A 144,179-nucleotide genomic window follows, 5' to 3' on the forward strand; every position below is an offset into this window, starting at 1 on the left:
CTGATATTCTTTCACAAGTAATAAGCTGCCTGCAGCTGCAGCTGAGGCATCAGGATCTGAAGCAGGATTTTTGACCATGACTTTGTCTTTTCACTGCTACTACTTTCTGATTCTTTCAGGCACTTTGAGAATCTGAAGCAAACTTGTCTACTGGAAGGTATCCCTGCCCATGGCAGAGGGGTTGGAACTGGATGATCTTTAAGGTTTCTTTGAGGGTGCACGTTTGTGTCTCTGTTTTCAGGTAAACCGCTAGCCAGGCTGTCTCCCTGCTTGGTTCTACAGCGTAACGTAATCTGACATATACACCACAGTACTGCACAGATGCCACATTTAATTTATATGCTCAAATTAAATATACTTATCATGAAAAGCTGAAGCTAAATGTGGATTTATGCTGTAAAGTAACCAAAGGGGACCTAAGCATGTGCTTTTGTGGTGTAAGACAGAAAGGTTCACCCCAACGTCATCCTTGTTTGCCTGACAGCCTTCCCCACAAACCAGCAGGCATGCCACCCCTGCAAACCTCTGCTAGAAAGGCCAAAATTAAATCCTTTGCAGCATTTCCCTAGTACAGGCTCCTCGAGCCTCCCTATCGAAATTAATAATTAAAAATCTATGAGAATAGAAAAACCTAATGTTCTAATGAAAAGCTCAAAAGGTGCAACAGATATGAGTTAAACAGATGCCCACTGGATCAAGGTTCCCTAACTCCTTTTATCCAACTCCCTCACGGTTTAAAGTAGGTAAGAGATGAAGGGTGAGGCCATAAGCCTGTTCTCTTGCCGGTACATCTGCAGTTATAAGTCATCCAGACAGGTGATTTCAAAATCATGCTGGATCCAAACTGTTCAGGACTTTGAACACTTGAATCATTCTCTTTAAATGAGGCAGCAACTACTTTCCACAGCAGCCAAAGTTTCCAACGACTGCAGTCTGTTACTCCAGATACCGTGTACCACACTAATCTACTCGAGAGGTGACGGAGGCGCAGAGAGCTGCGTAAGGCCAGCATCTGAAAGGAGAGGTTGCAGACTCTTGGGCAAACACAGATGATAAAAGCATTCCTGGCAGCTGTTGCTATCTAAGCATTCTGGAACAGCCAAGGACATCTTCAGAATGGCACAATATCATCTTCAGAAACTCCACTCTCATTATCTATTTTTGTTTGTGCAGTGCTTGTTTTGTCCCTCACCAACCTTGCATGACCCTCTTTAAAGCCAATGGAATCTAAACACTCTCAGGCAAGAACAAAATGGAAATCAACTCCTTATAAAACAACCATACACAGTCTGTAAGTTGACAGACAAGCCTGAACCCAGTAACATTTTGGGATGAATATCACATTGATTTGCCCCTTCAGGCCCAAATACATACCATGGATTCAATTAGGATCCCAAACCACAATTGCCAACACGTTGGCAATGAACTGCACAGCTCTTGAAAACAGAAGCAAACCCACACACAGAAGCCAAATGCAAGACAATCAACAGAAAGAAAAACTGAACCGACCTAAGAGAACCTAAGCCTGTGATTGTGCCCCCACATCTCACAAGAGCAATACAAGATGCTCAGACACAAACCCTTTTTGTTTCAAAGTCTGAATTTTACAATATAATTGTATCCTTAGCTTACCTTTTCTTCTTATGCATAACTGAAATCACCTGGAGGTTTCATTCAGTGCTCTCTACAAAACCGGCAAGAACTCAATCACTGACAAAATATTCCTATATTTTCAGTGTTATTCTCACAGTACCTGCTTTTTGAGCATCCCCATGCATGGCACACAAGGTAAAAAACAAACATTATGACAGAAGCTCCAGAAACACACAACCAAAGCTTACCTCATAGCTAATGACACTGTCCCAGCTGATTCATTTCTGCCCTTTGATGTGACCTTTTTCTTCAGCCAAGTTCATATGCAAGTTGAACTTTGCAGATCTGCTTACAATTCCAATAGTGTAAATCTGAAGCAAGTTCTATTCCCAATGCTACAGAAACACAGACAGTATTTTAGACCAGCAGTGATGTGAAATGTGATGCACATCCAAGTGCTAGTGCTGCAGATAAATTACATTTTAGATTGGCAGCAATGTCCCAACTTTGCACAAGGAAAATAAATGCAAGGTAGCTTCAGGTGGAGTAATTTTAACGCCCTGTAAACAGCACTAATTTCTAAAGTAATCCAAACAAAACCACCAGGTGAATATACCATTCAGCAGCTATCCAGAAACAAGCAAAAGTGTAAGTAGTACAGAGGAACATAATTTAAAAATTCTATCTCAGGTACAAAGCCTTGTTAAACATGATGCTCTCACCTGGAACACTGTATTTGGTTCATACTGCCATGTAAGGTGCATAAGAACCAAGTAGGGTTCAAAGTAGATTCTAAGAATGATTTAGAGACATCTGTCCATATAACAGGAAATTGTTAAGATCAGGATTGGACACAGAGGACAGACAACTCTAGGACAAAATTCTGCTGACACACAACTCTGTCTGATTACTCACCAGGTAGTGTTCAAGGCCAGAAGAGAGAACCTGCATTCCAACATCTACCAAACGTCTTTAATCAGAAAGAATCCTGAATATTTATGAAGAAGCCACGTAAAGCAAGCTATAAGACATGCTGCAAAAATATCAAATGGTGAGACAGAACATTCCCAAACAGGTAACTAGTAAATTGCCAAAATAATCACCTGCCTACCATGCCAGCCTACACAACCTAATCACACTGTGCAGCTGCTCACAGGTTAGCACAAGAACAGGCTCTGGTGTGTAAAAATCAAGGATGGTACTAGTAACTTCCCTGTTTCTTGAGGATGTTCCAGGTATTTCTGAAAGCACTTTTGTGCAGGCAAGAGACGTCATCACTTAGGCCCAATCAAAAATCAGTGAATTCCCACACTCCAACTAACAGGTCCTTTGCAGCCACTGAACAACTCTTGCAGAAAGCTCTGAGAACAAAGAGTAGCCAGGGGTGAGACATGTGAACCAAAAATGTCTGGGATTCATGGGTAGCAATCTCACGGACAAGTATCCACCCTGACATCTTCATTTCTGGATTTTGAGGACTAGTTAAAGTTTTGATTTAAAATGATTTATCTTTAATCAGCATTTTTCTTATTACTTTATTTTTAATGTTACGGTGTACAATACCTGTGGTCCAACTATGTCAGGAATTAGGATCAGCAGCACAAACACCTCAAAGAAGACAGACATAGAAGACATGTCATAGAAGGCATAATATGGTTGAAACTTAAGTTGAAGAGCTAAGACAAAATATAGAATTGCTACCTTGTGACATGCTTTTATTACAGTCACTATTTCATCTTGTATGTTCTTTCTTATGCTAAATCATGATTGTTTCCTTTGCTTCTGATAATACCCCAAATCTGATGTCCCAATTGCATACTCCAGTGGTTTCTATGACCTCAGGGAGTGAAAAAAAGGACATAGTTGCATTATGTCATCAAAACTATTCACCTTTCCATGTGAAACACTAGTGTCAGCTAAGAAATGCACCAGAAAGGTGACCACCTCTTTTGCCTCCTGCTAACTCCTGTCAGACAGAGACAGTGAGCAAAGAATCCTCAAATAACAGAAGGGAATTAATAGTCTCCAGCTCCACATCAGTGGAAAAAATCTGACCTTTCCTAAACGGACCCAGAAGATCCCCTGTGTCTAATATATAAATATATGCATAAACAAACATCAGTTAAAACCTACATCAACAGCTCCTTGTTGCCTTTTTGTATAGAAAAGATTTTCAGAAGCATAGAAACAGATGAGCCCCAAATTCTCACCTTCTTTTGGAAAATGTCTGTTGAAATATTATCACTAGAATCCATGGTAGAATTGCCCTGTCCTTACCTTTATCACAATTTTTTGCATTTCTTATTAACTATGCCATAGATTTAGATTGTTGGAAACTCTTAATGTAATGGCTTTTTCTAGTGTTTTCTCTGGATGGCTCCTCTAATGGTTTCTTAGCTGCCCTTCTGGTTTGTTGGTTGCTGTTTTTATAAGTTTACAGCTTATACAGAATCATGCTGCTCTTTTAATCTCTTGCTGGGCCTGCTGTTCTCTTCATGTTCCCATGTTATGTCTTGAGCTATGTTAAGATGACATGGAAATTAAGAAACAGGATTAAATCCTTGTTATTGATCTTTATGACTGTAACAAAGCTTAATGGGAAATTGGAGAGAATTCAGAGAAGACTGAAAATGATGTGGGCGCTTGAGATACCTTAAAATGATTAAGGTAGTGTATATCTAATTACTTTCAGAAGGCAGGGGCCAAGTAACATGGGTGTAACAGCCTTACCTAAACTTTCACATGAATCTGAGACATACAGTGTATATTTTTTACTACAAAAAAATGTGTCACAGGGTAAAAGGATGAAAAGGAATGTTTACATTAAATTCCAGAAAACACTTTAAAATTGTAAAGCTTAAATTCTGAACATACCAGATGGCAAAATTTACACAGGGCAAAACAGTAAAAAACATTCTGTAAAGGTCATATGATATCTGCAGAGGGAAGGAAACTACCACATGAACTATTGGGTTTGTGTGGGTTTTTTAGACTTTTATCAGATTTGTTTCCTTTTTTGGTGTCAGTGTGAGCCAGTTCTCATGAATCTGAGAGTCGTTCTTATGAAAAGAAAAAAGTGATCCAGAAGTTAGGACCTGTTTATATATAGGCCTTAATCTATTTATCTAGCAGGTTCTTAATGAAGGTCTGTTTTTCAGAGCACAAAAGGATCATACTTTGATTTTTACAGAAGTTTTCTAATCAGGAAAAGTAGTCCCCAGGTTACTTTTCACTGAGAAAATGGGCAACAGTGTCCAGAGGGCTTCACAGCTAGAACACTAGTATTTTTTTAAAATTTGTTTGTGGTGTGCTGACAGGGAACAGAGTCCTTTGCAGAAGGTGACATTATGGGCATCAGACATGCTGTAAACATGGAAAAAAGCCCCAGTCCTTTGGGAGCGATATGAAGGAAGGCAGGAATGTAGTATTCTTATAACAAGATAAAGGGGCTCCAGCCTCACTGCTACCAAATGTGGTGACATTACAGCTTTTTTGTGCTTAACTCCACCACCCAAAACTACTCCTTGGAAATAAACTCCTAAAGGTTGAGGCCCAGTGACAATATTTGGAAAATCAAAATAAATTTACTGCAAGATTTTCAGGACGTATCTCTGCTAGACATGTTTGCAAGAGGTTCTGAAACAAGGAGCAAGCATCAAGAGGCATAACAGATAGGCAGGAGAAAACTGTCTGGGCTTAGAGAAGAGCTTCAAGGCAAACTCCTACTCTGGCTTAAAGTGTCCAGTCTTTCCAGCTGAATGTATCAGGTACCTTCTGCCTGTATCACATGGCTGTGATCTGTCACATTGTAGCTGACCACACAGCATGTCCATGCTTCTGGGAAGTTCTGGTTTGGTTCCACCTGCATAGTTATGTGTTTATCCACGGGAACTGAGCCTGCCCAAAGCTGCTGTATCTGTATTCACAGAGAGTTTGGGACGAATGGCAGCAGGGCACTGGGGACACTCCCTGAACACTTCACACAACCTGTTTCTGGCTGTTAGGTTTCTTAAGTACCCTGGGGTGGAGCTCAGAATTACCTGTGGCACAGAGGAACTCTTCTGATGTGGCAGCTGAAACCGTTTTCTCTGTAAGACCCCCAGCTCTCCTGTCACTCACCTTGTGAAACAGCAGGGAGTCACCTAGGAAATAACAGCAGAGAGAAGTGGGCTGCTGCTGTCAACTGTTCACCCAGCCAGGAGGCTGACCCTAGGCACTGTCAGGAAAAGGCACGGCCCAAGCAGCTCAGTACCTTTATGAACAGCCCTGCAGCACCACTGATATCCCACCAGCTGGAAATCAGCAGTTGGTGCTCACCCTAAGGTACTGCACACACAGCCAGTATTGACTGCAACTGGGCAAGATCTTCGATCAGCCTCTGTCTTTACAGAAATGCCTGTAAAACCACAAAGCTGGGATTTTCCTACAGCTTCTAGGGAAAGCTGAGCTCCAAAACCCAATGGGGTGTAACGCTCAAACATTTTATCTACCTTTGGAGATCTCCATCGAAAACGACCTGTTTGGTTTCCTCAGAAACAGCCCCTCTCACTTAGCTCTCTAGCAGCCAAGACTCAGCAGGCCTCAAGCTAACAGTTCTCTGTTCAGGAGGGGGAAGGGAATGAGTCCTGGTTTTGGAATCTGTTTCCCTCATCCACCAGAACTCAAATGACTATCAAGCCACACTGTGACACTCCTTCCTTACATGTCTGAAGGAAGTTAAATTTCAACGAATGTGGGCTGGGAGGGATGGGCTGTGTCTCATTTGAAACCCTGACACGCTTCTTCCTTACTTAGTTTTGCAATTGTTTTACAACTGTGGTGTGGGTTATATATAGGAATACCTCAGAACAAGTACATAAATGGGACAGACCAGTTTTGCAGTATCATTCTCCTCCCCACCACCCCCTTTCTTCTGCTTTACAGGAACAGCCAGGACTAATGCAGAGGGTGCTTGACTTGGCAGTCAATGACCAAGGCAAGAGGTCATGTACAAAAACTTAGCTTCCAAGAAACACTCAGTTTAGCAGTTATCACTAATTGACTCTGAGGAAAGATCAGACTCCAAGCACTCAGACACTCCATTTCTCCTTATCTGTCAGTGAGTTAATTGCTGCTTCTTTCTCCACCTCAAGAGAGGCACCAGCCACTGATGAAACCAGAGTGGCCAACTTTTGAAAGTCACACACATTGACCCAGACTTTTCCAAGTGACCCTTCAAAGGCCATTCTGTGGTGCTTCATACAAAACACATTAAAATTGCAATCTTTCTTTGCTATCCCTAATTATAAAGCTAATCCAATTCTCACTAACTACAACTACAGTTTTAATACTGGCTTCATCAGGAGTGGAAACACAGAGTTATATTAGGCTTCCAAAGATGATCTACTGTTCACAAGGTCACAGAGTCTGGAGCTGAGAAGCTGCAACTTGACTGCAAACTACTCTCATGCTCCAGGGTTTAGAGGAAAAAAAGCTTGTGCTATTTTTTAATGAGCTTCTCTGTGGATATATTTAACCACATCCTTGGGAAAATCCTTCTCCTGCTAAAATTAGTATTCGATGACCCTAAGAGACAAAAGTTTCTGTAACACTAGGTAAAAGTATAATCTGTGAAGTGGGTTTTTAGACAAGTTTAGCAGAGTCCTCGTCTTTATCCAACAATACACTGCCATCGTGTGGTTCAGTCTATCAACGACAGTATTTGTTAAGATGTAAAACTGCTAGGATGTTTCCACAGATCTTTCACAGCTTTAATTTCCATTATGCTAATAACACTTTGTGCTTTTAGGGTATCTATTAAAAGGGAAACAAATAATGCAAATCCCCCTTCAAATTAGAAGAGTTAAAAATGTTCAATAACATTAATCAAAAATAACTGGGTTTTGTTTGTTTCACTTTACTAGTGGACTGTTGCAAATGCAGACCACTGCAATCCTTCCATTTTCTTTAATTAATTCAGAAGGGATGAGTTCTTGAAATAGCTATATTATTATTGTATGCATATGTGTGTGTGTTTATTCACATAACTTCATTGATCTCATGTTTGGTTGCTTCTCTGACTTGAGAAAGAGCAAATAGCTTTCTAATCATTCCCTCAGTCCTTTGTGTTCTAAATATACCATGCTGCCTTAGCCCGAAGTATTCAGCTATGGATCCCAATGGGACAACCCCCTGAAGGCTTCTCATGAGCTTCTGTTGCTTTGCTCAGAGCTCTGGTCTTAGAGCTGCACTGGAAAACTTAAGCTCTTCAGAATCTTAAATTTAGGGGAAAGGAGTGAAAGGGAACACTTCTTAGTGTGTCTGCTGATTGATCCTTCAACATACAGAACAGTGAGACCATGCTTAGTCTTCTCCACTAGAGAAAAGAAAAAAGCATTTTGGTTTCCATGAGCATAACACTTGCATTTCCTCTCTTTGAAACACTCTTCAAGGTCCTAGCTATCCAATGATTAGTAACTGGCAGAAGAAATCCATTGTTTCTTTTTATTACTGTTTTTAATAGCTATATTGCTTTAAAAAAAAATAAAAATAAATCCATCTGGTTTCACAGCACTAAAAAGTCCATGCTGTCCAGGAAATTCAAGAATTGTAGCTAGCACTTTATCTAGCATGGTAGAAGAGAGTAAAACAGAACAGAATAGACTATTTCAGTTGGAAGGGACCCACAACAATCATCTACTGCCTGAGTACCTCAGGGCTGACCAAAAGTTAAAGCATGGCATTACGGGCATTGTCTAAATGCCTCACACATTGACAGGCTTGTGGCATCAACCAGCTCTCTAGAAAGACTGTTCCAGTGCTTGACCACCCTCCCAGGTAAAAAATGCTTCCTAATGTCCAGTCTAAACCTCCCCTGGCACAGCTTTGAACCATTCCCACACAGCCTGTCACTGGACCCCAGGGAGAAGAGCTCAAGCATCTCCCTCTCCACTTCCCCTCCTCCGTAAGCAGTAGAGAGCAGTAAGGTCACCCCTCAGCCTCCTTTTCTCCAAACTAGACAAACCCAAAGTCCTCAGCCACTCCTCCCAGGCCATCCCTTCCAGCTTTGTTGGAAGGAAGCTTTGTTGCCAGCTTTGTTGCCCTCCTCTGGATGCATTCAAGGACCTGAACATTCTTCTTTAATTGTGGGACACAGAACTTTCCACAGTGCTCAAGGTGAGGCTGCACCAACACTGAACCCTCCTGGCTGCCAGGGCACACTGTTGGATCATATTAACCTTGCTGCCAACCAGCACCCTCCCAGATCCCTTTCCCACAGGGCTGCTCTCCAGTCACTCCTCACAATTTATGCTTGTGCCTGGCATTACTCCATCCCATGTGCAGGATCTGGCATTTTGACTTGCTAAATTTCAGCCAATTCATCATTGCCTGATGCTCCAATCTATCTAGATCCCTCTGTAAGGCATCTTGTCCCTCAAGGGAGTCAACAGTACCTCCCAGTTCACTTGCTACAATAAATTCCACCCCTGCATCCAGACTATTCAATGTTTTGAACAGAACTGGCCCTAAAATCAAGCCCTGAGGAGCACTGATGGCGTTCTGCATCACACTGGTGTAGTACTTTTTAAGACTTTGACCTGATAGGCTGTCACAGGTACAGGCTCACGGCTGTTACTGCACACTGAACAAGCAACAGCTCGCTTTAAAAGGCTGTCTCTGTTTCTCTTCAGAAGGACTGCAGCAGTATCTCTAAGGGACTTTCAGTTGTTAGTTTCAAATAAGCAGTTTGCTTGGAGAAGATAGCATTCAGAGCTCTTACCAGATATTTGTTGTCCATGAAAAAAGGTCCTCCCGACTCAATTATTAATGCAATTACATTATGTCCTGGAAAGTAGTAATAAATATTTTTTCTGATCTAATGTTAATGAAAAATAAAATCTGCTTTCCTTCTGGCACTTTATATATATTACACCTATATATAACCTTGTAAAGCTCATTTCTATGCCTAAATTTATATACACAGACATAGAAATTTACATTACCTTTATATATGCAGTTTCCATTTTTATAGCATAGCCTTTAGTGGTAGTACTGGGAAGACAGATACACTGGAATATCCCACAGGTTGTTCAACACGTCATGCCACATACTGTATGGTATCACTTTCTATTATGTTCCAAAATGCAAAGGCGTCTTTCAGAGACCCTCATCCCTCCCATCTCCCCTGTTTGCTGTTTCACGCTGCCTATGAAGTATGTGCAGCCGGACACAGCAATCCAGAGGAGGGCGTCCAATTGCTTTGGATAATGACCCAAGCCCAATAGCTGTGGGAAGGGGATGGCACAGAACTGGAGCACTCTACAACAGCATCAGCTCCACACTGGATCTACCACATCCAGGTAACAGGAGACGGGTGAGTAAACTAAGCTAAGGCACCCGGCATCCACCAGCACTCGCTATACACTTTGTGGGAGACGGCTGCTCACCCTGTGCTCCCTGCAATCTGGGTGCTCTCTAACTGCCAGCAGCACGCTCACCGCAGCCTGCCCCTGCACCCTGCCTCCCAGCACACCACAGGCTGCACTCCACAGTCTTTTTACTTGCTCTTTCCCTGACTTCTTCCCCAAGAAAAACATCCTAGATGTCTTCTAACATTTCAGTTTTTTGCAGCATGAAAGGTTTAGAGTGAAAGGGTTTGACCCAGTCAACCCTCTGAGCTCCTAAACACTAAATGCTTCCCAGAATTTTAGGCCAAACTTGCTGCAAATACATACCTAACGTTGAACCTGTGCCAGTTCATACCAAAAAAAAGACCTCCTATATCCCTTATGAAAAAGACTGTTCAAAATCTGAAACCCAGAAGTCATGCCATCATTATAAATGGAGCTTTTGTAAACAGATACCAAAATGAGCCAGAGGCAGCGTCCTAAAAAATAAGAAACTTTTGGGACAGTAACCAACATAAAAACCTTATGAGACAATTCAGACCTTTAAGTTCCAAAGGGAACTCTGCCACTTCACAATTTATGAGACTTCCTTTCCTGATCATGTGCCTGGGGAAACCCCTAGTGAATCATGAGTGAAAGAAATCCTGCCTCTTAATAAAAGCTCACTTTTAATTAGTACCTTTATATCAAGAAATTGTTCTATTAAACTTAATATCTTTCCTGCAGACAAAAAATATTTTAAAGCAGAAAAAACTAGCAGGAAAAAAAAATTCACTAATTGCTGGGAGGAGCATATTTGCTTAAAATGGAGCAAAAATATTTGAAATCACTCAGTGATAAAAATAAAAAATACTATAGGAAAGCTATATTTAAAGACCACAAAAATGTATATGAATTTTGCACTGTTTTAAGTATAAGCTATTTATAATGTTAACTGCCATATTACACATAAATATTAGAGATATTTTTAATATTTCAATCTTGTCACATTTCAATGACTTTGTTTGGAAAGGACTTTTTACTGAGTGAGAGCTGAGATAGCTTTCATGTCTTCTGCATTCTACTGCTGTATTACTGAAGTCAATGGGAACTTTTTCATTGACTTGAGTAAGAATTGAACTCTACAGCTCCAGTCAAAGGGAGGGATCTTAGATCATCTTGATGAAAGGTAGGCATTTTGCATCGCTAAACACAGTTTTTGACAATTTCTGGTTAAATTAGTATCTTGAGGCAGTTACCAAAAGAGTAGAGAACATTATACTTTGCTGCTCTATAAAATACACACTTCTACATTTCCAAGGCTTTTTAAACCTGAATTTGCTGTCTTGATCTGTGAACGGTTACTGTGCATTGTGAAACAGTTACGATGCTTCGTTCCTGTGACGTTTCGTTCCAGAAGACCTGCATTTCAACACCAGAGCTGCTGGTGCTGTTATTTGCAACATAGCTTGCAAAGTGCCTTGAGCTCCTTTCAAAGGAAACACAGCACAGATTTAAGATGATCAAGTTGCCTGATAGAACACATGATAGAGCCAGCATAGCCACTTATATTTGACCAATGAAAAATCCTCATTCTTTCCACAATATTCAGCAGGTTCTGTAATTTTTCTCTCAATGGGAGACAAAATGTTAGGTTACAGAACCCTTAAAATTCCCTGCTGGATCTCACAGAATCTGCAAGTCCCACCCCGCGGAGAATGCCACTTTCCAGCAGTCTCTACACATTCCCTGAAAGAGTTCAAATTCTTTACACCAATTGAACGCATTTCTCGTCTCCTTTGAATGGCAGACTGAATGGAGACACTTGAGAGTTCTTGGTCGCAGACATTCTAATTGATCTCTTGGCTGCAGTATACTGTAATTTGTATGGAAATATGCATTTCTCTGTGTAGGCTGTCCTGCAGTGGACTAAGCATAGTCATGTCACCTAACAAGAGCACTTTATGAACCATAATTTTCTCTGTTCAAATTATATCTCTCAACTTAGGAGGTACATGAAGAACCTTTCCATATACACACACACAGGAGAGAACCTGTCAAAACATGTAGCTTTGATAACATTGACTCAAAACCTGAACGCTTAACAAGAGCTCTCTACGAAATAAATGGAGAAGAGGCTAAAAAATCATGTTTTCTCAAGCTAAAGTGCTTTCCACACTATCTCTAAGACAAGTTTAGCTGTGGCGTTCGCAGTGCAAATCTCATTAGGTAGGCTGGTAAGTTATGCACGCAGAAACAGACTTCTAAGGATTGTTCTGCAAAGAAGGGGAATTGGCAGCACACAGAGCACTTCCCTTCCCACTCCCTGTGCTGTGGGATCTGGTGAATCCCCAGCTGTGCTATAAAGCAGACCTGTCAAGTCTCATGCACTGACTCATTCTTTTGTATCACACTCTGTCACTGCCAGCACTGCACATTTTTATACGGCAGTACCACGGCTTCTCTCTCACTTTTGGATCCCACACATCAGATGCAGGTGGTCAGTCTGATCTGTGCTTATTTGACCAGCTGCATCTGATGTGTGGGTCAAGGAGCAGAAGAAAGGTCACGGTACTGGCACTGCAGCTGGCGAATGTGCTGTTTAGCAGGACCCAATGCTGACAGGAGCCCTACCATAAGCTACACTCCCCTCTTAAGGCTCCTGCAGGATCCAGTTCTTTAATGACTGGACATACGCTTATCTCCTAACCTTGTACAGAAGTGTGCGCCTCTGCACATGGAATCTCACATGTCTGAAGACCAGAGACTGAAGAGGTCTGTATTTATAGGCTTAGCTTTCTCATTAAATTTCTGCAAGAGAGACAACGAGAACTCAGATATCTGTCTGGTATTTCCTCTAGAAACCTTTTGTCAACCCTATGTTTTCCCTCATGCTATTATTGGTCAGCTCTTGAAGACACAGAAACAACCACACGAATTCTGATCTTTTTTTTTTTCTCCTTGATTTACGGAATATAAAGGCAACAAGGAAGTACTTATGGTGAAGGTAACACTTGTGAACTGATTTATGCCTACTTATGAGTCTCTCTTTGTGGCAATCAAAAATTACATTTCATAAACACATGTTTGTATGCAGTTACTTAAAATGAAAAAGGCAAGTATTTCATTGCTGAGGTTTTAAATGTTATCCACCCAAAAAAAGCACTGTAAACATTTTAGCCGCTCTCAGTGGAGAAGGCCAGTAACTGACATATTAAAAGCCTCAAGGCTGCAGTTATTTACAAACTCTGATTTTCTGAATTCTTTCACAAGTTTAATTCCCTTCCTCATAATCCACCTTCCCACTGCATTTCATTGACAGTCCTGTTAACAAGTTCAGTTATTCCTAACATTTCCTTCTCTGGCCTGATTTTTCATCACCTTTAGAACTATGCTAAGGCAGACCAAGAACTGAGAAATACCTCTACATAGAGAGATTCCATATTGTCTACGTACCATTTATTCCACACTGACGGATGCAGCAGGCTTCCACTGATGCACATGATCCTCTGTGGCGTTCCCATAGAACCAGGAATAGCACTGCATTAACAGAGGCATTATAAATTAGGCATTATAAATTAGCAGATTTTAACAATTTTTCTCAAAAAGCCAAAAAAAATCAAGTAAAACAAGGTCAAGGAAAAATATACATAGGTTGTGCCTTTACAATAATTAGATCTTACTGTTTATTTGACAGAAGAACTCCCTTTGGCAGAATCTCTACTAACAACCACTAACCCCTAAATCATATTTGTTGGAACATCTGTTCTTTAAAGCGCTAAATCTTTCGCCACACGTCTAAACCACAGTCCTTAAACGTAAGAAGGACTCTGATCTTAAAGATCAGTCATTCCTATTACATTGCTTGGCTCTCTATTAGCAATGTGCAATTGCATTATTCTTTATGTACTGAACCCTAAACATCTGCTAGGCTGGAAAATCTTTGTGCTTTTTTTTTTTATTTCATTACATCTCAAGGTGAAAACACAAAAAAGGTAAGGAACAATACATAGCCCACCCTATCCCAAATATTCAAATACAATTAAAATAACAATGTTATTTTGTATGTGACAGTAGATAAATCCCAAGAAGACATTCTGTTTAAAACTTAAAGTACCAATCTATACTAAAATCTTTTATATAGAGTATCTAAGTTTTGCTATCCATCATATAAGGTAGTACGTAGTGGCAATGTGTCATAGAAAAGAGTCAAATATATAGGTTACCAGAAAGATATAAAATAGAAATAAGGATGAAATCCTTCCCTGGCAGGGTGTGGAGGCCCTGGCACAGGGTGCCCAGAGAAACTGTGGCTTCCCCTGGATCCCTGGCAGGGTTCACGGCCAGGTTGGATGGGGTCCTGCCCATGGCACGGGGTGGAACTGGGTGGGCTCTGAGGTCCCTAAAAACCCAAACCGCTCTAGGATTGTATGAAATACTTGAAGAATTCAAAGTATGTTTCAGATGGGTAGGTATGAATAACGGTCCCCCCAGCATGTGAGAACTGTATGAATTTTCTAAAAAGTCACGAATTAACCCCTTGCTTAAGCTTCTATAGCAATCTATCAGCAATACCGTTGTACAGAACAGGACAGGTACCTTCTTTCTCTTTTTCCTCTCTACTTACAGCATTCTCAATTACTGTTGCTGATGTCTATTTCTGACCAAAGAGAAACAAAAAACATCTCCTGCAGGTATTGTTCACTCTTTCTTTCCTCCTACAATCAAATGAACCTGGGCATTGATAGGCAGTAACAGCTGTCAAAATTCCACACAGGGTCTGCATCCATAGTTATCAGTTTCCACTCAAGAACTTGAGCTTTTCTGTTCCCACAACTCCATGATTTTATTTGCTACATTCAACCCTTATTATTCCACTCACTGCCTTTGGAACAATATGAGTATGTTCATACGTGTGACCACCAGCTACAAGGAGCTTTTGGTACAGTTATTTCACTGACCCTTTAGGAACTGAACTCGGTCTTCAAAGTGATTGTACTAGTGCAGCCTCAGGCTGTACCTGCCTCCCACAACGTGGCTTTACCAAAACAAAACAGATAGGTACTAGCTTGGCATTTTATCTGTGCATAAAGACATACCCTGCATGCATGAACAGCTTAAAAAACCTTAGCAAGTTCTCCAGAACAAAACTTCCCTTCTATAATTACTCCCACCAGTTCACTTCTTTTTTAGGTTTTGCCCAGAGCTCTACCATTAATCTTACACGTCTACATTAACATCGGGGGAAAAAACAATGGCATCTACACTTCTGGTCCAGCTTTGAATAATACATCCACATGATTCCACTTAGAAGGGAAAATGTCATTGGAAATGTCTGGCAGATAAGTCATTTCATGCAAAAATCTATGTTTTATGTATCACGTCGCCTTTGTGTGTCCCCTGCTTTGTACGTACCGGAACTAAAACCAAAGGAACATCCTCACCTCCTCATCCTCAACAACCTCTCTCTTCTTCCTCCGCATTCTCCCAGTATTTCTAGTAGGTGAAGCAGTTCTCCCACACCAGCACAGAGGGCAGACATAAGAAAATCTTTTTTACACTGCATAGGACATTATCACAATACCAAGAAAAGGGGTAACTTTCTTTAGCCTCCTAAATTTGCAGTCAAAACATAACTTTAAGCATCAGATTATGATTCCTAATATGTTCCCATGATAACAAAGGATTCAGATATTGCATTTCTGTCTTTATTAACTGATAGTTTATGGTATTTTGGACATCCAGTACTTTATTTAATTTCTCCAAGAGAGAACAAAAAGTTTCATTCTTGAATGCTTTCTGATTTTATCCCTCCACAGAAATTATTTCATTTTATTCTGCTATTGAATTCAAAACAGCTGGACAAGAGAAAATTAGGGAGAGGGTGCCCTAATGGCTACACCTAATTAATCAAAGAGGATATCCATGCCTCCTACTGGCAGGTTTGCAAGTCTGCATTTTGCTTCAGTGGATCCTCAGCAAAATTTAGAATGAGACACAGGACAGGGAAATGAAAAACAAGAACGCGGAGGCTGCTCTTTGTTTGGGTTTGAGTCTAGCTTCCTCCTATTCTTTTCTTCTTTTCTTTCAAAATAAGAAAGGATACACATCACATGACCCAAATTTATAATTATTTCCATTTTAAAAGAAGATTCACTCCTCTTTTTATTTTTCTTTTTTTTAATACACTAACAGCTGAACACTCAACTAACCCACTGTGTTTAGGTTTCCCTGAGTGCTTCAGAGAGATTTGTTAAAGATATAAAATAGCATACCAAACAATGAAAGAGCTTGTTTCCCCAACCATTTTTGTTGAAAGCTACTTTGTATATGTTCCTATGCAACAAAAATTAAGTTTATGTGTAGGTGTTCCGTGTTTTTACAAACTCTACACTCCTTAGTTGTTATAAGATTAAAACAATTTTCTCCCTCAGTAAATGCTTCCCTTGAAAACCACTGGAAGCACATAATTCATCTGTCCATTTATAGCTTCTATTTTCTTCTAGGCACTGAGAAACTGCTGATTGTGATTGTTGTTTTCCCTTTTAAGAAGCCAATGTTGAACAAGCGACAGATAAGACAATTTAATGTTTCAGTGACCATACAGATCAATTTTTCATTTATTCTGAAGTTTAAAAGAAAAAAAGATAGGCAACCAAGGTACGATTGCAGGGATTTTGTTTAGCAAATTATTCTTCTATACCCAGAAAATTTAACAGGCACTCTCATTAAACCTGCAGGGAGTTTTAAGGTAGCTTTAGTCCTAATATTTTTCAAAAAATGCATTCAAAGATTTTTCCCCGGAATCATTTTCTTCTCTATGGAATCTATCAGAAAGGTTTGAAGATACAGTACAAGTCTTTAACTGTGAATAATAGAAAAAGAAGAAAGAAAAGAAATGTATTACCACAAGCTGCAGAAGATCTCAATAAAAAGATAGATAACTGAAAAGGGAACATTGTGCAGTTTCTGTATTGGATAGAGAAATGGAAAAACCACGCATATCTGGGAAAGTCTTTGTATGGAAAAGGTACAGGATTGGTATCACCTATTAGCACTTACCCATTCCATACAAGTCACTGTAGGGTGATGGACACCTGGTTTGCTCTTCCCATCCACTTCATTTCTTCCTGTTCTTTTTCCTTGTAGACCTCTGCCTTCTGTCCCTGCAGGACCCAAGTGTGCCATCTGATGTGCATCCCTATTAAGCAAGCTAGCATTATAGCATCGTGTCAGGGCTGGCACTCAGCCCACTCATGACTGGGTCCTGGGAACATGATGGCTGCAGTCTTCGTAGAGGTTCATACGTGAAGACACTAAACACTGGTGCAATCTGTTGTTCTACATGCAAGAGACTCTTCTGGAGCGAGCAGGGGGCCTTATGTATCTGACCTGGCTTTCCTCAGGAAGATTAAGGATGAAGAACATCTAAGTCAGAATCTCTCTCTTTCCATTTATCCATAAGGAGACTGAACTTAGACTCCAGGACTGTTTACCCGCACCCAATCCTGCTGTCAAATAAAATGGCACTTGTGGGAAGTTACGCAGCCTTCATGCTATCATCCCACCAGCCAATCAACAGTGAAGAGTCAATAGTACCATCTCAACGCTATCAGTAATATTCAGAGTTTTCAGCTTAGTGCATACATACATGCAAGAAATTTAAAACTTATGTCCAGGATTTTACAGTGATACTCCAAGCAATCTTACAAAAGCCTTGGAGATACTCTGAAGGTTTATATTCACAAGTCTTAGTGCTTTTGCAACTTCAAACATCAGGGAATCACTGAAAAACCCCAGAAGTTTAGACTCAGAAATGTAAGAAGCAATCCTAGAGAAAAGCCCATTCATTTATTTTTATTATGATTTTTATATATAACATGAAAGCTACTAAGAATAGCCAAAATATTCCCATTTTTTTTCCTTATGAGGCAAGTTATTTCTGCCTTTGGGCTAAGTCCTGCTCATTTTACTGATGCAAGGTTGAATTTTAAATCTCAGGGATGCAAACCTGTGAGAGCAACTTAGAACATGGGTCTATACAGAGTAATTTTGCCCGAGTGTTCACTACAGGTTTTTGCATGGCCTTAACTGTGATTCTCATGTTTTAAAATGTTACAAATCTTAAACCATATTAATGAACATGTTTCTGTGCAAGTTTTGCAGTATAATAGAATTACATCACTGTCAGTACCATATAAATAACCTTTGGCTCTGCTAAATGCTAGAAGCAGACTTTATTGCCTCATATACTACTCTTGACCACTTAATTAACTACCACAAAAGCTAATTAATTAGACATCGCAGTCTCTAATCATTCTGGAATTTGCTCTATTATGTTCAGCTGGAATATCCTCTTTCCTCAACAGACCCCCTAAAGTTTAGATGAAAACAATAGAGCACTCTGGGGTTTTCATTCTTATCTTTCCAGATATTCAAGATCAGGGTGGGAATATTTAGACTCATTTTATTACAGATTTTCCCTGTTTAACTCTGTCTTTACTACAATGGATGTTTTTGTGAGCTTGGAAGGCTCCAGCCTGTTTCAGCATTAGCTTTCTAACATTTTAACCTAATGTTGCCAAAAAAATAATTCTTAAGAAGTCAAGAAGAATTCCAGCAGCTTAACTCAATGACTGCCTACTGCTGATACATCACAACATGCATGTCACACATGTAGGTATTTTATGAAACAACTTATCAATTAAACTCAAAAGCCATACCTCCAAAATTTTAAACTGTTTTGTCAACAAGATGCAGCCAGTCTGTAAAGTCAGCCAGTGTATCGTGGTGGAATGAAAGTACCAATGAGAAACAAGCTGATAAATTGGTTTGACTAATCATTAAAACCCATCTAGTATAATCGTTTTAGCTGATCTCGTTTAAGTCATTCCGTGAAGCTGCCAAGAGAGTTCAGGGACAGGTCGATCTTCTATTCGCATCATGCAAGGATCAGGCAGATAAAATCCGATCAGTTACCTGAGCATTCTTGCATTTATATGTAATTATTCCCTGTTGTTTTAAAGCTTCCATCTGGAGGAAAGAAATCTGTTCTCTTCCTGACCTTTTCAGACCTCATGTCACTGTATTTAGCTTTAACAGATGGATTCTCCTGACCTGATATGAAGATAGAAATAAAAGATTGAAAACATGAAAAGAGTGGAAAAATATAGAATCATTAAAGCCTTGAATTATTGCTAACTGCAGGTCAGTGGGTGAATCTTCACTGGATTCATGGGTCATTGATCAGGCCTCACAGTTTGTTCCTGCCCTAAACTGCAAAAGAATTAAAAGGACTCTATTAAGAAGGTGACTGGCACTGCCTTCCTCTAATGCGCAAGTCGGTAACTGCTAACACACACTGTATCTCCAAGGTCATGACTACTCTTAATAGTCAGCTATAATCTAAAATAAGGACCAGTTCTGAGCAACACTCACATCTACCTTGCAGAAGCAAGAGCAATTGCTCGGAGCAGTGAAGACTTCTGCAGGAGAGCAGAATTCTTGCTACCCGTGCATGTCTTCCTGTTGTAGGTCAGGCTGAGTAAACCAGCCATAACTTTATTGCATATTCATATACAAAACACTTCAGTAAAGGGGTTTATCCTTCCTCAACAGGGAAAAAAAAAGCAAAAAGGAAAAATTGCAACAATCAATAGGAAATAATGAAAAAACTTCTCAGAAGAATACATACATGAACTACCTAGTCACAAAAAAAAAGGAATCAAGTAAGCTTTTACAACAGGAATATTCAGCTTGGGCATGCATTTTAGGCTACAGGAGTAAACTCATGAAGAAATATTTCTGACTCTTATAAATGGAAAGGAAATTCGGAGCAAAAACTGACTCTCTCTCATTGGATCAATTCACCTTGTCTATTTTATGAAGATAAACTGCAAGGCAGGATGCTTGGACTGATGTATGCTGCAGGTTAGTGCAAGTCTACATAGTCTGGAGGAAGTCATGGCAGCATGAGGTTCTGGGCATCTCCCAGAACAGTACAGCGCAGAGGAAATTTGCTTGTCCTCCCCACATGCCCATCTTAAGATTCATGAATTATACATTTTAGGCTATTTGACATGCAGCAATATGTGGATACAATGAAGTAAGGAGACAAAGACAGATTTCAGTAACTGTCTCTTAAATAACTAGCATTACCTTCACAGTTCTGCATTTTGTAGCTGTTTTCATCATTTGAATAACTATTTATCACAGCTTCACCATTCCAGGAACTGCACTTTAAAGATGTTAAAAATGTATGTATGATCTGTACATGTTTCAGTAATTGGTTTGCATGCTATAGCACAAAGAGCAAATAAATTTTTACAGCATGCAACAGAACCCAATTACCTGTTCTTTCAGATAGACACACATTTCTGAAAACTGCTGAGGATCTACCTATTTTATGACAGTAGACACCAAGTCAATCTACATATGAGGACAGAATGCAGACAATTATGATTTGGTATTATCAAACTGGTAATTGGCATTTATAGTATTACCATAATCATAAGGCTCATTTAGAACTATATGGCAATAAGGCTGTGCATTGTCATTGTCACCAACTTTCCAAAAACACTCCACAATACAAAAAGAGGGCTAAATCTCTTTTACACTGCAGGAAATTAGTAATGCAGGAACAGCCAGCATTCTCTTCCATGCTCTTTGGCTACAGGTATCAATGAAATAGCTCCACATTCACAACACGAGGAAAACTAGTTTTTCAAAAATATTTATCTAAAGAAAAAAACATCCCCTCTGGAAATTACCCCATGGGCTTGCCCCACAGCCAGCAACTGACCTGCATGCCAAGTTCTCTTTATGACAATGCAATGAAAATCAGATGTTTGCTACAGAGCCTGATAGTAGATCAAGCAAGATATTGACTAATGTGATTCCTTATATTGTCTAGTTACAGTTTCTCCTGAAAGGAACACATGTCCCAGCATTACCTCCCTATTTCAGTATTAACCTCTTCTGAAATATAGGAATATTGTCTTAATAAACTATGTAACAGAAATTTTAAGTCTGCCTAATAAGAATGTCTTGCCACTGTATTAGTTGTCACCACTGAAAATTAATTTTTATTAAACTGTTGCAATGGAATTGCATTTCAATTGTTATTGCTTTCATAAAATAAAACTGCTTCTCAGCTGTCAGTTCCAATTTTCTGCTGTTTTATGGCTACAATTTTGCTGAATACAAGAGAAGAATATTTCTTCTCTCCAGAGTTGAAGTTCTTTTGAGTAGTCTTTTGGATTAGAGATAAAGGCAAAGAAAAAAAAAAAAAGGAAGTGTTTAACATCATTAATAAGAAAGGATGCAACTGCTTCCTATTATAGTCTTCCTGTTTAAAAATAAACAAAAACCAAAAAAACAAAACCCCACATCCTATCATTACATTATGACTACAGCTATCAAGTGATATAATTTCCTTTATTGTTTCTTGTCCTTAATATTATTGAGCATTATTAACCAGCTGTCTGTTATTACCCAACTGCTACCTATTACTTCAGCAGTGGTTTCGTTCCATAGAGGCCAAAGCAATTCCTTTCCCTAGTGACTTTATATAAATAGAACAGTTACATTTATCAGATTAAACCCAAAAGTCTGAAATCTAGTTGTAAGAACCAGAACACAAACCCCAAGAAACAAAACAGAACCTCTTCTGAAAGTTAGATTCATCTTAGACTAAAGAAATCTGGTAAATTAGTTCAACCTTGATCAGTTTAAAGCTTTATGCCGTTTCTTGGATGGTCAGCAATGTGTTCATGTTTTAAGGGCTATTTTCTCAGTTAACATAAGCTAGCATAATTCACCTGAAGTCAAAATGCTATAACCAAGCAAAGATATCCATTTTTTAAAAAGCCAATTCCCCAATATGTTGCTAATTTGATTTCAAAGTCATCAGCTGTCAAGACACTGAAAAATGGCCAACTATCAAAAGCATGAGGCCACACATGAACACGGTCAGTGTGCTACTATGAAACAGGTGATAACAAAGGAAAACTTTATTATTCTGATTTTTCTTGGTTTTTAGGAAAATACTTCTACTACAGTAGTAAGGAAATAAAATTTTACACGTGTTCTAGGCGCTTTTTTTTCCTTGTGGAAAAATTTTATATTTTTGAGAGTTATTCAGGGTGTTTTGATGGAGATACTTAATATACATTAATAATAAGGAACAGGGAAGTACAAAGCTTTTATTTATGGAAGGATCTGCATTTTTTTCCTTCTCCTTTTCATATCTGGACTGCCCAGTGCCTGGTTTCTGGAACCAGTGCAGTTTCTGCACCAGTGCCTAAGATTTATTTGGGGAGGGGAGGGAGAAGGACTGCTAATGATCTCCCAGAGATAAATGAAATTGCTGATTTAGTCAAGCTCATTCTTGACCTTGACACAAGACGGGACAGGCAAAGGGAAGAGCTCAAAATAGAGCAAGTGAAAGAAAGGAAGATCAAACGAATGCTCAGGTCTGGCCAAGACCCCCCCTACATTCAGCTAACACCTGGCTGAGTTAGAAAACATGACCAGCCCAACCTTCCTGTTGGAGCCGATTGAAGCTGTCAGCTCCCGGCTTGTCACCCACTGCATCAGGAGGCCCCTGGGCTGCCACAAGAGCCCTAATTAGGCAGAAATGGCACTTCGGCAACTGACCCGCCAGGACCTTTGGCAAAGCATTTAACATCATTAGTTAACATTTTTATTAAAAAAAGTGTGAATGTAAATGAACAGCCAATGCATTTCAATAGGGTTTGTCGGTGGCATTGCACACCCCCCCACTCTCCCAACCACACACACACTTTTTTGCATGAATAGTTCACTTGTTTTCTCTAAAGGGGGATGGGGATGTGGAGAATGTTTTTCCAAGGGAACTAGACACGTTCAAAGCAGAAGGAAGGTCTTAAACAATCAGACACAAACTCTTGCCTTTTGGGGAGCGTGTTGGTGAGTGAACAAACAAGTAAATGCAGTCTTACCTGCAACATGCCTAAGGGGACATCTGAAAGGGAAAGTATGCATAACCCATGCTGCAACAAGAGAGATACACAATCACATATTAATCTGATTGTTGTAAGTGTATTCATTGTATTTTTGTTCTTTTCTGCTGCACTCAAAAATATGTACCTAATCCTGTAAACTTGCAACACTTTGCTGGAGCTATCAAACGCTCCATAAAACGATGAATGTCTAAGAATATTCTGTCCTCCTCTTTCCTTGTGATTTCTTTAATCTTTGCACATTACCTTTGACAGAAGATTATAAAAAAAATACCACTCAGGCATATTAACGACCTACCTTAATTAAGTCTCCACTGACAGAAATTTGTGTGTGAAAAGTTATTTATTCACATATAGAAGAGTATGTAGTTCTGAGACAGTTTATTAGCACTCAATTTTTTTCTGCAGGTTTTTTTAACTGAAGAGTTTCCATAATTTATCAGTACTTAACCAAAATCCTGACACAGTTTTTTTGAGATAAGAGACACAAGAAAATGGAATAATTATAAACATGCTTTCGAATAAAAACTGGACATGACTTGGAAGGGTGTCCAGTCCTCAAATATTTTATCTAAGTCTCATGAACACACCCCAATCCATGTTCCTTTTATTTCCTTCAAACCTATTAGCTCTTTCTTCCTCCAATGGAAGCTACAAAATACAGCACTGGGGCTGTTCCCTTAGGAACAGACAAAGGCTATACTACCTTAGGTTTTGGAATTAGCTCTCCCAATCTGTAACAACCATATGTTATCAGAAACACTTTTGTTTTGTTTCACCAAAGATTTTTTTCATTTGTTAGGAAATCATTCCATTATGTTACAGCTGCACAGACTATCACTTGTGCCTTCTAGATCTTCTACATAAGGTACTTGGGATGAAGGTCCTGAAGATGTTGGTTCAAAGCCCAACTCATTAGACTTGCTCTGCAGTCAATGGAAGGTTATCTGCTTTCTGAGATCCATGTATTAGTAACTGAAATAACACTATTGTTGTTTTCTCACACAGTCACATACCCAGAGGTTTGAGTCCCCAGCTGTTTCCTAGCCACATAAATGCCATATTGGGGTGGCAGGGGGGACCCCCAAAAGCAACTTGGCTATACACCTTACCCCTGTTCATTCAGCCTGTTAAAGCTTGGCTTAAGCCTTGCCCTTCAACCATGACCTCAGTACAAAGGGAGAAGGACTGCACTTCTACACAGCACTTGACAAGAACAACCAGAAGGCCATACCTTCCAACTACACCAGACACCTATGAGAGCAAGTAAGCAGCTAATTTTGGCAGCACACAACTCATTGTTTACCAGTGAATTAGGGAAAACAAAATCCATATAATTCTTTCTGGAGCAGAAATAGGAAGAGATAAATATTTTTAAAATGTAATTGTTGACCACAAATCATACAGTGACCTGTCCATGCAAGGATGTATTTTTTTAGAGGTCATTAGCTTAAAAACAGCAAAAGGAAAAAATGCCCAAAAAGCTGAATCACAGAAGGCTGAAAAAGTTGGTAACAGTAAGGTGTCTATATCCGACCCCTTTTTCCATCACATGACTGTTTTCCAGTCTAGTTCTTCAGTATGGCTTCTCCTCTCCTGCTGGGAACTAGAGGAGTGGGTGAAGGGAGAGAGAGGCGACAGCTTATTGAAAAGCTCATGCTCCCTGCCTAGTTTTGCCACATTTTCTGCAGGTGCCTCAAACTATAGTCACAATGGGCTCTGGAAGAGAGGATTCAGACCTGTCAACAGCTACAGGAGAGGCAACTCCACAGCTTTGTCTTGCAGGCTAACTTCATTGTCTGCTGTTCTGAACCCTGCAGCACAGGCACCCGTTAATGAGATGAGCCCCTTTTCCCTCTATTTGTTCCTCCTTCTGTTTCTCTTGCCTTTCTGTAATGATTTAACTTGATCGTATTGGTTCCTTTCTAGTGGGGATTGCTCCAACGATCAGATAAGATAATTGCCTGTAGAATACTGCTCAGCAACAACTATTACTTCCTTGGCTGAAAATGTCAGAGCAATTGAAAGCTCTTAGTGAAGTTCAAGAACAAGGAGGCAAAAAAGAAGCAGCTCCTATATATGGATGGATCTGTGTGTATATATAGAAAGTACACAGTGGGCAGCTCTCCTGGATGATCTTGCTTTATAAGCACCACTTTCAGCATATTTTATATTTTCATTACTTTCTTAAGAAGCTAAACCACATAAAACACACACACCTCAATTCACATAAGGAAGTTATTTACCTCATTTACTTTGGGTTTTTATGTCATTTACTTCAACTTTGGAAACAATATTATACAATTGCCTCCTTTGCATTTTCCCCATTTCCTATTCCATTTCTTAAAGTCAAATGAATGCAATTTCTTTGAAATCTTAAAATATTGCCTATATAGAGAAGATGCTGAGGAAAAGCCTGGAATGGCTTGAAGAAGTGTGTAGAGTTCATGAACAGTGCTGCAAGTTTAACACCCTTCTTCTGATTTAGTCACTTGGTAGCAACAGTGACTTGCCAGATACTCAAACAAGACCATGCACAGCTCTGCTCAGTTGTTTGATGAAATAACAGTGGATAGAAAAATGCTTTACCATAAAAAGGTCATGCAAATATCACACTCTGAATCTAAGTACAATTAAAGTAACAGAAATGGTTTGGGTCAGTATATAACTCATTTCTTTATCTTAACAAACACATGAAGTTACATACTGATGAGCAATTCATGGGCACACACAAAGACATCATGCTTTTTTCACAATAGTATGTATGTAATCAAGATCTCCATTTAATTGACAGTACAAATAAGCAAGAAAAAGTCTACACATGTAAAAATTTATCAGAGTAAAATCAGAAATAACACACAAAACTTCATCCTTTACAGTTTTCAAAAATGACATTTTCTCTATACTCCAGATGCACTGTCACCACTAGCAGGTCAAAGTTACAACCACAAAATCTTTTTACCACCAATTCCATAAAGAATAAATAGCTTTTGGAAGCTTCTTAAGAGTTCTGTGAAAAGGATGGAGAGCTGGATCATCACTATAGGCTATTCATATGTGAGTTGCTGAGGAACCACCATAGTGAAATTCCTTATCTTTAGTAAAGAACTCCAACATAGGCAACTACATCACAACTGTTTTATGTAGCGTCACAAGATCACAAGCCCCTCAAATCAGCATTGCTGATATCTGGAGACCTGGCTCCAATCTTGCGCTATAATTGCACCAGTCTTACACTAAGTTTAATTCCATGAAGTAGAGAACCAGGTGCAGAACTTATTTATACACTGAGTAATTCAGAAACCGAAGTACTGGTTTGGAACTAATTTCATGGTTACATTTTGTTATACAGAGCTGCATGCAATAGGGCTTGCTCACTGATAAATTGAATGAGTTCTGGGGTAGGCATTCAATTAAGCAGTGCATTTCTAAATCCACCAGAACCTTGCCATGCAAAACCACAACAGTGCATTATATAATTCACTCAGAATTACTGTGAAGGTTTGCTGGATGATATAACGTTTTACAGCTGTGAAGTAAAAGGATTCCAGACATGTAAAATACCATTTCTTCTTATTCTTGGCATAAGTACAGTTTGGAAACTCAATAGTTGCTCCATTTTTTCCAACAGACAGTCCCTCAACTTGTTTGCCAAAAATGGAGTGTAAAGTCTCTCTAAAACTTCAACATGAAGAACTGTGACACTGGAAACTGAGAATAACTGATGTCTGTGTGTTTCAAACTTAGGCTAGCAGTCTGACTATGGAGCCCTTCACACAAACTCACACTTCTAGAGAAAAGCTGGAAGTGGTAATTGCTACTGATGCTTGTCCTGAAACAACATGGCCTTTGAATGAACTCCCATTACTTCATGGCAGTCTTGAAAAAAATGACCATTTATAAATAGGAGACACAAAAGGAAAGCTCTACTATCTTCTGACAAGTAGCCAGGGAATTTAAGATGTTCCTGTGCTCTTTTTCTTGCTTCTTATAGTCATTGCACACAGAATATGGGTAGAATTAAAAGACACAATTACTAATTCAGAGCTGCACTATTTACTAAAGTATTTTTCTGCAAGCAGGCATCAATTCACCTCAAATTAAAGCCAAAAAGTCTTCCAATTTGTAGACTTTATCCAAAAAACAATCCAGTATTTTCTATACAGAGGAGGTTAAGAGTAGATGGTCTGATAGTCCTTTAAGGATTTAAGCTTGGAAGTGCTAGGATATCATTAAACTTTAAAACAGAGCAATAGTAAGCATGTCTAAAAATAATTTCATTGTATTATTTACTTGTACACAGCCTGCACTGCCTGAATGCTCTAGATTGTGTGTGATGGCCTGCTTCCCACCCCACAAATGGAGCCAGTAACTGAGTATCAACAAACAGGCACAGTCAAGAAACACAAAGTTTTTATACTCTGACATACATTTGGTACTACTCTTGGCTTGATCAGCAGTTAACATTAAACATATTCTCTTTCTATGCTGAGGAAAGTGGTGATTTTTATGATGGACATACTAGGTGTACTGATTGCTTTCTGGCTGAAGCCTGGTGAGTTTTACATACTGTCCTTCCATTGCTTTAGGTACATTTCACAAAATATACAATTGGAGCTGCACTATCATCCTCCAGTTCTAGAGAGTTTTCTGGCAAAAAAATTCTATCAGTTCCTCCCCTGTTGTTGCTTTCAGTAGGTATTTGTAAGAAATGGTCGAGACAAGAAAGCAGCAGTCCTGTATAACAGGACCTTCCTATCAATGCAATATACACCCAGCAGGCAATATCTTCAGTGGGTAACATGCACGTTTTTTAATAAATATGCAAATCCTGACAGAAATTTAGTCTGACATTGAATTCCACTCTTAAGCACAATTCCAGTTATGCTCTGTCAAACCATAAACTTTTTTACACTAATATATTGCCATCATGCAATTAATACAAGAAAGAGAGACTTACTGGAGTGCGTTCTGTGCAGTACACAAAGAAGATTAAGACACTGGAGCACATTTCATAACAGGAGAAGCAGAGGTAGCTGTAAGTCTCCAGCCTGGAGAAGACAGGGCTCAAGGAGCTCTCATCAATGCACATAAATACCTGACGGGAGGGAATGAAGAGGAGGAAGCCAGACTTCTCTCTGAGGTGACCACTGGCAAAACAAGAGGCAAAGGGCACAAATTACAAAATAGCACATGCAGTGTAAGACAAGACTATGCTTTTTGCTCTAAGTGTGGTCAAACACTGGAGCAGGTGGAATGGAGAAGTTACAGAGTCTCCCTCTGGGGAGATACTTAAAACCATATTGGATGTGGCCCTGGGCAGCCTGCTTGAGTTGACCCTGCTTGAGCAGAGGGGATGGAGTGGATGATCTCAGGAGGTCCCTTGCAAACTAAATGGTTGTGATTCTGTAATTTACACCATAGTATAGCTTCATGAAAGAAAGATCAAGTTTTGTGAAAACTTGTTTGAGAGCCATACGCTTGTGCTCTGGGATGAAATACTGAGTTAATATTGAACAGCATTTTCTTCTAAAGATCATCACATTAATGGCCTTACTTATCTGATACAGTTCTCAACCCTGACATAGAACCAAAAATATTTTCAAAAAACAAGTCTTATTCAGAAGTAGAATATTTCTACATTTGCCCATATGTATTTGATTCTCAAAACCTGTTTATCAATGCTTAAAGAAGAAAATGAAGCACTCTATTAGAAACAGTCGCTATATCTATGTCTCTATCAGCCCTGTGCAAATGCACCACACTTGACTATCTCCTCAGTAGTAACACATCTTTCCAAAATTCTGCAACCCACCAGACTGACCTCACAGATCCCTTTAATTATAAGCCATTCTGTAAGAAATGCTGTGGATTTACAAGTCTCATCTATTTCCAGTGGAAGTCAAAGGTGTTCAAGCTCTCAAAAATCTGGTGCTTTGAAACAAGCCACAGAACTAGCTCTTAATAAAATGCACTCAGTACACTGAATTTATAAAACAGTATTTTGTGGATGAATGCACCCCTAAGTAGTAATGTCAGTCAGACAAATAAGGTGTATTTCACTGCATCAGCTGGATGTTATTCAAACGTATGCTGAATATTTCAATGGAACTGTGAATATTATATATTCTTCAGAAGTCATACTCTGAAAAGCTTTTCAGTTTACAGTCACATCTAGCTTCAAAAATGTGCAATTTTTTAAGAATATATAGGAGCAATATTTGCTTTTCCTTATTTATTTTTTTTAATTACATGAGTCATGAACTGAAGAAAACAAAGATAACAAAGGAAATAGGGGGAAATAGATAATTTTCTCTCCATAAGTCACTCAGCATTTCCCTAGCCCTAGGGAACTCAGGGGAACTATTTAAATCTTGTTTATAGCAAAAACTGGAGGGGTGTGCAAAATACACCATCAACGGGGGGCAAGGTTTTTGAAGGAAAAAAAGAAACAAAACAAACATATTTTCGAATTAAAGAAACCTCAATTAATGCAATGGGAAAAATGAAGTCAGTTATAAATTCATATGATCTTATGGGCTTATCCCAAAATGATAGTCGAGCTTTTGCTCCAGATGGTGCAATAGTGTTTGTGACATCCACTTTGAACTGCAATCTAGTTATGTGTCAGGCAGGAGAGTCCATTATTCACAGCATCAGTGCCGGGGAAAGAAGGTTAAAAGTTCAAGACATGCCCCAAGTGATTAAGGTTGTAAAAATCAGGAGATATACCATGAGGGAAAAAAAAATGCCATTCTTCCTTTTCTTCCATACTCAGTTTGTCAAAAAAAATGTGTTTAAGCAAAATAAAAAAAAAAAAAAGAAAAATCAGAGGATACAGGAAAGCCCCAATTCTCAATAGTAATGCAGAAAATTACCTTTTTAAAAAAAAATCTCCTTAAACTCCTCTGCTACCAGCTTCACTTTGCCTTGAAAGAAACAGAAAGGCTACTCTTGAAATGTCAGCAAGTTACGGAACTAAACAACTCAATTAACACTATTTCTCACTCATTACAATACTCAGTTCAACTATGACCTACTTCAAACTCTGATTTCAAACTTTATTTTTCATGTATCCCACAGATAACCAGTTCATCTGCACCAGCAGGGTTTCACTTCTCAGTCATGTAAGCCTTTGATCTGCTAACCAGTAACAGATAACCTACAGATTGTTTCCAACTACCCCAAAAGTTTCAGTGTTTAGAGCAGCAAGTACTGCTTCTCAAATAATTGAGCAAATTCAGGGAGTTTCAAACCCACAATAAAAGGAAAGAGGAAGATGCAAAGGCTGAAGGGTAAAGCAAAAAAAAAAAAAAATAGATTTAAACAAAGCCTGCAAAAATTTTTATAGTGAGATTAACGAATACAAAAATTCACCAAAAATACTCTAGGTGCTTTGGCACTCAGAGCCTTTAAAAAGATATCAAACCAGCCTTTTCAGAAAGAAATCTTATTTCAACAAACAGGTCAGAAAAGTAGAAAAGAATAATTCCCTTCTAATGCATTGCTTTTTCTGTCTGCTGCTGGAACTGCAGGTTCAAACCAGAACATCAAGCAAACCATTCAGACCATAAAAATAGAGGTGACAAACAGGAATAAATTCTGCTGATTTACGTAAAAGTAAGTTTTTCTTTAGCAGTAATTACCCAGCTTCAGAACTGGAGCACTTAAGTACATGTTTCTGCTTTTCCAACTCACTGTTAATTTCTGAGTTTGATCGCTGGCTCACATAAATTGTAAATTTATTACAGCCAAGTTGCCACATCATCTTTGAAATTATGTCCATACCTCACATGCAGTAACTGATGTATGAGCTCACATTTTTATTTTCATGTCACAGAAGATATTAAATATGAACTTCACACAGCCTGGCAATAGTCAGACTCTGCACATGTAAGTGTATTAACATTTCAGAATATGATATTGACAATACACTGACAAAAATTCCTATAATCCATCATGCCAAGGTCCCTGAACAAAGCAGGTTTCAATAATGCCTTAAAGCTCACAACAGTTACTTGAAAACTCACGATATCCAAGACTAAACTTCATCAATAACCTGAGCACTACATTAAAAACATCTACACACCACAAAAAGTCGTTGTATCATAGGAATCTGAGGACACTCTTCTGTAAAGTTAAAAATAAGCTCAAAACCTCATGTTTAAATACTGTGTTTTCCAAATCACCTTTAGAGTTAGAATGATAAATGAAAGCCTATCGGCTCCCAGACTTTAGTTCAGCAGGCTCCTTTGGAGAAGGCTGGGCTCACCCTCGCACAGCAGGAGCTGAACGGACCCACAGGAAGAATCCTCAAACTTTAGAAAGAAATTAGTACTAAAAACCACTCAACTTGAAGTAGCCATTGGAGCGGAGAATGATTACTCAAGGCAAATGAACTCTTATATGAGTACTGTGAAAATTAAAATAATAATGCCAGAGAGAGGGAGGAAAAAAACCCCAACCCCCTAAATAATTGTTAGAAATCTCAAAATATACAGGATATAGATTACTTAACTTCTTCAGAGTTTTGTGTCTAGACTCAGACTCCAATCAAAACATTACATTTGTCCACCTGCTAGGGCCAAAGATTATATTTACTCCTATACCTAAAGTTATATTTAGCTTTGTCACTGGAGTTTATCCTTTAGAGAAAACAGAATATTAAGAACTAAGAGAAACTACAGAAGCACTCTGGTGCAAAAGGAAAAAGAAAGTTAAAAGCTTTTGTTACTTAAGAAATTAAAATGCCTCGAAAACAGGGACGTACAAGAGTATTTGTATCACTAAGCTAAAAAGGCAATCCTGATTTTATTGGAAATGTCATGCAGTTTTTATGTACTCAGACTTGACTTCAAAAGAAGACCCTGTCAGTGGAATGAGCACACATTACTGTTCTGTGAAATCCTACAAGAACACAGATGGCAGTGAGACCATGATCTTAATTGATTTAAGGGGCAAGTTTATATCTTTAAAGCAACATTTTAGAACAGCAAAAAGCAAATCCTTTATGTGACACTTAAGCATGCCGTATTATACTTGGGTTTAGAGTGCCCCAGATTAGCACCACATACAAATACTCAAGTGAGATACAAAGCATCTGGCAAAGAAAGGAATGTACACAATACAGCACATAAACAAGGAATATCTGATCATAATTTATTTCTTGGCAGAAGAGTTACAGTAAAGGCAAGAGGTGATAAAAAATTATGTACAGCTGCTCTCGAAAGAAACACAAAACCCATTTTGCTAGCCATCCAAAATATTCTATGTTCTAAAAGACCTTGGGAGATAATCTGTCAAAAAGACTTCAAAATGTGATGTTACTAGACATGCCTAAGAAAGCTTATACAGACAGTTGTGTACATTTTAAATATACTTGCTGAAATAGGTGAAACATCTTCATCATCTAAAAAAAACCCACTAATAAAAAGCTACTATAGGGTGTCATTTGTACCTAGTCATTTCTCAAAGGCCAGAATCACACCAATCACGGGCTTTTCCTCTCTGGGTTTGCTCCTTAGGGTTTGCTACATATACTTTGATTAGAGAGTTTTTAATTACACTTTAGCCTGTTAGCACCATGGGGCCAATAAAACTAAGAGAAATAGAACTAAATTCTTTTCATTCAACACAACTGTTAACTAAACACCAATTAATTACAACCACACAAGCCTAATGAAGATAATGGGGTTGCAGAGAGTTCACCGATGGTATGAAGTGGCTTGCAGTATCCTAACCTTAATCAGTTAACTACTTCATAATAGGTAGGATCATAGGATAAGCCACCCTCTTTCTACATGCTTACAATTACTATTACTGTTAATGGAAATTACATGGCCATACAGATAATTCACGCAATACACTTGATCATGAACCAAAAATGATAAATACTTGAGGGGAATCCTCACTAGTATTTCAAATGGTTTATTTAAAAGAAGAGTGTGAGGTTATTAAATAAACTGAGCATCAACCTGCTTCAGCTCATTGCTTTCCTAAAGGTAAAGCTGACAAGTTTCTTTTCCCAGACAGGAGATCAATACTCACAGAGCAATACATGAAGCTGTATCTCCAGAATGCATCGATGCATTTAGAGCCCTTTAAAAGACAGAAGGTGGGGAAAAAAAAAGATCTAGAGACACTTGAGATGTATCAGAAGGCACAGCTCTCGCACTGGGTTCTATTACCTAGCGTATGGTGACACTCTCAGTGCACCACACCAGCACTACGACATCCAGAAGCCTGTTCTTCCAGGAATATTTAATTAAACCAGAGCTTTCTAGGCCAAGCACACGCATGTGACGCAGATCTGGGACTAGACCATTACTGCTGCCCGGCCCACCAACCGCCTGAGCCCCTCCTGAGCAGTAACGTACCCAGAGGAGCAGCCGCCCACCACGCTGACCTGTTCCGAACGAGGGAAATCTAACGAGGTATTCGCCGCCAGCTCTCCACAAGGAACAAGTAGTGTCAGTTTAGAAACTTCTTCTGAGGAAACAGCTTTTAAAAAAAGAGGGTTTAACTCTCTGGAGAGGTACCATACTATTTCTGAAGGGATGTGAAAGGGAAAGAAAATGATTCAGTAGGGATTTTTCTTCATTATCACCCAACCTAGAGAAGCGGAACACACAATGAGCAAAGGTCTAGGGGTATTGATTTTAGCGCTGAGGAAGTGTGCAGCTAACAGCTTTTTAAGTATCTCCATTTTCAGTTACTTCAACAAAATTACCAATGAACAGCGTAACAAAGTGAAAGTTTTTGTAGGAAATTGCAGACTAAAAATGATCATTTAGGTTGTGAAACGCTTCTTTTCATTGAAAGTAAAGGGCTTTTAAACGCAGAAGTAGAGTTACTGGGGCATTTTGCAGCGTTATCCTCACTCGACGTTCCGCAGACCATAATCTGTCTCTCTTTCAGGACGATAATCTTACACCAATTTTGTTGTTCAGCGACTTTTAAAACTAAAGAGTACCTGATCGAGGCATTCTGACTTGGAAGACCATAACCAGCCTCTGAGGGATGCGCGAACACCGCACGGCACTAAGAAAACCAAGCCGTTCCCCGTCTCTCCCACCGAGGCCGGGGCGTCCATCAGCGGCTCCGCGGGAGCGAAGCGCCGCTTACCGAGGGACGGCGGCGACAGCCCCCCTGAGGCGACAGCTCTCCCGCCCAGCGGAGCGGGCGAGGAGCGCCGTATCCCGCCGGGCGCGCAACTCTCGCGAGAGCGCGGGCCGCCGCCGTCGCCTAGCAGCCAGCCCGGCTTGCGGCCTTCACAGCCCCGCCATGGAGCCCGGCGGGCGGCGACAGCAAGAGCAGCAGAAGCTCCTGGGGACGCGGCAGGAGGCGGCGGAGTACTACCGAAACCACCGAGTGCCGCAGCGGATGGAGGAAGCGCTCAACGCTCTTTTCCCCCAGCGCCCCGCGGATCTCTACGGGGAGCTGGTAGCGTGGGGAAGGGGAGTAGCGCGCAGGCGCCCGCCGCCCTCTCCGGCTCCTCTTGAGGGAGCGCCGATCCTCCGCGGGCGGGTGGTGCCGGGGCTGGGGCCGGGCTGAGCGGAGCCGGCGGGCTGTCCCCCGCGGGAGAGGGAGACCTGCCCGGGCCCGCTTCAGAGGAGAGGGACGGCGCGGAAGGCGATGCCGTCAGTGGCCTTGTGGTGCTCCCCGAGGCACCCGTGGTGGTCCCCGCCCTACCCGGCCCTCCCGCTCCGTGTTTGGCCTCACGCAAGGGCAGTGTGTTGCCCACCCTAGCGCGGCCTGCCCCAAGAGTTTAATAAAGGGTTGCCGTGAGGAACTCAACATCTCTGTGATTAAAATGAAGCTTGAATAATTCCCTGCCGTCTGCAGTGTTTGTGTGGCCGGTGGCGCTTTGACACTGGGCCAGGTGCATTTATTTCTGCAGCAGTGGGGCTTTTTTTTGGTGCTAGTTGGTTGCCTCGACGCAAAAGGGGCACAAATGGGCATCCCAAATAAAACTGCTGCTCAGCATGCTGATGTCTTGGGCCAGTGGCAATAAGAACATGGGTGTTACATCACACTGCAGTAGTTTCTGAAAGGCAGGTGGGCCTGGGTGGGCTGATTCTTGACACTTCCAAGGTTGCCTGTTCCCAGTTGGCAAAATATTGTAGATGGTAGTTCTGTGGAAACATCTGATGATAGTGGAATTGCCAACGCTGCAATAGTGTTGGCAATAGTGAGCAACACATGGGAAAAATAATCTCCTGTATGGTCTTTGATCTGCAAGTGGCTGTGGAAATGAAACATTTTATTACCTCTTAACGCCATTTCCCATCTCCAAGTGTTTTGCCACCATCAGTGGAAGGGACTGGTAACACCTCCTCTTGCTTTGTGTGGTGTTTGGTGTTGCTCTGTTTCCTACTTTTCCTATTTGGTGAGTCATGGTTTAGTGACCATCTCAAATACCAGACTAAAGAATCAAACTAGTAAGGAAGTATGTCGTCAACCTCAGACACTAATCCTTTTTCTAAAGCAACATGGGTGTTTATTAAATACAGACAGAACCCAAAATATATTCTCATAGTTGGGGGGATGACAGTTCAACAGGCCCATTAGAGGCCATGTTGGAAGAAGTAAGAGAACTGTCTGCCAGAAGTCTGTTTTCACCTTTCTCACTGGGCTCAAAGCTTGCTAACCTAAAATCCCAGATTTTCCACGGAGTCGTGACCCCTAACTACATCAGCTGTCTTGTGTCCTGTTACTAGGTGTGACATTCCTGCAACTCCTTACTCCTTAATATTCTGCTGGCCTTGTTAGTTCAGTCCAAACAAAAAGACATTTCTAATTAGGAGAGTTTGGAGCCTGCTTTGGTAGGGGGGTTGGACCCGATGATCTCTTGAGGTCCCTTCCAGCCTCTGTGATCATGATAAATAACCTTGTACCAAGTATATTCTGCTAGAAAAGAGTCTACAAAAAGAGTTGTCATCATTGTTATGGAGGAGCTTGCTGACAAGCTTCTCTTCCTCCCAGATTAAATCTTCTGCAATGAATAGCTTTAAAATTGCATCAGTCAAGCATTGAGAGACATGAACCACTGTACATGATGAAACAACCTTGAAATGATACCAGGTGTCTAGGACATTCAGTACTTTGTATAAGCAGGAAGTATATTCTGAAAACACTTCTCATTTTTCACTGCCTGCAGCACATACAAAATATTATGCCTGGCATTTGGTGAGAATGTTTTCTGATCAGAACTTAAAAGTTCTTTCCAGTATTATGTTAAGACAGAAATTTACAATAATATGTTAAAGCTAAATAACTTCTTATCAATAGATAACTAGATGAAGCATGCTGCAGGAAATTTCACCTAACATTAGGATCTAGTGGAGTTCTGTATGGATTTCTAAGAGCTTTTCTTGTCCAGGATTTTTCTCCTCTCTTTATGAGAAAGAAGAGACATGTATATATTTTTTCAAGATCTTATCCACAGTCAAAAATAACTATTTCATAGCAGCTCACCTCACAGAGGAGGTGAATGCTATGTGATTTCAGATAGAAATTAGTTTCATGAGTAGCACAAGTAGCACAATGATTATTTTTGTTATTCAGTGGAAAGCCAAGGAAACTTTGGTCAAACACAAATTTTCTAGGACGGTTAAGGAGATTTTTTATACTTAGTCACTAACTTTGCTAAATAAAACACATGCTCATCTAAATTGGGTGTGGCTTTGGACTTTCTTGTTTAGATATATATTGGATCTGTTTCCTGGAATTTCATTCTTAAGCAGGTAATATAGAAATAATTGTGCAGTGTAACACCAGTACATTGAATATTGGGCTGTATAAACGCATTTGTTCAATGGTGGATTTGAGTTAAATACATGTAATGGAATAAAAACCTCTTTGTACAGAAGCTGACTTTTAATGAAACTCTTTCTCTTTTATTTAAGGCTAACTACTTTTCTAAATTTTCAAATACTCCAGTAATATGCAAGTTGGTTGGAAGAAAAGTTTTTGATGGAGTTGGTCAGCCAACATTAGAAGTGGAAATATACTGTACAGTTAAAAACTATGAGAAGGTATGAGCTGCTGCTTCAGTTTTATTCATTTTAATAGTATCAGGGAGACATACTATTCTACTCACATCCTTCAGTACATTACATTTTCCAGCTTTAATGAAAGAATATGAATTCCAGTGACTCAGCAGTTGAGTAAAGTGTTGTAACTTAGAAAAAAACCTCTGTCATCAAAAATTAAACAGTGGCAGCAACTATAAAACCTTTATTTTCCATTAATTAGACAAACTTCATTTTGAGTGGGATGTGACAGTGCTGCTTTGTGTTTAGGTTTTTATCTGACTTAATGCACCATGTAGTTTTTCCTTATACTCCATATCTAGCTCCATAAGTTCATATTCCTTTTACATTTTTTTTAGATCTTCAGATCCTTATGTTTCCATTTGTATGAAAATACAGTGCAAGTAAAAAACAGTATAGATTAATGCATTTTTTTTACACTGAACTAATAGGCTGATGTGGGTGATACTCAAGTAAACACATTCATCTAGCACCTGCAACGCCAGACTGATGGTGCATTGCCATCTCTCCCCCAACCTGAAATATTCAAGATATTCTTTGCAACTCTAGCTATTGTGGTGTAATTATATTTCCATCAGTTGAACTAGAATTCACTTCATTCTTGAATTAAATATAATTTCATAGATACTCACAGTATGTAAAAATACTACTAATGCAGGCAACTCTGATATTTGTCAATTATGTCTTCAGTAAGTGAATTTTCTTAAGGATCATTTATCCTTCAGCAGTACAGAAAGACAAACTACATACATAAGACAGAATAACTGATCATGAGGGATGGCATTAAGCATGAATGCTGATGAATCCCAGTACAACAGGCTACCAACAGCTGAAATAAAAAGATGTTGTAATGATTCTATGGTCTTTAAAATAACTCCATTATATTCTCATTAAAATATACATGTATAAAGCAGACCTGTCAGTAGGGTTTTTGCCTAATTAGTTACAATTTAGGTCAAGAAACTTGAATGAGATCTGTGATTACCAAAGTGTAACAGACTAGGAAGAAGCTGCTGGATGTAAAAGTGGAGCAAACACTAGATTTGGAGATAGTTACTCATAGAGTTGGTAAGGACATGCAATCCTATTCTTCAAAAGACATTTCCAAGTTAGAAAGTAAATGGTGTTTTAAACCTTTTTACATTTTTTGTTTTGCAGAGGATTTGTTCCACTGTAATGTCCTCTCATTCTCAAGTACCTGAAAATGCTTTACCTGAAACAACTGAAGCTGATGAGAAAGAAAGAAATGAGTCTGTTACCACTGCTGTAGAATGGGTGAATGAATCACTGAACACAATGTTACGAGACTTGAAGCCTACTGACCAGTGCAAAGTGGATAAGATGCTTGGGTAGGTCTTGCCTATTATGCAGTTTATTGCATTTGAGATACACACCGTTAATTTATATTGTGAAAAAAAACCCATGGAATATTGATTTTTTTCTATTATTATTATTTGTGTATTTTCAGGATGTGATCTCTGTCTCTGATACATTGCACTGTATTACTTTCATAATTATGATATGAAAATCATGCTGGTTTTTACCAGATTTCATACTTGGGATACAAAAATAAGGGTCTCTAAGAAAAGAAACACCTGCACTCATTCATGAGTTAAAAACTCCATTTAGGAAAGTCATTCAGTACCAGTTTAATTCAGTGGGGATGTTTTTTTCTGACTGAGACTCCACTTCTGCTCATTGCACTGCAGAACAAAAGTGCCTGCACGTGGATCTTCTGCGTTAAGCTAATCTATAGAAAACATGTATATACACACAGTTTTCACGTTCTGGTGGAGTTGTCTTTCTGAGCAGGGTACTCCAAAAGGCTTCTTACTTGGGCCAATTAGTTTCTTTGGAAACATAGTTTCATTAGTAAGCAATCCCATTACTTTTTTTTCATAGAGCTCTTTCTTCTTGGGAGCATCCCAAAGTAAAAAGAAACCACCATATTTTTCCATTTAAACAAGTGTGGTTTATAAGTAAGATGGAAGGTCAAAGCTTCCCAGGTGTATCTGGATGTATTTCTACAGTAACATTAGAGTGCTACCTGGCAACATTATGACTTTCTTCACCCTGGAAGCAGCAATATGGGCTGCCATCCTCTTCTGTAGTTGGAAATGTTTCTTTAAGCTACATCATGAGGGGAATGACGCTTTGCTGTAGGGGTAGCGGCTGTGCTGCCACACTTAACACAGGCTCTAGCAAACAGACCTAATTGCTTTCCACATGGATTAGCTTTGGGGAAACCTTGCTGAAGGGAATAAGAACTCAACTGGAAAGATATTTTTCCAACGGAAATGAGTCTAAATAAGTCTTTAATGCATTTTGTACACTACTTTATGTATCTTGCATTCTCAGTTTTCCTGAATTGGGTGACTGTGACCCACATATGCAGTTTCCTCTTTGTGCATGTAATTGAAATTCTGCCACTTCTGATCTAGCACCCACTTAGATAACCAGTGTACAACTGACCTATTGGATTAGCAGCCTGGGCCAAACTGTTGTATGTCATGAAGCTATGACACGAACCATTACTACCCATGCAAAGTAAATACATCCTTCACACTAAGATTGTCTGTAGAGCTAACTTTCAAACCAGTGTTATTTGAAAGTGGATGCTAAGGTTTATAATACTTGCTTGTGGTTCTTTTTGTTTACCCAACACTGCAGATGACTACCAAAAATAATATTGTTCGTTGATTTCTCCAGCTTCACACAATGAGTCGATGGCAGAAGTTCAAAGAGGTGCCCTTAATCCACCTTTGGCACGTTCTTTAGCCTGTATCCTGTGTCTTCTTGTCACATATCCAGCAATATTTTGAGCTAGTAATCTTTATGCCTCTTCCCTCAGCGAATACTTCACCAAAAAAGTCAAAGAAAGAGAAGAACTTCAAAAGGAAGAAGCAGCAGAAGCAGAAGCCACTCTTGCCCCTGCTTCATGCATTCCATCAGCAACAGAGCTACCTGGGGGAAAAAAAAACACAAAATCAGGTTTTAGTTGATTTAATATTTTCTGCAATACAGATATCAGTAAGGGTGGTAAGACACTTTCTGAAGTATTCTGTGGACACCAAATACTTCAGAACACATGACACAATGTCTCACATTCAAAGGGTTTGGTTACTTTCTCCTAAATCTTTCTGATTACAGCAGTTTCTACTGCAGAAATGAGAGGTGGGAAAACACAGTTTTCTCATCATTCACATGCATTGGTTGAACAAAGTTTCTGCCTTTGTTTTACAGTTGGCTTAGACAGGAGGTTATTACTCTTCAGAGTGAGCAATAAGAATGGAGGAGGATGCAAATGAAGAATAAAAATGAAAATGATAAGGAAAGGGAATCACAGAACTGAACAGGAAAATGGAAATAGAAGTTGGAGAGAATAGAAAGGGGGGGAAGGGAAGTTTTTGCTAACACTGAGAAATGGATGAAAAGCAAAAGAGAGAAGGAAAGGAATGAGATGGGAATGATGGGCAGTACAGAGTAAAAAGAAGAAAACAATGTAACTAAAGGAAGAGATGATGTGAGAGTAGAGAAATAAGATATATTAAAAAAACAACAAAGGAAAAAAGCACTGTATATTACATCCATATATACATTACACTCAAAAAGAAAAAAATAAGTTATTGGAAGAGCAGAAAATTTAGCAAATTATTATTTCTTACCAGTTTCATTTCAATTGTCACGTACTATCAGTAACACCTCCCAGTGAATACGTTAGATCTATGCACAGTGATTCCACCATTCACCTGAAATGTAACATCTGCAGTTGTCAGGTCCATCCAGATACCATTGGCTTGTGTTTTAGTAGTCAAGTTTCTCCTGACACGTATATTCCCTGTTTTCACTAACTAGGTTTTCTTTATATTTGATTGCAACATTATTATCTCATTGTTAGAATCAGTACCTGACTATTAGGAACCAGTGATTATAAAGCTACTTGTTACAGGAGAACACTAACAGATGGTGATTTCCAGTACCAGGTGCTTCCAGAGGCAGCATCTATGTTGCATTTCTGCAGGTTACCAAGTAGTGGGGTGTAAAGGATGTCTGCAGACAGAGTCATTCGGTACTAGATTACTGGTGTCTCTGTGTATAGCTCTTCATCCTCAATTTAAGAAGTACAGAATCTGGGTGGTATGCAAATTAGGTGTAATCTAATCTGCATATCCAATTAAGGTCCTATTAAGAACATTTTAGCGTAAGAAGTACCCAATGCATATGATTCTTGAGAACCAGACCGCTTGTTGCAGTTTCACATAGGTGCTTACTGTGCACACTGCAGGTGATAAATATGGTAGTGGGAACTGCTGGGGTTCAAACATTTGGACAGAAGTTAGTCTACTGTGTCTGAAAGAGAAATAAATTATTTTCAACATTTAATGAGATTAGGCATGTGGAATATTTAAAAGACCTGTTTTCTCATTGGAAAATACAGCTGTAATAGGCCTAGTTTTTAAGAAATCAAGTATGTGTACTCCCAGCCAGGTTATAATGTAATCCTCTAACTTGTTTATGCAAAAGCTGAACATAGAAGGAGGATGATAAAGAAAACTGAAATCGAGCTCCTGAAAGGAACCTGAAAAATTACATAACATTACTGGATATAGACATAGATAAAGACATAAAAATATTTCAGTTGCTGAAAGGTCTCCAGAAGAAATAGATTTGAAACATACTTGATAGCAGAGTGAGGACAGATACTTTGCTTGTAAGATCATTTTATACAAAACAGCCAACATGATTAATTTTTAAATAAACAATTCCTGTGTAATGTATTGAGTAGATACTGAAATGACAATACCATGTTTACTCATATAACAGTGACAGATAACCACATGTTTCAAACCAAGCAAACATTTAGCTACTGCTCTCTCTTGTAGGAAGGAAGGTATCAGTTGCAGAGAGAAAGATCCCACCTGCAGAACCCTTTGAATCAGTTCCCTGTGGCAGCTTAGCTATTGGAGGAACATCACTTGCCATAGCTAAGGCTGGTGCCACCATTAGCCATATCCCGTTGTACTTACATATTGCACTGCTGAAACATCATCAGGTACATGTGACTGCTGTAATTTTGTTTATTTTGTCCCATTTATAACAATTATTCTAAAATTCTGAAGCCAGTAGTCCTTTATGACAGTGCTATAAATATACCTTATAGAATACACCCTTAAGATCATTGCCTGTAGTCTTTGAACCCTCTGCCATAAATAAAATATATAAAAAATATAATGCTTTTCAATGTTTTTATTTCCATGTGGTGCTCCCAATTACAGGATTCACCTAAAGAAATGGCTCTACCACTCCCAATGATTACTCTGTTGAACTGTGAAAAAAATTCACCTGCAAAACTGAAATTAATGAAAGAAGTTATGCTTATACCACCAGTTCAGTTATCAGTCAAACAGGTACTATGTCATTTTCATTTTTATAAGAGTATTTTATAGACTTCATATAAGCTATATATGTACATAAGGATATACATCTTTTCAATTAAGACCTTACAAACTGTATTTTTCATACTGTGTTTACTTGCAAGTCTTAACAAATGTGACAGATTCCCAGGAAATCATGAAGTATTGGGGAATAAGTTGCTTTTAAAGTCAAATTTTGTAAATAGAAGGAAATACAAAGCAGAATAAAATCTATTCAAGGGGCAAGAAGGATGGATGAAACAGACTGGGTCAAGCCTCTCTTTTTTGTTTAGCCACATGTTGCATTAACAAATGCATCTGTGCAAGATGCTTACATTAGGGCTGCGATTTCTACTTCATATGCTGGTGACCTGAACAAATAGCTGAGCTCCATTCACTTTCCTTTTCCTTTAACTTATTCGAATTGTCTACCATGAGCTCTTAATAAGGTTGCTAATTCTGTACCTTTCAAAGCTATAATGCCTTCTAGTGCTCATGGGAGAGCAGCAAGCTGTTTGCTGCAGTGCAAAAAACCTGCTGTTCATCCTGTATTGAAGAGTTGTCGGTTGTAACCAACTTCTGCCCCTTCAGTATTCCTTTACTGGCAGAGTTTAAGAAAATCTGAAATGTGACTAAGAAATTTAGCATAAAACTCTTCTGAAAAGGAAAAAGAGTTGTGTTAAAAGGAATGGATTCATTTAATTGGAGTGTTCCTCCATTCCCCAATGTTTAAAATTAAGACAGTGATTTTTACCCTGCTTCCTGGAGATATTCTGCAGGTAAAGACTTTCCCTTTTGCTATAGTTTCCAGTTAGGGAGTTGTAAATAGAAACATTCTATGATTCTACAGAGTCACAACTGTGAACAGTGACAATCATCTTCCCACTTTCAGATACTAGTGAGACCCAGATATTGCCTACTTGTTAGGTCTGTGAAAGGGCTCCTTTTAAGGGAAGAAGAAACCACTTTTCTTGCCATCCCATTCAGCAGCGTAATCAAATAGTCCGGTTCATTCGACCACTGCAGACCCTTTGTCAGTGGACACTTGACTGCATGTTGTGGATGGTGGGACTGTGTTAAGGAAGTCTCTAATATTTACTTTTTTAAATGACTTTATATTAAGATCTGCATTTAGAATGGGTGTTCTCTTTCTTCTGATTGAAGCTGCTAAACTGAAATAATTTCTTTTTTCAAGATTGCTGTTGTTTCATTTTAGGGCATAGAAAGAGTTCTGGATATTCAGAAAGAAATGATGAGACTGTTGGAGCCTCCAGGAAAAGTGGTATAATAAAAATGTGTAGTAAAAATAATGTGATGCACTTCATTTGGTCTTTCTACTACTTTTCTTTCTACTACTATTGCCTTTTGAAGTTGTCTTCAGAACATTTAGCCTGTTATCAGGCTTAGTCTTACAACACAGAATAGGAGATGGTTTCTCTGACAGATGAATAAAACATTGGCCAGTTGGTGATATTAAGTTAACAAAGATAGAATAAACCATTGTTCTACACATAGTGAGACTTTCTGTTTACCTGAAGAAGTGCTGGGAGTTAATGGTATCATGGTGAATTTTCAATGTATAGTTCTACCCTTGCTATGTTGCACACATGCAACATGTACTACTCCAGGTACTATTACTGTAACTTTAGCATGTGTGTATGTTTCTTGCAAAGTGAGGTCATTGAGTTTCTCCACATACAAGGGTCCAAATTCTCATTTCTGAGATCCTTTGTATTTTTCATAGGCTAGATGAGAATCTCTTTTGAAAAAAAAAATCATGGTTGGGGTGATGCCCACATAGAAATAAACATCTGAAATGAGTTACCACCACAAAATAAGACTAGATAGTTACTGCTAGTATTCAAGAAAGAACAGAAGCCATTTCCTAACTTCAATATTTGCAATCACTTTAGCCCAAAATTCAGTCAACTTTTGTGTTATTCTGAGATCTCTGTGTCATTTTTGGACTTTCCATGGAGTTGATTCCTTTCTCCTTTCATTCCCAGCAGCCCAGTCCTCAAGTAGCAGACAGTAAGAAAGGCAAAGCACATAATACAGGGAAAAAAGCTCAGGTGAGAAAAGACATTTTCATTTTAAGCCTTCAACAAGATATTAACAACACCAGGGAACCAAAATGTTCTTAAGAAATGAAACATTAATCTACATTACCATTTTGGAAAGGTTAAGGCAAGACACTTAAATATTCCAAATGCACATATTTTACATAATAATTTTGAATCTTCTGACTGTGCCTTCCCTTTCTCTGGAACATTAACAGAAAGGGGAAATTCTTCTAGAATCTGGTCATTGTTTTTCATAGAGAAATCCTGGAAAATTATCCAAAGGAGTATTTTGCAGGCCTGGGGCACCAGCAGAGAACATACCTTTTTGATCATGTAGTCCATAAAACTATTATGTAAGACTTGCATATTGTGCTGTTTCCTAACTCTGGGAACATAATTCCTCTTAATCATGCTGCATTAATTCCCAGTTCCTCTGTGAGGTTATAGATCGTTTCAGATACAAACCAATAGCTAAAGGGCAACTCTCACAATGATATTTTATCACTGCAAAACCTGTAGTTTATGAATGAGTTTTCCATGTAGTGGGATGGAAACACCATGCCTGTTTGCTCTCTATTCTGAGACAGTTAAAATACCATGTGAGAATTGTTGCTGTTGTGGAGTTAGAAAACAGAGGATGCAAGGAAGTTTTCCTGCTGTTTTTTTAACTTAGTTTTGGTTTGGGGGTTTTTGTTTCCACAATACAAAATTAAGCAGCTGGTCAATGTTTTTCTGGTGGGTAATTTCCACATTCTTATCACAACAGGTACTGCAATCACAAGTTAAAACAATTCCTTAAGATATGCACAAGGAAACAATGCATTAGATTCTCTGAAAAAAAAATCATTTACTTCAACAGGAGAAAACTAAAGGAGAAAGTAGCAGGACTGAATTTTAAACTGATAAAAGCCCCATGTTTGAACTTTCTTGGGGAGAAACAAAAAGAAAAAATGACAAAGTAGGCAGTGAAGGAGAACAACAATGTGTTTAGGCTGTAGAAGTAAAGACTAGACAGAAAAAAATGTTTTATAAAGATAAACAATGCTTTTAGTAGAACATAACAAGGCATAACATACAGGCATCTTGAAAATCACTTGAAAATGTACACTCAGCCTCCTACCTCCTGTTAAATACAAGAAGACTGCAGTGTGTCTTATTGTCTATTGCAGCAGCTTAGTGCTCCAAAAGCAACAAGTCAGATAGATCATCTCTCCTTGAAGATTGCTACAAAATAATCCTAAAAATTTGAGCTGCATTTTCTTCATATTTTTTAATGTGAAGCAGCTAAGCCTCTGTTCTGTCCCCTTTAGTTAGCTCTCCAACTCTTGTCAATGCCTTCCAATTGACTTCTCCAGTCTAATTTGTGATTATATCCTGCTGCTGTCTGTGCAACTTAGTGTCATTCTTTATAATCCAAAATTCACAGACTTTAAAGTTTAAAATTGGTGTTTGAAAAACCTACCAAAACCCCTCACAACAGAAGGGCACGTGGAATACTCGCTCAGTGCAACTCTGCTTGTGGCCACAAACACTGCTCCTGAGTCAGCAACTCTATGCAGCTGTGCATGGGTATTCCCTCTATGATATTTCTTCCTCCTAGAAGTCTTGGAGGATCCCAGTGTTTCTTGAACACTGCACAGAAGCAATATCAAAGTTGTAGTTGAGAATAAATGAGTAAAAGCTGTTTAAAAGTGGATGATACGTTTTTCTGAACAGGGATAGTCCACAGCACCAGAAACTTACATAGCATCCATGACAACCTGGGGTGGTCATAAGTGCCTCTTAAATCTTTTTTGTAAACCATTACTGGCCATGTAAGAACAAGAACTACTTTACTGGATGTATTTCCAAGGACTATTTGCTCTCTACTCATTATCATTTGTTTACCCCTCATTGGTAGGGAACTATCCTTAAAGGTGTTAGTGCAGTTTCTGAGAACAGATTTGCATTTCAATGACCAAATGCAGACTGAAATGTCAGTTACATATATATATATATATAAAGTATTCTACATAATATTTTTTTTTACTTTCAGCCACAAGCCTTAAAAAGAATATCACACTTGGGCTGCCTGATAACAGGATGTGATAAACTGGAACAACCACTCCTCCTAATGCAAACAGCCTGCAACAATATTGGTCTGGAGCTCGGAACAGACATGTATTTAGCAATAAATTGTGCTGCTCAGGAATTAATGGATTATGTGAGTTATTTTCAATATTTTGTTGACATAGCTATTTGTTAACATTATGTATTGTTACATTGCAAACTCACCTGGAAGCTTCAAACTCCATTTTTAAGGTAGCAATCATGAAAAGCAGAAGAATTGTCTCTGCATTTCTAAATTACAGTTGGATCAGTGCTTCAACTGTAGCAGATATGTTATTGGCAGGTGAGTGGAAGGGGTGACACATCCAGACATCCTTCTGGTAGCTCGGTGTGGTGGGAGCACTGGAAATGCAGGTACCCTTCCTCTGCAGCTGTCCCAGCACGCTGGTGGTGCACCTTGCATGCAATAAGGGTCACTGGATCAGGCAGACCCCATTACAGCTTGTGTCCTGCCTACAGGAATCTCTGTTACTTTCATGATTTAACTTTAATCATTCAAAGGGTACAAGCCTGCCTGCACTGGACAGGTTTATTCCTTTTCTCTATTTGCTTGGTAAGATTTTTCAGATCAGTCTGTGTCAAATACAGCAAACTGTTTTCATGTGGTAAAAACACCTACCACGTGTTCTCTTTAACAAACCAGCTGCATTTCACCACAAGGTAGAAATGAAGTAATATACCTTCTATCTACCTTGTTTTCAAGGATGAAGAACAAGAAATTATTTACACAAGTAAACTTCTGTAATTCTTTCACAGCACTAGTTGCTTATTTTTCCATTTTATTACCCTACATCTGTTGTTTTCTTCAAACTAATTTAACATTTCTATGTATTATTACTATGCCTTGTGTTTATACTCACCAAAATTCATCCCATTGTGTATCAACATTCACTTTTTAACAGCAAATTATCAGTAATTCTATAATCTTCTGTTACTGACCTGTTAAACCCCCTAAAGCAGTGAGTATTCTGTCCCTAATTATCCTCATACACTGCAGTTTGTGCTTCCCTAGTGATGAGACTACTTGTAAACTGGTCTTTTTAATTTTTTTTTAAAGGGAAAGAGGCAAGGAAAGGCACTATCTTATTTTTTTAAGCACTGCAGGTGCACTCATTTCCCCTAGCAACATCTTCTTTATGAGGACAAAAAAAAAAAACCCTTCTTTTTGAAGTATAAAGTGAGATTTTTCATGCAAGATTTCATAAAAATGCCAGGTATCTCTATCTGTACAAAAAAGTTGTGTCAGACTGGCAGTGCCACCTAGAAAACACTGAAATAGGTCCCCCTTGGTTTGGGAGTGGTGTCTTTTGAGAGACTTTTGGCATGAGCCCACTGGGACCCACTGTTACTTGAGGCAGTTTCTATAACAGACATAGAGTAGTGACTGTGTGCTTATGGATGGACACACAATCTGCTGTCTTAACAGAGCTGCTAGTGTCACACGATCTGTACCTGTACCTTAAACTCTGGTTGCTAAAGCATTACCTTCCTTTTATGCTTTTTACTTTCTAGGTTAAAGGAAAATATGAAATACTCACTGGAACGTTCAGAAGTCCTGATGAAATGGTGGAAATGTATGTGGAGCTGATTAATAAATTCCCTTTTGTTATTGCATTAATAGATCCCTTAAGAAAAGAGGTAAGGTACTGCATGCAGCACAGCTCTTGGGAAAGGGGTAATACTGTTAAGTGGCAATGAACTTCAACATTTTTACAAATAAAATATGAAGTGTTTTTGTAGCTTAGGCATGAAGATAGCACTGTAAAAATTTGTGTAACTATTAATTTTTATATCCATAATTGGCAACGACTCTAAATTTTTCTCTACTCTTCACATAATTTCTGACAACAACCCTTGCACAAACAGCAGTAAAAATATTTTAAAGAATTACAAGAAAATGCTCTTTTCTTTTTCTAATTCTGCCTGCTGAACCACTGGCATTTTCATTGAATTTTCCTCCTTAAGTAAACACTAATTCAAGTTATCAAATCATAAAATTCAAGTGATACATGAATTGTATTGTATAGATTAAAAAATGGTGTTCATAGTTATACAGTCCTTAGAATCACTCAAAAAAAATCATTGCTGCTATTCTTTAGAACTGAGGTTTATACCCAAAGCCAGAACAAATCAACCAGTCACTGGCAGCACTGCTTGGCAGAATTTTTAAAGTGGTAGTAAGGTACCATGAATTTACTACTGTGATTAAAGTTAGAGGAGTCAATTCAGCGTGGCAAATAGATTACAACGATAGAGTACTATTAACTGTCTTATCGATGGCACAGCCTTAAACATCAGCATTGATACATAAGATTGTTTCTACATGTTATAAAAAAGATACAAGCTTAATTGTAGGAGAACCTGCAGTTGTAGACCTAGATTCTGCAGTTCCAGAGCTTCATTTAAAAATATGTGCTGTTGTATTGCACACTTCATGTTCTATGAAATAAATACACAGGGTTTGTTTTCATAAACAAAACATGAGGAGTGTGATTGAAGGGGGAAGCAAAGTGATGTTGTCTTTGTGAATCTGCCCAGTGCCTGAATCAGTAATTCTAAAACAGGTAAGCTGCAAAATCCATCTGATTTTGTTCTTAGCTGGAACTTTAAATGTTCATCTTTCAAATATCTGAGTTTACTGTTACCTCACTGTAGTCAGCCTTGGCTCCCTGCTCTGTTTCAGCCTGAATCTGAATTACCCATGTTCCAAAACACCAGATAATTCCCCACTCTGGGCAGGGCTGCAGACTTCCTTGTGAATTCTTGTGAAGAAACATACTTGAAGTATAAAAAATCTGCAAAAGAATTACAACAGATAGTGAAATACAGTTTGAAATAGAATTCTGTTAAGGGAAATGCCTGTCCTCCTCCTCCTCCTCTCCCTTCATAAATTCACAAGGTTCACCCATGCCACATCTATGCCATAGATAATTAGGTCCTGGAGGATTACCTCTGGTACCAATTCAACAATTCATTGCCAGACAGGAGAGCACTTCAGTGCTTCAGTTTAGACATTTGTTCAGGTGTCAAAAACTTCATTTTCAAACCCAAACATGTGGGTTTGAAATCCTTAGGGGAAGGGGCCCTCATACAGATTGCAGCACCCTGGGTACGCAAGTCCAGCTGATCAGAATTATTACTGCAGAATTATTACATAGAAGAGTTTAACTGAGAACTTTATATTCTGTGAACAAAAAAAGCAAATTAATTAATAAAATCCTTCTTTCAAAGTATGTTTATATCCTCCTCCTTCACTTATCCTTAAATCTCAGTACCATGTGGACAGTGCATTAAAATGAAGAAACAAAGACCCTTAAATACATGGGCGCTCTGCTGGAAAGAGAGCATTGTATTCTGCTGTTCTTCTGGGTCAGGCTCACAGCTCTGAACATCCTGTCTGGATACATGTTGTTGAGCCTATGACTCCTTCCTGTTACCTTATTTTACATTCCAATGTTGTGACACTTAAAATATTAACACAAGAACAAGTCCTCCGAATAAAACAATAGGGAAGTATCTTATATTCCATTAAAATTCATTAAATCTGGAGAAGGAAATCAGGATAGCAAACTCCTACAGTTAATGTAATTTGAAATATTTTAAACTATACCTGTGTGCAACTAGCTTCAATTAATTACAGATTACAATGTATGTTTTCCAGAAAAATCTTAGAATCCCAGCAAAATTCCAGTGGTATGTTTTTTGTATCTAGGCAGATATAAAATACAGTATAAAATCTAACTTGTTTATATGAAGGGCATCATTAGGATTAAATGCAAATTTTTAACAGCTTTTTTTTCCCCCAACTTTCCCCTCCTTGGTCAGAGTCATCACTTGGTTTAGTTTCTAAACTCCCGTTCTTTATGTGATTGTTTATGCAGGACAGACAACAGTGGAGTAACATATGCTGTGCTCTTGGCTCCAAATGTTACCTGGTTGCTGAAGATGCTGCCACATACGTTTCCAGACTGAAAACTGACCAAAACATAAACTTACCAACCTGCAGTGGTGTTGTCCTAAAATACATTAACCAAACCAAGGTATCGGACCTCGTAGAAGTTACTGGACTTGTAGATGGTGAGTAGAGAGGGGGGGAAAGGCTGACTTTCAAACCCTCCAAGTCCATAAATTGCATTGCTATAGCTGGAAATCTTTTTATTTATTATTGACACTTCTAATTCAGAAAGCACGTGCTAGAAGAAATTAAAATTCATGTTTTAATTCACAAATCTCTGTTCAGGGGCTTAAAGCAGCATTCAGGGCTTCAGCTATAGGAAATTAATAGACTGTGGATGCTTTGAGTGTGGGTGCCCTTCGACACCGCAGCTCAGTGTCACACAGTTAGATATGAGAATCAAAAAAGATGTTATTGAGTAATCTGAATTTTGACTAATATTAGTATTAATAATTAAGAAATCCAAGCAAGTCCAAAACATTTAAAATTGCCATTTACATAGATTATTGATGGCATTTTGTTGAGCCTTAGTGGTAACCACGCTAAGAACCTGCGCAGTTTCTCATGTAAGATTTTTCCTTGTATCAATTTTTCTTTACTCATTTTTATACCCAAGGAACAGACAGACAAATTGAATATATCTCAGTTCCTGCCTTTTTCCTCCCAAAAGCCCAGACTCGCTGTATCGAAGCGAGTAAATAGCAACCTAAAGATTTCATTCAGTCATAATGGTAAACTCTTTGTTATTGTGAAGAAAAATCATTACTATAGCAAGGAGCACATTTAAAATAAACAAACCAGCCTCCTTGCCTGTCAAATACATTTCCAGACAGATCAGCTAGAGACAGAAATTAGGACAGGGTGTTAGATATTCCCTTAGCCGGCGCTGAAAATAAAACGGAACGTTAATGTAGCAAACTGATAGAGTTTACATCTTTAGGAGGTGGGTTTCACTGGGTTTACTCCTGCTTGTATTCAAGCTTAGGTAGCCTAAAGGTAAAGAAAAAAATAAAAAGCATGAAAAGTCCAGCAGTTTCTGTGTTGGATACATAAAATACACACTAATGAAGGTTTTACACTCCCGCTACATATAGGTCAAAGACATATTACCATATTAGGAAGTCCAGATGGAGAATCTTCTGATGATAGCCTTGTGGATCTGGTAAGTATTGAAAGCTGCTCAGTTGCAGAATTGCCAAAACACTGCTTTGAACACGAACTGGTTTTTAAGGAGCAAGCCTGCTTCTGCTTGAGAAAGAGACACCGTTTGACAAAATGGGCTTTTTCTAGAGAGTTGCTTTTTTTTTTTTTTGTGTGTCCTCTCAGAGTGTTAATCTTTGAGTTTAAAGAGAACACGCAGGAGATTTGCCAAAGCAGGGAGAATATTCAAAAGTGTGTATGATCTATTTGCTTGCGTTCGTTTCTAAAAAAGCACAAGTTGCTTCAAACATTTCTGAGTAGTAATAATATTTTAGGCAAAAATTCTGAACACTGGTATATTCAGTCTTTTTGTATTAAAGCCACATTTGCAAATAAAATTCCTTCCCCTCCGCCAGTGAAAATTATTGTTTGCCTCCAGCAAATCTTTCAGCGAGAGATTTTATTTCTATTTAAAGGAGGGGTTTTATCTGTAGGAAGAGCAGAGTGTTAAATTAGAAGTGGGATACCATGTTGAATAATTAAGAATGACTTCACTTTAAAACCCTGTGGGTTTAAAATATGCCCTTTCTCGTTTCAGGCTGTTGGACTGGGTGCCAGGTTTCTCAAGTTGGGAGGTCTTTCCCGGGGAGAAAGAGTGACCAAATACAACCGCCTCCTCGCTATAGAGGAAGAACTGGCCAAGAATAGAACGCTACGTATGAGCTTCTTTCTTACTTTGTTTTCAGCTTGCAATGAATACGAGAACAAAGATTGGAGGGAGAATGATTGAAACTGCACCGCAGGAGGGAAGTGAAATCAAAAGGCTATAAATAAGCGCTGACAAAAAAAACCTAGGATAGCACTTGCCACAATGTATATTGTTGTCCTAATGGATTATCTGTTTACTGAATGTTAAAATAGACCCCTTCTTGAGGAGTAGCCTACATTAAGCTTTTTATTTTTTTTGCCAGAATTAATTGGTTGGAGTCTTGAAGCCCACAGTGCAAAAGGAACAAAACAAAACCCATGCATATAACATGCCGAAAAGCTGCCAAAACGGGATTTTAGGCCAAATAGCCCACCTCTCTCAAGCCCCTAAACATATATTGCTCACAAAACTTCATCTCACAACGCCCTTTTGTCCGTTACATTTCCAGCAAAATCTGTTTGGCAAGCTAGGATAGCATGGGTAAGCACTAAATAAAGCCCAAGAAACCCCCAAGTAAAGGCTGCCTTAGCCACATGCGCGCATCTGCCCGCCCTCATGATCTGCACCCTCTTTTTTGCACCATACTCCATGCTGCTCAACGCTTAACGGTTCATTAGAGCCACTGCTCACTTGCTCAGGTATCAATCGAGACAGAATAAAGGCGTACAGTCTGAAGGGGGGGGCAGAGGCAAGGAGAGGGAGAAAGGAAGGAGAGGGGTTGCAAGAATTTATCATGCCTACGAAAAAGAAAAGGGAAGGAGAATTGAGTCATTGTACCTCATCTTTCTCATCATTTTCAGTGTCTGTACAGAGGGCAGCGGCACCTGATGTGCTTGCTATACAACAAAGTTTTTATTTAAAAAATAATACTGAAAATATTCTGTTTTCTCAAAATCTCCCCCTTGCTGCTATGTACTCGATGTAAAGAATAGAAACAGAGAGAAACTGTTTTGCTAAGACAGCAGCTTCACACAAGGCATTTTGCGAAATCAAGACAGAATTATAAAGAGCTCCGAACTTTAACCGCCTCAGGAAGATCAATACGCTCCCCATTCAGATGGTGTGGCCTAAACAAAGACCTCGAGCTTGACGAACGGTTAAACTGTGTCTCCTGAAATGAAACAGCAACAACTCCTGAAGCCGTTAATCGTTTGGCACAAATAAAATCAAGTAACTAAATCAGCAGCAGGGAAATATTGAGGTGGCACGTCTGAGCTGCATACCAAGCTCTTCATTTGGCCGGGCTGCGAGCTCCGCAATCCGCTGGAGAGCTGAGCAACGGAGGACTCTGTGAGCGGCTGGGGGCTGGGAGGTGACACTGTCCCATCAGGGGTCCCCCCAGGAGCCATGGAAGGGGACCTGCAGCTGGGCCCCGGTGCCCTGTGACAGCGGTGACAGCTTTGCCTCCATGCAGCCCCAATGCTGCTGCTGCCGTTCAGCCACCAGATTCACCGTGACGGTGACAGTGACCTGCCTGGACCTGCATCAGACTGGTTGTCATCCCCTTCCTGCAGCACGACACACAGAGCTGAGCCATTCCCAGTGATGGGGGGATGTGTGGCTGTGGAAAGAGGGGTGAGGTTCAGGAAGAAAGAGCATCACTCAATTGGGAAACACAGCAGCGAGGAGAGAGGTGAAGTGTTCCTTAGAGCAGCGACATCTGAACCCTTATGTTGTTAAAGGCCAGGGTAGGGATGAGGCACAGTCACGATGGGTCTTCTGCAAAGCACCGAGGAGGATGGGAATATGGAAAGAAGGGCAGCAAGGGGTGAGTGACCAAGGGAGAGCAATGAACAGCCCAGCTCACGGCTCTGCACCGCGCCCTCACCCTGTCACCAGAGCACAGGGCTGCTGCTCCTTTGTTTCCCAGGACCGGAGTTAAAAGATGTTTCTGGACTCCTGCGAGCATCAGGTGGGATGTTTAGAGAAACCCGAGTGTGCCAGAGAACGTGACTTTCTTTTTTCTCTTCTATTTCAGGGGAAGCAAATCTCGAGTTTATTGCTTTTGATGGAGAATCACAGCCAGAAAAACAACTTCCCGATGTGCTGCCTCCCCCAGCAGAGGCACCGATGCCTCCTCAGTGCTCTGAGCCAGCCGGGCAGGGCGGTGGCCTGCCTGCTCAGCTCCCAGAGGGGCACAGCACCCTGACCTAGGCCAGCAGTGCTACCTTTGGGATACATTGCTACAAAATAAAAAAACCTAAAAGAAACTCATCTGTTGACTATCCCTTAACCCATTTATCTTGAAGCACTCTGGCTAAGCTTTTTTAAAAGCACAAAAATACAGGGGGAGCAGCTTCTCTTTCCCCAGACGACCATCGCTTTCAGCTGAAACCGAGTTAACTGAGCAGTGGCCAGTTCAAAACCACCACCCGATTCTGTGCTGCGTTTACAGAGCGAAAAAACAAACACCTCTGTGTTAAGGCCAAAACTAAACATTTGGTTTGGGAAAGTCAAAATCACTCTCCATACAGAGAGCGACCTACTGACAAATCAGAGGGGAGAAAGAAAAAAGAAAGGAGATTTTTTTTTATATATAAAACACAAAGGCACCGACTGTTACTCTGTTCTACCCCACACACTCCCCCAGAGCTGCTCTTAGATCCAACCTACACAGGGAATTTTGCTCCAGTCCAAGCCAGCTATCAATGGAAGGGCAGCAAGCAGTGCAAACCCCATGTAGGGCACAAAGCTGTAACTGGCACCCCTCAGAAGCTGCACTTCCCGGGCAGGGAATAACAACTCGGTTTCACAAGGTCTGGGAAACTTGTCAGGAGTCTTTTTAATAAGCAACAGTGCAAAGATAAATAAATAAGTTACGTCCTAGGTAACAAACGGTTTAAGAAAAAGAAATACTTCTTAAAAAACGTCAGGGGTTTTGCATAATTTGAAAATCTGAAGGTATAATACAGCAGCAATAACTGGAGGAAAAACAAGTATGTAAAACGTTGCATTTCAAATTCAGGGTAACAGATACCTAAGGGAGAAATTAACCCGCAGAACCAGCCGCCCCCCAGAAATGAAGATGTCGATGAGACAAATTTCCCCACATTTAGGAATTATATGCAGCTCAGTAACTAGATCAAGTCCAGGATCTTCTTAGCAAACATGCAAAAAACACCCAAAAGAAGATGTGAAGCTACCACGCTCGTTACTATCGCTTTATTTTTAGGAAAAGCACCAGACAGTTGCATGCAGAGCCAAACCAACAAACTCAGAACATTCATCCTTCAATACTATCACTGTTTCAAATCATTAAATAGAAAAGAATCCAAGTGCATTCAAGTCCTTGACCACCCGACTGCTGTTACACCGATCTTTAGGTAAATCCCTGATTACATCTGTTCGTTCAGTGATATAAAAGATTGAGACGCTGGGTTGAATTTAAAAAGAGATTCCCAGGGAACACACACTGGCAGTGGAGCTGATCCCATATGTATCTCCCTGCCTGTCTTCCAAGGCAATAAGGGCTGAGGGCAAGGGGGATTTGTGCATCAAAAGCAGCCACCTGGCGTGTCACCTACCGAAGAAATTGGTGTGCCCTGGGCTGGAAGCAAAGACCCGTTTGGTAGAGCTGCAAGGTTTCAGCTGGGGCTCCTCAAACTGCTGGTGCCAAATAACCCACAGTCTGAATCCCAAAGGCAACTGAATCCCAAAGGCGGTCCCCACCCTCAGGGGAACAGACCACAATTGCAGCGGTTCCAAACTTTCTATGTGACACTGGAAGCCCTGAGGTGAGTCCCCCTTGGGGAAGCCCCTTAGTCCAAGTGAGAGCACCAATCCCAACCTGCAGACTTACGACTCTGCTATTGTTACCGAAAGCCTCAGTACCAACAGGTCATGCTGCACCGCCTCTGCTTCACAGTCACTGGGCTACCTGTCCTCTGGGAACGTGACACAGACGTGTCACCTTTGTGCTTCTCATTTCCTCAAAAGAACATCTATGGAGACAGCAGCGAGGAGACCTACAAGAGCCTGGTTTAAGTAGATACCAACACGCTCTTAAAGCCCCATGTCTAAAACCTGATTAATTCTGAGTAATGCCCCCACACACCAAAGCTGCTGTGCCTGTAACCCCTGCACAGGGCCTAACCCAGCCTCTCCAGCCCAAGAGACATGAGAGCCTTCTGGTGGGCTCCAGGACAGGCCTCTGACAAGGCATCTTCTCAACAAAGGAGCGATTCCACAAGGCTTTTCAAACGGGGCTTTAAAGCAAAGGTAACTGACACCACCCAAGAAAATAACAACCACACCCGCAAAATGAAAAGGGGAGAGGGGTTCTGAGTGATACCTAGTGATACTCAACGCTTCAGTGCGTGTAACAAAACTGCATACAAAAAACTGCTTCAACCCAGGGTTTGGAAAACTGTTTGGAGTACAGGCCGTGGCCCCTAGTAACACACCTAACGCCATTCACGTGTCCAGGTAATGGTTCCCAAAAAGTTACAGCCTTTCAGAATAACAATTAACAGTTAGAACTGTCCCTCTCTTTTATTTTCTCAACATGAGTTTCTTTATGCAGCTCCTTCCTTTTTTCTTCTTTCATTTCACTGGGGTTCGGCATGTTTTCAGACCTCTGATCCCCGCTGGCGGAAACAGGATCTAAAACTACAACGGATTCTGTCTCTTTTTCACTGCTGGAAGGTTTTCTTGTGAGTTCTGTATGACTAGTTGATCTAAAGGAGAAAGAATAAATACATTAATACAGATAACAGTTCACAGATTTAGGAGGAAGAACGTAAATGTACAGAAAAGCATTCCTGACTGGGACAGGCCCATAGTAAATAGATTCCTGGATTCATGGCTGTTATGTACAGACTGCAGCTTGTGGGATGCAAGGGCTCCGTTACCCTTCCCTTGCCATTTGTTAAGCCAGCTGTGGGAAGATGCTGAAAAGGGAAAAACAAACTTACAAGTCACCAAGAAAATCCTTAAGATTCAAAGAATCAGTCTGAAGTCTCAAGAATGTATCTTCTCTCTGCCCACCTCAGAGTCAAGTTTAGGTTCCCCCACGTCCAGTGGAGCACCCGGAGAAACTGCTGCCTGTCACTGTGGCTGCAGGCTGGCAGTCCCACAGCCAAAAGGAGTGTGTCTCCTCACCACCCTTCCAGCACAGGCTGTGCAGGGCTGTGACTGCTCTAAGGGAGGTCGGGACAGCACGATCAGACTCTCTGCCGTGGCTCAGCACCAACAGGCCGCTCCCGGATCACGTCAGCCCGACGCTCTGTGCTGCGTGTTACGTCTGGATGGCTTGTGGCACAGGGATGAAAAGCCCTCTAAGCCAGGAGAGAGGAAGGAAAGGTCAGAGACACCGGGGTTATTTGTCGAGGCTGGCATCGAGCTGTGAACACTAAAAGCACTCGTCTGTATTCAAAAGCTTTGTACTGGTGCTGGAAGCACACAGACAAACCCTTCACTGGCCAGGACACATGGCAGAGAACGAGGGAAATGCAGGGAAAGCCCCACCTGCACATCTCTGCTGCGTGGGCAGGCGGGTGGCCACCACGGCCCTGTGCCTCCTTCCCTCTCCGTGCCGCGGGGTACGTAACCCGCCGAGCCTCCAGTCACACACACATCTTTCAGCAGGGCCTGACGCAGCAACGTGAACACCGCACGCGTGTGGCACCCGCGCAGCCACAACCCCCAGGCCGCAGAGGCGCAGGACATCAGCGGCTCCGCTCTCCCGGGAACCCGACTGCAGAGCTGCTGAATGCACCCGCGTTTGCTACCCCACAGCCTCTTGGGTTGTTATCTTGCTAAATTTCTCATGCCTCCCCATCAGAAACAGCCCTCCATACTGCTAAGGTAACACCCCCCGAAAGGAGAAAGCAGAATCAACTGGGGGCCAGAGAGAGAAATTCAGCTACCGGGTCCATCTGCTGTGAGCCGCCCTTTTTGTGACGGTCTTTGTCCTAGAGAAAATGACAAAGGGGGGGAAAAAAAAAAAGAGGTCACCCCATTTCACACTTAGAGCACGGGGCGGGGAATATCCTGGCTCCCACCTGACAGGGAGAGGAAACGCACAGGTTAAAGCCAAATAATCAATCACAGGAACAACAGTTGTGACACTTTCTGTTTCAGGGAGGATTTCCTGGGCTTGCTACCCAAGCGCCGGGTATAGCGAATGAAATTCCATATTCAAGCTTTAATTACAAGAATTGTCTCTAACATTAGAACTTCGGCGTAAGTTAATTAATGCAGAAATTGGCGCTAATAGATACAGTTTCAGACTCATTTGATTATCATCAGAAGCTAGTGATTTCATAAGGAAAATAATGCTTATTTTATGCAAAAGTTGCCAATCATTCCAGAAAATACAAGGTGGGGTATTTTGAATGTTACAGCAAATTAAACTTTTTAAAGCAGTGTAACCAGAAGAGGGTTATTTTAAAAAGTGCTACCTCTGAAAAGCTGATTGCCCAACACTATCAAAATGGTCAAAGCCATAAATGCCAAGTTCATTTTTATTTCACTTTGGAGGTAACTATCTTTCAAATCCCAACAGCTGGACTATTTAATACAATCTGGTGAATCAAAGTATAATTCTTCGCTGGGCTCACAGCGGGGAGTCTGCATTAGTGTATGGCAGCATTCCAACAACTGATGCACAGCCAAGCGCTCTCAAGTCTGGTTCATTTATAACAAAAATGGATAAAACGGCAATCATATTTACCACCTTCAAAGGACAGAAAAATGAAAGATGTTGATATAAAGTAGTTTAATGGAGAAAACCAGTGATTAAATCAGCGTTTCAAGCATAAAAATAAGAATTACTATTCAGACTTGGTTGTGCTTGCGTTCCCTTCTTCGAATCCTTTACGCTGCTGCAGTACCAGCCTGGCAGTGCTGCTGTTACAGCTGAGGTATTGTTAAAAATTATTAACCCTATTTATCAGGTATTCATAGCTGGCTCTCAATAGTTTGTCTGAGAGCAGAATGCAGGCATAATAAACTTTCGGTGCAAGAATGAATGTAATTTTGGTGCTCCCTTTCAAAAAAACCAGGGTCTGCTGCTACAAATAAAGCTGAGAAAAGCAATTAGTACAGCCAGAGTTAGCCACAGTTTCGAACAATTACAAATTTGTCCAGCCAAGGTATTTGCATTTAAGCTCTCTGCAAAGCTCTTCCTTCATTAAGGCTGTTAATGTTGTTATCAGTATTCCTGTTATTTGTCCAACTATATATTTCAGCCAGAAATTGAGAACCTGGTTCGATTGTACTCAGTCACACATAATTGTTTGTAAGTCTGCATGTATTTTTATGACTAAAGACACGAAATCTGCGCTGTGAAATCCAGATTTAGATGCTAAATGTGTTTTAGATCGATCGTGCAGGATATGCAAAGCCCCAGGCAGCGCTGAGGACTGCTTGTGATCTGAGTCTCAAAAGCAGTGTGGTCTGTGCATATAGTTACAGAAGGTGCAAAAATTAAGGGTTGCACCTGATGGGCCGTCGGGGAACAGGTACTGCTGGGTCCTTTGTGACTAATTTGCAGTAGGAGCACAAAAGGACAAACTAAGGATCGGATTCTCAACTGAGACTGGGATTTTCTTTGTTTCCTCTGGTTATTATTGTAACCTTGGTATTATTTAACCTTGCTCTATTCATGAATTCATTGTTATATGTTTCCATTAGAAACCAGAATTTTATGTAAATATCAGGGAAAATTTTATTGGATGAAGTCCCATCCAATTTCCTAATATGTAAAAGCAGAAGGCTAAAGGAAATGGTTCAAGGGAAACACTGTAGGGAAATCCATGGGGTTTACAGCATGTTTAGAAAATACAGGCAAAAATTTATTCCAGCAAAGGCTGGTCTTGCAAGCACACGGTTAAAAGCAGGGGAGATTCCACGCTGATCCTCTGCCTGGAACCCGAGCTGTAAGTACAAAGTCATTTCTGCTACAAAAGCCAACGCTTAACGTGGCATGGAACTAGTATACTGTGTCTTTCAGCGAGCTCCTCGATCTGGGATGCTGAAATAGCTGTCATTCTCTCTTCAAAGCAAAACTGCTTTCAAAACCAAAGTAAAACTCCACTGGTGCTACTCCTTACTCCCCAAAGCAGGAGATTTGAAGCATTACGCTAATTTGACACTTGTTCACCACCAGTTGCTTCTTTATACCACTTAAAAACCACACCTGGGTGTCAATTACAGCTTGCTGCTTGCCTAAGTACAGCACACCCTGACCCCAGAGATCCCCACAACGGAGGACAGGCATTGCTGGGACAATAAAGCTCATGCTCCAAATCAGCATGTCCCTTCTGAACTGCCACGCTCAGAGGGTTGGCCAGGTAGCAGCAGGTTAGTGGTCCTGCCCCAGACCCAACCATGGTGCCAGCCTGGATGGGAGAGAGGAGCTCGGCTCGGCAGAGAGCCGTCGCAGTCCCCCCGATCCATGCCAGAGCACCAGAGGGAAGTCCATTTTATCCTCTAGTCCAAAGTTTTCATTAAGAATAAAAACTACAGATGTGTTCATTAAATATTTCAGAATTTTTAACAAGGCAGGGCAATAAACAGAGAGGACCAAAGGCTAACACTGGACCATAGGAAGAGATACACGGACTCCACATCCAGGAAGTCTTCAATGAACAACAAAATTCCATCACCAGGCAGTATTCATCAAAAGGAAATGACAGGGAATACAAACAGTGACACTGGTCAGTCAGTCTGTTGGTTCCCTCCTCTGACAGTACCAGCACTAACAACCAGCATCTGGGAAGAAAGTGCAGGAAACCCCTTTTGTTTCAGGAATGCCTCCCTTAAATCCAGCTGAGCAGAAAGGCATCAACATCCCGGCCAGCAGAACACAACTGCAGACAATCTTTAGCAGGGAAATTGTTCCCATTTTTAGGTGCTTTTTGAAAATGCTCACAGAGATTGGCTGATTAATTTAATTGAGGAGTTGAGGAGAGCTTCTACCTGCACTGAGAGTGCACAAAAAGTACGGTCTAAGAAAAATGTGTGCCAGTAGCTTTTAAAACAGTTAAAACTGAGAACTCAAACTTGCAGAACATCCCATTGTTTTCTTCATTTGTTGTTCAACCTGAATTGCCCACGTTCAAGCTATGCTAGAAAACCTCTGCAGTCCTGCCTAGCTGAGGCTGAGCTGCTTCCCGCAGAGCTGGTAGATGATTCAGGGGTACTAAGATTACAGGCAGGAGAAGGAGGACAAATCCTTTAATTGTATAAAATCATCAGATTAAGACTAACGCTCTCCGCGGTTCACTCTGTTAGCAGAGAAGTCTGCTGCCCAGAAACAAAATGTTGACTAAGTGCTGGGACAAAAACCAATCCCCCCAAAGCCAGGGGCAGAGCCAGACACACCTTTCTCTTCTGTGCCTGTATGCCCCAGGGAGCCACCGGAACTCTCTTTGCTCCCAAGGGAACTAAATTGTCACCTATTCTCTCCCAAGCAATTGTCCCAGAATTACACTCACGCTGGGTTAAACATTTGGGAAGAGATTTGCAGGAGGAAGTTACCTGAATACAGAGGTGAGGCTTCCACTTCTCCATAGGACACAACTTGCTGCTGTCTTCCCCCTCAGCCCAACTTCGTGCATTCCAAATCATCTGCTTAGTGGCTTCAGGCCCCGCTAACAAGCTCCTGCACTGACACGACACCTCACCTCGCCGTTCAAAACCCAAATGCTCCTTCAGAATTTATCTGAGCCATCATCACTCACACTTTGATTACAGGGAAATTTCAGAATCGATATCTCCTGAGGTTACAGCCCTTTCCCACAATCCCTCCCTTGGCAACTCACTCGGATTCAGCTGGCAGCCAGAGTAACCACAGCATGAGTCCTACTTCAACCAAAGACCGAATTCCTTACCCTGGGCATATTTAGGTCAGACTGTCACTGGGTGGGTAGGATCTGGGACTTTACTCAGTGAGCTGACTTCTGTCTATGTATTATTTGTAGATAAATTTTCCAAAAGGCACGACCTTCTTTCTCCATGAGAACAGGTGTGCTCAACTGTTACTCAATGTGAATAAAGAATGATGAATCGGGTTGTTCGCATTTAAATCTCTCTAAGTATTACCTCCTCCTTCCGATTACAGACCTCAGTAAAGGGACAGTGCAACAGAGAGAAGCATCTCATGGAGAACCACCTGTAAGGTTCTCTATATATGTACATTAAAATCTAGGTGAAGAAAAACAAGAATAAACACTGTGCTGAGAGAGGCACCTGGCAATTATGAGACATGCAATCCTCTACTGGCTGCTGCCAAGAGTTGGAGCAGGTCACACCTTCGGCAGAACTCAAGGAATTGCAAATGATGAGCCAGCTGCATCCTTTTACCTCAGGTATGAATAAGGAAAAGAGGAGGCACAATAACTCCTTTGTGTGCCTTTGTCATTTAGGGTACCCGGTCAGAGCAGCGTGCTGTTTGTTTAGTTAACACAGTCTGCTGTAGGAAATAGCCTGGTGTGACAGGAGTGGATGGGTGGAGGGGAGCAGCCTGTGCTGCATACCCGTGTCCTCATAACATGTTTTAGCAGGGTTATTCACTGAGCTAGCTCTCATGTGGGCCCTGGGACATCCACTGAAGGCTGGATGAGATCTTCTGGTTTAGTTTCACCCATCAGATGAATCTAGGGATCCAGTTCATGGACTGAGAGCTCTGAGGGTTTGAGTCAAAGCACAGCAGGTGGGGACAAGAGGGAGATTTGCTTCAGAAGCGTTCTGCCAATCCAAACTAAATCACTCATATAGATGCACTCAGGGAAGCCCAGAAAACCACCTGATTACAGAAACAAGTTGTCAGACAAATGAACTTCCTTCCGCTGCCTGCTTCAAACGAGCCCTCTTCCAAAACAGCACTTACACACCTTAGAGTTTGTGGGCTGTTTCTGCTAACCTTTGCTGCCAACAGTACCCAGGAGACAGAAGAAAAGCGATTGCACTTCACCATGGTAGGAAGCACCTCAGTTATTTCTGCTCCTCCCTGCCAGCCTGGCAGTGGGAGAGTGTAAGAGCCCCAGCACCTTCTCCCTCACTAGGAAACCCTCCTCAACGACGAGCCTTTCCAATTAAGCAGGTTTACACCAGTGCCTCGGTGCGAAGAAGCCCTGCAGCACTAGGGAATCTGGCCATGGCATTTGTTTTAATGCTTTAAACAGATAAATTAAAGTGAAATGTGTCTTTTAGGATGTCACTGAATAGGCAAGCTGAGAAATAAATTGAGCTTCACATACGCTTTTATAACACATAACAACTGTGACTGTCAACACAAGATCCTTTTCACTGTCAATTCACCACGCATTCTGCGAGACCTTGGGGCCTGCAATTATTTCATTTCCTTTCTTGTAAATGCAATTTCCACTTAGTTTGGTGGAATAAAAGGTAGACAAAAGGTGGTAGGAGTTGCTGTATTTTCTGATTAAGGTTATCTGTTCAAAATTGTAGAAATCCACAAACGACAAACACAGTATTTTTCAGGAGCAACCTCACCCTTCTGTCAGGGTAGCAGTTCAAGAAAATGCAACGGCATTATTCATGTCAAATTAACTGGTGAACTAATCTTCCTCTTTCTGATTAAATTAAAATGAAGATCATCTTTCTTCTAAGGATACTTAGATGTAATAAAAGGGGAAAATGTGTATGCTTGGAAAAGGCATTCTGCTTTTAGAACTCGGTGTGAATTACATAAAACTGTAGGGCACAAAAGGAAACTGGGCTCTTTACCCAGTACCTGGAGGAGAGTGAAGCAAATATCAGTTCATAAAGAGAAATATAAACTGAATTTCCAGATTGTTTGTTGGTACACTCCTTTGAACTAAGCAGTGGAGCTAGAATTGCTACTGGTGGTGTTTTTAAACTGATAGAATGGGAAATCAGAGGTTTAATTAGCCACAATTACAATACTCTGTCAATCTGATTTGTGTCATCTATTTCCTCTTCTTGAAGTGACAAACTAACAGCCTGGCAAGGGAACCAAAGCAAGTGCACGGCCTAATTTCAAAAGGAGCTTGGTATTGTTGTAATACAGACAACAATTCTTTGCAGAATCTGTCTGGAATAAATCACTCTGAAGCAGTTTTAACCCTGATGCTGAGCTGGCACCTTGGGGCTGAGAGGAAACATTCCTCTGCCCATCTGTGCAAGCGCAGCACTAATTGGGGGCTCGGGTGGGGTATTTTTGAAGAATCTTAATATTGAGGTTTCAAGGTAATTCAGAGTTTTTACTAACAAATATTTAAGAGTAATATCACCTATTTTGGTCCAATAGAAACTGTTCTGCACCCCTGCATACAAACTAAAATGACCTACATGACTATTCTTTTTCTAAAAATTGCTAAAACTACCTTTTTTTTTTAGAAATCAAGACTATGTCCCCTCTTCAGATATGGAGAAACACTCAGCCTTGCTATTCCTTGAAAATTCTGGGTTCTCTTTTCCCCTCTGGCAGAGATGAACTTTTTTTTTGAAGAACATTCAGAGATTCTAGGGGAAAATAGTTTTATTACACAGAATTCAATTTCTACCTTCACATGAGACTGCAAATTATTCGAGGAGTCAGTGGCAAACAGCTGCAGACTGTATATTAATGCTGTTAACCAAAGCAGATGTTAAAGCACTTTCAAAATGCTCCAGCTAAACAGACCCAGTATCTAGAAATCCAAATTCCACTTACTGTAATGTAGGTTTGGAGCCTGTGACCTCCTTAAGCTGGTTAGAGCCAGGACCTGAGTCGGGTACTTTGGAAGTGAATTCTGTCTCCAGGTCTTTCTTGTTCGACGCTGTTTGTGCAGCACTGGCTCCTGACCCCAGCACAGGCAGAGATTTGGATTCTGATGTGGCCAAGATTCCAGTGGGACCTAAAAGCCAAAGAGAGTTTCATGCTTCTGTTATCCAGATTGACTGGTCTAAAAACAACACATGAGCACAGTAGAATTCAAGCTAACTGCAGAAATCAAATCATAGTTTTAAAGAACAGTGTCCAGGGCATGGAGAGTACCAAAAGCTGTGCCTGCAGCTTCTCCCTTTCTTGTGCCACAAGCAGGCCTGCTGTATGCCATGCACTTGCCTTCTGGGATGGTAAGTCCCACTGTCCAAGCAGCAGTACCACCTCAACTTGCCTGTGCTCTCCCAGCCTGAAACCCAGCTGGAATGAGAGCCGGATGTACAATAAAAAAGCTGTTCTCATGCTAATGAGTCAGTGAACTATCAACAAAGTCCATTCTATAACCATATGGTGACATCAAAAACAGCAACATCCATATGGACTATGATATGGACTTGCACTTGCACTGACACTGTTTCTAACCAGGCAGAACATCAACAGTTTCTTACAGATGATGACAGTAAAGCATAGCTTAAAAACTACAGATCCTTGCTCTGCAGAAGAAGTTAACAGCATTAGTCCCAAACCCTCATTTCTCTGGTTGCCATTCCTTTCTTTTGAAAGGGAGGGATCTCTTGTTGAAAATGGGGGTGACAAATGACAGATGCAACAGGGAAGTGAGTGACTGCAGAAGTAAGCAGGGTTCTCCGTAATGGCTGAAATGGCAATGGTCTGGAAGAGAAACTCAAGCTTCAGTAGTCATTTAATGCAGGGAGGGACAGAGGACTAGGACAGAGTGCAGTGACTTACTGCCGCTGTCCTGGTCAGTGGTCACCTTCCGGCGCCGCAGGACTCGCTCCAGCTCTGTTTCGCTGCTGTCTGTTTCTAGGGACTTCAAGCTTCGGGAACTAGTGGATTTGTTCAGTGTTTCCTACAGGAAGAAACAGGCATGAAACGCTCTCTGAGGCACACTGAGCCCAGCCAACAGCCCATGTGCACACCAGGAGAACATATGAAACCGCAGAGAAGCAGCTGCAGTGCTAGACCAGCGTGCACAGCTCTCCCTTCAGTACAACAGACAGCGTCTGGGCCTCGGCTCACCACTCCTCCCTCTACCTGGATTCCCAACACAGGGAGTAACCACACGTTACAGGATTGATACTGGGCTTAAAGAATGATGCTCTGGATCACTAATGAACAAACTCTGATGTTTGCAGGGGACTGCCAACTTCCTCCATCCTACTATTTAAAGGATCTTTTAAAACTGCCAGAGCATTATCATGCCCATAATTAACCCCTGCCAGCAAAAAGCCAAAGATCCAGGTTTTACTGTTTCAGCATGTTTTGTGTTTTAATACAGTCCTGTCTTGCTGCACCCTGAACACACAGCTGCAGATGTCAGTACATGCCAGCTGCAACTGCAGCATTTTATTATATCCTACAGTCTAGCCAGTATGCCAAAACCTGACCCTATGTCCACATGGTTCCTCTCACACACATAGTTAAAGTTGAAAGAGTTTTCTGTGCATACAAAATAGAAATGTATGCTATTACTTTTTTATACCATGTTACTAGTTTGCATTAGCAAACCTGCAAGTCCAGCAGCACTCTTCTTAAAAAGAAGCAAGGGTGGGAAAGGCTTTAATCAAAGCCAGAAACCTCCCAAAGCTTCCTGCAGGAATTTTAACATACACAGAGCCCATACTGAACACATTTCCCAACTGACAAAAGTCAGTTACTGGATCAGCATCTACTTAACTGTAAAATTTTCCCAAAATGTTTACAATGCAACTGAAAATTTGGAACCCAGGTGATAATTCATTCTCTGAGTCTCACAATCTTTAAGAATCCCCAGGAATCCTGTTTATTCAGCCTTCCAAAGCATGTCAGACTTCTAGTGCATTTTATCCAGTACATAAATAATGTATTTGTAACATCTTTTGTTGAAAAGCACATAACTTCTCAATCAGAAATAGCAAATGGCAAAATAAAACAGCCCTGCAAGCTACCCAGGCTGTGCTACTTTCAATATACCAGCAAAGAGACTCTTCTTCTTCACCCCCCACCCAAAAGTTATAATCTTTTCTTTGAGAACTATTTGAAATTTAATGGAGCAGGTGTATTATTGGTGCCTAGTAGGCTCCAGATCTGCACACGTGAGAAAACAACTCCCAAACTCCACAATTTACAGAACATAAACATGTTTGTTTTTAACAATTACATGGAGGTCTACATGAAATGCATAATTAGCAGAGGAACAATAAATGTTTACTCCATCCCATCCCAACCCCATGTTTGCTGTCTGACTGTGCATAATGAGTGGTCTCAAGAACAGAGTGGAATTGGATTTTATGTAGTTTATCTTACACTACACATCTCCTGAAGGGCTCAGAAGCAACAAACTAGATCCAGAAGCACAGCAGCTGCAGGCTTCTTTCTGCTCCCCCTGAGCTATAGAACCAAGTCTCCCTCGATGTCAGTGATAGCATCAAAGAAATGAAGTTGCAATTAGAACATGAAAGGACCTTCAGCAGGATGATTGAGTCCATCTCTCACTGCTCCAAACATCACACCATATCAAGCTGTTCACATGCTTACAGAGTTGCATTTGAAACATAACCTCCACATTTCTTTTTATTCCCTATTTGCCTCCACATTTTTTCCCTCTAATTAGAGCCTGGCATTAAGGTCCAGGGCTCCCTAGACCATTCCTTCCCTTCTTCCCCTGCTTTCACGTGACTGGAGAACAGCAAGTTTAGCATCTCATTGGCCCCAGGCTTGTGAGTTTTAAATCCCAGCACAAGCTGTGGCTGCACTCTTTGCTGTACTGCCTTGCATCACCCAACCAGTACTGAAGTTATTTTTACAAGGGCTGCTCAGGTGCTGCCATGAATGATTGGAGACCTCAAAGGCCACCAAGTCCAACCCCCCTGCTATGGCCAAGGACAACTCCACCAGTCCACGGTGCCCAAAGCTCCATCCAACCTGGCCTTGAACCCTGCCAGGGATCCAGGGGATCTGGGCACCCTGTGCCAGGGCCTCCCCACCCTCGCAGGGAAGGATTTCTTCCTAATATCTCATCTAAATCTCCCCTCCTTCAGCTTAAGACCACTGCCTGTTGTCTTATCACTCCAGGTCCTTGTAACCAGTCCCTCTCCAGCTTTCTTATAGCCCACTTAGGTACTGGAAGGTCACTCTAAGGTCTCCCCAGAGTGTTCTCCAGGCGGAACAGAATAACCTGTCAGCTGGATGAGAAGAAAAAACTGAAACAAACTACAAGCTTGCTTACCAGAATCCCTTTTAATTCTTTCATTGCACTTTCAGAGGGCTTTGGTGTTTCTGGCTGAAAGAAACACAACACATGCATGTTAGAAACCACATCGCACAAAGGTCTGCTGCACAGGTGTGCAGTTGTATCCCTCTCCTCTGCTCTGTCCTCTCACAGGCATATAGCTAACATTCTTACACTGATGAAGGGAAGAGTCTTAGCACTGTGAATCACAGCCTGTACATAAAGATAATGCTTTGTGAAGTTGGTAAGCAATATTTTATAGTAGTCACATTCAGGTATTAGTGCTAAGTGTTGCACAGAAGGAAGAAACACTGCTAAATACAGTGTAAATCTTGATGACCCCCCTTTACCCAACTTGGTTATTCTCTCTGTGCTCTTGGTTTCTCAGTAGCTGTTCATTTTCAAGATGTTTTCTTTCAGTTCTTTTCTCTGCAAAGAACCTGTGCTTCTATTTACTTACTGTGGGCTTCACTCCTTTTTCTGTTCTTCAGATATATGCTGCTCTAATGAATTTTATTCAAAATCAAGCAAAGCAAATGAGGTGAGGCAAATGTATTCTTCTGAATGTTTTACAGAAAACCTGATCTATTTTTAGTGTAAATTACTGTACTTAGCTAATATTACTGCTGTGCTATTTATTTCAAACCTTTGTTTTAGGCCTGCTTGACTGGTTGACTGGTCTCAGATGAACTCCCTTCTTAATTCTGTCCATCATTTCTTCAACAGCTTGTCTCTTCAGATCTGTAACTTCCTCACCTGTTCCAAAAACCAAAGAGCACATCAGATCCCAGACATGAACTACAGAAAGAAAACATGTTAAACAGCCTCCTCAGCAGCTTGACTGCCATGTGCAGCCAGTTACCATCATCATAAATTCATTTTAACAACAAAAGAGCATTTACATATACCACATACTTATAATCCATTCAGCAGGTCTTCCTGTCTGTATGCGTGACACGTATTGCCCATGTACTATCCAAAGCCATTCTGCTTCTGTTTTATTAAAAGTGTAAATCATAAGCAGGAATATATATAGGCTTATTTTTGTCCCCATAAATGGGCTGTTCTCTGGGTCTTTCCTACAGAACACTATCTTAATTTTCCCCATGACAGCAAGGCCCTTCACCTTACACTGCATGGATTTCTGCTACCTTACACAGTAGCAGAAACCAGCAACCTCCCCTCTAGTTATCAGGAGTTCTAGTTTCTGGAGACAGCACTATTAGTGATCCTTGCTGTCATCTAAACTGTCACTAGCTCTTCACAGCTAAAATGCTGATGTACACACACGATGAGGACCCAACCATGGACTTGGCAAACGCCAAACTGCAGTGCCTGAAGAAGTCTGGACAGAAGCAGGGCCCAGATCCTGAAAAATGCAAAGCTCCTGTGACTGTCTGGGAATTGCAGAAGCTCTGTGCTATAGGCTGAAGGAGCAAGGCCTGAAGAATATGCCCCCATTTAGTATCTCTTTACTGTGGCTCAGCAGAAATTTCCCCAACTTCACTGACGCAGGACAAGTTGATAATGACCCATGACAAGCTTTATATGCAGCCCATCACAAGACTACCAAATGTGTCTTTCACTCCACATGGGTTTAAGAACCATACTGGAAGATACAATGACATCTCACACTGAACTAAACCCACACATTAAGGTACACTGCACCAAGCTAAAGGGCGAAACTGAAATACCACGAAAGGAAATGGTTGCTTTTTCAAGAAATTCAGTGTCAGGACTGCAAAATATTCAGATGAAATGGTGTGATAAACCTATACTATACCTGTTAACTTATCAGTGTTCTGCCTAACATTACAAAAGACACTTCATGTGTCATATCAAAAAGGGGAAGGAAAAAAAACCCCAGAGCACTTAAAGCAAATACATGGAGGAAACACGGCTAATGCTATTCAAAGCTGCAAAGCTGTACCTTATATAACAGGAATTTTAAATACTTTCTCTCTCTTGTCAGGGTACTACTGATGATTCATAGAAATGCAGTTTCTGTATTGTAAGCCGATTTCACATCAGCCTTTAATTTCACAAACAGGTTGTTTCGAATATAAAAGCTTAATTGGTGGTATGGGATAGAAACCACTCATTCAAAGTCCTTAACAAGGGTCAAAACAAGCCTCAAGTTGGATATAATAACTAGATCAAGAAAGGACTTTCCCCCTTTTTTATTTTTATTTTAAGAACAGCTCAACTATTAAGAGAAGCAGCAGTTTATATGTGATTGAAGAAAGGTCAGAACTGTTAAAGTTTGCTAATAAACAACGAAAGAATGGGGTGTAGAGAACTTACAGTGAATTTCATAGTATTTCCTGCAATCACTGTTTGTAACAGTCTTAACAAAAAGGTGTAATCAAAACATCTAGGATGCTTCAAGGTAAAGAAACTTGATAAATGAGGGCAACATAATTGAACTTTTACTGAGAGATAAGATTGACTCTTCATCAGAGATCTCAGTACAAGGTCACTTCTCTTTATTATTTTACTCAGACCAACAATCTTATTTCTCAGACTGGTAACCAGTTCCTAAAGATTCACCCAGGGACCTGCCCAGTTCACCCCACAATTCCTCACCTGAAAAGTGGGAGGGGTAATACTACTTCTCCATCACTTTCTGACTGTTGGTCCCATCCAACAATCCAGCCATGCTTATATACCACTGCAGTCTCTTTACAGCCATTTTTATCTTTAACAGTTAGATCCTACACCTATAATTTCAGCCAGGTTCCCTTCCCCAGCTCCCTTCTTTGTTTAAGTGGCAGCAAATGAGTTAAGTAATTCACTACAAACAAACTCCTGCTGTTTCAGAAGGAAGAGAGAAACAGTGAGAAAACCTTTGTTTATTTAACCAGCAATGCTTGTCTAACTAGCTCTGACCCTTCAGGCACCCACGATCATTTGTAAATCTGTACTTAACTCCTGTTCTCAACCTACTACATTTCCAACTTCCATTAACAACAATAAAATGCTATTTCAGCTGTTACTTTGCACGCAGAGCCACCTTAGTGCAAGATTCTGTTTTGTTTTAGGTTTCCAGTATTATTAAAGGATTAGCATTACAGCCAACCCTGAGTGGTAATTTCACAAGATATGAATTGAGGGATGGAAGCGGAAGCATTTAACAAATTAGCTCCATGGAGAGGCTCCGGACAGAAGAAATCACAAATAAGAAGCCATCTGGAAGTTTGAAACTTGCTGTGTTATCCTGTATATGACCTCCTCTCTTGCTTCATGCCTGCTGCAGTGTCTCCCATGTAGAGGCACAGGATGAGCCTTTCAGTGCTGCTACGGTACAACTACTGTGGGCACTACCAAACTGGAAGGGTGCAACTCAACCAGCTGCATGGAGTCAGTGTAACAGTGCAGGGCTGAAACAGAACCATCCTGTTCTCCCCACCTCACCCTACCCAGCTAAGTGTTCATCTTATTGGGTCCTTCTGTGAGCATATAATAAACATGGCCAAATTTTCCTGCCGCATCAGTGAATGAAATCAGTTCAGTGGCATATCTGATAAGCATAAGAGCCAGAAATGGGAAGATAAGAAGATTTTTTTTTCCAGTTACAGCAAGTTCTAGGTATCCCCTTAACATCTTTTAACTGCAGCTGCAAATATTGTTCATACTAAAATCCATTTGGAAAAAAGAAATTGAATGGCAAACAGCTCGGTTGCGGGGGCATAGGTGGCTGTGAGGGCTACACAAGTTTGCTTGGGATCTTGAGGAAGTTTGCAGTTCCAAAGCCAAAGATACCATTTCCTGTCTCAGCACTCATGATGGGGCTGCATTCACACTTCTGGACTGCGGGTGAATATGCTGGGACACTGATAGCAGTTATTAATGTTGGCAATTATAAACTCTTCCATCACTATCTGTATGCAGAGATCATTTAACCAGCGTTATCCACAGTACCTAGTGAAGCATCTGCATGACTTGAGAAAGGCTGAGCCATACCTGACTCCTGCTGAGGAGGTTTCTCCTTCTTGCTCACGTTGGTGTTGGAGTGAGATCTCTTACGAATCATTGACATGAGAGACCTTCAGGGAAAGTGAAACTGGAGATTGTCATTCTGTCCTGTATTACACACTGTTACAAGGAACGTGAACACAACACGCAAACAGCTTGCTTATACCTGATTATACAGCTACTCACAAAAGCCTCATTTAACAGTTCTTGCAGATGTATGTCCTGAATTACCCCCCACAATGCCTCCCATCAAAATGCACCAGAGAAATTTATTTAACAGACATTAAACACAAATCAAAACACTCCAAGATTTGAATATTAAAAGACAGCGTCTCATTGTGACACATGACAAATTGAAGCTGCTCTGGCACAATAAAAGGAAGGAAGAGCTGTAGATATTGAAGAGACTATTGAAGTCTCCAGAGGACACTTTAATATGGTGATCAGTATCTCCTTACCAACTCCAAGTTTGCAATCTTCTTACGGTGTCAAATAATTATCCCTTCACTACAGTCAAAACGTAGAAGTCAGGCAAGGGAATGATTTATCTCACAGCCCAAGTATAAGCTCCTGTGTGCATCTGATATGTCACAGGGCCTATCAATCCCTACTGAGCATCCCCCTACGGAGTGGGGGGACCTCCCTGACATAAAGGGTCTGTCCCAGCACCTAGGCTCTGAAATCACCTCTAGGCACATAAAACTTCATGCTGCTTCAAGGACATACTCTCATTTAGCTACTACAGGGCTTAAAACAAGCAGTGTTATCTATTCCAAATACTAAAGGACACAAACTTAAACAAAAGAAACTCCCAGAACTCTCCCACACTTAATTCACGCTACACACCAGTGAGAAAGAAGCAAGCAAGCCAACTCAGTTCATGATGTACAAAGAGTGAAAGACCAAACACAGCTGTTAAGAAATGGTTAGTCTGGACTTTGAGAAACAAAGCAAGATGCACAAAGGGATGGATTCTTCCTAACAGTCACCTCTGCTCACATATTTAACACAGTATCAGCAAGACTCCTGTATGCAATTCCTATTACAGAAGGTTAGAAAGTCTCATTTGAAGACCATTTATTTTTAAAACTGAGCAGCCAATATGAAGATTAGCTGAGTTTCTAAAATTAACTAAGCACACTTCAAGGCTTAGTTAATTAATTTGGGTCTAATGCCTGATACATCATATGTTGGTCAGTCTTTTCTACTGTCCTTTGCAAAAATCAGGTTAATTTTTATAATTTTGCCTAAGATTGCTTAATGATGGGGTGGTGATTTTCCGTGTTTTTTTCTTTTGGGTTTTTTTTTTTTTTCTTTTTAACTTATGAAAGCAATTGTGGGAACCTCAATGGAGTGTGCATTTTCATCACCAGTATCCGACAGGAAGGGACACACAGTAATCCAACATATCCTTTGGTTCAAAGGGGTTTTTTCTTAGCAGTAGATTCAGATAAGCACTTCATAAATCTGTAATTACAGCTATCAGGTGAATAGAAAAAAAAAACAACCTCCTAAATTTAAAGGAGACAGGTATCCCTCCTCCTCCCAAGTCACAGTCTAGACAATTTGTTAGGCTTAGCAAAGCAGACACAGTTCAAAATTGGATAGGGTGCTAGTCAGCTGGCAGGTGGGGCAGAGAGCGTGTCCTGCTGGTAAAGAGCCCAAGACAGATGGAGAAAGCCTTTTCTCTTTAAAGACAGTTTTCCTGCTTGGATGCAAGCTCATGCAATGCATTCTGCTTCAGCAAAGCATTAATGACCCTTGAGTTAAGCACCTACCGTATAGGGTTAGGAGGAGGGGGAGGAGGAAGAGGCGGCGGCGGTGGCGGCGGCGGAGGCGGCGCAGGGTTTTCAGACTGCTGTATTCGTTTCTGAAGTTCATCAACTGTGCAAGAGCAATAAAGCAAACTAGAGTGAGTTCTTAGTTTCTCCTATTTGCTCTAAAAATACAGCTCTGATGGTTTAAGAAAAAAAACCCTAATTAACTGAAAAAACAAACCACAGCATATATTTAAGGCTGGATAATGTAAAACTAAGACACAGCAATTTTTCCAAGCAAGACTGCTGACAGGCTTAAAGATGGTCCGTTGGCTATCCATTGAGTCTTGACTAAGGATCGGGACTCTGGCCTCCTCTGACACAGCTGACATGCTTTCCTGACCAGGTATCATACCTAGAACTAGCTTCTGCTTACACCTTGAGCTGAACAAGGACCAAAAACAAAGGTACATGAAATATTTAACCAGCCATCATCCCACATTTCCTACACCAAGGCCACATACACCAGGGGCCCTTTTAAAAAGCAATTTAAAACGAAGAATGTTAGGTCAGATATTTCCTCATTGAACAGACAGGGTGCTGCCCACAAGTCAGGCACTTTCCTGACAGCAGTAACTGTATCCACCATCTGCACTGCAACAGTTGCTCCCTCCTAAGTATTCTGCAAATCTTTACTGCCTGTGATCCACAGGCATTAATTTAAATCCTAAACCAGACACACACAGTAGCTAGGAAGACCACCTCCTTCCTTTCTAGTCACTTGTAGTGAAACAAATATTTGACTACAAGAACTGAGATTTAGATACATAATTCTCATGGCTACAGGTCTTCAAAGCCCACTGTATTTGCCTGGCTAACTCCCTTTGTAGGGCTCTGAAGGCAGTACTTATCTTTTAATAACTATGGTTTGCTTTGTTGGTTTTCTTGGGGTTTGTTTTTTTAAGAAAAAAATTTAAAAGAACCACCCCCATACTCTCTCACATCAGCAGAAACTGGTTTCTCACTTTTCAAGACAAAGGGATATATCATATGTTTATTTTTCTGGTGTCTTCTACTGCAAGACTATTAAGTGGTTTGGTAGCTTGATAATTATGGGATATTTTATTCAGTTCATACAATGCAGACTCCACAGTTTGATAAATCACTGTGCTATCCCATTTTATTTATTTTAAAAACTAGGTAAGAGGATACATTTTAACTATGAAGTATATTGTCTTTCACACAGAAACCCACAGAAATCCATGCCAAACCCAAAGCAATCTAACAACAGTATTTAAACCTTACAGGTGTTTTACAGGGTTATTTTCACACATGTTTTGGACATGACACTTGTGTGGTTGAAAGCAGTTGCTGTACTTTTTCACATAAAGCACAGGTCTGGATCTCAGCTAAAAAAAAAAGCTGTTGCTTCTTGAATCTCAAATGTAACGTATAATTCTATTAGATATGCACCACTCACACCCCCTCACCCCCACTGTATCTCTAAAATAAAAGTTATTACATGATTTTACCTGAATGCTTTAGGTCTCTAGCTTTTTCTTCTGAGTTCTGACACTTAAGCTCTAGTTCCTTTTTATCTTCTTCCAAAAGTTCTAGTTGCTGTTTAAGACGACTAATCTCCTTGTGCAGTGCTTGATTCTCTAGCTGCTCTTCCAATTCTTTGATCTGCAGTTGACAAACAATAGCATTCATTACAATGGAAGGTATTTTCTGTCCTTCCTTCTGACAAACAACCCATTAAGCATCATGTTTTCAGGAATAACTGTGCCAGGAGTGAACTGCAGCTCCCAGGAAGAGGGGAAATCTTTGAATGAGAGCTGGACAGATTTTTCTGAAAGATGTCAGAATTTTCTATTACAATCCTAACTTGTTTTATCTCTTTTTTAGAATAAGTCTTTAGCTCTAAAGTACTCAAGTGATATAATGTTCCCTTTTTCTTTTTATAGAATTTTTAATCACATAATTAGAAGTTAATTTTGAACAATGAGAACACTGACATTTTTGTTCTTTTACTGACTGGTTCTACTGGCAGGGTTGGTTATTTAAACTCCCCTGTCTCAAGAGATGCAGATGCCAGTGGGTGAATTATGGAACATCAGTTTTAGAAGCAGTGTTCAGGTGCAGACTGGCAATCACTTCCCAACTCCCTAAATATGCACATTCTGCTCCACAGTTCAAGGAGGCAAAGATGCAGAGGCTTCCTAGGAACTGGCAAATACTCTTCCAAAATAGTCATTCAGATGCATCTGAGATTACATATAGTCTTAGTATTGCAGGACTGATGAAAGCACAGGAACCATGTACTTCTTCCCAGCATCACCCTACTACCAGAGCTTTGAGGTGTCATTCCAAGGGAAAACTAATCCTCAGGCTTTCAAGTAAAGCAACAGTGCTTTCTCCCAGTTAGAGCCTGATCTAGTGCAGTTTCAGATGCATTATTTGTTTAGATCCTAGCACTATCACACCACTTTGAGGCATTCACCTAACATTTCCCTGCTCTGGCACGTCCAGCTCTTCCCCATGGATTTCTTTAGCAAGCAACTAGACTAGAAATGTGAACTGCCTACCTCTCACCTCCTGATGTTCTTATCTTGTCACCCCAAAATACCCTTTACACTACTCAACATCCAAAATATTCTCCTGTCGCCTTTTCTTCCCTTAATGGAACTTCACATTATGCTTGTAATTAAGCCTGCACTTTACTGACATCCAGAATAAAATAATTCACTAAATCAGAGCCTTAAGGCTGAAAAACCTTCAGGTTGTATACTTAGATCTTGCCAGGAAACCAGAATACGGGAATCACAATCTTCTCTGAAGTTTAGTTTTAGGTTGTAAAGTCTTCTGGGAGACAGTATCTCAAATACTTCCAAACATAACAAATACATGAGATTCCTTATATTCAGGAGGCTTTCAAAGACTTCCACACATGAACAGTAACCCTGTCTTACCTTCTGTTGGTATTGAAGCCTCTCTTCTTCTAACGTATGGGTTAGCTTAGCGTTGTCATCCAAAGCCTTCAAAAGCTGTTGATCAGGAGCAGAATTCTGCAGAAGCAACTGACTTTGCCTTTTCATCTTGTTTTGTTCAATAAACATCTGTCAAAACAAAACCCACACCCAACAAAAATAATGGTTAAGCACAGCCTAATGCTATCCTGGGAAATATGGTAATTGGGGGAAAATAAAAAAAGCAACAGAAGAAAACTAACATTGTGTTAATTTGGTAGACATAGATGGGAAGAAGTCAAGGAGGAAGGGGAAAGGAAGTTTGAGAGCAACATTTGCAAGAGCTAAGCTGTCACTGAAAGGAAGCAGCTGTTTGCTGAGAATGACCCACTGCTACACTTCAATTACCCACATGTTGGCAGCATTCAGAATTTAAGCATCTCTGAATTTTGTTTCCTGGGAATAGGAACAACCTGATCCCTATTCTTGGAGCTCTGGGGAGATTAAAAGAACTCGGGGTGGAAGAAAAAAAAAGGTCTATAAATTCACAAGCTATTTCTTGCTAGTTCAAGCATCTACAAGCCTTGGTATAAAGCCCATTTATTTGAGGGTTACCTGGATCTGTGACTGATGGAGTGTTGTTGGGAAATGAATTTCAGTCCATGTTTGTGTAATGAGTGATGCATTTGCCCAGGAAAAAAGGCATTTTAGGGCAATTTCAGCCTTTTACTTCTGGCACTTGCAGTTATAAACTCATTCTGGGTTATATTTTTGATGTGGGGAATGGCTACAGCAGGGCGTAGGGAGGGAGATGGGCAATAAATGGTCCAGAGACATGACTTTGATAAAAGCATCACACATTTCTCCTGGCTTCCCCTAAGAGGTGAGGAGGCTGTCAGCACATGCAGTTTCCATGAGAGAGCACCGTTCCTTCCTGACTGGGAACTTGGAAAAACAAGATTGCCTTCTGCCAAAAAAAAAATAATCCTAGTGAATTTATTCTGCATCTTGACACCTCTTTGAGGTAGAGGGCTGCTCCCCCAGACAACAAGGGCTTCCACTCTTGACAAACTCAGCTATGCTTATTCTTATAGCTGAAATAGGGACTGGGTCAGGCTGAGGTTTCAGATGAGTGTGCACAGGTCAGCAAAGCATGCCACTTACGGCAGGAGAATAGAGAACAGCCTGAGAACACAGACACTCCCTCAGGCTCTAAAAACACTGTTGTATAGCACAGCTAAAACAAGAGGATTATTACAAGAATAAAGCATGGGAAATACAGAAGTTCCATGAGATCTTTTCAGGTTCCTGTACTATTTATTCACAAACCAAAACTGCAGATACAAGACATGGTTTCTTCCCATGCGGTGCAACTGCAATCCTAAGTGATTCACTGTTTTATTCTACATTAATTTTAAAGAAACAGCAGCTGGTGCAGACTTGTGGAAGGCATTCCACCCAGTGCTCTGCACAGACACTTCAACTGAGTCTCTTAGCAAGCAGCTCTCTCTCTTGCTGTACGTGCAGCCCTGAGAAGCCTGCTGACCGCGCTGAACCTTTAGCTGCCAGCGCAGCCTGCTTGACCCTGCGTGCCTGGAAGAGTCAATTGATGCGGCCTTAATACTCATAAAGCCCACAATGAACACTTCATTGGGCAAAGCTCTGCACTGGGGGTAGGACTGGGAGTATTCACTGAAGAGGAAACTATGACTATAGGCTCTAAGTGCTATACTTTGTTAGGAAACAAACAAAACCAAACTCATAACAATACTGAGGTCACTGTGGTGCAAACGTGCACTGGACATCGTCTCTCTGCCCCAAAATTTTGCCAGCCAAGCTGATTATCATTGCATTACCTACACTAGTAGGGCTGCAGCAAAACCAATTCACAGGCATAAGAAGCTCAGAATCAGAGCTACCCACTCCAACCCATAAAGATTTACCTCTGTATCACAACTCATCCATTTGATTAACATTTTGTCTTACAAGAACGAGCATTGTGAATCATCATACTATAGAAAGGCCTCTAAATCACTGCTAAAGAACTCATTACTGTCTCAAAGCCTTCTGATTTCCTGTTAAATCAGTCAAAAGTTATTTAACCCTGGCAGAAACAGCATCTCTGTGGAAGCCATCCTAAGCAAACATTGCAATTTACCTACTGTGAACTTTCAAACCAAAGAAAAACTTGGGGTTCAGGGTGGGGTTTTTTTAAATCTGAAAACTATTTTGAGTTGGTAATTCCAGATATTTGTCCTCTGAGTTTCTGCCACTAAGAGCAACAGAACAGAGTTGTTCCAGCCTGAGGGAGAAGAAAGCTGCCAAAACAAGAAGAAATCAAGTAGAGCAACTTGATTTCTTCAACTTGAACAGATACTTCACCAAATGTAGAAAATTCATATTCACTTTGTTTCATGCTCCTCTGCAACAAAATAAAAAGAAACCAAACACCCTCTTGAACTGAGTGAAAACCTTTTCATTAAGAAGTTTTCACACAAAGTCCTGCATTTTCAATTAGCTTTACAAATTGTTTCCACAGCAGTGCAAATACATTCCTGCTTATGTGACAGTGTCTTCATCATCGCAATGTTGTTGCTTACAACCTAATACTGCAATCAGACACATGGGAACCAATTTCTCATGGGAAGTCCCACCCATTTCAGAAGTTACTTACACACATGTCCTTGAAGTACCAGCATGAGACAGAAAAAACTAGGCAAGATGGTCATGGCACAGTTAAAGCAAAAAGAGAGGTGGTGATGAATTGATTAAAGTTCTTGAGAGGCTGCTCTGTGTGTGTGTGATGTGGGACAAAATGACCCTTAGAAATTCATTCTAATTTAAAATTAAACCACTCACTGTGTCAGGAGAGCAGAAAGCTGACTGCCTACACATCCCTGAATATTAATTAGTGACTGCTGAAAGGGCAAAACATCTACTAACAGGATTATTTGGACTGGGTGAAATTTAACCAATTGATGGATTAATTCTGACTTTGCCACTTGGTAGACAATTAACTGTAGAGCATCCCAATAGTGCTAGAAACCTAAGTTGATACTGGAGGAATCAACTGAAATCACAACTGCAACTGAAAGCAGATCACAAAGGTCAGAAATTGCTTACATGTCCCATTTTCATTTACAAAATCTCCAAGCACTGTGCAAAGCGGCTACCTGTATTTCCCTTGTGAGTTTACAAACAGAAGCTCTGACATGCAGGAAATCTGGGACATGGCCACTTCCCATCAGCACAGCTTGCACAAGAATTGAGGAGGGGGAAAGAGAAGGGGGTGAAATCCTGAAAATAATGGAAGTTTTTCCCTTGACCTTAATGGGGCCACACCTCATTCTCAGAGCCCTGCTCTAACCATTACCCTACAAAGCCTTCGCTGCAGCTGTTTTTTGTTTACACCAGAGCTGAAAAAGGAATTCTTCCTCATTAAGAAAGTTATAAAGCAACTCTGTTACTGTCAAGTCCTTGGGAACTCCGATCCTTGTTCAAGTGGCGTTCAGGGTATAACTGGATGCTTTCCAACTAACTCCTCTCCCAGGAGCAAAATGAAGCCAGAGAAAATGCTTTAATACTCATATGTTGCTACATTACCATCTATACGTTGTTTGGCTGCTCACTATGTGGAATAACTTCTGTCTAGGCTACAGTTTGAAATGAGGAGAATGTCTCAAGACAGCAGCAGTGTTATAACGCAGTAACCACTGGCTGCATAAAGTAAAATTAAAAATCAGTGGCAAACAGTACATGCTATGAAAAGGATAACAAACGGTATGTAAGCAAGGCAGAGTTAAATTTCAGAAGTCTCAAACAGAAAAGAGAGTATCACCCAATTGAGCAGCTGGCCCTGGTTTCAACCCTTGGCAGCGCTGCTCCATCCCCTCTGCTTCCTAGTAAGAAACCAGTAAGTCATCCTTAAGGAGTGGTAACCCACTCATGTACATTTGTCACACCTAACAGGAGCTGATGTCTTCACATTATGTGTACCCCGAAGTCTTAAAGTCTTGTGTTCAGACCTGGAATAAGTCTCAACAGAGGCAGGGTGAAGGGACTTGTATGTCACCAAAAGAACAGGCAGTTTGAAGGATTTTACATGATGGGTGTCACATAGTGATGTTGCCTGATCATGGCTTGACAGGGCACTAAGTGGCTCTAAATTCAGGAGGTTCTCAGTTTAAAATATAAACCCAGGTGTGGATTTTAGTTCAATGGCTAATCAGGAAAAATAAAGAGTACATATTCTCTAACTTGATAACTGCTAAAGTGTACTGTGTTATCAAGGACACTGGGGCTTGTGAGCTTCACTGCATATAAATATTACAGCAGGAAACAAAGGCTAGTGGGGCTTTTCTGGCAGGATAGTTGAGAAACAGATGCATCTTATTAAAAGACATTAAGAAACACACCCATAGTCTGGACATTGACCTAGAAATGCTCTCTCTACACTCGGGCTCAACGCTGCACATCAAGCAATAATATCAGCCTCGTACGAGTTACAAATCCCTTGTGGTTTAATGTGTCTGAAGTGCTACTCAGGAAGAAAGCTACAACAAATACATGGATTCTGCAGCTAGGACACAATCCAGAAAACTCAGTTTAGCACACGCCTAATTTTCAGTGCAAGTGGCATTACTCTCATCTGAAAATTTGTATCCGGTGCTTATATTCTTTCCCAGCTGGGAACTGCATTTGTGGAAAGTATCTGTGATGTGATGTTAGACAGAAAGAGATTACTCAAGGAGCTAATATCAAGGACACAGAGACACAGGAAAAGACTCTCATTACCACAAAAAAACCCAAAACCCCCAAAACCAACAAACAACAGAAACCTCAAACAAACCAACCAACCCCAAAACCCACTGTCAAGTATGGAAAACCAGAGTGATGTATCATTTCTGGCACTGTGCTGTGACCGTCACAGACTTCTTCCTTCAGAAGAGCCAAAGACTAAGCCTGGTTGGATTTTCAAGCTGCCACAGAAAACTGAGCAGCATGATCATGAAAAAGGACATCTGCATGGTAATGGGCAGCCAACAGTCACTCCTCCCTCTCTAGATGACTCATAATATTTTACAGTTAATAGCTTTTGTTAAGATCTGAATCAATTTTAGACTAATGAGGAGACAATACAGTTGCTTGAGTATTTGCCAGACAACTTCTGAAGGGACCATTTCTAAAGACCTACAGGATGCAGCATTAGTAACATTTGTGGCTCAAAAAAAAAATAAAGGAGAGATCTAATTTACTTGGAATGGGGGAGCTGGAGTAGATGAGTTAACTCCATCCCTTGTTCATCATTTGCTTCTCACCACAACGGGGCTTGGAGCATGTATTTTTGTCAGCATTGTGACTTCCTTAAAAACATGGTATTATTTACTTTACCAGCCTGTTCTATACAAAAGGGTTTGTTAAACTACAGCACTCATTCTTCACTTATGAGGCATAACTGCCCAAGGTCCAAAATAAAGGGGGAAACAATAATCTCTATTGTCCTTTATATCTTCATTTCCTGCAGTTAACAATTGTCTTTTTGCCATGGTAGAAGTATAGTGATACATTCTACAAGCTTACAGCCTTGCAACATCTAGACACCACCTAATATATTCAGAAACAGATCATATACCACATGATTATTCCCCCCCCCCCGCAAAGAAAAAAGGAGAAGGGGGAGAAAATAAAAGACCAAAGAGATATTTTCCTAGAGCATACATCTGTTACCATTTCACAAAGCCCGATCTTGGGAAAAAGCTTGATGAAACATATGAGTGTTCCATCGTGCTTCAAAAGTGGTTAACATTCAAGCTCAGGAGAATGCAAGTACTAACCACTTATCATGTCTCTCTAATTATTATTTCCAGTTCAGTCAGCTAGACTGCAAATTAATTATCTGCAGAACCAGTTGCTGATAAACTATCCTTGGTAATGCAGTGTGGTACTTGAAAGCACAGAGTTGCTCCACAAGCTCTGGTTTTGCAGTATCCACTCACAGATGTAACATGTTAATGTGAAAGTCCTCAAAAATTAACCCAAAAGGTCACAAAGGCATCTGAGGAAGAGTACTTTGGGAGCTCATGTCATCAAGATCCCCAAATCCATTGCAAACAGCCTCATGAATGGAACAGTCTTTCTGTTAAGAGCAACAATAATTTTCCCTGGCTGTTATAAAATGATAGACCCCTTTTATCTTTCAGTACTGAAAAGTTCTGTCCCAGATGAAGCCATGGCAGACATGCAGCAGCCCAATATGGGATGCAGGCATTTGAAGTTAAACAAGTTAAATGCAAACATGTTGCTGTTTAACAGCTATGTAGGAACACAGGTGTAGGTAGAGTTTGCATTTTGATGGATCAGTAAGCATTCAGAATTGGCAGGAATGTCAAGGAAAAGATGAACAATGCACATTACAGATTCACTTTATTTTTTAATGCACCAGGATCACAGTTCCTTCGAACGCAGCCTTTCAACCTCTCAAACTAATCAACAATCAATAACATCAAATAGTATCAAATATAAATAATATCAGATAACCATAAACAATTGGGAAAACCTTTATTTTGTCCAAGTTGTTTAGAAGAAAACCCGACACCATCCTCAAAAGTAAGACAAAATCCACCAAACCTGCTCAGCAGCTTCACAGAATCCCAGACTGGTTGGGGTTGGAAGGGACCTTAAAGAATGTAAGAGTTCAAACCTCCTGCCGTAGGCAGGGACACCCTCCACTAGCCCAGGATGCTTCATTTCTATTTATTGCAGATACAGAGGACAGAAAACAACAGCTCAGTGCTAACTTTGAAAGCACACTGCCTCTTCTCCCAGAGGTTTCCAGGAGAACTTTAGGTGCAGGGGTTGTCTCCATGCCAGCACACACGACAGTAATAAACTGTTCACTTTACACAATATTGTTGCAAGGCAGGATATAAACTTAATAAACCATTTATGCCAGATTATTTTGTTAAACTCCTGAGACTTTCTTACATCACTAAGACTCTTTTAATTTACTTCCCTCACTGTGTTCCTCCTCTTTTGGCTTGCTTTGGCTGTATGTATTGTATTTTGCTCATCTTTGTGGAAGAGTGCTTTTCAGAGCTAGCCTCTATATTATTGCGATGGCCTTCAAGATACTCTCTGCCTTCCTTTGTTTTCTTATAAACTGCTCCACAAAGAGCTGAGAGATCTTAAAGTGTCTCTTAAAACATGACACTAGAATTCTGGTTAGGCTTGCCAAGATTCCTGTGTTAACAACCCTGTTTTATTCAGGTAGGTACAGATTTTTCCATGCCCCCGCCCCTTACACACTCTATTTATTTAGTTCTTTTATGCAGATTCCTGTACCTTTCACAATGGATTGTGACTCACTTCAAACCCTCTTTCTTTTTCCTTCCCCCTTCTCCACACCACGGCTGACAATATTTACTCAGTTTCTTTAGAACCTCTGAAGAGCATGAATTCTAATGTTTGAAGTTGGATCATTTTTGATTAAATATATATTATGGTGGTGCCAGCAGCATGACTATAATTAAAGCTGTGTTGGATATATATATATATTTTTTAATCAAAAGCTCTGATTTTCAAGTGTTTGCTCACTCCTATATGTGCTTGCTCCCTCCCTCTCTAGCTCCTTGCCTTTCCTCTCCCCCCACATCTGCGTGGCTTCTGCACACACGCTCACCCAGCCATTCTCTCTCACACCTGCACTTCCCAATTGCTGGTGTTCTGCCACACAGCCTCCTCGCCTGTCAGAAGGGCAGGGTGCAAAGGGCACCCCTTGGAAAAGCAGCCCGCGCCAGCCGCTCATCTGGTCTCCTCCCATCGCAGCCACAGCGCAACCCCAGGAGGGCAAAGCTAAAAGATGAAGCCACGCAATGGAGAAAGGGTCAACTCCCCCTGCCCAAGGGAAGCTTCACCCTCTTAGAAAGACAACATGCCCACCACCAAACAAGCCCCTCCACAGGCAGTAAGTGAGCTAAAAGACACACCTGGGCTGTTTGAGATGTCACAATCACGAAAATGTGCTGTGGTGATGCCTGCATCACTGGGAGCCTATTTCCTTTCTCAACGTGCTCCAGACAAGTCAAACACAAAGCAATGAATGTGCAGTGTTGTCTTTACTCACAGCTATTCCTTCTCAGTCCTGCACAGCTTATCACCACCAATCACTGTGGCTTCTGCAAAGCTGAAGCAAAAATACAGCAAGGTTTTTGGGTTTTTTTTTTTGTCAAGAAACTTTATACAGGGACTGAGAAAACAAGTGGCAGATGAAAGAAAGCAGAAAATCCCCACATGTCCATAGCGTAATCCAAGGACCTCCTGCAAGCATGTCCTAGAAACCTCAGCTCTCAAAACACAGCTGCAAACTTGCAGTGTGATCCATGTGAGAGGATGTTCATACAACCTCACTTGAGTACACAGCTTTGCTGTTGTGGACGCAGTTGTGTGCCAGCGCCTGCCTCTGTGATGTCTCAGGTCACTTAAGGGACACCATCAGTGTGAAACCAGGCCAAAGATAACAGAAGTTGAAAGTACTTTGGAATGAACACAACTGAGCAGGCTGTCACGTGCTCCCGCTGTCACATGCTCCTGCATTTTAAAAAAGCTTTCAGAAAATCTTTCTGAGTAGCATGACAAAAGGAAGAGAGGTAGGTAGGCAAAGGGAAGACTAATGCAGGCCTAAAGCTCACTGTTGTAATGACTCCGTTCTGGGCTGGAGAACTTCATGGAATGAAATGCTTCAACTGAGTTATGAGTGCAAACAGAAGCAATATTCCTGGCCCAGAGTATCAGATTATACTCCTTTATCTGAAAACCAGTTTAACTACACAATTCTAAATTACTAATTTCTGAGCGATGCAAGACCCTTACGTATGATCTGTTGTCATTTAACGAGGAGAAGCAGGTAACTGTTCTGTACTACAGAAGATAAAGCAAAGCCACAGTAGGAGATGCAGCACAGATCCCATGAAAATGCATGCTAAATGAACATATCTAACATTCTTAGAAATTTGGGTTCTGAAAATAACAGTTCTGCAGACACTACAGGCAACACACACTGCTGCTAATAACATCTGCACAGTCTGAAAGGGTTTTACAAAAAATGCATTATAAAAATAATCATAAAGGCACAGGTAATAAACAAATCCAGGTTTCCTAAAATTTTTTAAAAGTAGCAAGAAGGTAGTATTTTCTAATAGAGAATGATGACATTATTGAAAAAAATCAGATGAATCCTTAGAAAACATAAGCAATATTTTAAAAAACTTTTGGTCACTAATAAATGTGAATGGAATTTTAAGATCTCATTTTTATTTCTGAAAAAACCCACAGTGAGTCTTTGATCAAATGTAAACAGCCCAATGTCACCGAAGCCATGGCAGAGGGAAGTGCTCAGTTCTGCTCAGCAGAGGAATTTGGGCTCCATCCCAGGAAGCTGTGTAAAAGCAGGGTTTGGAGGTGACTGCGTGTGCACAGTCTCTTTGATGTCAGAAATCACTCTGCTTGAGCTATTTTTCTCCCACAGCTCTTGACCCTAACAGCATCCTGAAAAGTCCATCTCTATACTTACAATTTAGGAGTTAATAGGACAATTTAATAACTAGTAAATAATTTTCGTTTCTATCACTTCTTATTCCCTTGAGGGAAAAACACATCAGCTGCTTTAGCTCTGCCTGAAGTACAGCTATGGTTTCAACACATGGCAAAGTTACTGACAACAGGCAGCAGACTGCAGGTATCTGTATACCTACAAGTCACATTTAAATTCACTTCAATACAAGCTGACTCATCGAATGACTGATGTTTCAGTAGTGGAACTGTATTAATGGAAGAGATTCTGCCAAAGCTTAATACACTTGGATTTGCCAATACCTTTTTCCTTCAGGATGAGCCCCCAGCCCTGTCATCCAAATGCAAAGTTTCCTATTAACAGAAACTGATCTGTACCTAGAAGTTACCAGGTTTCTGCCAAGTTAGCCCTTTCAGTGGGTCAACAGGGTGACCTCGCAATGGAAGGATCAGGGATGAGCAGCAAAAGATGGAATGAGAAAGAGAACCAAGTACCCTTGGCCCAGATGCTATGAATTTCTCCAACCTTTATACATGGCACAGAGAGCAACTGCAAGCAACATCTGGGTTGATCTTTTCACTCCTACCTTCAAAATCTTCAAGTTCACTGACAGTTTACTGCAAATCCTCCCAAATTTGTTCTGTTCAATGATTCTGTCCCTATCCAAAACACTCAAATGCCCAGCAAAAACCACAAGATTAACAGAACACAGTAAGCCTACTCACTGTTTTCTACACAGGTTTGAAGTGTACAAACGCCCTCACTTACAGCCACTGACTGAAGGCAGGCAGCTGTAAGGAGGTACCAAATATGTTTTTTTGATTTTTTTTTTTGAGACCAAAACAGCAGCAGCAAAGACAAAAAGCAAAAGAGCTCTCTATTCAGACAAAGTTGACTTCCTGAACACCAAATACCTGCTTGCTGGCAGCAATGGTTTCGAAATCTAAAATCCACTTCATATCAGATGTCAGATGTTGCTCTTATTTACAGTATTTCAGTACTGATGAGTCATGTAATTTTGATACATAACGGCTTTTTTTATACCTGAGATTACCTGAAAAATTATTACTTAGGAAGCCCAACTGTTATTAAAGAAAATATTGATGTGTGGCTTGAGATAGAAAAGCTTGAAAATATAACCCAAGAGCAGAGCTCTGAAAGTCCAGAGTGCCAACAGAAAAAGCACAAGGAAAAAAACAAGAAAAAAAACCCCCACCAAAACAACACCAAAAAAAAACCCCAAAAAAACCCCATCCCAAAGCTGTGATTTTATAGGGCTTTTGTCTACCAACAGAATGAAAGTGTTTGTCAGCATTTTCTAAGGCAAACATTGCCAGTCACAAGCCAGTGGAGGATCCACCAGCCATCCCATAGTACTACCCAGTAATTCAATCTCCTCTTTGGGAGTTTATACCTTTTCTAGAACATGGAAACAATTCTTTTTAGCCCGAACGCTCCCTGCAATAGATTTTTCGACAGTTGAATGTTAAATAGCAGCCAAACTTGCACAAACTTCAACAAATACTGTATTTTGCAATACTTTTTTGGGAGTTCACGTATTTTTCAGGGGAAAAAAAACCCCACAGTGCTTCAAATTATATCACTAGAAAGGCAGCTAATCCTTCCCAGATCCAATCACCACATATACCACATTGAAACGCTGTGGCTGAATAAGTCCATTATAAATTTAAAGCCTTGCTTTAAAAGGGGAAAGAGGTAAGACTGCATGGATAATTCTGAAGTGCTTTATAAATGCTGTTGAAACAGTAAACCCATTTTATGGATGAAGTACAGATGTTAGCTAAGTAGTACACGGACAATAAAAGACATCTTTTGTATGAGAGCTGAGAATTGAAATCAATTCATCTAAGCTGGTAGGTTTCTGCCCAGTCACAACATCTTCATGTTACAATATCCCTTTTTCTTGACTACTCACCTCTTGTGCAAACGACTCTGCTTTCTTCCGCAAGTTCTTTTCCAGTTCAAAGTTTACGTGAAGCTCTTCATATTCCTCCACTGCCAGCACAGACACTGTTTATAAGAACAAAGCAAGATCAGAAGTAAAAGTGGAATGGATCAAAATAAGAAGAAAGTACTGCTAGATTTACCCAGATAAGTTATTATTTCCCAGTACTACGAATCCCTGACTGAGGGTACAACCTATTTCTACGTATCCACATACAATCTCTTTCATAACATTTTTCCTGTTTCCTCTAAATTTCACTATCTATAGATGCACAATTACTGATCTTCTGAAGAGACTGAATGCTCCTCCTACCCTGACTCAAAACTCCAGTAACACATGTAGCACAAACTGGATTTCACCTCTTCACCTCTGACCAAGCAAAGCCTCAGGAGAGCCTTGCCCAACCTACCAAAGATTACTATGTTATTTTGGAAGCACCTGTATTTGCCTGCCTGACTTAAGTGAAGTTGGATGGGACCCTTTACAACAGAGATGTAAAGAAGCCTCAAGAAGAAAACAGTGCAGTTTTCTGTTGCCTGTATTTAAAGTGTGCTCACAAAAGCAAGGCTCATATGGGTGGCTAAGGCTAACCATGGGGCACACTTCCCCAAACCATTATGAACAGCCTCAATGCACCACAAGAAGCATCCTTTGTAAGTACTCAAGTATCTTTTACGCTTAACATGTCTCAGTGACCACCTGCATAAGCTTTAGCTCGTGATGGCTGAAGTCTAGTTTGCAGGATGATGGCACTGGATTTCTAATACTGTCCTAGGTAAGTTCCTTGATGCTTTGGAAATAAGCATCATGGTTTTTAAAGGTGTATACAGTAAGTGGTACTTCAGAGTGTGGGATACACAACCCAGATCATTTGACTCTTAAAATTATGTTCACTTTAGAAAGAAAAAAAAAAATCTCTCCACATTTAGAAAGACTCAACACAAATTCATGAACTCTGATTGAAATGTACTGATGACAGCTCCAGGACAGTGTCACACAGACAGAACACAGCAGGCATCAAATGGATACTTTGGTAGCTTATTTCAAGCATACAAATAAACCTTGCTTTCTGAGCATTAGGACCTAACCTGGTATAACTCCTCCTTCCTTGTAAACAGGGAGATGTGCTTACAAAGAAAATATATTTCACAAACCTTTGATCTGCCAACACTACCCCATCAAAAGCTTCTTCAAGTTGGTCTGCCTACTCAACCTATGCAAAGTTTGATGTTGCAAGTCTTCAAGTACTGCCTGTCATAGACTCAAGCAATGTAAACACATGAAAGAGATAAGACAAAATTGCAGAATACACCCTACTATGCAAACTTCCTCTCCCCATGCTGAGAGAGCCGCAGCATTCCTAAAAGATAGATACTGTCCCACTGCACAGTAAAGAGAGAAAATAATTTCCCACTACAAGTTCATATGTTGCTCTGTAATTCAAAACTCAACTATATCCTTGAAAAAACAGACTACATCAATTTTTATATACTTTTTCCAAACAAAACGAGAATATTATTGGCAGAAGGCCATGGCATGGTTGGAGTCTTCACTCCACGAGCAAGACTGCACTTTTCTTTTGTATTTCCACTATTTATCTGTGGTTATTTCCATGGGTCATTCCATGTGAAAGCAGCAGTCAGCCCTGGCCATTCCCTCCACTGCCTGACAAATGTTTCAGAATTCATGGGACATGTCTTAAGAGCTTCTGTTTTTTCCTACCTAGGTAAGCAAGTAAAACCCAACTGTACAGGAACAACTTGAAGATAAATCTGAATAACTGGGGATGTGCCTGAAGACCTCCAGAATGTATTGTTAAGGTGCTGTGGAACAGATAACTGAGTACTTTTGTAAGGTAAAACAAGTAATGCATCGAGACAGGCAGGCATAAGAGGACAGACCCATTGCCTTCCACTTCAGGAACATGTGAAACAGCCAAGGAGATTTTCAACCAAACAGTTTTTCATTTTATCAGGCTAAATCAGTAACAAAAGAAAAAGGCACAGTAATCCAAGGCACTAAAATCTTTACCCTCCCCTTTGAACTAATTCTGTGCCAACTATTTCTCACGTGGAAGTACTCACCATCATTTTCTTTTTCTGATTCCTATTTTAGACTTTCCCTGCCCTGGTTTTACTTCTTATGTCTTTCCAAGAAAGGAAAGTCCCTGCTTGGCTTCAATAACTTGGAGATCCTATTTACCTCATTCCCAGCACTTCTGGCTTTTTTCTCATGATCCTCTGAACATAAAAGTTGCTCCCAAGTCTTTAGATATTCAAAATTATTAGCTGTATCCCATCTAAATGGCAGACTATATAAAGATTTAGGGAAACACAAGATTAAGATTCAAACTCCCTCTCCATGAAGGAGTCCTAGCTTGTCTGCCACTTGTGCCACACAGCAAAAAGTTTTCCTATTCTCACACTGAACCTATTTACACTGTTCCATTTTTCTGGTGTGCAGACTGTCTAGAATAGTCCGTGTGTTTATGCAATACCTGCAGCAACAAGGCCCAGTGTCAGATCTGGACCATAGTCACTGTTCTGTAACCTACTCTTTATACCACAACGCAAAAGCTCTGAAGATTCTGCAAAGGTTGTAGCAAACTGTTAGAGAACCCACTGAGAACACACACCTCTGTTACATTTCTCCAACAGTTTTTGCTGCTTATTAACTTCTGTTGTCAAAGCAGCCTTTTCTTCTTTCACTTTATTCACCTAGAAAAGTGTAAAGATCATAAATAAAAGTATGTTAGTTAGTAGTGTAAGGCATATAGCAAGACACAATGCAAGCAATACTAGCAATACTTGGCTTTCAGTACTTCTGTTTCTTAGGTCTGGCTTGCTATTACAGTTTCTAGTGGGATGGGAAGTACTTTTACCCAGCTGACAGTCCCCATAACAGATGGTATTAAAGGGATATGAACTAATCCTTCACACAGGGCTCCCACGGCCCAATCTCATGGCACGTACCAGTCACAGCTGCAAATACAACATCTTTGGAACCTTTCAGGATGAGGCGCCATAGGACCTGGTTGAAAAGTTACTGGCTTGCCCATGACTTTGTATTTCAATAGTCAGGCTGCTGTTTTGCTTTTTTTATTTTCCCTGGGCTCTGTTTATTGTCCAAGAGCTGTCAGCTGTGTCTTTCTGAATGGAAGTGTTGCAGAGACAGGAAGAGCCACTAAGTCCTGATTTACATCAGTATATGGCTTATCCAGTTTTCAAGCAGGAATGAAACTCTTCTGGCTCAAAAAGCCAATTTGCTGGTCTAATCACCACGACAGGGCACTGCCAGTGGCTAAACTCAAGGATATGCTCAATGAAGTAGTACCCGGAATTAAACTGGACACTGTCCAGGAGTGTTGCTTGCACATCCACAGGTTTAAATCAATAAACCCCCTCAGGGCTGTCAGGAAGTGGAGATGAGAGTTATAATATGGGCATTAGAACAGATCATGAGAAGTCATGTGCCAGCAACAGCAGCAGACTGGTCTCTGACATAAAAGGCCCCTTCTAGGCATATGCCCTAAGTGGTCCATCATATGAGCTGGCTGGCAGGACTTGCGATTAGATAGTATTCAATTAACTTCACAACTGACCGTTTTTAGCAAAATTAGATACAAAAAGTACCAACTACAGGCTAACATGATCTCGCCTTCCATGGTACAATACATACTTCTTCAATTACTTCTGCAAGTTTGCACCTCAGGTTTTCCAGTTCAATGGCTAAGGTCTTCTTTTCCTCATGAACAGTTATGATTTGATCTCGCAGCTCTACAGTTTGAGGAAGGAAATGAAAAATAGTATTTTATTCTTGGAAGAAAACAACAAAGGAATTGCCATAGCATTGCAAGTACAATCAAATAGAGAACACCTCAACTGCATAGAAAGCATCAGCTGTATTCAAGGTACATGCTCAATAATTTAAACCTTTGCACTAGTGTCAAGTAACAGATCTATAACTGGGCCAGAGTTTCAGATTTACACTCATGAGGTAGGCTGCCTTGTTCAGTACTGCTCTCTTTATTTGCATTCTGAATTATTTGTTTCTTGCTATAACGGGGCCAACGTTGCCACCACAGAGCATCCTCAGCCCTACTCAGGAGACTGTCACATCACGGAGACTCTGGTACAGAGGTAGCTGAAAGCAATTTTTAATAGGCGTCCTTTAAAACAAATTAATGCACTTCAATTCTTTTTGGATCATGAGTTCTTGTCACAAGGGAAATAAACAAAACAACAGGCAGTTAATACTTGGGAGGTTTTCACTGAAGAAATTGTCCTGAACAGCTGCCAATTTATAGTCTTTGTAACATTATGTGAACAGAGTCAGAATATAACCTTTACTGATGGAAGAGCTAATGCTTGTAATTTTCCCCTCAGAATTTTTGTTCCTTAATTATCAAAATATTAAATAAATTAAATTCACAATGGAATAAAACATTTGATTATAATCACTTCTTAACAGGAGATCAGTTTGCATACATAATATATCAAGGTTTAGGTTAACATAAAAACACCACAAAAAATATAAATTTATTGATGTATATTAGCTTTCAGTAAGTGCTCTCATTCCCCACCTGCTTCCAGTATTTCATAGGGCTGCTGTTTGTTGAACACCAGCCACAAGTTGAGAAAATTGTCGTTAATCAATTGCAGACGATGATGACATGCTGGATGTCATTCTGTTTGGTCTCCCATCTCGAAAATGTTGATTCTAACCCAGCTACCCCCTCCCAATTCAGAAGCCTCAGGTTTACTTTCCTCCAAAATTAAAGGCACACAGATTCTAAAATAAATAAATAGACTTGTTTTCCCAGAAGATTCTTGAATCAAATTGTCTACTTCATGGATTTGCAGTTTCCAGTGAAAATAATGGGAAAAAAATGTCTCATTGAAATGTACAGTAACTGCATTAGGTCAGGCCTTACAATACATGCATCAGCTTTATGCAATGAAGAAAGCATATCTGTATAACTAAATCTTTATAAAAGTATACAAGAAACGTTTCTTTTCAGATACAGGGCTCTACACTAAACTGACCAACACAGCTGAGCTTTCAGTTCTTGTTATACCCAAAAGGTCACCTAAAAAGAAAAACCTCAAAATCTATAAATGAGTTTCAGATATGGCTCAGACCACTCCACACTTCCATTAGGAACTACAGCTTTACTATTACCTTTCCTTAATGTACAAGAGAGCAAAAATAGAGGAAGGCATCTGAGGGACAAAAGAGATAATAAATGAGAGGGTTTTAATCAAAGTGCACCAGATGGTACTACCATATCTGTATATCCTTACCAAAAAATGGTGGGAGGGAAAGAAATCATTCCAAGAAACATTCAACATTTTTTTGGATGGTGAGAAGGCTAAAAGACTTCCAAGGTTCCCAACACAAAACACAACTTCTAGGAACCATAAACACACACAGAAGAGCAGATTTCACCTTGGACAAGACCACAAAGCATTAAAGGGAGTTTTCAAAACACATCTTTCATTTCATATGGTCTTTCAGTTAACAGCTAATTCAAGATGTAACTTCAGATTTTTCCCTGAAGACAACCACCCTTCAGCTTGGCTTTGGCTAAGGACACAGCCCTAACACTGCCTTTTGGGTGCATGCTGTCAGATTGCTCTGCTACACACAGACTTCTCTCCAGGAACAGGCATGGAGTATCTTCTCCTGTAGCAAGTGGGATGCCAATGCTTTTAAATATATTCAGCACTTGTAAAAGTAAGGTCATTAACATTTAATAATAAGGCCAGAGAGAGGAGCAGAAGTCAGGAGTTCTAAATCCCTTAAAACATGCCACATTTCATTCTTTAATGAATTCATCAAGACAGAAGTATATACACCAGAGCTGCTCTTGAAACATTTCTCTCATTTGACCCCACTACCCTCCTAACCACGTTCTCTGATCTGCAGCCAGACTCTTTGCTCTCTTTAAACGTAACCTTGACATCCTTATCCAATAAAAGACAGGAGGAAGTTCAGAGACTTATTTCTGATTCATATGGAGAACTGCTTATTATAGAAGGGTACTATGACATCTTATTTCTTGGGTGAGGTTTTTTTCAAGAATTTTTACAACATTCATTCTTTTTTCTCAGGGACACTTTGTACCACTTCACTGAGGCTGGTGCATTCCAGCAGAAAACAATTAACAAGGTCAGACTGAAAGTTCAGGAAAGCTGTACTTAGACATTGTTTGCTACTGTAATTTATTATCAGAACAAAAGGAAAGATTTAAAAAAAAAAAAAAGAAAAGAAAAGAAAATATACCACTTAATCTCTCTCTCACAGAATGTAGTGTGTGGGCATTCCCCTTTTTTTGGAAGCTATGATATAACAACATACAGGATCATGACAGCTTCATCACAGAGTTAAGACAAGAAAGGAAGGCAGATTCTGGATTACAGAAATATAAAATGCCTTTTAAAAAAGAACCAGAATTTTCTTAATAAAGCACAGATTTCCTTTATCAAAATATTTCCATGTTCACAAGCTTTGCTATTTTACCTGGTACAACAGTCCCTTTTTAAGTTGCTTGTGTGGTAATAGCTTTGGAAGATGAATGAAGTTTGTGCATACAAAGGTACACAACAGAAACACAAACCGAGACTCCTGTCTTAAAAGCTGTGAAATAGCGACACTGCAGTTGAAGAAATGCCAAGGTGACCTTGTCCTTCTGCTTAACTTTTCCTTTGTTAAGGACCTGAGAAAATACTCCCTTTACCAACTCAGTAACATCAAACTCAGCTGGGTAGCTCTCATTTTCCTGTTGCATTGTAACTTACTTTGCAGGCTGTATCTCTACCATATACATTACACATTATCACTACAAGCCTACCTACCATGTTCTTAGTCTTTCCTGGAAATCCTTTGATGCCCTCTCTCAGAAGCATGACTATGCCAGGCAGATCTCTGATCCAAACCACTCTTTAGACAACTTTTGCCTTGCATGTTGGTGTAGGCTCAGCAACAATGCTCACCTTTTATTTGCTGCTGACAATGCACAGAATTGCATGATCCAGAGTTAGCTTCTGTATCTGTGGAGGAATCATCTTCATCAATGTTAATCTCTTCAGTGATAATGTCTGGGCCCAGTTTTGCCATATAAAGCATACTAATTCTTTTCAAGGTCTTATTTTCTTTGTTCAGCTGAAAGTTGAGAAACACAAACAATAAGAAGCTAGTTAGTCTGTCTTTAAGCTGCTGTGAAAGAAAAAACGTCAACTCTATTTTTTTTCTCCCTTATCATCAAAAGACCCATCAAAGAAAGACAACAAACATTAAAGTAAACGCTCCATTCAACATTAAAATAGCTTGAAGTTAAGAAGCTTCTCCTCTGAGGACGCTTGAATTCAACATGATGCTTCATCCGTGTCCTTCTTTCCTCTCTGGTACTTCTGACTAATAAATACCCTGTGTAGGTTCAAATCAAATCAAATCAACTATCAAGCCTAGTTAATGCTACACACTCTGTGATAGCTTCTTCAGCTCTGTACCCATAAGCGTGCACCAGCATCGACAGGAGCTCTAACTAACTGACCTGAAGAAGAGCTTGTGCTCCTGAAAGCTTGTCTGGTTTTGCCAGCTATATCAATTGGTCAAATAAGAATTCTTACTTCCCCCTTCCACCAATTCTTTATGGGTCAAACCACAAGTCAGAAACCACTCTGGGCTCGATGTTTACACACATGCCTGGTTGGTGGATCACACAGAAGAGATCTTGTAAGACATCACCATGTTGACCAAGGTGCCAGGAAAAATTGAACAGACCCAGCTGCAAATGTTTCATCATTTCTTTCACTGTTCTACATCTATACACCCCATGGCAATGGCTTGCAGCAAGCTCAGCCCAGTCTCAGGGGTGTTCAGGCAAATGTTGGGGTAACTGCCCACCCACCAGCCAACCATTCCTGGCATTCAGGTCTAAGAATGAGGTTTAATTTTCTATTAATACTGTATACATAACATGCCAAAGACAACATGGCTTTCCAAAGTCCGGTATTTACCTTGAAATAAAATGTATACAGAACAGTTTTACCTAGGCAATCACCTTTGATCTCCCCCTTTCCTCAGCCCCCTAACTATGGGAGATGTACTCAAAAACCCCTTCGTCACATTCCCAATGAGCACGTGGGAAGGGTGGCGTAAGGAACCTTATTTTAGTCAGCTCCCAGCAACAAACACAACAGTTCTGGCAAAGCAGCCCCATGGGGTAAGGCTCATCTTTGACCTGCTCCCATACATGCATTACAGCAAAAGTGCAGAGAGGAAGAAAAGTTGCATAAATACGTTCATTTTCTTACTTATATGCTGATTGTCTATCTTATGAATTCTAATATAGTGTCATTATGCAAACAATTAAGTAAATACCTCCAGAAAGTACATTGCTAATGCATCTAAATTAAAGTGATTTCTTGCTGGTGTGATTTTTACCATATCTAAGGATGTACTTTGGGCAGGGGATGGGGAGGGAAAAAAAAAAGAAAAGAAGAAAAAAAAAAGGCAGTCAGCATTGCTAATGAAATTTGGTTCAAAATTGCTGTAATCCATTTTCTGATGAAGTGGCTCAGATGCATTTTACACAACCAAAAATATATAACAGAGAGATAAAAACATTCTTTAATAATAATGCACTTCTGATGAGATGGAATATAGAAAATTACACACTTGCTAAATTCATCAGACTAGACGCAATCAACAGAGCAGCGGAGGTCACCTTTCCCCTGCCCTCGCTTTGCTTTCATAAACAATCACCTGAAATGTAATGCAGTGTTTGACTTTTTCCATTTGATTTAGACACTGAAATGCTCATTATTGTTTTATATCTCACACAGGACAGTTCTAAAACTTGTTTTCCATTTAACCTAAATGCATATAAAAACTAGATATCAAGATGCTGGTCTATGACTTATTGTTCCAAAATAGAAAATAAATTAAAACAGGTTATTTTTTTTTTCTTTAAAGGAAGGAATTATATTTTGCATCTCACATATGGCTTATAGTTTTCACCTCTTCAAAACAATTTCATGCATCCCTAAGATTATACAAAAACCTATATTGGACACATACACAACCTCAAAAATAAAAAAAGAACATTGGGATGAAACAGAATTACCATAATTATTCTCACCTTAGAAGCCAGAGCCTCAGCACTTTCACGGCACGTCTTCTCAATTTCAAGATGGTTCTGGATACAGTTTACTTCCTCAATAACCATGTGAGAAACTAGGGGAAGAGTTTAAAAGTAAGTCAATATTTTCCTGCATTTGACACATGCATCCCATGATCAGAAGTATTACATCTTTTTCTGCTTTCTATCAAATACAGGGAAGTACCTACTTAGATAATCTCCATGGATAGGAACTGTTTTGAGCTTTGCATATCTGGTTCATGGCTTTAAGCAGCTTGTTCAAGTCACATCTGCAGCATCAGAGGGAGAACTGAAGAACTGGGCATAAGCTTATGGAAGCAAAAGACCAGCAGGAACCTCCCTGGCCATAGTTATTCACCATCATTATTTCATCAACACTTGAGGAATTGGAGTTAGACCACTAGGATCGTCCCTCCAGATTACCATCATAATCCTCCTGAAAATTTGGTAAGGGTACCATTTGCAGAAGATTGGAACCTCAATATTTTTGTTTAAACAGCAAGATTAACTCGGGTGTCTTACAAAGATTATTTTCACCTTTTGAGTCTTCAGGTTTTTACGGTATTTTAAGTATCATCACACTTGCTAAGCACACTGAACAAGAGCAGGACAGGTGTGTAGCACAGGCCTGGGGCAAGTTGACTGGGAAAATGGAGAAAGGAGTTAGATGACCAAAGTGTCTGTAGCTCTAGTGCCTCCTACTACACATACTCAACTGAAGCCAAATCATTAGCATAGCACAGTTCCTTCTTGTAGTTCTACCCTATGAGCTTCAATGCTATCTGCAGCAGATGGGATACATCCTGATGGAATCTCAACATTTCACACACTGCCCAATTTGTGACAATCTCAGCTGAATAACCCAAGCTCTGCATTACTACATGGCTGTAACATCTGAACTGCTTCTTATGTGAAGTGTCTCTGTGCCTGAGTACGTCTTAAAATAAGCACTGTGGTCTCACATCCCTCCTCACAGTCCTACACAGATACAGACACCACCACACGCACACGTGGACACAGAGTCTTCTGTGAGACCAGGCCTGAAGGGGAGCTGCCCGACTGCATCTGAAATACATGACTGCGCTACTGTAGCTGTTGCCACAGCTGGAACAGCAAGAGACACATCTGCCCTTTGCACTTACAGGATCCCTGTTACTGCAGTGGGCACACATCACTACACTGCAGACAGGCAATATTCTTAGAGTGACCAAAAAGTTATGGTACAAATTTTAATTTTGTAACATAGGATACAGTTGTGAGTTATAGGACGTTTAAAAGCAAAGACATGCTTTGTCTTGCAATTCCTCCCAACTTCCAGCAGTGCATAGGTACTTAACTAGTGATGAAAGTCATCTTCTAAGCAACAAGCTTCAAAGCTTACAGGGATCTGGAGCAAAGCAGGAAACCCAAGAAGAGTTTTGCATTTCTCAGGCTTACACCCTGGTCATTGATGTAACTGCTCCTTGGTTCCTGGAACCCTTACTCATCTTAAGCAGCAGCTTGGACCTTAATTCTCCAAGTAATTTCATGGTGCAGATTCCTTTTCAGCCCCACGTTGGGATTTCAATGTGCAGAAAGGACTATTTGCATCTGAACAATACACCCAGAACAAGGCTGGAAGAATATATTGTAAATATAGAAGACTTTTTCTAGTATCTCCTTTCATTTTTATGACGATAAGCTTTAAAAAACAGTGGTATGAAATTGTCTGGATAGAAAGTCCTACTTGCCTTTTTCCAAGACTTTTGATTAAATACTGAAGAGATATGCTTAAATCCTCTTTGATATCCAGAAGTCATTTTAATGACTGTAACACAGGACTTCAGGAAAAGCAATTCATCAACAAGTGTTACTTACGCAGCTTTATTGATACTTAGTCAACATTAACTAACATTTTCATTAACCATATAAGGAGCAGGGAATACACTGGAGTTTGCTGTCAAACCAGCAGCTGCTTGCAAGTGAAGTTCTACAAAATACAGCCAAAAAAAGAGCAGGGCAGAGTACTTGGAAAACTTGGTCCAGAAACTATATTCACATTAAGTCTTTTAACAGCAAAGCAACCATACCTCTTTCTTTGGTTGTCTTATTTCCATTTTTTCTGACTTTTGAGAAATTATCTGCTCCAAGGGTGCTGTACCAGCTGCTGTATTTAATTTGAGAGAGGAAAAGCTTCAGGTAGTACATGTCGGTATCTGTTCTGTTTTCATTCAATCCAGGAATTCGGAGCAATGAAATGTTTTGGGCAGGATGGGGGAGCAGTGGTGATACAGAGCTGCTCCCATTTTACAGACAGGAATCTAATGGCCTCAAGCAACACTAAAGTTAGGAAACAAGGATTGGGCTCACATGGCAGAACTAGGGATTACTCTTGGTTCATTTAAACTTAATTAACCTGCAATTATGATTAACTCAGGGGAAAAAAATCTTTCCAAATTAAATACAAAAATATATTATTTCCTAAGTCTGTCCAAAGTTCTTATTATGTCAATATTAAAATTCATAAAGCAGCACTAAGTGGCCTGAAACATCTCTAACCTTGACAGTTTTTTTCAGGGGTAATAATAATCCGCAGCAAATGCAGGCCAACCAAAAACCACTTAACTAATTAGTAGTTGCAGTCACCGAGAAAACATGAATCAACACTGTTATTACAAGTGGCACATTTGAGTGGCATCTAATTATGACTTGATGAGCACGATACTTGCATTATCAACATTACTACTGCATCCCATCAGGGACTAAAAGCCGCTGATGGCATTGACTGCGAGAAACTCCCACTCAATGGTACTGCAGCACCCAACAATCTCCTTGGCAGGGGCACCCTCACTAAATGACATGTTAAGCGTAATTACTGGTAGACATTGTAAATAAACAGGATTGGAAGTGAAAATTGTACCAAGTGCATAAGACACAATCTGACACATTGGAAGTGGCAGCCTTAATTGAGAGTTTCTTTGACTGCTCAAGATCATTTCAACTGCATTTCTCGGAGGACAGTGATTATAACTGTGGAGACAGACGGCATAATGGTATCAGCACTGCTGACAGAGCAGTGAATTAAATTGTATCTGCTGTTGTGTGAAAGCCTTGATGAGAGGTACAGATCCTTAGTGGTCTTATCATTATAACACAATGGTCATGTTGTCATCAACCTTGCTGGCTCCAATTGAAAAGAAATGATTGTGTGTTGAAGCTTTCCCCCCCCACCACCACCTTCTATCTCTTGTGCTCAATAGAACCAATTTTCAGAGAGCTATGAAATCACGCAATAGGGCCTAAAATGCAGCTGCTTGGCATACAAACGGGGCCCCATTAAACTGGAATCACACACAATATGTGTTTATGCCAGGAGAACAAATAGAAGCTGAGTACAGGCCAAGTTTATTCACAGACACAAAGCCGATGTAGCTCTTCATCAATATAATTGCCTTTTATATTGTCGTTTAAATAATGGGCTCTATTATTGCCTTAAAATCCTAATATTCCTGGCATTTTATCACTATGTTTACAAGGTATGTCCTTTAAAAATGTGAAAGGAAGATAAAAGAAACCTATAAAATTTTACAACATCAAATATTACTTCAAATTTTAAGTCTTAACTACTTGACATTTTCTGTCACACTCCAGTATTCCTTGTATCATAACAAAAACAAAACAGGCTGCAATTTTTTCCAGAGGAATTAGACTTCTTAGAGAACATTCTTGCCTCACAGAACAGTTACCTAAGATCATTTAAGGCAGAAGACGATTCCTGTTGATCTTCTTTTCCATAATTGTATCATATGAACAATTATAAAACAGAAGTGAGCAAATTCCTCTATTAACACAGTCACACAAAAGTACAGACCACGTGATTTCCTTCTCCTGAATTAACTTCACCCACATTTCCGATGCTTCGTAGTTCAGTTCACCATACTGGCACAAACCAGACATAACAGACCACAATCCTATTGTAATTGTCTCTTCTAAGGAGCTATTCCACTAGGATACTTCCACTCCCATTAGATGTGCTTTGTTGCTTCCAGACACCACAGAGTTTCAATAGAACCATTACCATAAAAGTGTAAAACTGAGTATCGACATTCTCAGACCCCAGACAGAGCAGAACTTGCTCTCCAAATTATCAAAGAGACAGCAGTTCATCCTACAATCCTTTTTATTGGTTTGTTTATGCTTAATTTTATTCCTTCTTTGTGAAAATTAGCAATAATAATAACGGTGATCTCTGCAATAGGGCCATATACCATTCAGTCCAAATATCTCATTCTAAAAGTCACTTGCAGAATCCAGATGAGATACAGCAGGAGATATGCATCTCTATTTTCAGCATTTTGCACCTTAAGAATGGCTAAAGAATGGCTACCTGTGTCAGAGTCTATAAATATTGTCACAGCAGTTATAGTCCAACAACAGTCCGAGTCTCACAGGATTAACTCCTTAAAAAGAGCTTTGAAGGGGAAACACCAAGTAGCCCTAAATCTCAGCATTCTTAACAGTGCTGTGTACAGTCATGTTCGTAACTCTCTACACCAAAACAATTCCCACAAAACATTATAAGCTTACTTTTCTGAAACTCCTCCAGCTTTTTGACAGCCTCATCTCGTTCCTGTTTGATTTTGTCACACTGCAAGAGAAGAGAAAATTGAAATGAAACACTGATCCCAGTTACTTAATTAGCAGTCAGCACAACACGCAAAATCAACACAGATCAACTGCCGGCACAATAAAGTACCTATCAAAGCATCATTTCTCTTTGTTCTGTCACGTAAGATCAATGGAAACTATGCATAAAAAATTCATTACCCAGAGTATTTCCTATCCAAACTGGCAAGTTGTACTTTATTTTGGTTTCCAATTCAGAGCTACTCTGAAAATATTTTAGAAGAGCCACATTATCCAAAACTAATACATACCAGTCATCCAGACAACAGTAAAAGCAATACTTTTACATTACTTTTTATGCATCAAGAGTATGCTTTACATTTCATTTCTTTAACACAAACAGACTTGGAAGAGCAACCTACATTTATTTACCTACCATATGCAAGGAAAATCTCAAGCTAAATAGGGACATGCTGTTCAGTTTCATATCATCACAAGTGAAGCTTCAGTATTGCAGAGAGGAAGACACTCATACTCTGAGGACTTCTCACTACCCCAGTTTTATTAATTTGGGGGCTAATGCTAATACACAGGGCTCTAATCACTGATCTTATGAAGGAAAAAGAAAGAATAAAGAGACTTCTCTAAGAAAACCCCTTCTATAAGCAAATGAAAGAATTCAAAGAAATGAGTAAACTTCACAAGAGACACAGTCAGTGATTAACCACACTGTGAAAAACACATGACCCAGGGGGAAGTATGACCAGCACACAACGTGTCTTACACGGCATACCAGACATCCTTCCTCACATGCAGCTGCATATGTTCACAGTAATAAATCAACATAAGACCTTCTGGAAGAGAACTATGTGTCTGAGCTCCTTACAGTGTAACTGCAATTACAAGGATATCAGTCACTGGAACAGAACTGGGGGAATAAACCTGAAATGATTTTGCTCGATTTTCAGTTTTTCCACATGAGGACCCACTTTGAGTTAGCTGGGAAAGGAGCCCGCTGTTAAGTAACAAGAAGGGGAAGAGGTCGATTCAAAGGCAGCCAAATTCAAGAGAAAACCCTTCTATCAGCTCCAGAGGACCTTGGATGAGGCCCAAAGAAGGATGCGCTCTTAGGCAGAGGATGCCATTGGTGTCGTCTCAGAGGCAGCTTCCAGGCAGGCTTTGGAAACTGCTGCTGCTAGCTATCTGTGGGAGCAAAAGGAGCTACACTCAACAAGCCATCTCTCTTTCTGTGGCACTGGCGTGATGAAGCAAGTGACAGCAACTGAGTAGGGGGCACAGGTCAGTCACCAGCTGCTAAAAAGGTCTGTGAAACAAGAAGGAGCTACAGAAGAGGCACAACATGCTGAGCAAGCATCGCTGGATGAGGTCTCACTGTATCATCCTGCCCTGTTACAGAGAAGCTGATGAGAGAATCTTGCACAGGAGAGGTGGGGAAGGGAAATCTGTGCATGAATCTTCCTTCTTACTGCCCTCCCTCACTTTCCTCAGCAAAAGTTTGCCTTACCTTACTGGCAGAAGTGCAGTCTAAGAACAGTAAAAGGCGCAGAGTTTCAGATTGTTCCTGCAGAACACAGCTCCACGGCAAAAGGGGGATCACCAAGAGCTGCTGCCTCTTTGTAATTTACAAGAGACACACTGTAACCACATTGGCATACTTCAACCCACGGATTTTTCTGCATGCTGCAAGCTTTCAGCCCACTGCATATGGGGCTGTGCAGTGATGGAGCGCTTCTGCTGCTCAGTTTAAAAACCAGGAAGATTATCGTTTCAAGGATCTCATCCATTGCCTGTGGAAGCCAACAAGACACTTTCCTACTGATAGAAACCTTGATGTAGAGGATGCAGTACACTCCGTATCCCAATGATAGGAAAACTCTGTCTGAAATTCTCCAGCAACATACTGTAAGGTGTAACAGCAGCTTTCCCTGTGCAGCGAAAGGGGAAGTCAAATGACCTATTCCACTTCACCTTGAGAGCTGTTTTCAGAGAGCTCCATTTGGACCAAGGCAAGCTGACTGTTCTCCTGACAGCTACACGTTTCTCTGCGTAACCAGGGTCTGTAGGTTTGGGTCTGCAGAGTAATTTCTGCTCCCAGTTGCAGATATCTGAGCATTTTCCTTTTGCTACTACTGTGCTTCAGAATGAAAGAGCAGGAAGAAAAGGAGAGCAGGAGATTGTTGCCCTTGCTGAAATGATCAATGGCAAGTACTCTGCCTTTTATCTTGCAATCAGACCTGTTCATGCAGAGCTGTTGAAAGTCCTACCAAAAAAACCCTCAATCTCTAATTTAGATAGGAATTAAAGTAGATATTGTCTTTAACTTTGTGCTGTGTCAAACTGGAAAGCTATGCAAACAAAATATTCCTACAAAGTAATTCAATTAAAATCACTGTCATCCCTTAAAATAAACTTCCCTTCAAAACAGGAAAGCTTGTAAGTATCAAAGTTTAGAATTGTTAGCTGCTCTCAAAAAGCTGCACAGAAGCCTTCAAAATTCACAACCACCTTCCTTTTCATAAAAGCAATTGAAGGCATATACAGTAGAATTGTTAATGGACAATATCACCAAACCTAAACATTAGAAGAGAAATAGAATGACATTACTATAGAACCTACTGTTCACCTTTCACATTCAAGCACATGCAGCTGTTGAGGAGAAACAGCTTTCAAGCGTGCACTAAGTGTCCCCTTGTCAGTATGAACAGATAGCTCCGTGCTCAAGAGTACTCTCAAATGGGGGGAAAAAAAAAGTTGCTAACTCTTGGATTGTTGGTCAATTTTCTGGTTTTACCTTTACTTTGGTAAGGCTTCCAGCTCCTCTGCAGAAGAATATGAGCACTTATACCATCTTATTTATTATATTTTTAATCTAAGCACCATTTAATTTATAGCACCATTATGCCAATAAAAAACCCCAAAACTAACAGACAAAAGAATCACAGAATTGCCTAGGTTGGAAAAGACTTGTAATATCAGAGTCCCACTGTTAGCCTAGCACTGCCAAGTCCACCACTAAACCCTGTCCCTAAGCACCAGATCTAGACCTCTTCTAAATACCTCCAGGGATGGTGACTCCACCACTTCCTTGGGCAGCCTGTTCCAGTGCTTGACACTTCCAGCGAAGAAATTTTCCTAATATCCACTCTACACCTCCTCTGGCATAACTTGAGGCCATTTCCTCTTGTTCTATCACTTGTTACTTGGGAGAAGAAACTAACATCCACCTGGCTACAACCTCCCTTCCAGCAGCAGTAGAGAGCGATCAGGTCTCCCCTCATGCTCCTTCTCTCCAGGCTCAACCACTCCAGTTCCCCCAGCCACCCCTCATCAGACTTGTGCTCCAGACCATTCCCCAGTATCGCTGCTCTTCTCCCAGTCCTGAATTAACTATAGGAGTCAATGATAATTTTTTTTGGCCAAAAAAAAAGACTTTACATCTGTATTTTTAGAAAAAAATTCACAGTTCCATTTCCAAAATTCATTTTGTGAATAACTCCTTAAAATCCCTCATCTTTGCAGGATCAAATTCAGGAGCTTTGCTGTTCCCACTGTTTCAGAATTTTGCCTTCTAGCTATACAAGATACGAGGCAACACTTTCACTTCTACCATGGAGAGCTGGTATGCTGACTCCTTACAAGTACATCACATACGTGTCACACACGCTGCATATATAGTGAGGTGAACAGCAGTACATGAACTTGGCCTGGACCTAGCACAGTACCAGGATAGCACCATGCCATCATAAGAACCTGACACGCAACATGATGTTGGGAAGTTGATGCAGACAACAACTGCCTGGAAGCCTGTGGATACAGGTCTCTACACACTTGCTCTGACCAGGATAATGACTCTTTGCTTCTAATTCCAGGGAAGCCTGGGTTTCTTGTCTATTCTCTTCCACAGACTACTTTTTTGCCAACTATTTTGCACATAAGCTCCCACTGACTTCAGTAAAGGGCCTTCAAAGGGCAAAAACAAGAAAGAGATTGTTCAGTCTAGATATTAAGATGCAAGAAGTTCACGTAGTAGCCATATAGTCAATTAAGCCATTGCTAAGCAACACAAGATCCATTCTTTCCCATTTAAACACACTCTGAAATTTATGCAGATTTAATGCTTGTTCTGAAATTGAGTTTGGTACAGTGCTCAAGAGTGTCCTATGGCATTTGCTGTACACAGAAAGAATGAGCATGTCATCAAGGCAGAATCCCTTCTCCATTCCCATTTACCAAGAAAACATAATCCACTCTATACATTTGCTTTAACAGAGCAAAGCCCATGAATGATGTATCAGAGATACAGTATTACACCTACTGTTTTGGAAAGCTGTCTTGTGCTTTTCCTTTTATATTTTTTGCCTACTGGCAGCGTGACAAAACACTGTCAAAACCAGTGTTCAGAGTCATTTCTGTCTGATTAGCAAGTAGTCAAATATTTATTCATGATCTGACTCTGAATACGTCAGAACTGCATATTAAGTTACCTCCATTTGTGTGCAACTGAACGTTAGTTATCTGTTTCTTGGGGACTGCTATGCATGTTCAGTCGGCTACTTCAATTAAAAGGATGACTTGAGACAAGTCATTTGCTAACGACAATTTTGCTCCAGTCTTTGAAAGCATTAAAAATACTACTAAAAAATATACTTGCACTGATTTCATCAGACACCCCACCAGAGGTCTCCAAATTGGCAGTTTAGCATGGCAATGAGGAAGAGACACTGTGGATCAAGGATTTGTATTTTTGCTCCTGGATTTTCACAGTTATTAGCATCCTTTTAAGCAGCAGTGCTTTGTTCAAAGTAACCTGTGCAAAAGGCACTTTCTAATCTTAAAAGAATACGGAACAAAGCACATGAATTTTCAAAAATTAAAATTATATCTTCATTTAGCAGTCTGTTATATACCAATGTCATGTTTTTAAGATAAACTAGGATCATTCTGCCATGACACAGCTCATCTTTCAGAGCCACACAAGTGTACTGGTGACCTAGAAAAAAATTCCACTGAGCGCATCCAAAGCGTTCACAGGCTGACTGCTATCTAACTCCTATGTGTTACTTTCCACAAATAGTCTTCACATCTTTCTCTACAACAATTAGTTCTCTCTTCTCTTCCTCCTATTGATGCAATTCTGTGACCGCAATTGATACAGAGGGAGCCATTTGCTTACACTCATACTGACACAGTGGCAGGAACTGGAACAGAAGGAACCCACAACTTCCCAGACCCACAGGCAGAGACAGTTCACAGAATCACAGAGTTGTAGGGGTTGAAGGGACCTCCAGAGATCGAGTCCAACCCCCCTGCCAAAGCAGGGTCCCTAGGACAGGTCACACAGGTAGGTGTCCAGATGGGTCTTGAATATCTCCAGAGATGGAGACTCCACCACCTCCCTGGGCAGCCTGTCCCAGGGCTCTGTCACCCTCACCATGAAAATGTTCTTCCTCATAGTGGTGTGGAACTTCCTGTGCTCCAACTTGCAGCCATTGCCCCTTGTCCTGTCTCCACAGAGCACTGAAAAGGGGCTGCCCATTTCCCCGTGTCCCACACTTGAGATATTCATAAACATTAATAAGATCCCCTCTCAGCCTTCTTTTCTCAAGGCCGAACAGCCCCAGTTCTTTCAGCCTGTCCTCACAGAGGGGATGCTCCAGGACCTTAATCATCTTTGTAGCCCTCCACTGGACTCTCTCCAGGAGATCCCTGTCTTTTTTACACCCAGTGAGCCCAGAACTGGACACAATACTCCAGGTGGGCCCTGACCAGGGCAGAATAGAGGGGGAGGATCAACTCCTTTGACCTGCTAGCCACGCTTCTTTTGATGCGCCCCAGGATTAGTGCTATACCTCCTCCAATATCAGGTTTGATCCTGCAAAGCATAAACTAAGATAAAAAGTTAGACACTAATGAGCTGTCTCGACTACCTGGCCCTAAAATAAAACAAGGAATAGTTTTTTCCAGTATTGGCACTGTAAGGAAACCTAACTATGAACCCTGTAGCAATAGATTCTTTTTGTTGTTTTTCAGGCTTCACACTTAACCACTTGAGTCCAAGCACTTAAACAATTAAGCATGACTGCTTACACAAGCACACCAGTTTGGAGGATGCAGGTTCTTGGACGGCAAATACTTGCATAACTGAAAATCCACCAACCCTGAACACATGCTTAACTTATCTGCATAACTGGGAATATAATCCCCACGTGCTCAGAGTTGGCAGGTTTTCAGCTGCTATGCAAGTATTCTGAAAAACGTCCTACCAACGTCCAGAAGAAGTGGCTAGAGATATGCAGTCATAGGAGAGATCTCTTGTGAGAGAGGAGCTGAGAAAGAGGAGCAAGGAATAAAGAAAAGCAGAATGCAAGGAACAGCCTCAGAACATATGATTTCATCTCAATTTTAGTGGCCTTTTTTCTTTTCATTGGAATTGCCTTTGAAGAAAACAATTTCAAAATACATCATTCCTCTCTCTGTCCCCAGCCTAAACAAGGTTTTGTTGAAGGAACACCAAAGCTAGGAGAACTTGGATTCAGGGCAGAGCTGGGGAGCCTGTTTTTCCTGCAGCGGACAGTCCTGGTGTAGAACTCACCTGTGATGGAAGTCAACAGTGAGCACAGCGCTGGGGGTAATAAGACAAATTTAAGGAAGAGAGCTGTGGATGGCAGAACACACTGAAACCCATGTGCAACTGAGGAAATCCCTAGGCTGCAAGAGGTCTCTGTGGAGGTGTTATACCTGCTCTTACACTCCTCCCTCACTGCTGCTGTTAGAGACAGGATACTGGATTAAATAAGATTCTTGGTCTAATTCAGTTTCATTCTCCTTTTCTTCTGAGCACCAGGAGATGAACTGCCAGAGTCTTTCAAACAGCACAGACGACAGATTTCCTGAGATAACTGAGGCTCTGGTGTAGGAAGGCAGATTGGGAATGCAGCAGCAAGCATAGTAAAACAGACAAGAAGGTCAGTGAGTAGGAGGGAGCGAAGCACAATGCGCTAAGCTCAGTGGAAATGCACGTAATCATTCCTGAAGCAGAATATGAAGATAAGAGTCAAGTTTTCTTTAAAAATGAGAAAGTAGTTAAGGACAAGGTCTTCCCTATTTATCTTTGAATTGCAATGCTTATAGCAACTGGACTAAAAGTGACACTTCAGAAACAACTTCATAAAAAACTAAATGAAACCTGCATGCCTTGGCAGCTTACGAGGATTTGTAAATTAACATGTTTCTTCATCTTCAGCTCACTAATACTGGAGAAAGGGTCATTTTCTGTTTACAATGCAGCATAGCACTGACTCCTTTGCCTTTGTCACTACCTAGAACCGACAAAGGGTTTTTTTTCCTGGCCACAGTTTCTTTTGGCAGATATCTGCTAAAAACCTTTTGCACATTGACATGGATTTATGCAACACAACAGTGACATCAAATCCCTCTTGAGAGTTTTCTGTTCCTGCTGACTTCCTCACAGAAAGCAGGTGTGTTGAAAGAACAAGAGTTCTGGGTGGGAAGAAATAGTGAAAGTGCCCCATTTTACTAGTAGGAAGACAGTTCCTCATAATTACAATAAGCAATCTAGAAAGTAGTCATTCTTTCTTACTGATCTGTTTCTGAGCATTAAAAAAATTAACCCTGCGCTAATATGAAGTTCAGCCCATACATCTGAAGCTTCTAGTTGGACAGGCACACAACGGTCACAGAAGGATGTGTGACATGCTGTGAATTTTATGCCTCAGTGCCATTCTGCAAGTCAAGATAAGACATCTTGCTCTCCTATTAAAAACTGGATTGGGTTTTTCAGGATGGGGACATATACACTTCAAATACCTTCAGAAATCATATTCCTACATTGCAAATTTGCAGAAGGGTTGGGTGTGGAGAATTGGTCTATTTTCTTTGCAGTAAGTCCCATTGTGCAAATCAATTTGTAATAAAACAAGGTCTAGATCCAAGAGAAACAGGTTTTCCTAAGAATATCCTAACACTTGAGTTAGCCTATGCTTACATTGTAATCATATGCAAACTGTCTCTAGCAGTTATCATATATATATACACACATAGATATATATTAACTTTTCTAGAGGGGGATAGCTGGAATAGCTGTTGGCAGTTGCATTTGTTGTTCCTTAACACATAGAAGTATTTTTTACTCAAAGTACTTGAGCTGAGCTCAAGAAAGCAGACATCAACCTGTTAGAGCCAATAGGATACTCTGATATTTAGCATTTTTTTATTACAGAAATAATCAATAGATACAAACCTCTTCTTTTGTTTTCTTATTTTCTGCTCTAAGTTCTTCATATTCGCCAATAGCTATAGAAGAAAAAAGAAAAAAATTAATATTGCAGCACCTCCTTTACCCAAATTAGCTCCCCCTTTCATTCATTTTAAAGCTCTTCTGGCTATGTACACAGACTTCTTAAATAACAAGGGTCATAAACTTCATTAATTGCCTATGGATGAACTGGATATCCTTTTAGAATTGAAGTAATTGGAAAGTGTCTGAAAAAGATGGTGGCTCCCAAAACAATCAATCTTTGATCAATGGAGAGTTAAACAATCTTATTGATTGAGTTCAAAAATTACAAGGTGAATGTACTGGCTTGCAGTCACCATTTTAAACCCACACTGGCTCAGGTTACAGATCAATGCTAGAAAGCATGGTTAATACAATACTGTTACACGTACGTACCTCCAGAGCAGCTGAGTACCTTCATTTATTTACTTATTAACATTTTCTTCCACCAAAAGCCCTATGAGAATTTCTTCTTTAAACTCCACAGTGGAGTTGTGAAAAGATTATATCATTTACCCAAGATCAGACAAGAACTCAGCTGTAGGGATCAGCAGGGAAGGGCTCAACCTCCAGGATGCTGTAAGTCCATTGTTTCAAACCAGTAAATAATATGCAGAAACAATCAATCAACTACCAATTAAGGTTCTGCTTTACTGTGTATTTTTGTGTGCCCTTCTTAAACCTCTCGTTTTACTACCTTAGGGACTCACCATTCTTGACCCAACTTGCCAATTACGTTGTTCTTTCAGCATGTCTGTCCCATATGGACAGTTTGGCCTTTGAAACCATCAAAATTTTATCATCACTAGAAAGAAGCTGAATACCCCTCCAAACATTGGAGAGGCAAACCTTACTAGAAAGGAACATTTTCTGGTCTTTAAGACACATACTGCAAAAATAAAACTAGAGGGCTGTTGGCATTAACTCTGCATCTTACTCCAGCCCCTCACTACCACCCCAACTTTTTTCTTGTACTTAACAGAAGCTGCAACAGATTACAGGTGTTATTTCAAGCCAATTTAATTAAAACTGGATAAAGTGCATGAGTATACAGTTTTCAGCTGATGATAGCAGATATATATGTTGGAGTTTCATCTTACATTTAACATCTTACCCTACATCAGAAGGCTTCATGTAGGTTCTGATACCTTAGCCACCTGAATACCTACCAGCCCTTTCTAGCTTTAAATTGTCAAAACTTTACTCTGTTGTGGTATCTTTCTCCCTGCTCCTCAATGCTTCAGAATCTGTTGAAATAAAAGTAATTCAACCCACTTCTAAAAGTTACATCCACAGCATTGCCATTCTTGCAAGCAATGAAAAATTTCCAGGTCTCTCAAAGAAAACAAAGTTAAACAAACCCACTGAAAACAAAGTCACAGGCCACATGCAAACCTGCAGGAAATCTGATAATTCAAACAGATAGGAAGAAATCCTCACTGCTGCTCATCCAAGTAAAAACATATATCTAATGAGTGGAATGCACAAAAACAGGTTTCTTGAACCCTGTCCAGTATCCCCATGCCAGTAAAACCAAGGTCTTTTATCCAACCCTTTACTTTGACCTCAATTCTCCTTACCCACCCGAGACCCTTTCCCACTTCCCAAACTCAAGCAGCAGACAAAAACAGCAGGTAGATGAGCAGGGAAGAAACCACACCAATGCAGCTGCTCAAAGAAAGGGCACCTACAGGGAAACAACCTATTTCCCACACAGGAATGCCAAAGCTATGCCTGTTGATCACTGTTCCACTTATAAGCTATTTTCCTGTTCCCTTTAGGAAAACAAGGGAAGAGATTTCAGGCACCCAGGTACAAGAAAAAGAATGAAAACTGTATCAACAGATAGAATTCAAGCCTCTTCATACTTGAAAACTGCCAGAGTTGGCTTGCCTGTAAGGCAAATTCGTATTTTTTATTCAATACATTATAAATGACTGAAAAAGGTAAATATAGATTTGCCCCACCCTTGACAGCTCTCCTCACATGCTCTGCAAACCGAGAACTCTGAATCATCAGCCCTTAAGCCATGGATACAAGAATAAGTTACAAAAAACACCAAGGATATGAACTTAAACAATACTCCATCAATTCCAAGTAAGGGCTCACTGTGAGAGACTAGAAATTGGACTGCTTGGTCAGGGTAACCCTTTCCTCTTTCAGCATGGGTATTAATCCACAGCACATTTGCCATGCAACACAAACACAAAATCATCAGCTACTGCATGCCACACTCACACAGCAACTTTCCTTGGTGCCTTTTTACCTGTCTACCCTCTTAATCATAAAACTGGTAGTTCTTCCTTCAATACAGCTAATACAAAGTATTAAGACCTCTTAAAACAAGACTGCTCTTCATGGGTGGCAACCTCTAGTTGATGGTCCCATAAAGATCCCAGATTTTCAGATATGGATTTATTAAACATTAAATCTAATGAAGAAACTGTTGTTTTTATCAGGCCTACAGAAATAGTAATTTTAAAATGACTACACGTTTTCTGTTGTGTATCAAATTCATTGCAAAGGCAGAAGATGACTTAGTAGTTATGAGGTGTGACTGGAACATTGGTAGATTTTTTCTTTTTTGAACATGGGGGATTATTGGGAAGGTTTTATGCAAAGTTTTTCAAGTGGTTTGTGTACAATGAAGTTTTGAGGGCATCTCCTCCACCTAACTTTCACTGGAGCGCTAACTGTCATCAAGGTGACAACAATGTCTTTGCTCTAAAGCTACCCTAGAAAAATTAACACCTGAAGCACAAGGCAAGACTAATATCTTCCAAATGTCATACAGACTACTGAGCCTTAAAACCTCTTTGGTAGATTAGGAGGTAACTTTATCACTCATTTATAGATTGGCAAGCCAAAAATCCTGTTGTAAGAGGACTTCCTCTAAACCTTCTTGGAGAGACTGGACTATTTTTTTCTCCCTAGCCTATGAAGATCCTCACACAACATACACAGCAACAACGGTACATGAATACCTTGAAATTTCTTACTTCTCATCTAGGTTCAATCAGATTATATTTAAATTACCTGAGAATAAAGATATCTTTTGCCAATAAATAAGTGGTGACTGAAAAAAGACAAGATGCATTACTAAAGGTGCTATTAAAATTCCACAATTATACATAATTTTCTCAAAGAATATTGTAGTGTATGTCAATAGCAAAATGCCTACGTTGTACCCATCAGCCTCCAGGGAATCCTGAAGAACTGCAATTAATAAGCATCAGAAACCTCTTGAGATACTGTCACTGTTTGACACAGGCTTCAGTTTATCCTTTATTCCTGATAAACATCAGTTATCAGGATCCGAATCACATTTCTTCAGGCTACCTTGATACAGCCTGAGAACAACACTACAACTAAATTTCAAGACTAAGGAAAGAAAAAAAGCTGGGAAAAAGAGGAAAAAACCAGAATATTTTGGGATACAGCTCTTAACCCATCCAAAACATACTCTCAGCCCACTCTGCTCTTAGTATAAAAAAGTCAAACCACAAAAGAGCCCAAAATGAGAGAACACAGCACACTCCTTCATAACGTGACCATGCTCATTCACCTACTAGCCACTGCTCAGCTAAGTTGACCAGAAGAAACTGTCCTGTCAACATGTATTAATGCACTTTATCTGTATTAAATTAAGCAGGTAATTTTGTATATAGAAGCTCCTTTAATTATATCTTAGTCTTTTGATTTTTAGTTGTGAACCTATGTCTCCTGAACCTGGATTTGCCAACAGAAGATATGTATTATCTAAATTAGATGTTTTATATATTAGATACTTATTATGGCTAAAAAGCACTTATTAGTAAAACAAGGTCATAAGGGTAAAAGTATGTAATGACTATAATTCATAGTGAACAACAGAAAAGACACCTTCATTTACGCAGAGTGAGGTGGTGAGACTCTTCCTACTCTTTTTATTAAAAAATTCATCAACCTCTTTTCTAAAGCTGTGAATTAAAAAAAAAAAAATTAGAAAACCAACCTAAAAACTGCTAAATGTATATACTTTAGCATTTGTATTGCAAACCAGTGTGGCCTTCAAGTAGATTGAGAGCCCTTCCATGCCAAATCAATGGGTAATGCCACTTTAGCATTTCAACCCTATTTATTTAATCAAAAAGTAAGCAGAGCTGTCAAGGAAAGCAAGTGTCTTTCCAGTATTTATTCTTCTGGACTATGGACCAGGCATGTCTTTTCTGGTACAGGCAAGAGAAAGAGCTAACAGTGCAAGTCCTTTGCTCAGGATGAAATAAGCTAACGTAATGAAGTCAGATATTGTTGATAACACCTGCCTTCTTGTAGGTTTAGATATACCATTAGAATTATCCCCGTCAGCAATGCTGCATGAGGTTTATTGGGACTGCTGCCACCACCCTCCTCATCCCAGCATATCTGGCATAGGAAGAGTCAGAACAAGTCTGTTTTACAAACCATTTCTCAACTAGCAATGGTTTCCCTACAAGCAAAGCATGACCTGTGAACAGCTGTCAAGAGCATAAACAAACGTCAAAAGGGATCAATTTTTCCTCTTGTTTCACATTTTAGGCTCAAAGATCCCTCCCACTAAACACAGGTAATCTGTATTTTAATGGACACAGCGCAGCATCAGCAGCATCAGTCACATGCAAATTACTTCAAACTGATGCCCAGATGGCATTTTTTATGTATCCTGGGCCTCCATGAAAGAGAGATGGGGCTGAGGAATAAGCCCTTGTAGGCTTGTGTAAAGGTGAATATATGTGATGGTATTATACCTGTTACTTAACCGTGACTCCAAATCTGGAGTCAGTCAGAACAAACAAACATATTATGAGACCGAAAGCTTACATGGCCAAACCAAGCTTTTGGTCAGGTATCAGTTGCACTAGCTGATATCTACAAGATTCAGTTACCAAACAGGTGGGGTTTTTTTTAAAAACTAAACAAATAAAAACTGTGTGTGTAATTACATAAAGGTAAACATTAAGTACAAATACTGCAAGTCAGATCCTGCATGCTCCCACATGCTCTGATTTGACTTAAATCTGTAAAAGTGGGGGGAAAAAGCTCTCTTAATGACACCACAAATTTGTGTCCTGCAGTTTTACAGTTTCCAGAAAATCAGACAGGGAAATTAAACACATTACACCCTGGCACAGCCTACCCATTAAGGTTCATACCAAAAGACCTGCCTTCACGAGTGTCAGAAAAACACACACAGTTCAAACCAAGAAACTTAAGTGGGAAGCAGTTTTAAATGCTAATAAATGAATAAAACATTCCAGCAGGATGGGTTCGGCTGGGGAATGAGGACTGCTGTGTAGGAACACCAACATAAACACACCCTAAACAAAGAAATTCCTCTGGTCATAAAAAATTACCCCTTTGCCACAAAGAATAAATTTGTCATACCCTATTAAGAGCTTGTCAATAACATATCCTTAAAAAGTACTGCTCTGAGATATTGCTGTCAGGCTGGCAGCCTGTTCCTTAGAAGATATATGGTATTCTCTTATTCAAAGTTTCTGTCTTTTTAAAGACATCAAATAGATCTTGAAAAAAAATAATCATACTGAGCCACAGTGCTCTGGACTAGAGACTGGAAATGATCACAATTCCTGAAATCCAGCCAACAAACACAGAGCAAGACCTTTGGAACTGGTGAAGAAAATCCAGGCTATATAGACATGTTGAGTATATGTGTAATTAACAGTAGCTGTTAAGCACAGTAATTTAGCAAAGTGACCAGAGATGCGACTATGACAGTGGCAGCTGAAGTGTATTTTTATCTAGTTTATAACTCCTGAGGTTTTGGTTGCCGACTCCTGTTTTCAACTGAATAAAGAGACTGCAGCAGAAGATGACTGTATCTTTAAGGGCAAAGTAACAGCACTGCAAATAAAACTGAAGACAAGGCAATCTTCCAAGGCAGGTAACTAACCGCTGCTACAATGCAGCTGTCAGTTTGCTAAGGTTCCTCAGGTTCTGCAACAGCAGCTATTAATAACACAAGGTTTTGCCCACATGACTTTGTTTTGTTTCGATTTTAAGTCTTACCCATAGAAATTATAAGGGCCAGGTGAACAGAAATGTGCACTGCTGGAAATACAACTTAGAGTACAGTTATGCAATACTCATATTTATAGTGGATCTGCTTTATCTAGCCAAGCCATCTCAGAAAGCTATTCACAAGATTAAAACTCAAACAATACTTTTAAGCCCTAAATACCATCAATACGGCGATCGTGTTTCTTCGTGATGCTCACCTTAAACTTTGTAATGGAGCAAGCCAAAGAATGATCAGTATCAGGTATCTAACACACAGGACTTGGAAAATTCAGCACAGGTGAAAGATAAGCACATCATGCACAGACAGCTTCAGTGTCCTTGTTGCCTTTCAGAGCTCTGCCAAACAGCCAAGTGAATTTGCCCAGACACAAGTCAGTGTCACAGCTGCCACTGAGAATTGAGCAGACAGCTATAAAACACCTGCCCCAGGTTCAATCTCCCGACCTTGTTTAGGGAAAGTACAAGCAGCAGCTGAAACGTGATAGCTATTAGCCACCTACACTGCTGTGTGTCTTCCACTCTACATTTGGCATCACTTCTCAGCCAGTTTCATTACCTGGTGTCAGGCAAGTTTCTCAAGACTACAAAACAAGTGCTGAAAGAGAAATCCAACAAGTGCTGCTGGACTTATGGACTCCAAAACCCCTTCAAATCCAAGGGTGCTTTTCAGAAATCTGACTATGGGGCATAATGTTACAGCAGTCTGAAGCTCTATACCACTTTGAATGCAGTAAAGATAAAACTCCCTCCTGAAAAGTACATACACTCATTACCCACATATTCAGAAACAGCAAACCCTTCCACCAACTGCATTTACTTTCAAGGTAATACTGTTACCTACACCTGGAGGCAACAACGAGGAAAAGTGAAAGACTTCGTTTTCCTCCTTTCATGCTGCCTCTCTTCAACAGGGCATCCTAAAATTACTTGAGGCAACTTGTTAGTATTTAAAATAGCCTTCTTTTGTTCTCAATAAGGATGAAGGGTAAAGTATACATTTGAACTTACAATATATAAAAAGGAATCAAATTTATTTACCTGCAATAACAACATTAGGGTAATTTTAATGCATCATATTACCTTTTTACCACTTGCACTCCACTTTTGGCACCTAAGACTTGTCAGTTTACATACTTTAACTACTAATTTATCTATGGCATGCTACCATAATCTTGAGTTCTTTCAGCTGCAAACCAGCATATAGAAGAGCATCTTCAAAAGTTTTCTACTGGGTAACAACTTTTTTGCCAACCATACAATTACAAAAACAACAACATAGTACAACCCCAATGTTTGGAGATGAACACCACCAAGAACAGTGCCTTACAGGACAAGGTCTGCCCAGCACGGTTTCTATTTCAACAGCTTAAGTGGATCTGGGACAACCAGTCCTCAAGTTACAGTAACTTTCCCTTGAACTAATTCCTGCAGTCCCAGGAATACTGCCTAAAGGAGCTGAAGACTTTCAGGCACTGGAACCGAAGACCCAGTCTAACCAATATCAAGAGGCTAGGATTCCTCCAAAGAATAACCCAAACTTGCCTCTTTTGCTACTGATTGTTATGTTAGCAACTGTCCTTTTGGTAGAGACAGCTCCTCTGTGGAGTAGTTGTACTGGAAGGAAGGAGTCAGCAAAAAACCCCCAGATTTTTAGCCTTGTTTTTGATAATATGGGATCAAAAATACACAGCTAAAAGATTACCATTAATTTTATACCCACTGAAATCCTTGTAAGCAGAATCTATCCAGTGCAGCTAGCAAATTGAAATTTTCAATGCTTGAGCATACAGGCACAATCCAGAAACAAGTTCCAAAGCAGGTCATAAATATCCAACTGAAATTTGGTTAAGAAAAGCTTCTGCTATACAGCAAAGGTGACTGAATGCATTTATGGCCCAAAAGAATGCCAGAAAAGAGGATGTTAATCACACCCCTGTAATTTCACTCTTACACAACTTAGTCCAACAGGTCCTTTCCAGATGGCTCCTCCCAGGCTCCCATGAGACCAGGAGAACACAGCTGCCAATTACAGCCCTGGTACTCTGCACCTACTGCCCATGAAGCTGTGAGATAAAAGGCACATTGATCACTTGATGCACATTCACAAGCAGATGTCCACAATTCAAACAGCTGGTAATGCTAGTTCTTCACATGTTGCCTATCTGCTTAACGTTGCTGAATCAACTTGATCTGGGGATAGACTGAGCAGGGATTTTAAAAAATGTGTTGCCTTTAGAGCATTCAACCTCTTTTCCATGCCCTTTCTTAGAGAAAATGAAACATTTTAGTTTCCTAGCCAAACTACACATTCGTGAAGCTGAGCATTTATAAAGCTGGAGCACCAAACTTCCCTACAAAAGCACCAGAGGGTGACTCACACAGGGAACCAAAGCAGCTCAGCACAAGCGCTTCCTTTCATTTACACTGTAACTACAAATGCTCTACAGAAACTTACGGCGTATCAGCCAGAGCTATCAGCGGGAAGTTTGCACACTGATGGGAGAGAGTGGGACAGAGTGTTTGAGGGGTTGGGTTAGTATCAGCTTGTGCAACACAGAGCAGGAGCCAGGACACAATGCCAGGTTAGGTGCAGCCCGGCACTCCACCTGAAGCTCAGCTGCACAGCGTGAAGTGAGGCAGACGGACTTTCACCCCCTGGAGCCAGTCAGACATCCTGGCTCGCTGGGGATCAACCCCAGCCATCCGCCCCGCACTTGTTAGCAGCACACACCAGACTGAAGGCTGTGCTGGAAGGTCCAGGCTGACAACAGTGACAGCCACATGCCAGGGTACCCAATTTCCTGCCCTCGCCACACCCGCCATCGGCCACCACGACGCCTGAGCTCACTCAGCTTCAGCAGGGAGCACCTGCGAGGAGCCGGTGGACAGGAGCTGGGATCAGAACGCAGACGGGGAACGGCCAAAACGTTTCACTCCCCTGAGTTGGCTTTTAAAGGCTTTTTTTGTTTCTCCTGCGTACAGAGAAAGGGGCCTGGGAACGGCAGGGGACCCGATCGCCGGGCTGGGGGACGCCCAGGCCGCAGCTGCCCGCCCTCCCCCAGGCGCAGGCCGCGCCCGCCCTGACGCGCCCCGACCCCCCGCGCTGCCGGGCGTGGAGCTCTCGCCTCACGCCGCCCCGCGGCGGCCGCTCTCCCGCCGGCCGTGCCCGGGCCCGCGGCAAAGGACGGGGAGCCGCTCTCTCCAGCGCCGGAGGCGGCGACGGCGCCGCCCGTCCCTACCTTGGTCCTTCAGGCTGGCGAGGAGCTCCAGCTGCTTCTCCTCATCGGAGCTGTTCATCCTGACCCGCCGCCGCCGGCCAGCGGCTGCCCCGCTCCGTCCTACCTAGCGCGGCTTCACCTGGCAGCGGTTGCCGGAGCCCCAGGGCGCGGCGGGCGCGGCGAGCGGCCCGGCCCGCTCTGCACATGCCCAGACTCCCGCGGCGCCCCAGTGAGCATGTGCGAGGGTGCGGGCACGGCGGCACCTCGCCCGCGGGCGGGCAGCGCCTGACGGGCTCGCACACAGCCCGCGCGCGGGGCTCCTGGTCACCCGCCCCAGGCCGGGGCAGCGCCTCAGAAGGCCGCTCCGGTTGTTAAGGAGGGGGTAGGAGAGGAAAGCAAGCACCAAGCCGCCACCGGTCAGAGGAGACGTGTCCTCATAAGCCCCTTAGCCCGGTCAGCACACCAGCCCCCCCCTCAAGCAGGCACGGGCAGGACGTGAATGCCCTTCTCACCGGCCACCCGGGCAGGCGTCTCTCACAGGGACCCTGTGAGCAGGGACGAAGCCCTTCCACGCAGCTCCCTGCACGCCTGTGGGTGCATATGCATTTTTAATAAGCCCTTTTGCACGGTTTGCAGAGGGCACCTTGGCGCTTAGGGTGCGTGCGCTGCCCAGAGGGGTGGTGAGGGGGGAGCATAAAATTGCTGTACTGTGGTACAAAGAAAATTCACTGGTTTAAAAATGACAATAATTGGAAGATTAGTTTACGGTTTGTGAGGATCCGAGGGAAACAGGAACATGCCAGTTCCAGCATCCAGCACGTAGTTGGAACTTTGGAACATGGGAGTGGTGGGCTTTGACAGGGAAGCCACTGAGCTCATCTCAGAAGAGCACAGTTCTTCCCTCAGCTGCTCTCTGATGATCGCTGGGTGGAAAAGGAGAGGATCCAGGGATGATGTGTCTATTGAAATGGTTACCTTACCCAGCTTATCCCAAGTGACAGCAAGTGCACTGCAGAATTTGTTTCTGCTGAGCTTCAGCTAAGTGGCAGCTGTCTTCAGACTTGCATGGGCAGTTCACAGAATCACAGAACAGCAGGAGTTGGAAGGGATCTCAAAAGACCATCTAGTCCAACCCCCCTGCCAGAGCAGGATCACCCAGACTAAATTGCATAGGAACATGTCTGGGCAGGGTTTGAATGTCTCCAGAGAAGACAACTATACAGCCTCTCTGGGCAGCCTGTCCCAGTGCTCAGCACCCTCACAGTGAAAAAATTCCTACTTATATTCACATGGAACTTCTTATGCTCCAGCTTGCACCACCATCCTTCCTTTACTGTGGCAGGCAGGTCAGAAAACACAGCATTGACACACAGAGAACAACATTAAAGGGAAGGACAGAGTGACCTCACTACAAAGAGTTGCTTAGGCCTCCTGCCTCCCCAGCCACATACTGTAGTCTTCTTGTATTGACCTAGTAAACCATTAAAATGCAAAGAGACTCCATATTGCTCCTTTAGAGCATTATCTGTCCTAGAGGTAGGTAGTAACACGTGCAGCACCTTGGAAAGAAGCCAGGAGATCCAGGTGAGCTATACTAGTGTCTCATAAGCATGGTATGCTTGTGCAAAGCAAAGGAGGCCAGGCAGGGAAGTTCGTAAGCTCATTTTGAACCAGTCAGCACAAACCACATTTAACAGTACCAAAGGCAAAGTTATAAATTCACACTCCTAGAGATAGAGTCATATGCAAAGAATGAGAAATTATCTTGGAAAACGAAGGCTCTGTAGAGGAAGTAGGAGGCAAAGCACAAGTAATTACATACGTGCTGCCAGTAAGGTATTGCAGCAGAAGAATGGGATGTACACTGACAGTGTGGGGAAAAGGAATCTTCTATGACACTGACAAAACCAAAATAAAGTTACTATATCCAGTTCTTGAAAACATTGTGCAGAGGCATTTACACAGAGAGCACAAGAGGAAAAAAAAAGACCCAAGGTTTGAGTGTTTTGCAATGAGACCTCAAACCCTTGATCATCTTAATTGAGAAAAGAAAGGAATTTTATTGTGTTAATTTCACAGGAGAAAATCTTTAATACTTAAGGGCTTTTCAGCCCAGTGGAAGAGTCAACCAGAGTCTGTGTCTGTAACCAGAAGCTGAACATAAAAGCTACAAATAAAACTACACATCAGTAACGCCTACATTGGAAGGGACACAGAGGTCCTATTTATGTCCTTAGAGTTCTGAGCTGACCTCTGATTCAAACAGCCCCCACTTTAAGTCAGAGCAGTTTTGCCAACATTTTACTTGTTGGCATCCTTTGTTGGGCAGCCTGTTGGCTTCCCTTCAGCCACAGGTCTTATTCCAGTCTCCTCTTCCCATTGCTGATATCATCCCCCCCTCCATTTCCAAACCAATGTCTTTCATGCAGAGCAATAGCAGGATTTGCAAAAGAGTCATTGTAGAGTTGCTTGTCCCTGCACCGTGCCAAGACATCTTCGTCTTGCAACAGTGTTCTGTCTGTTGTACACAGCCAGTACAGGGCATAAAATCTCTTTGATATCTGCAGACAGTAAGCCAATTCTTCCACTATTTTATTTATTTATTGATTCAGATTAAAGTGCTATGTCTCTGTCAAGAGAATTCCCTTCCAATGATGAAGCCACAATATAGAAATTATATTCTTATTGTTCCTCTTTTAGACCTGCATCCCTTGAAACGTAAGTATTTAAAACAAGGATGTCTTTATTGCAGACCCCTTTGGTTACAGGAATAGGTTGGGTGCTACTACAACATTTGGAAATGTCATATGTCAGGGCAGTCCACTTAAACCTGGGAGCTGGTGATGGGGCTCTGAGCAACCTGGTCTAGTAAAGATAACCCTGCTTGCTGCAGGGGGGTTGGACTAGATGACCTTTAAAGGTCCCTTCCAACCCAATACATTCTATGATTCTATGATTATTTTTTCCGTATAAATTAGCTATTTAACAGAAAACTGCACATATTTGTACATGCAGAAGTGTGTCATACCTTATGAAATAAATACTACAGTCGGGAACTTGATGTGGTTGCTATCCATGCTAGAATGTGCATATTCCTTTCTCCTATTCCTCCCTAAAAGTTACTTGGACCTTTTAATGGATACAAAGACAATCCTACCTCTGTTTTGTAAATAAAACCCTAACATATGAAGGGTATTCCTGCCTGTGGCAGGGGGAGCAGGAACCAGATGATCTTTGAGGGCTGGCCCTTCCAACCCAAAGCCTTCTATCATTCTGTGATCTCAAACACTGAATGGCAAAGAAGGGGGCAGTGAACCTCCTTCATCTGGGAGAAAAGGGCTTTCTCTTCTGAAGCAGCAGCATCCATCAGTCCCCGCAAAGCCTGAATTAACTCTTGAGGATTCATCATCCTTGTGTTGAGGAGAGCTACCTTGTGGAAGCAACTGTGACCGCAGGCTGAAGTTACCCTCAGGGCATGACTACAGCCAGATGTTTACTGCTTTCAGAGCAGACATATTTTGAGGGAGAGGGAAAAGGTGGGGAGGGGGGAGGACAAGGAAAACTAAACTACATAATCACTGCACAGATAAACAACTATTAATAAACACCAAAACTGAAACAGCAGTAGCTATTTGAGTATATAATTAACACAATGAATAAGACTAAGCAGCTTATCTGCTGAGGTAATGTATATTTTTCCATCAAACCAATCAGTGCTGAATAATGACTAGCATAATATATCTGGGTAAATATGGGCACTTCTTGTTTCCCTAAGACGACAAGTAACTAATCAACACACATTCAAACTGGAGTATAAGTATGATTAAAAATAAAAAACTCTGATAATATGGATTCATTTGAAAAACTTAACCATTTGATTAGAGACACTGGCATGATCTTTGATAGTCATCCCCATCTAGGATGGCAAACATGTCTATCTGCACAAAAAAAGGCGCAAACTGATTGGAGGATAAATCAGAAGAAGATTAAGTATTTAGCATGGCATTTTAAAATGCTTTAATTATACCATAATTAACAACCCTGCATATTAAATTTGCAACTATAAAATATAACTAGGCAAATTATATCTACCCGCCCTTCGTAGCAGTACATTGTGCTTTATGGATGCTCACCTCGTATAATTTGGTTGAAAGAGGTGCTTCCTCTGCCTGCAAGCATAGGCAGGTGGTGGGTTTCACCTGCTGAGGTGTGAACACCTGCCAACAAGTGCAAGGACACATATTTAGGGATAACAACTCGGAAGTCATTCACTATATTCCTACCATCAAAACAGGATGATCTCCTTTGCTACTAGCCAGGCAAGGACAAATATCTTGCTCTTGGAAACCGAGTCACTCTCCAGTCCTCTTTCCTGAGTCAGGGCACCCTGTTTCACCAGTAGCATACTGGTGAGCAGGGCAGTGCTTCACATGTGCTCCTCTGGGTTTCTGCTCTGGTTCATTCTGTAGCTCTTTGGATAAAATGGGCTGCCAGAACAGAGGAGAGGATTTGTACAGGAATGTCTTTGAAAGAAACATTTTCAAGCATCCTGTTTCTCCTTAGAAAGCACATTACTGTGTTTGCTTAGAACATCTGAGTCCAGTTTGAAGGAAGGTATAGGCCCCTGGACTAGACAGCACATAATTTCTTTAAAGCAGCTATAACGTGGGAGGGGGTTTTGATTTGGACGTTACACTGGTGACCTGAGCCATTAAAAACACAAACTTGCTGGTAGCTGTGCTAGTAACAGCTCTGCAGCCCAAGAGCCAGTAGTCCCTCAGTTCCCAAATCGATTCCCTAGTTTTCAGGCAGAAAATTTTGCATTAAATATTGATTCTTAAATGTCAAAGTCTTTTACAGATAAAAATAGAGAGAGTTCAGCAAAGGGCGTGTATAAATACCTGATGGGAGGGTGCAAAGAGGATGGAGCCAGGGCTTCTCCAGTGGTGCCCAGGGACAAGACACAAACTGGATCACAAGAGATTTCCTCTGAACATCATGAAATGCTTTTTCACTCTAAGAGTAAACAAGCACTGACACAGGTGCCTGGATCAGTCATCCTTGGAGATACTCAAAAGCCATCTGGACACGGTCATGGGCAACCAGCTCTGGGTGGCCCTGCTTGAGCAGGGAAGTTGGACAAGATGACCCCTAGATGTTCTTTCCAACCTCAATCTCTCTGTGAAAGACACTGATACCTCTTGTTTGGATGCTTTCTCTTCTGTGGTATTCTCCAAAGAGGATAGATGAACTGGTAAGGCTGCATGTGAATGTACCTGCTTGAAAGAAAGTCTGATGTTCCCCACTGCAGAAGAAGTTACTCCACACAGTCTTACCAGCAGTCTGGAAATTTCATTAATTCACTGTTAACAGGTACCTGGTCTGTGTATTGCTCATCAGCAAATACTCCCAATAGTTCCTGCTCTCATATCTTTAAAAGGTTACAGTGCATTAGGTGATGAGAAGTTACAATAGCAGAGGCCCCTTTTTTCCCCCCTAGGAAAAAAGGATGATCTATCAGATTAGCTGAAAAAAGTAAGCCTTTGCCATGTAGGATCAAGTACCTCTGTGCTCATAATTTCACTATGAAATACGAACATCATCAGATTTTGGTGCAGACAGATGCTTATCATGAGAATTCTTAGAGAAAGAACACACAGCAACCTATTGATGTGTCACCAAATACAAAAACTTACTCCATGTTAAGTTATTCCTGGAGCTCACAGTGCTATTTCAGACATTGTTATTTAATAAACAACTAACATCATGTCAAACTAAATAATGAAATCAGTTAGTTAGAAACTTAAAGTATGTTACTATACAACAGTCAAGGTCTCTTGGTACTGATCATAGGCATGTTAATAGACTATTCATTATGCATAGCTTTTGAATTCAGTGCCACTTATTTTGCCTACATCTTTATTACGCTGCTCCGTAAAGTTGTCTTCATAATTAATTTCTACAGGAAGGCAATTCAATTCATTTATATTAAGCAATTTTGCAGCTTATGAGAAATAACCCATTGCCCTGCTTCCTCAACATACTTTCCATCAAGTATTTCTGTGCAACTGGAGCCACTTTGTCTGTCTGTCTCCCTCAGCTGATCTTTGCATACAGCTTAACAGCAGTTGATGCTTTTGTTCCTGTTGCAGACTTGTCCATTTTCTGGTGCTTGCACTACCTCTATTTTTACTATATAATTAGGGTCAGATGCTAGTTCCTTGAATTAAAGGACATTTGGACTCTCCTTCCAACCAGCCCTTCTGCTCCCTTCTTGCACAACAAAGCTGTCACGTGCATTCTTTAGACCGTGTTGGATTACATTACACCACTTGACCACACTTGCTACACGAAGATAATTATGCCAGGTGTTTTACTGATGAAAATCACCATGGCATTGTTGCACACAGTAGAGCTCTATCAATTCATGCCAGCAGAAACCTGGGCTCTTTGTAAGAATTTAGGGACAGAGACAAAGCTCGAGGTTGCCATAAGGATTCTCAGCAGGTTAACCAGTACTTCTAGAAGTCCTTCAACAACAGAAAGTAAAGGGATCAAGGAGTAAGCAAAGTTACTTCCATAAAAACACCAAACTTTCTCCCACTCACCCAACTGTTCATCATCAGATAGCCAAGAAATATATCCTTTGCAGCAACACTCTTCATTTTGCTGGTCTGCTGTGCCACAGGGCAGCTCCTACAGCTCACTCAATACTGTTATTGGCAACACTATAAACAGAGATAAAGAAATTGTGTAATGAACCTTGCGCTAGAAATTCCAAGTTCATAAAGGGCTGTTCAGGAGAGAGGAAAACCTCCTCACAGTGGAGTTTTACTGGAACTTGATTTGGCCCACAAGGTGTTTGTTAACATCTTAAGAGAACTGTTGGAGCCTATGCAGAGTAACTCATTCCTTGTGAGCCTTCCGCCCCACCAGTGAACTTGCTGCACAGGTCGGCAGAAGCCAGGGTTTGTCACGTAACTTCAGTGTTACGTGGCCTTTTAAAATGTGCAGCAATGGGTTTTTGTGAGTTCCCACAAGAGTTTGAAACAGAGAATCACAGTGAAAATGGAGGAGGACCTCACAGAGCAGCACACCCCCTGGAACGCTTTTGCCAACAGACTGCTCTACAGTTATCTTCCCTAACTAAACAGGCCATACAAGAACACCTTAGAGTGAATGTCAGGGGTACAAAATCCTGCTTGCCACACTAAAACTAGCTTTCAATAAACACCTTGACTTCAAAATTATTCTTCATACACCCCATTTTCACAAGGTGAGGTCTTCTCCAGTTCTTAGGTCAGAATATATACTTTTTCTGCCACCAGAAGTACACTGTATATCAATATACCCTTTCTTACCCTACCAGTGCCTTTTCTTTGTGTACTGATTCTATGCTAAGGCTTGTTAGCTAAAATAGATTGCAAATCATGCATTAACCATATCTCTGAGTCTGATCAGAAGGTCATTTTGGGGATTAATTGCTTTTCTTTTAACTCATTTTTTTTCACATTCCAAATATCAAGCATATGTTTACTCATATATAATAAGATACCATAAAACTAGGTAAAAAGTACTGCTTTAATGGGAAAAAAATGGAAGTTGGAGAAAAAATAGTCACTGCATTGTACTAAACCAGTGCAGTGCAACAATTTAGTAAATCAGAGTGTTCTCACAAGGTGAGTTGTTTTGTCAGTTGAGTGCTTGAAATGCTATCTAATGTCTCTGTGGAAATGGCTGAAAGAAACAACAGATGTCTCAGATTTTTGCCTTTCATGTCTTATTAGAATCAAGAGAAGATGGAAAGGCAAAGAAAGGGTTAATCATCATTTTTATCTCCCTGGAAGGAGTTCCTATGAACACCGCCTACAAGAAGAGGCTGCAGTAACTGAGAGACAAAAGGCAATTTGGATAACGAAGAGCATTAATAAACCGAAAGGTTCATCAAGAACACTATTCCCAAGGATAAAAGGTAGAAAGGAACTGAGAAACTCTGCAGTCCTCTCATCTGGATAATGCAGTAGTGCCACTGCAGCCTTCAGCATAGTCATTTTATATAATACCCCCCACCCCCCCCAAATGCATTCAGCCAAGAAACTCCAAATGAGATGCTGGTGATCTGATTTTTTGACTTCAGTGTCTTGTTTAGACTTGTAGCTGTGACCTCTGAGCCACATCCCTGCTCTAGGAAGGACTTAAGAGCTGCTATCTAAGTAAGGCTTAAGCTACTCTGAGTGTCAAGCTTGATGTTTACAGCAGAGATTTCTACTGCCATCATTTCCATCTCCTACTCTAATCAGCTCCTCACACTGCCTTGTACGTGAAACAATGTTTGCCATTGTTGATTATCTGCTAAACAACAGGAAATATTAAGATCTGCTTCACATAGCTATGGCAGCCACTTACACTTTGAGCTAGAAGCAAAAGCAAACACCCAATCCCTTATTCTATTATTTTCCCCTTCTGTTCCTGGAGAACGATGGATATGCAATTTGCATCGGCTATACAAAGCATCTCTTGATAAGACAAAAACACTTGGGAGAAAATGCATATGCAAAATGTGACCCAAGCAGTATTTCTGAGCCCGCATTTCAGCTCTGGGAAGAGTGAGGGAGTACACCCTGGGGATCAGACATTCTCCCGGTGCTCCTGTGTGTGGCACTCCACGCTCGGCATCACGCAGCCCACCGGCATGGCTGATGGCAGACAACATGCCACGATGATGCTTGCACTGCCCACTGCACCCCTCACACCATGGCCTGTGGAGGATGCCTTTTCCATTGGCTTCTACACCTCTGAAGGCAAGGGGCCAAGTATTAAACTCTGAATCATCCCAGGCTGCATACAGCAGCACTCGATAAACCATTAGAGAAAGTGCCAGTGCAGGAGATCAGGCTGTTCTGTAGCATAAGCTACTTAAAGATGTGCAGAAAACCAGCTGATGCACTTAAAATAAAATAATAACCCTACTTTCTCATTCCTGAGCTGAAATTCACACAGAATACGTTAGCTTTGATCTTAAAAAATGTTACACTTCAAATAAAGAAAGTGAAGAGACAACATTTCTTTTCCTTGGTTGTTTACATTTAAGGCCTCAATCCCAAGGTGTCAGCACCAAGGGGCTGTGCTGATGCTAATTGCTGCTGAAAATTGACAAAACCCAGTCTTTAAACCATTCAGGGAATGATCTCATATGTAATACCAAAGGCTACAGACACTGAAAAACATTTGTTTGGTGGGTGGTATATGTGAACATGTCCTTAAAAGAAAGCTGTCCTCAATTAGCCACAGAACAATTTATTTTTTTAAAAAATATAACTGACTAATTTTTGGATCCTCCTTACAAAGATACAGCAATATGTATTTATATTCAAATGCATGGGAATCAAAATGCTTCTTTACCTACCGTAAAAGGTTTCTGACTAACAGTAAAGCAGGTCTTGTGTCACGTACATGTCATTATAAGGACTGGTTTGCTTTTGTTTATAACACTGCCAAAAGTGTAATTATATTGATTATATGGGCTAAAGGATTCAGTGGTAAGTTTCTGGCTAAAGGCAAGTTTGCCACTGATCCTGGGCACCTTAAGGAAAACAAACCAACCAACCAAAAGAACTTAATGCCACTTGGTTGGGAAGCTGTAGCACCTCACAACCTTGTAGCAGCTCTAAAAACCCAGCCAGGGATCCCTGCAGTGGCCAGAAGACCTCTTAGCCACACAATTTGGTTTTGCCAAAGCAGAAGGCTGGGAGAGATGGAGCAGGGGCATCCTGGAGATGGTGGCCTCTGTACTGCCTGAACTGGAACAACCTGGACATGACCAATGACAGCCTTTTAGCCTCAGGAGGGTGAGGAGGGACACAGCAAGAGGAGACTGTGTACTGCCCCTCCTCCCCATAGGTTTTAATATGGTAAAACTCAGAAAATGGCTTCCAGAAATATAACGTGAAGCGTTATCCAACTGTGAAGCATTTGCAAGATTGTTCCCATAGCAAGCCTGCCTTGTGCTACCTTATCTGTACAATTTCAGGATGTGGTCTTTGGTATGTGATCACGTACTAGCAATCGTCTATTCATAGCAGCCCTGCACATCTTGCTGTAGAAGCTGAAAGATGTCCAACTAAACACCAGAGCCTATTAGAGGTAGTTAAGGCAACATTCTGCTAAAGACAGTATTTTTTAAAGTTAGGATTGCTGTTTGTATTATCCAAGAGCCTTGATATTGTTTGTAAAAGGATTTAATTCCATTTTCTACACTGAGCATAGACTTTTTTCCTGGAATATGGGGAGTTGATGTCTAATCTGAGATTTACAGCATGAGGTAAATGTGGTCTTTCCTCTTGGTGGCAAGCGGTTGTGGATTAGAAACAAGACCTTGAAGTAAATCAGGAGGTACAGTTATTCTCACACTTTTCAGAGCGAAGCATAGAGCTCAAGAAATCACAGGTAGAATAAGAGAATCTCTGGCTGCTTACAGAAAACCTGCCCTGTTTCCTAATGCATTAAGAAGAAATACCAAAAGGCAGCTCATTGCTACAAGAGACACTTGAGCCTGTGCGTGGTACCACAATGCCCTGATGTGAAAGAGCTGCATTTGAGCACTGAAACCACAGCATCAGCTAAACAGGTGACTCCCCCGGGTTGCAGCAGGAAACAGGTCCACTTTCTGCTGCTGGCTACCCCACAAGAGTAGTTTTCTCTACAAGAGTGCTCCATACTCTTCTGCACATCTTGAGCCACTGCTTCAGCACGTTTTCATTCTCCATTTGGATTTTTCCAATACTTACATGAGATACCCTCAAGCTTAATACTTAGGTGAAGTATTTCCCAAAGTGTTTGAGGCTGAACCATACAGGAAGAGTAGCCAGAGTGGTACAACAGCCACTTATTTTTCTGAAGTAACTCACATCTGGACCACAACTTCTGCAAAGTTGCCTCTGCAGAAAAAGCAAACCCTGAAGAAAAAGTAATCCCTGTTCTGAGAAGTCTGCACAGCTCGTTAATACCAGTGAAACCGCTCTGATGTCTGCTGGGAGGAAAACACCACAACTCCTGTGTGACTCGTTTTCCTGGGGCTTTTATTTCTGTAGCACCAGTTAAAGAAAAGCCTTAAAAAGGCTGTGATTCTTTTTCAGAAAAAGCTGAGTGCTTATCAACCCAAAGTCAGCTAAGGCCTCTAGGTGGTATTGTAAGACAAACACAAAATAACCACCCTTTTGAGGATGGCAAGTTAGGTGCTCAGCTTTGCAAAGAAAAGATTTGGGTCTGAGTGCTCCAAACAAAGGCTCTAATCTTGATAATTCTTCGCTGGAGCAGGAATTTACAGCAGCAGGTGCAGGAGGAAGGAAGGGCAAAGGGAATACCACCAAGGGGGCATTAACCCTGCTATTAGCCTAGGCTGCGTATCACGCATTCCTGTCTCATGATGGGATTACAGCTGCAAGTCTGAGCAGCTCTATCCCCTCCAGAGAGGACAAGATAGGAAGCCACTTTGTTCTCTGCTGCCACTGAAATCAGGTCATGTATGCGTATGACCCTTCTCATGTGAGACTACTGAGGCAGGAGAGCCCTCCCTCTGGCTTGTGCAACACCATCACCTCCCAGATGTTTGCAAACCAGCTGTTGAAGTCAGTATAGCATAGCTCTGCAGCAAAAATACCACAGAAACATTCCCATCCTGGCTCTGGATCCTCACACCCAGTGACCTGACCTACAGCCACACCAGTTTCTGAAGAAACCTCTCCAGCAAACACGTGCCTCTGAGCCGCTCTGGATGGGGAAGCTGCCAGGAACAGGCAGTCTTTATTGAACAGCAGATTCCTTTGGAACAAATGCTTGGCAAAAAAGAATACTTTTACATTTTTACTTCCTACAGTGCCTCAAGAATTATGTTGTTTAACTAGCATGTGCTTTATTGAGCTGGTAAAGGAGGCATTCTGGTGCAATTAGTAAAAAACACAGGAAATTGTGTATTGTGTGGGACACTGTCCAGCTTGCCTAGCTCATCTGAACAGCCTGTTCTACTCTGTCATAAACAACATTTAACTTTGATAAAGGAACCAGCTATATTTTGTGGAAGTAAGGGTAGATCCTCTGCCCAAATCCATTGGCACAAGAGTCTGGAAACAAAGGCAGATTGCAGAGGTGAGAATTGCTGCCTGTCTGAGGAGAGCTGGCACCACAGGTATATGAGATCTCCTCCAGTTCTGGCTCTAGCATAAGCTTCAGTTAGTAATGAGCTTCAAGACCATCCAGGTCTGACAATGTCCTTGGCATGCACTGATGGTGATTTAGTCTCTATTCTTACTCTTTCTGATGACGAACAATGGACTGAAGTAAAAAAACACTATAAGCTGTTCCACCCACATTTCATTTATACAATTTACCAACGCTGACAGATGCTAATACCTTTCTGTTTCTTTCTAGAAGCTATTTACATCAGCAAATAAATCTTGACCCCATCTGAATGGGTAAGCTAAACAGTTTGAATTTCAATCTTCTCTCTTATGCTGTCTCACCAGACATTCCCACACATCCAGAGCTACAAAAAGCCAGCCATACTTTCAGTAAATAAGATTTTTAGCTCTACTGCTTCCAATGCTGTACTGTCTTTGTCTCTGGTCTGAACAGTCAGTATCTCAGTAATGATTTTGAAATGTGTCTTAGCTTTGAGTTCCAGGCTTAAAACCAACTGGCTTTTGTCAAACATCAGAATGTCATCCTCCCACCAAGGAGGAAAATATCTTCAAAACACCCAGACCTTTCCAGTTCTCTGATGTCTAGAATGAAGCCATCTGCCTCAGCAGGGCCACATCGACTTCAAGGCGCCTACAAGTGGTCAAGTAATACAAGTTGTACAGAAGTGTACAAAGAAGGGGGGAATATCAAACAAACAACAGAACAGATGAGATTACAGTAGGAATAAGAGTTCAACTAGGTGGGTGATATGTAGCCTAGGTGGAATCTCCCTTCTAGTGTGTACTTTGTCTCCCCCTGTCTTTCTGCCCTCTTCATTTCTTTCACCCACTCAAGATATTGAAAACATGGAAATGTTGCACTGCTCAGGTGTTTTCCAGGTACCTTCAGGTTCTGGGTTCACTCTGCTCATGATGCTCACCACCCACCCTTTGGAGCTGGTACAGGGGATTGCCCACCTGGAACAACTCAGGTTTTTATTTGGTTTGTTTGAATTGCAATGGCACCTAACCAGCTCTAGCTGAACCCTACACTCATCCTAGCTGCCAGAAATAATCCTGGAGAAAGCTTATCAGTTAAACTTCTCCATTCCCATCCCACAAAACAAATTCAGCTTCAATAGATAATGCAAACAGACAGGTAGAAAGGGATCACTGCCAGTGCTGTCTAATGACAGCCTCTGTTGCTGCTTTTCCATCTCCTTTTGCCTATCAGCAGCCCTTGGGCTCAAGGCTCTGGGCCTTTTATTCTTGCTTTGGCACATTCAACATGTGGGATTGATCACCCTCATAAGGGTAGCATCTGCTTTTAACTATGCAGGAATTCTATAAAGCTTTGTTACCATTGCTCCAAGAGAGGAGAGCTATCAGCACGTATCATACAGATGAACTGAAAGAAGATTTGCAGGATTAATAGGTCTGAAATATTTCTGACAGATCAGTTGAAAGATGCATTAAGGCAGAATATAACGCTCATCAAGCTCAAGAATTGCTTTTCTTTCCTTGACTTCTACCCATTGGAGCAAATCCTGAGCCACTAAGTCAGCTTGTTGACATACTAGGGCAGGAATAACTGAAAAACACTGGTAAAAATACATTGCAAAAGCTCTGTGATAGCACTCTGGCTGTTGTAAATATCAGTAGTGTTAAGATCCATTCTCAACCATTACTTCATAGGATTGCTCAGTGTTCTGGACAGCCAGGAACAACTTTCAGTTTAAATAATTCTTAAAGTACAAATGCATCCCTGATGACATCAACTCAGAGAACTATATCCAGAGAACAAGAGTCAGCACTACCTTCCATGAATTTAAAACAAGAAAGGTGACTGCCATAGAGGACGGTGATGGAGAACTTGCTATTGAAACATTAGTGTTATAAGTTGCCTTCACACTTTGTTGTTATAGAGACCAGGAGAGAAAATACAGTGTTAGATTCAAGTGAAGAGAGTAGATGCCTTGGAGGAGTCACCAAGAAGTCATCAAATGTTTCCTCACCAAGTTCCCAGTAGCAGTGGAGGTGTTGTTCTCACCTCCTGGCTGTTACACAGATCAGGGAGGTTTGGGTGCTCAGCTCCCACCCCATGAGCTGTAGAGGCCTGGGCAAAGCAGCACCCAGAAAAGCTTTTGGTCTGGCCAGTTCATTAAATCCAAGGTGACTCCTGTACCAATGCCTCTAGACTGGCAGAGAGGTCTTGAGTGTGAGACCTTCCCACCTGGGGACAGGGAGTAAACCAAACTGCCCTAAGACAACTGCACACACATACACACACCCCCCAGCCATCAGCAGGTGCCCCAGAAAGGAGCCACCTCTTAGCAGGTGCCTGAACATGGGCAGGGAAACTGCAGCACTTCATCCTCCCTTCCCCTTCACTCAGACAGGCTACGCAGTGATGCTTGAGGTGGTCAAGCTGTCGCTACTTCATCTCCCCTAAATAACACCACTTATCCTATGCAGCCAAGTTTACTTTCATGGCATTATGAAATCCCTGGACACTTACAGCTATAAAGACTGCATTGACTAATGCTCAGCCGTTATTACGTGTATATAGTTCAAAGTTAACTGCATGACTGATTCATACTGAAGGAAGATGACCTATTATCCATCTTGGGAATAAATGTAGGTGCTGCATAAACGCACTTAGCTGCCAAATACAAACTGGATTATGGCTTTATTCTTATATAAATAAAACACCAACTCTCTCCCATAATGGTAAACAGGAACAATATTTAAAGGACCTAAAGTACATGATGAGCAGTCTCAACCATTTTACAAAAGCAAATGTAATAATAGAGGAAGAGAGGGGTCTTATAAAAATATTATAATGAAAATGGCATTCAGAAATCCATTAGCAAGTGACTGTGCTTCATCACAGCACTGGAAAAGTATTTTAAATGTAAGCAAAGATCTTTGCTTTTAAAATCCTTAATGAAGATGTAAAGTACTAAAAGCCACCGGGAAGTCTTAAAAAATGAAAACAAAACCATGCAACAAAGCTATCACCTTGGTTCATAATGGATTACAAGTCGATACGCTTGTTCTTGCCTACATTACTGCAGACTACCATTATCTGAGTGAATGATACTACAAAACTCACCTACATTTTTTTTTCCTTGGCCTCCTTATTTCTAGTAAAATTTGCTTCATTTATTGATCTCCCTGATGGGTACCATAGTAATGGATGAAACAGGACCATTTCTTTAAACTGCCTTGTATGAAGGTAAACAAAATGCATTCAGGTGAAAACTCAGAACACTAAGAAAAGATAAAATACCCACTGAAGAAAGGTAAAGCAGAGTACTTGCAGAGGATTGGCTTTTGAAACCTAGCTTAAAGTCTATAGATTCAGCAAGAAACACAGTGTAACCTGCAAATTGCAAAACTCTCAACTGTGAGGAGTTCAGAGAAAGTTAGCATTTACTAGGTACAGAAGCTCATAGCTGGGCAAAGGGATCCCACATTCTGCAGCAACATCTAGAGTCCAGAGCCTCCCAATGCAGACAGTTATGACACTGCTACTTAAAGACTTCTTCAAAATTCCTTGCACCAAAAGGGAGCTTTGCCCCCACAAAGATGTACACTTCAGACCAAACCTATGATTTTTTTTTTTGACAAGCACTGACATTCTGTCATTTTGTTGTCAGATATGACTACAACGGCGTGTTGTGCAACCACTGAACATCTTTGAGGAGTGCAAGGGCAGTTTATAAGGGCAGAACTTCACTTCAGACAACTCATTCAGCAGCACATTGCTTATCCTGCCACATCAAGGAAGAGAAAACGCCCTGGAAGATGGAAAGCCCTGCAGTTCACCCTTTGACAGAAGTGATGAGAACCAAGTTGATAATTCATATTTGTTCGTGCAAACCATGGTTAGAAGAATGGCTTCCAAGAGAGGTGGTATCTGAGAAAAGGCTATTTTTAAGTCTGCATCCTTTGCTTTCATATTTAGAGCATCATCTGCAGCAAAAACTGTAGTGTCTGGACTGGTAACACTGTACAGCTCCACTCAACAAGATATCCCCCACTGCTGTGCTTGGACCAGTGCATTTGTGCTGCAGGTCCTGCTTATCCACACTTCACATGTAGGGACATGCTGAGATGCATCCCAGGAGGATGGGGATGTCCCATGGCCAGACAGCCAATACAGGCAAGTATTTCTGGCATATAGCAAGTTCCATCTCTCATCACTGGCCTGTAAAGAACTGTATCTATTTAGTGGGAGTCTTGAACAATTGTTTGCCTTCTGCCTCAGCCCCTCTAGGTGCTGTATTTTTGTTTGCAGCCATGCTCAGCCTGCACTACATTACACTGTCAGGCATGTTGAGAAAGCCAGTCACACAAGCAATGACTGAAAATTAACTGCTCAGCTTGGAGTACCTCCAGCACTTTTATAATGGGAAGTAAAACCCCTGAAAATTATCAGTTGTAAAACAGTCCCCAAAGTCCCACCTTTGGGGTGAGCCTGACATACCCTTGGACTCTGGGGATGCTTTCTGCTACAGGCAGCACCTGCTCCCACTTTGTGCTGAGTAGGTATGCTGGCAAAGCAGCCTCCTTAGAACTATTTTTCAGTACAGAAAAGGTTAATGTTCAACCCTACATGGAAGCAACCTGGCTTTGAGCTCTCAATTATCTTAGATACAACCAAGCACACTTTTCTGAGGTGAGAGGAGCTGATGTAAGAGCACACAGCTGCACAAGGGATGAGTGATTCACTTTCTTATGCCTGATGCAAAAGTCAATGTCTTAAGTGTAACAAAGTTGATGAATTATGGGATTAAAGAGGTGGATCTTCCTTTTGAATAGAAGAGAATGCAGCAGGCATTCAGGGTTCTGAAACTACTGTTTATGCACTCTGCAGTTTAACAAATAGCATAACAATGTATAGACATTGATTTTATAGCTTAACATAATGATTTCACACACAGCAATATTACAAAGCAACGTATTGTTTGTTCCCTCTATCAATGCCCAGCAGTAACTGGTTATTTGCTGCCTTCTTGTGCAAGACACGAGTTGGCAGGAGTCTTACCTGGAAGCTGGTCATAAGACTCCTTTTTAAACAGTAAGAGGCCCCAAAAAATGTGCCACTTAAGCCCTGTGAATGTCAGTACACATTTCTCCAGTGATCTGAATTAGCGCAGTTAGCTTTTCTCTCTCCAAGCCTCATCTTACCTTTACAGTCCAGATTCTGAAGCCAGGATGGAAGGATGACTCCTTTCTCTTAAGCACCAAAGCTCTTAGCACACAGCCACCTCTGGAACAAACTTCTGTTGCTCAGGGAACCTGAGCCAACAGAGAAAATGCAGGACATGCTTCTCAGCCTTGCATCATCTCACACAATACCTCCCAGACTTATCAAGCTCCCTTTTAGGGCTAGGTAGTCACTACTCCGTTCCTCTGACTGCATGGCTACTCAGATGTTAAACTAGAGGTTAGGCAATACCTCACTACCTATTCTTAGCATCAACCCTACCTTAATAACTTTTTTCCTTGGGGGCTCTTTCCCTTACATAGCTGTAAAGAGCAACAACTTCCCCTTTTTAATGCTCATTTTGATAGGATGAGCAAAGCTCTGCCAGTCACTCTGAATCAAAGGCTCTCCACCATGCAGACTTCAGGCTCTCTGCTCACTTGCCCCACCCCCCTCCTCCACCACACTGCATAATTAAAGGCTTTCTTAGCCATCAAACATAACTAAAGCTCAACTTGTTCCATCAACTCTACATAAACACAGTGGCTGCCACAGCCAGTAAGTTGTGAGTTAAGCTCAACTTAAATACTGAAGCACCTGGATTTTATTTGGATCATCACAACATGGTGATGGAGCACAGGCTCTATCTTTTCCCTTTACACTCAGCTTCCAGAAAAGCACTTCCTGCTTAAGACCTCTGCTCAGAGGAGTCCATCCCACCTCCAAAACCCAAGACCAAGAACCTCATGATGTAATCAATCTTTTCTAGCACTTGCTCTCTAGGTACCCTTGCAGTTTACTGCTACAAGGATTCACAGAAGCCAAGAGTAAAAAATTCCTAAAGCTTTTTAGACAAAATGCACTTATTTGATATAATGCTGAATATAAAAGAGTAAAGGGCAACAAGCCAGCCTAGTAGCCAATACAAAGCTTAGGTCAAAGTACATGCACCAGCAATGCAAGGTTATGCAGAAAGCAGCCTTTCAGCTGAGCATTCAGGATGCAAACCAGAAACATGTTCAAACCAACCTCAACAACACAAAAGCATTCCTGCTCTGTGGGGCTGCTTTAAGTAGAGCTGGGGGCTGGCAACAGGGTGACTGCAGGTGTTGTCAGGAGTCGGTAACTGCTTGGTGACCTCAGCTGGGATGATTCAGGTCCCAGCCCAGGAGCTTGATGCTTGTCAGGTGAGGAGCAGAGCCACGTAGGCACAGCCTGGCTCTGCCCCTTCCAGCTCTCCCTCTTTGCCTTTTCCCTCAGCTTGTCTCACACTATTTGCTCCTTTTCCCCCTTTTTCAGAATTGTGCCATTCTCTTTGCAGAGTGGACAGGGAAGAGATTGTTTGGGATGGGCTGACCTCCTTTTCTAAGACAACTTAGTCACTTGTAGATGTTTTCTAATGGTTCAGAAGGGGTTACAGAGGCTATAACTATGTTGATAAACAAAAACAGTCCAGGGAGAAATTGCAGTCCCACAGTCAACAGGCTCAGCCTCACCTGTATCCTTGCTGTTCAGGGCTAGTTCCTGTTGATGGGCTGTGTTTACAATAAACTGGAGGTGGTTCTCAGTATTTTCTATCTACACTAGGGCCTTAGACAGAAATAATTGTATTTTTAGGGTTTCTTTTTAACTTTCAAAATGCCTGAAGTAGTGCAAGGGCTGTGTTGCAGCTCACTAGATATTTTTATTTATTTATTTCCATTTAGCATTACCCAAAACTGTGTGCTGTGCACTGGGCTTGAGACATGGGGGGTGGGTCTGTGTGAATGTTTGGGACTGCAAAGCCTGTTGCAATAATGCCAGAGGAGCCAAACTGCATGGTATCCCAAGACATGCTACTTTCTGGGACCGATCCCTGCAATAACCTGTTGTTAACGTTACCTTGGAAACTTAGCTAGAGCCTGGAGAGGAAGCTGGGAAGTGATCTAAGCAATACAGTCAATGGAAGACCCAGGTGTCCATCCTGCTCCTTTTCTTTCGGAAAGATGCTCCTACTTCTTTTGTTTAACCATGTAAATGTACCAAAAAATATCAGTTTCCCTCTACTCAGCACACAAGGAGCATCTCCCCTGCTTTGGGTTGCTTGTGAGGCCGTCACAGTCCACACGACAGCAGCAAATTCACCTGGAAGGCCACTAGCCCCTTTTCCATACCTCTTTCGCCCGTGGTGGCCACCCTGAGCTGTTACACATCCTAACCTCCCAGTGACTGGGACAAACATAATGGAGGCTCTGGGATTATGCTTTTGTCACAGACCATTTTTAGTGATTGTACAGCTACATGGTTAGAAGCAGGGAGAAAGTTTTCCTTCTTAGAAGGGAAGGAGCTGCGTACCCATATTGCTCTTCCTTTTTAATCATTGTTTTAGGAGACCTCTCCATTCAGGAAATTCCCACCGCATGCCATGTGATGGGGTAGGTGAGACACCTTTGTATATACAGAGAAGAAAGATGTCACTTTACTGACACAGGCTTTCCCATGGCTCTGCCTTAGGATTTGGGGCCGGGGTGAGAGAGAAAGAAGCATCACCCTGCAAAGCCAAGAAAGGGGCTGGGGGGAACAAAGGGTTAGGAAGGGAAAGCAGGGTTGATGCTGAACCTGAGAGTGTGGACATGCATGTTCTGAACCCTGCCTTCACGAGGATTTAACCACATTGCCCCGTGTTCAGGTCTAACGAGGTAAGTGGTTATTTCTCACAGTCCACGTGTATATCAGCCCCAATTCTCTCCTGAGCAAGGTTATGCAAAGTCCCATAATTTGGTGGAAGTTGTGCTTCATTCTGAGGACAGTGGCAGTGTGGTAGGACAGAGACCTGCTGTACTCTGAATGGGAGAGATGTTGAGAAAATGAACATTCAAAGTGTGAAATGACTTGTGCAGACTAAGTGAGTGCATACGTGCAGATGTCTGCAGCATTTGTGGGGACATGCACCAGCTGGTTCTCTCTGATGCATTTGATGGTTTAAGCTATACCTGCCAAGCCCCAGGCCTGATCCTTCCTCCTAGGAACAGCCCACTTTCAAATTTGCAAAGACCCTACTGTTCTTTGACGGTGGCAGGGAGGATCCACAGTTCTACAGCATCTTTATTCATATGATTTACTGGGTTTTGCATCACACCGTCTACTCTGGTGGGCACCAGTACAACCAGAGCCATGTATGTCTCTTCTCCCTCTCTAGTACCGAGGAATTGGAATTTCTACATCTCAGGGCCAAAAGACTTTTAGCCACACTGGTACCAGTGGAGTTATTCTGGGTTGTAGCTGCCGAAGCTCTGGTCTGGCGTTACTGGGTCAGCAAGGAGTTTGATATTGCACCCTCAGCGCACCCTTTTTATTCTTCTCTTTTTTTTTTTCCCCTGCAAGAAAATAAAGCTTTGAAACTGCTCAAATATTGTCAGACTTGTCTTATCGTGTGTAATTTTGAAGCATTTGTTCCAGGCACACTACAATTTTTGCCATTTAGTGATTACCTTTAAATTCTGCAAAGCCTTTTCTCATGTGCCCTTGTGCAGCGCTTTGGGAGATTGTCTGATGTGAAAGGCACTATTACACATTGAACTGATTATTGTTGTTTGTTGCTGTTAACGCAGACAAGAAACCCTCCTAGCAGGGAAACAACTTCTTCGCTAATAAGTATTCATAATTTGTATCTCAGCAAAAGATGTAAACATATATTATCGTTAAATAGGCTGTAATTTTAATTGCCTATAAATGTTATTAATTCTGATTGTGATTATTCAATAGGTAATAAAGATAAAGGCTGTCAAAATTAATTAAGTACATATTCATTAAATTCAAGGTAGCTTCAGTTTCTTTATTGCACAAATACAATTAACACTTAATCTGAATCTCAGTAAGTTACATAATCATGTGACTCAAAATAAAGGGAGGATACAACCTTGGCCTTTTACTTTTTACATGGGAAAACATTAATGATGCTGACATTGGAGACAATTAGACAGTGTCGGCCAATTGTTTTTAGTCAGCTTTCTCTCACATCTGTGGTGTCTACAAGCAAGAAGGGCCATTGTTTCTGCAGGCCTCCGTCGTGCTTTGGCTCTTTGTGCTAACCGTCAATCTCTTGCTGAATATCAAAGCTGTGAGGAAATTAGAACAGACCAGCTCTACTGCACCACACTAAAGCTTAGCAGGGTGCATCCACTATGCTACTAATTAGGCAGTGGCCAACAAAATAACCTGTCAATGTGTGCTTGCCATTTCCCACACACCTGCATTTCATACACTAACAAGCGTACAGCCAGGGAGAGAAAGGGATAACTGCTCGAGTGTGAAAAATGAACAAAATATAACAATGTTTCTCTCCCCACCTATACTACTGCCAATTACCATTTAACATTAGGTAGAATCAACATGTCGGAAGAAATACAATACAGTATCTGAAACTAAAGAGGGGGTAGGAAGGGGCAAAGCCACACATAGCGAGCGTATTAATGTTTGCCGCAGAATGTCGCGCTAAGTGGAATCTCTGCTTATTTGTATAAACCAGGAGGTTGAAAATGATCATGATTAGGGCTCTTCTGTTCACGTCAACCCAGAGAGAAATCCATATTTTGTTGCTTACCAAAAATGCGTGAATAAGCACCACAGCAAATGGCATCCGGTGCTTATCCAGCAGACCGCGTCCTTCTTGGGTACCGGTACGGCTAAACCCAAGCAGGCTGATCGGTCTTTGCATCTCCCTCTTATTTACTTTCAGCTAGTTGTTTGCAAGGCTCTTGGGAACTTTGGTGCACTGTCCTTCCACTTCATACTTTGGTCATTTAAAACTCTATCAATCAGGATGCCGGTACCGGCTTGCCCAGTGGACTTACTGTGTTCCTGCTATTATTTCCTAGCACAAATCTTTTCCCTATCAAGCACGTGGTTAGAAAACTTCTAGAAATGACTTTTCAGTCCGAGCAATAAAAATATACAAAGCTGCCCTGTTATTACTATTATGAAAGGGGGAGGAGGAATGCTTATGCAGTGATTACAAATATTGTGTTTGAAAACGGCTCATCCTCAAAACACAGAAATCAGTTTCATTACAATCGTTATAACACAGCATCGCTGGGAATTCACACAACTCCCACTTACAAGCCTTTGTAAATTGCTAGGTTTCGTACAATAGTAATTCGCACACCATATATTTCTTTCCCTTTCCCTTTGCTTTAATGCCTGATCAGATTGCAAAAGTGATGATTTAGAAGTGATATGCACTGAAAACAAAGCGGAGCAGAAGTAAAGATATTAAGTCAGGTGCAAAACACCCAGGGCCAAGCTGCTAAGGCCATTACCTCTGCTTAGGATCCAGCTTGGCTGAATTCGACACTTCAGACTTGGAGCTCTTTAGATTTTTTTCCCTCTTTCCACAAACCCAAGGGGTATAAATGCAAATTTACTCATATGAAACACATCAATGCCCTCGTAGGACTCCCTCCCCCTCCAGCCTGATGCATATATCTAAATGCTCTCTCATGTTGTGGGGTTTTTTTCCATATGCTTTGGTGGAGCAGGTAGACAAATGGCAAAATTCCCTTCAGAAAGAGATTTATGGACATATAGTGCTCCCAAGCAGCCATCCTACTGGGAGTCTTTAACCTATAGCCAAATTTAAAACAAGAGTTGAAATCCAGAAGGGCCGATGCAATGTGTGGATGAAGCTGTTTTCCCCTACAAGAAAAATCACTTCATCTCAATATGTAGGAGAAATGACTATATTGTTACGCTATCCTTGATGGAAATCATACAATAAAGGCCAATATTCAAATGGTATTTGTTAGATACTTTTGAACACCACTCTGCCTTTCATTAGACTTTATCCAGGAGCAGCATTTTCAATTATAAATAAAAACTTTCTCCGCCTCTTCCCACTTGAGCTCAAGTACAGAAGGCCCCTATTTAAAATGCAGCTCCCGAGCAGGCCACCAGGCCGCCTGTTCAGCTGCCAGTGGCTTTTGTGTACAAAGATGTTAATTGGTCCTAATCCCCTCCTAGAAGCTGTTTTGGTAGCCTGACCTGGCACCCCAAAGGACACCTTGGTGTGAAAAACTAAAGGGCCCATTGAAAAGAGAGTGAAAAGCAGCACTGAGCATTCCAACACATTTTAATTTCAGGAATTAAAAAAAAAAAAAAAAAAAAAAAAAAAGGAGGGAGGGTGTAGCCAGAGGGGTTACGGCAGAGGGGGGGATGGCACACATCATCTTACTGCTTCTGAATCGGTCCTACAAAGCTTTAGTAACCACGAAGTAAGCTCTACAAAGACCCTTTCCGCACACGCACACACACACACACACACAAAATAAAGCTGAGCGCTGCTTATATTTCAGCTTCAGGTTTGGATCCCTTCTTCCATTTTGTTATTTCTAACACACAAGCTGTGTGTCAGAGAGCTGGAGGTGGTTGGGGTACCCAAGGGTACGACATCCCTTCTTCCCGTCCTTCTCGGGAGGAGGTGGGTAAGCCCAGGCCGAAGTCCGTTTCCTTGCGTGTTCTGCTGGTCCATTATGTGGCATAAATAAACATCCAGGATCTGAAAGTAGAGAAGACATTTTTATTAGGCACTTCCAGAGCAGCTGGGGGTGGAAGGAAAAAAAAATAAGGACGGGAAAAGGGAAAAAAGGCAGCTATTATGGCAAACTTATAATCAAATGTGCACAAGAAATGTTAGATATAAACACTCCCTCTTGGGAAGTTGT

The 144,179-nt window shown here is 41.0% G+C and overlaps 2 protein-coding genes across 2 annotated transcripts; one reads left to right on the top strand and one right to left on the bottom strand.

The window, feature by feature from the left end:
- Positions 1 to 34,243: 34,243 nt before the first annotated feature.
- On the top strand, positions 34,244 to 54,558 carry ENO4 (enolase 4; the record flags this gene model as incomplete). Its single annotated transcript, XM_084264333.1, has 14 exons — positions 34,244 to 34,402; positions 36,868 to 36,996; positions 38,173 to 38,363; positions 39,866 to 40,005; positions 41,898 to 42,067; positions 42,291 to 42,422; positions 43,645 to 43,710; positions 44,438 to 44,500; positions 46,527 to 46,694; positions 48,113 to 48,238; positions 50,482 to 50,677; positions 51,650 to 51,717; positions 52,294 to 52,411; positions 54,383 to 54,558. The coding sequence occupies 14 exons, from the start codon at positions 34,244 to 34,246 to the stop codon at positions 54,556 to 54,558; spliced, it is 1,902 nt and encodes a 633-aa protein (XP_084120459.1).
- Positions 54,559 to 56,610: 2,052 nt separating this feature from the next.
- SHTN1 (shootin 1) lies at positions 56,611 to 120,273 on the bottom strand. The gene is made up of 17 exons (XM_084264692.1): positions 120,112 to 120,273; positions 110,777 to 110,829; positions 102,457 to 102,517; positions 97,870 to 97,964; positions 95,720 to 95,888; positions 92,403 to 92,500; positions 91,360 to 91,441; positions 88,695 to 88,789; positions 77,194 to 77,340; positions 75,754 to 75,907; positions 74,243 to 74,348; positions 72,453 to 72,535; positions 69,136 to 69,245; positions 68,487 to 68,540; positions 66,008 to 66,128; positions 65,048 to 65,231; positions 56,611 to 57,080 (listed from the first exon to the last, which is right to left on the bottom strand). Exons 1-17 carry the CDS (start codon positions 120,167 to 120,169, stop codon positions 56,870 to 56,872), a joined length of 1,881 nt encoding a protein of 626 aa, XP_084120818.1. The 5' UTR covers positions 120,170 to 120,273; the 3' UTR covers positions 56,611 to 56,869.
- Positions 120,274 to 144,179: the final 23,906 nt, after the last annotated feature.

The sequence above is a fragment of the Gallinula chloropus genome (genome assembly GCF_964237585.1).
Source record: "Gallinula chloropus genome assembly, chromosome: 5".
Classification (NCBI taxonomy): Eukaryota; Metazoa; Chordata; class Aves; order Gruiformes; family Rallidae; genus Gallinula; species Gallinula chloropus.

Coding starts and splice junctions, on each gene's coding strand:
- SHTN1 (XM_084264692.1), bottom strand. CDS start 120,169: ATGAACAGCTCCGATGAGGAGAAGCAGCTGGAGCTCCTCGCCAGCCTG. Junction 88,790..91,359: donor GTTGGAGAAATGTAACAGAG/GTGTGTGTTCTC, acceptor TCTTATAAACAG/TGTCTGTGCTGGCAGTGGAG. Junction 75,908..77,193: donor GGCTTCAATACCAACAGAAG/GTAAGACAGGGT, acceptor TGTCAACTGCAG/ATCAAAGAATTGGAAGAGCA.